We start from the raw sequence: 121,896 nt of genomic DNA on the forward strand, positions 1-121,896 counted from the left end.
AGTGCTGCTTCTTTTCTTTTCTCTTCTAGATAGATAGATAGATAGATAGATAGATAGATAGATATGAGATAGATAGATAGATAAATAGATGATAGATAGATAGATAGATAGATAGATAGATAGATAGATAGATAGATAGATATGAGATAGATAGAGAGAGAGAGATGATTGATAGATAGATAGATAGACAGACAGATATGACATATATATGAGATAGATATTAGACAGACAGACAGATATGACATATATGCAGTATACTGTAAACAAGAAATGGATGACAAAAACAGAAGACGGAAACGGGAAGGTGAAAGGCGCAGCGGCTCTTCCTGCCCGGTGTCTGTGGCCGCGCTGGAGGTGCCTGTGCTGGAGGTGAGACGTCTGAACATGTCAGGAGGCGGCTGCCACTTCCTGATTCACTTTCCTGCCTCAGTCCTGGAATTACCCACTGGGTGGAGAGAGCTCTCAGATGATCTCCACCTTCCTCCATAAGGAGCCTACTTCTTCTCTGGATGCACAGAAGAGCTGTGGTGTGTGTGGTGGCCCTCGTCACAAGCCTGGTCCTTATACCTGTCATCTGCGTCGCCCGCTCTGCCAACATACCCACTTCACAGAAAGCAACTATGAAGCCCGGAAGACCCTCCTGGAAAAAGCTGCAGCCCCCAGGTGAGTAATCAGCCCCCTCATAGCTATAGTGTAGTCGAGTTCGGATGTGCTGGACCCTTCATTAAGATGAAGTTCTACATTTAACCGAGAATTGGTGGTAGTGTTCTACAGATGTAGCAGAGTTGAATATGTCATTTTCTACCTTTTGACTGCGGTGTGATGAGATAATGCTGTCGGATTGCCTGCTGTCCTACGTACGACTACAGGATCTCACCGTCCTGTGCTACCTCTTCGGGACATGTTCATACACAGCAGATCCGCTCGGTGTTTATTTCATTATACTGTGCGTTTTGTATCCGGGAAGGTTGTTACCGCTGTTTAGACTTAGGCCTCCTGCACACGACCGTATGGCTTTTTCAGTGTTTTGCGGTCCGTTTTTCACGGATCTGTTGTTCCGTTTTTTGTTTCCGTTGTGTTTCCGTTTCTGTTCCGTTTTTCCGTTCCGTTTTTCCATATGGCATATACAGTATACAGTAATTACATAGATAAAATTGGGCTAGGCATAACATTTTCAATAGATGGTTCCGCAAAAAACGAAACGGAAACGGAAGACATACAGATGCATTTCCGTATGTGTTCCATTTTTGTTTGCGGACCCATTGACTTGAATGGAGCCACGGAACGTGATTTGCGGGCAATAATAGGACATGTTCTATCTTTAAATGGAACGGAAAAACGGAAATACGGAAACGGAATGCATACAGAGTACATTCCGTTTTTTTGGCGGAACCATTGAAATGAATGGTTCCGTATACGGACCGTATACGGAACGCAAAAAACAGCCAGTAAACGGGGGAAAAAAACGGTCGTGTGCAGGAGGCCTGAGGCTGGGTTCACACTTGAGCATATTTGATATGCGCGTTTAACGCGCGTTTTTGTCGCGCGTTTTATGCTCGTTTTTGTGCGCGTTTTTGGCCATAGTCAACACGCGTTTGACGCGCGTTTGTGTGATTGACAGCAGTGTCCTATGGCCGCAAACGCGCGACAAAACGCCCCAAAGAAGCTCAAGAACTTTTTTGAGCGTAGGGCGTTTTTCAGCGCGTTCAAACGCGCTGTAAAACGCTCAAGTGAGAACCAGGGCCATAGGGAAGCATTGGTTTTCATGTGTTGAGCGTTTTACAGCGCGTTTGAACGCGCCGTAAAACGCTCAAGTGTGAACCCAGCCTTAAAGGGATTTTCCAGTTTTATGTCTATACAACATAATCACAGTATAATAAAAAGATATCAAAATTGTTGACAAGATCTCTGTTTGCTGTCAGTGAATGAGATCACTCCTAGACATACCCAGGAGCTGAAACTGTTTCGAGTTATCCAGTCTGGGCAATCGTTTTGTCCTGATGTTTTGCTACAATGTATCAGTGCAAGTAAAAATGTATCTGTTTGGAACTGGATACAATTGTAAGGCCTCTTTCACACGACTGTTTTTTGTTTTTTTCCATTTACGGGACGTTTTTTGTGTTCCGTATAAGGTCCGTATACGGAACCATTCATTTCAATGGTTCCGCAAAAAAAAAAAAAACTGAATGTACTGCGTATGCATTTTGTTGCCGTTTTTCCGTTCTGTTGAAAGATAAAACATGTCCTATTATTGCCCGCAAATCACGTTCCGTGGCTCCATTCAAGTCAATGGGTCCGCAAAAAAAATCGGAACACATACGGAAATGCATCCGTATGTCTTCCGTATCCATTCCGTTTTTGCGGAACCATCTATTGAATATTTTATGCCCAGACCAATTTTTTCTATGTATTTACTGTATACTGTATATGACATACGGAAAAATGGAACGGAAAAGGAAACACAACGGAAACAAAACACTGAAAAAGCCATACGGTCGTGTGAAAGAGACTTAACAGAAACCGAGTTGTTGAAAGTATGTATCTTTTTAGCCTCTGAATGCAAACAAAAAGTTTTTGTGCATTGACAGCAAACAGAGATATTGAAAAGGATAAGGAATTGATACCCAAAATATATTAGAAAGTTCCAGAGCTTTTTATTTCACAGTGATTAGGTCCCTTAAAGGCCAGGGTCATTCGCCATACATTCTGCTGCACGTTTTTTGTTTAGCTTTTAACCTCTTGTTGTCAGATTGTGGATCTGCCATTTATCGTGGTGCTCCATTAATTCATTTACCCCCCCCCCCCCCCCCCCCCACTGAGATCCTGGCTCTTGCAATGGGCCCCCCTATACAGGGGCCCACATCAGTCTTGTAAGGTGGGCATCATTTACATTACTGGACCTAGGAAGCTCTTGTCTTATCTTACATTATAAAATGGACATAGCTGGTCATTTGTACACAAAGCAGAAAAAAAGGTCCAAAATCATGACAAGCCCCCCACCCCCACCCCTCATGGACCACTCACCCCCTACCCATCAAATTCTGATGACCGAGCAGGAGCTCCCTAAATTCTGGTAGGTCAACGCAAGATATACCGTAAATGCATAGAAAAAAAATAAATATATCTATATTTTTTTAAATAAGATACTGTGTCTTTAAATATAATTTAAAGCTACAGGCACCTAAATTAAAATAAGCTAAGGATCTGAAAAGCTACTGTCAGTAATAACAAAAAAAAATGTGTGAAAAAAATGCCTATTAATGATGATGTATCACGCAGAGTCCTATGCGTATCGCATATTTGGCATATTCATCGGAGAGATATGTGGGTAGTTCATTATTCTGACATCAGATGTATATGTAGGTCACCTGACTAATTATCCCAATATGTAAGTGTGACGTCAGCAGTAATTAATTGCTGTGACCCAGTTATTCTAGGTGTGAAACCCGGTCACGTGGCCTTAATAACAGAGAATAATCCTTAGGATAAACTTTCCGGTTTTCAGTCATAAGTCCCGTGAAGGGCGTAGACGCCGGTTACCCGCCGTATCCCTTCATTGCCAAGTAGAATTCGGAATGCTTATGCGTAGGTGAGGATTCCTTAGTTTTTTTGGCCGTACTGCTCCTTTGTGAACGGGCGTTCGCCGCCTAATATAAAAAAATTATACTAATAACTTCTTCTTCTCATGGCAGACAAAGAAATCGTAGCGGAGGTGGCGAAGCAGCTGCGCCTGATCGGCGACAAATACAATATGAAGCAGAAAATTCTCAACATCGTGACCAAGATCCTGAGTCCGGGAACCTGATTGTGCGTCACCAGTATGGATAAAAAAGCAAAAATGGAATGAAAATGCTACAAAAAATTATCAAAATGGGATACACGCTCTACAGGGGGGCGCCCGAGGAGGCACCTGCTCAAACGGGATACTCGTTGATGGGATGAGGCCTACGTGCCGCCATGATAAAAGCTGTTTTTATTTACAAGCCGGAGTGTATATAGAAGGAGCAGTTTCGGGGGATCAAGAGTGGCCTCAATTGCCGAGCAGTGGTGGAAACGAAACTTCGGAAAACAGACTGGACTTTAGACGGGAGATTAACCATTAACCGTCTGCCTGAACCCTACTGTATGTAGTCACCTATACTGGAGCGAAATCGCAACAAATGACTTACATTACAGTCTGTGAAATGGATACAATGTTTCTATTGATGTACAGGACTTAAAGGGGAACTCCACCAGAGTCACTCCAGATGTATAGTTTCATTATTCCGGCTCGTCTTTGAAGAATTAATGTTTGTTTCTATTCTCGAAGACTCTCGTCAGTTCAGGTTTCTTAGACATTATTTAACTTCCTGTCTCGGTGACCACCCTTTGGGCACACGTGGCTAGGAGAAATAGTCCCAGGAAGTGCTGTCTAATATACTATATCAGTTTGTTCTAAGTTCCTTGGTACAAGACAAAACAAAACATATTGAGGATTTCGGATAGAACAAGGGGGGGGGGAGGGGGTGCTATCAGTGTACGGGGAGGGAGGCCTAGGAGGACATGATGGGAGAGATGGCGGTGCTAAGCTTAGAGGATGTTTATATGATATTAAATAAAAAACGTATTTCTACATTTCCATGTTATTATGAGAGCGTCTCATCTATTTATTGTGTTATATTCTATGTTTTTGTTGTATTAATGGACTGTTTTGTAATTTTCTACATTTGTATGCTAAAAATCGTTTCCGTGTGTTTACAAAAATAAAAGAAATTTAGTGGAATTTCGAAAATGATTACCTTTTTCTGTACCTTTTACAAAAACACAAGTACCTACTATACTAACATCCCCCAGTATCTACAGTAAAATTACTTTAACCCCTTCTACCCTTCACCCTCCTGTCCAGGCCGTTTTTTACAAATCTGACATGTGTGACTTTATGCGGTAATAACTCTGGAACGGTTTTGCCGTTCTGAGACTGTTTTCTCGTGACACATTGTACTTCATGACAGTGGTAAATTTGAGTCGATATTTTCCACCTTTAGGCTTCTCTCACACTGGCGTGTGCGCGTTTTTTGCGGATCCGCAATACACGGGTACCGTTCCGTGGGCATTCCGCATCACGGATGCGGACCCATTCACTTCAATGGGTCCGCAAATCCGGAGATGCGGAACCGAAGCACGGAACTGAACCCTACGGAAGCACTACGGAGTGCTCCCGTGAGGTTTCGTCCCGTACTTCCGTTCCGCAAAAAGATAGGACATGTTCTATATTTTTGCTGAATGGCCGGATCGCGGACCCATTCAAGTGAATGGGTCCGCGATCCGCTGCAGCTGCCCCACGGACTGTGCTCGTGCATTGCGGCTCGCAGCACGACCACGGGGGGCGCACACGCCCGTGTGAAAGAGGCCTTAGGCCTCATGCACACAGCCGTAGCCCCTATTGCAATACACGGGCACCGGCTGTGTGCTCCCTGCATCACAGATGCGGACCCATTCCCTTGACTGGGTCCGCAATCCTGAGCTATGGTGCGGAACGGAGGCACGGAACCCCACGGAAGCACCACGGAGTTTCTGTCCGTGCCTCCGCACCGCAAAAAAATAGAACTTGTTAAATTTTTTTTATGGTGTGGATGGATCACAGACCCATCTCGATCCCTCGCGGCTGCCGCACAGATGGTGCCCGTGCATTGGGGACCGCAAATTGCGGTCCCCAATGCATGGAACGGCCGTGTGTAAGAGACCTTATTTATAAAAAAAAAATCCCAAATTTACCAAAAATTTTAAAAATTAGCAATTTTCAAAATTTCAATTTCTTTTCTTTTAAAACAGTGATACCTCATAAAATATTTATTACATAACATTCCCCATATTTCTACTTTATGTTGGCATCATTTTGTAAATGTCATTTTATTTGTTAGGACGTTAGAAGGCTTCGAATTTTAGAAGCAATTCTTAAAAATTTCCAAAAACCCACTTTTTTAAGGACCAGTTTCAGTTATGAAGTGACTTTGTGGGGCTTACATAATAGAAACCGCTCCATAAAAAACCGCTCCATTTTAGAAACTACAACCTCAAGTTATTCAAAACTGACTTTACAAACTTGGTTAACCACAAAGGGTTAATCCACCGGCATCGGCTTTTACATCGGATACAGCAGGGGCTCGGCTATCAGTGACTGCCGGGCCCCTGCACCGCTCCGGTGCCTGACCAATGAGCATGACGACGTAATAGTACGCCAAATTGCGGGAAGTTACTTCCCGCTATGATGTACTATTACGTCATATGTCGGGAAGGTGTTAAAGGGGTGTTTCAAAAATAAAATATTGATAACCTATCATCAAGATAGGTCATGAGTATCTGACCGGTGGGGGTCTGACTCCTGGCACCCCATCCAATCAGCTCTTTGAAGAGGCCACGACGCTCCGGTTAGCGCTGCGGCCTCTTCCTAGGCCAGTTACGTCACATTCATCGGTCACGTGGCCTATGAGCAGCTCAGTTCCGTTCAGGTGAATGGACCTGAGCTGCAATACCAAGCACGGCCACTATACAATGTACGGCGCTGTTCTTGGTATGCTGTGAGGAGGTCACAGTTCATCTGCTGGGGTAACGGGAATCAGACACGCATTGACCTGATAATAGGTCATCAATATTGTACTCCTGGAAAAATCCCTTTAATGCAGCATCTGGTAATCCAGAAATGCTAATAATTTTGTGGGGGGTTTTTTTCACAGAAGTGGATGAGTTCAAGGGTCCACAAATTGCAGATCCACAAAACAAGGATACCGCATTTTGTGACAGGGAAAGGCCGGCTCATAATAGAACGGTCCTATCTTAGTCCATAATGCGGACAATAATAGGACATGGATTGCACGCTTTTTTGCAGCCCCATTAAAGTGAATGGTTCCGCATACGGGCCGCCAAAAAAAAAACGGAACGGAGACAGACAAAAAATACGTTGAACCTTATACGTCCACACAAACAGGTAGAACATCTGATAATCCATCTATTAGTTCCTGATTAAAGGAATTTTTCTTTATATTATTTTTTTTTAAAGAGGCTTTATGGGATTTAAAGGGGGATTCCCAAGTCACTAGGATATGCCATCACTTTATCATTGGTGGCAGTCCAACCTCTAGCACCCCCCTGATCCTGAGAATGAAGGGGTAGCAATACTAGTTTAGCGCTAAATCATGAAGCCCCTTTACTCTCAAGATTTGTGGGGTCCCAGAGGATGGATCCCCATTGATTATAAAATAATAGTTTATCCTAGCATGCCCTCATTTTATCAGATGGGAATACCCCTTAGCACTTAAGTAATTGGGATAGGACAGCGCCATACATACAGTTGTGGCTGTGTTTGGTACTGCAGTCTCAGTCTCATTCAAGGTAATGGGCTGGGTACCAGGCACAGCCACAACCATATGCATGGCGCTGCACCCACATAAACAATGATGAGAAGGGGGTGACTTTATGCAAATGTTCCCTAAAGTGGGCATTCATGGTGACATTGCTTAAACCTTTCTCACAGATGTGGAATCAAATCTTGCAGTATATGCATTGTTCGCCATCCATCCACCCCCCAGGACTTACTTGACAGCAACTCAACATGAAGCCACCTATGAAATTAACATTGTCTGTGTCCAACGTGGTGATTCCATAATTTTGGCCAGGGGTTGTACAAGACAATCAGCAGTGAGGAGCCCATGTACCAAGCTCTTGGGAGAGAGATCCAGGAGGACATCTTCAGGCTGGGGCCTTCTGGTATCACCCTAGCCCTGAGTATATGCACAGCCGGCACTGTCTCCAGGACTTCTACTACAAGCAGCAGGAAGAGATGCCAATAAAATACTGGACAAGAGACCACCAGTGGAGGATGTGGAAATTCACGTGGTTCCAGAACCAGCGTCATCTATGAGGTGAACTGAGCAGGAGAAGTTGGTCTGAGCTGGTTAAACAGACACTCTCGGGGTGATGGTGAAAAATAGGGGTGGCCAACCTTACAAACCCAAAGAGCCAGTTTTCACAATGTGTTTCAAATCTGGCTTGTATTCAGTCCGCCCCATGCTCAGATGACCGCCTCATGCTCAGATGGCCGCCCATGCTCAGATGGCCGCCCCGTGCACAGATGTCCGACCATGCTCAGATGACCGCCCCATGCTCAGATGACCGCCCCGTGCACAGATGACCGCCCCATGCTCAGATGACCGCCCCGTGCTCAGATGACCGCCCCGTGCACAGATGACCGTCCCATGCTCAGATGACCACCCTATGCTCAGATGACTGTCCCATGCACAGATGACTGCCCATGCTCAGATGACCACCTCGTGCACAGATGACCGCCCCATGCTCAGATGACCGCCCATGCTCAGATGTCCGCCCTGTGCTCAGATGACCGCCCCATGCACAGATGACTGTCCCATGCTCAGATGACCACCCCATGCACAGATGACCGCCCCATGCTCAGATGACCGCCCATGCTCAGATGGTCGCCCATGCTCAGATGACACCCCCACCCCCATTCTGAGATCATGTGGGGGGGGGGGTGATTTGACATAGCAGAGATGTGAGCATGGGGTGTCTGATTTTAGGTGTCTTATGTGGGCACTGGGGGGGGGCTTATTTTGTGGGTCTGATGAGGATTTGGGGGTCTTATCTGAGCTGGCACCCCCCCCCCCCCCCCTTCTCAATACTGTACCCCCTTACAGTAGTATTGCCCTTATTGTACAACCTTCACGGTAGTTTTGTACAGATGTGTGCCCCCTCACAGTAGTTATGCCCACCTTGTGCCCTCTCACAGTAGTTATGCCCACATTGTGCCCTCTCACAGTAGTTATGCCGTCTTTGTGCCCCTTCACAGTAATAATGCCCATTGTGCCCCCTTCACAGTAATAATGCCTATTGTGCCCCCTTCACAGTAATAATGCCCATTGTGCCCCCTTCACAGTAATAATGCCCACTGTGCCCCCTTCACAGTAATAATGCCCTCTGTGCCCCCTTCATTGTAGTAATGCCCTCTGTCTCTGTGCCCCCTCCATAGTAGAAATGGCAATTGTGCCCCTTTGTCATTATTAATGCCCTCTGTGCCCCCTCCATAGTAGTAATTCCCTCTGTGCCCCTCCATATTAATAAAGTCCTCTGTGCCCCCTCCATAGTAATACAGACATATGTGCCCCCTTCATTGTAGTAATGCCCTCTGTCTCTGTGCCCCCTCCATAGTAGAAATGGCAATTGTGCCCCTTTGTCATTATTAATGCCCTCTGTGCCCCCTCCATAGTAGTAATTCCCTCTGTGCCCCTCCATATTAATAAAGTCCTCTGTGCCCCCTCCATAGTAATACAGACATATGTGCCCCCTTCATTGTAGTAATGCCCTCTGTCTCTGTGCCCCCTCCATAGTAGAAATGGCAATTGTGCCCCCTTCACATTACTAATGCCCTCTGTGCCCCTCCATAGTAGTAATGCCCTTTGTGCCCCCTCCATAGTAATAAAGTCCGCTGTGCCCCCTCCATAGTAATAAAGACATCTGTGCCCCCTCTGTATTAAAAACAAAAAAACACAATAACTACTCACATTGTCCCGCTCCTGAAGCCCACAGTCCTCTCTCCCCTGCAGGCACAGATCGCTCTGCAGCACTGTGTGGGCGGAGCTTATGAGGATTACCGGGATAAGGCTCCGCCCACATATGCAGGCAGCGCGATCCGTGTCTGCAGGCTGAATGGTGGAGCTGGGAGAAGAGCAGTGAGTGACAGGACTACAGCAATGAGTGCTTCCATTTGTATTGATGAAAGAGCTCATTGCTTCTGTGTTCGGGCACCTCCTGAGAGCGGCACCCAGGGCGGACCGCCCCCACGCCCCCCTAGCACGCTATTGGAGAGCGCTGCTGAGACAAGCGCAAAGTAGAGGAATAGCTGGCCTGCTCCCCGGCGAGACGCATATGTAGACAGAGAAGAGTAAGAGCTGGCCGGACCGCTCCCCTGCGAGCCGCAAGTAAAGATGCAAGGAGCCGCGGGTTGGCAACCCCTGGTGCAAAAGAAAGCAAAAAACTAAAGAGTTCACCTGTGTACATCTATAGGTTTAAAATTTCACTGCAAAAAATTATATTAAAAGGAATGGATTGTCAGAAAAATTCTATTTTATACGTTTTTAAAAACATTTTTGTGGCCTCCATATAAAAAAGTTTAAATTTTGCCATTTTCACACTAATCACTAGAGCAGGCGCTAAAGGCTGGCATGTCCTGTGTTCTGCAGCTCACTTGTCAGCTTTGCTGTACAGACTGAGACAGAATGAACAGAGTGATTTCGTTATCTTTAAGCCTCATTCACACGCCAGTGTTTTGGTCAGTGATTTCCATCAGTGCTTCTGAGCCAAAACCAGGACTGGAGCCTCCACAGACATAAGGTATAAGGGAAAGATCTGCACCTGTTCTATCTTAGAAGTCACACGGATGGAAATCACTGACCAAACACTGACATGTGAATGAGGCATTAGAAGGTGGATGAGTTAATGATGGGCCTATTGTATTGCTAGAGATTTGATTCTGTACAGGGGCAGACTGGTCATGGACCTTACAGGGAAAATTCCCAGTGGGCCGATGCCTAAGGGGCTATCTGAGCTGCAAGGTGCTCAAAAGTTGAACTTAAGAAGTTGTCATGGCAGCCTGGGCCGAATGAAGAAGATGAGGAATGAGAACTTTTACATCAGAGGAGACTATACTGGAAGTAAGAAGCATTTAGAGCTGTATTTTCCTATATGACGCTGGCCACCACAGAGGGGCAGCTTCTGGGCAGTATTTTTGTGCTGCATTGTGGTACTTTGTTCTGTTGGGGTGATATTTTGTGCAGCACTGTGGTATTGCTGGTCTTACCTACTTGAGCTGGACATGGGGCCACTTCAAGTGTTTTTTTTTTCTAGGGCCACTTTAAGTTCCCAGTCCCGCTCCTGATTCTGTATGCAGCTCCCCTGTCAGTCCCTGGTCTCGCATTTCTCTGTCACCTCCCATACACTGCAGCTGCTGCACTGTCTACACAGAAAATATGTGAAAGAAGTGTGTATCTCCAATATAGCCTCCCCCAGGGGCGTTTCTAAAAATTAAATATGAATGGCAATATATGGGGGAAAAAAACACTTTTTTTTTTTTTTGTTACAAAAAAGTTATACTTACCCAGTCCCCACTGTTCCAGGAATCCAAGGGGGTTTCCACTTTAATAGCAATAAAATGTAATCATTGTATAATGCAATGTTCTCCAACTTTCCAATCGACCTTGTGCCCCAATCCATCAAAATTTTCAAAAATAGCTGCTTGCTTTCAACGAATGGAGGCTTTCTTGTTTCCCTCCAAACATGTCCATTACATTTTATCAGAGACCATTTTTGTTTTTGCTCTTTCTAAGGCTTCATGCACACGGCCGTTGTTTTGGGCCGTTTTGGTGGGTCGGATGTGGACCCGTTCACTTCAATGGGGCCTCAAAAGATGCGGACAGCACCCTTGAATGCCTTCTATATCCCCCCCCCCCACCCAGCTTTCCTACAGTCCTGAATGACATGTCTAATTCCACGGGAATTTACACTTATTCACCTGCTAGTCAGGAGTATGGGAAAGCTGGGTGACAACCCGAGGAGGAGGGCTGTTATGGCAGCCATATTGCCATTGTATTGCAGTAAATACGGTAGTATATGGTGCAGGAGGAAAGGCGGGAGTTTTTAGTAGCGTGTAGCTGCAGAGTCATTGCGTGTAGCCTGCGTGTTACTAAAAATAGTCAGGTAAACATGAAGTGGCGGGATGATAACATGTTCCATTGTGTCACACGGCTGACATCTGCGGCTCGCAGTGTAATGGGTATTCCGACATTTCTGACCGGTCCTATCATCATTGCATCAGTCAGGGAAGGCTTTTCAGGGGTTATTTAGGAAAAAAAAAAAAAAAAAGCGTCCCCCTCCCCTCATTACTTTGCATTTCACTTGGTAGCATCATCCTTTACTTAAAGCAATGGAAATTCCTTATTTCGAAACCTCATGGGTGATCACTGATGGATGCCGTTCTGGTATGGACAACACATTTTCATTCGAGAGGTCCTGGCGCAGACTGAACCAGTGGCGTAGCGTGGGGGAAGGGGGCATCTATGGGGGCACTTCTTACTGGCATTTTATTGGGGAGCACTATGAGGGCACTTTTTACTGGCACATTATTGGGTGGCACTATGGGGCACTTCTTACTGGCACATTATTAGGGGGCACTATGGGGGCATCTACTGAGGCCACAAAGAAAGGGTATTTTATATGGGGGCTCTGTATACGGGCATTTTATACTGGGACACATTATGGTGGGTACTATGGGGAAGGGGGGAGAGGAGTACTATGGGGTTATCCACGGGGGGCACTAAGAAGGGGTATTTTATACTTGAAAATTATGGGGGACACTGAGGGCATCTACTGGGGCACTATATATGGGGCATTTTATACTGGTACATTATGGGGGCACTAGGAGGAATGGGGAGAGGAGCACTATGGGGGCATATACTGGGGCACTATATAGGGGTATTTTATACTGGGGCACTATGGGGACATAAGCTCAAATGGGGGCATTAAAAGGGGGTATTTTTGCACTGGCACATTATGGTAGGCTTTATTATTACTGGGGTATATGGGGAACATGATGACTAGTATGGGCACTATGGGAGCATTATTACTTCTGGGGCACAGTGGGGACATCTTGCAGGCACAGTGGGGACATCTTGCAGGCACTACCATGTGTGCTCTAGCAGGTGGGACTTTTGGGAGCACTATTACTGTGGGGGCACCTTGGCACAGTATCAGCCTACCACAATTATTTTTGGGGGACGTTATGTTTACACTATTAGTGTCAGGGGCACTATTTGTTGGGCGCAGTTATTTTAGCGCACTGCGTGCCAATAATTGAAGGGGGCATTATCTGTGTGGTACTAGTATTATCAGTTTTTTTTCTGTTTCTACAGTATAATATTGGGGAGCACAACGGCACAGTATTGGGGGTGGTAGGATGATTTTTCCAGAAAATGGGAGGATGATGGAAAAGTAGTAAACTAAGATTTTTTTTTTTGTCAAACTGCAAAGACGAGAAATGGCTGAAAAATGGTGGACTGGTCTGAAGGTAGAAGATAAGGAAAGAGAACATCTACATCAAAGGAGACATCACTGGATGTAAGAGGTATTGGGCACTGTATTACCCTGTATGTTCTGTAGTGATGGGAGGGTGGATATAGAATTTGGCCCACCCTGCCGCATCCTGGCCCCAGACTTTAGGTCACACTGAGCGTTTTCTGAATTCTGGGGCCTCACACTCATCTACTACATTATCTGTACTAAGAGAGTTATCACTGTGTTATCTGTGGTGTTACATAGGACTGCAGGTGATATCTACTACCTTATCTGTAAAAGGGGGCGTGGCCACAGGTTGGGGGGGTGGGCGCAATACTTGGCTTGGCACGGGTGCTGGCAACCCACACTACGCCATTGGACTGGACATAGACCTTAAAGGGAAATTTCCAGCTGGGCCAATGCTCAGGGGTCCTCCAGAGCCCTTTTTGCAGCCGTCAGCCGAATGCACAAAGATCTGATGCTCTAAGCATTAATTCATGTAGGAGCATCAGGTACTTATGCACCTGGCCAGCGGATTGATCTGTATTGCCATCCTCAGGACGGTGGTACAGTTGGATACTGCAGTGGGGTGGCAGTGTTTTGTGCTGCACTGTGGTATTTGGTTCTGCTGGGGTGGTACTTTGTGGTCCACAATGTTACTGCTGGCCTCGCCTACCCCTGTTGTCCCTGCCTACTTGTGTCGCCCTGCCTTCTCTCAATTTGGACCTGCCCACATGGGGTCATGTTTGAGTTTTTTTCTCCAAGTCCATCCCTGGAGAGATCCCACATATTCACCTAATAAAATCAGTGACCCATCCCTGGACTTGTCAGTATTTATTTACATAGGCCCATGTAGATGTTGTCCTTGGTCAGATTCAAATTCAGAACCCCAGTGGTAACCACAGAGCCACCAAGCTGCTCTTTATAACAGAGACTGATCATAAAGAGGGGAACCCACTGACTACCCTTGTAGGGCAAAGGTTCTCTTACTGGGTTTCTTTCTGGAATCTCCTGCGTTCCTTTTCATCTTCATGATGGGTTCTTTTCAAGGAAGCCTTCTTTATCAGTGGGTCTCCATGTCCATGCTTTGCGATGTAACATCCCTCTACTGACAACATACAGTAGGAGGAACCAATGAAGAGTGCTTCAGTGGTGAAGTCTCAGTCTCAAGATCTTCGAGGTAGACAAGTTGTGAAGACCAAAGAATCAAGAGGAACCTTGGTGGTCTATACAGAATAAGTGGTGGAGACAGCAAGTGATTGAAGGGGACGTAGAAGAGGAAAATGCAGAGATATCAGTCATGCCCAGAAACCGATGCCTGAGGGGGCTCAAAGGCCCCTCTTCACAACAAAAGATACCAATATGATACATCACACATAGTAGGTGAAGGGCTTGGTACACAGTCTACATTAGGGCCCAGGAGCTCCAAGTTACAGCTAATAATAAAAACAGCAAATAATATTCCAACTGCCCCCACCCCACACCTGAGCGGGACAACTACAACAGACCTGTGTTACGCCGGACAATACAGAGCTGATAAATAGTTACAGTAACTATACACACAAACCAAAGAGGTCAAAGTCAGTTCTTAGCTGAAACACATAATAAACAGGTTATACACACTCCTTAAAGGGAACCCGTCATCACTTTTATGTTGCCCATACTAACGGCAGAATAAAGTAGAGACTGGTGAGTTGATTTCAGCGGTCTGTCATTTAAAAGTTAAAAGTAAGTGGTTGCCGAGAACCAACATCACAATCATTGCAGACTGGGCCTTAAGTCAGGGCCACCTGAGAAGAGTCCTGGTTATTCATGAATTCCTGCTCTCCTGCCCACCTGCTGATGACTGACAGTCTTCTACCTAGTTTTCTCCCTTTTTCTCTAGGAGAAAACTGCCAATTGTCAGCGGATGAGGGGGGGGGGGGGGGGGGGCAGGGGACTATAATAACCATGACTCTTCTCAGGTAGACTTGACTCTTTTCAAGGCCTGGGCTGCAATGATTATGATGCTGGTTCTCAGTGACCACTTACTTTTAGCTCATGAGTGACACACCTCTGACATCAGCATTTCTGTCACTACTTTATACTGCCCTCAGTGAGGTCAGCATAAAGTTGATGACAGGTTCCCTTTAAAGGGGTTTTTAAGGGAAATTTTTCTTTTTTTTAAAGGAAGCCGCTTCTGTATTAAATTATTACTTTTTTTTTCCGATTAGAAGAAAGACATAATGCAGCCTGCTGATCATTTGTATAAGGCCTCATGCACACGACCGTTGTGTGCATCCGTGGCCGTTGTTCCGTTTTCCGTGATTTTCTGCGGACCCATTGACTTTCGGAAAATACACCGTTGTTCATCCGCGGCCGTGATTCGTGTTTCCTGTCTGTCAAAAATATATGACCTGTCCTATTTTTTTGATGGACAACGGTTCAAGTCAATGGGTCTGTGAAAAAACACGGATGCACACAAGATTGGCATCCGCGTCCGTGATCCGTGGCCGTAGGCTACTTTCACACAGACGAATTACTGTACATTCATTGGTGGCCAGTGCGGCCCCCCCTCCCTCCCCCTTCTAATTAAAATCTCCCCCCCCCCCATCACTGGTGGCAGCGGAGAGTTCCGACCGGAGTCCCAGTTTAATCGCTGGGGCTCCGATCGGTAACCATGGCAACCAGGACGCTACTGCAGTCCTGGTTGCCATGGTTACTTATCAATTTTTTGAAGCATTATACTTACCTGCGATGTCTGACCGGCCGGGCGCTCCTCCTACTGGTAAGTGACAGGTCTGTGCTATCAGCAATGCGCCGCACAGACCTTTCACTTACCAGTAGGAGGAGCGCCCGGCCGGTCACAGACAGCAAAGGTAAGTATAATGCTTCTAAAATTGCTAAGTAACCATGGCAACCAGGACTGCAGTAGCGCCCTGGTTGCCATGGTTACCGATCGGAGTCCCAGCGATTAAACTGGGACTCCGATCGGAACTCTCCGCTGCCACCAATGATGGGGAGGGGGATTTTAATTAGGAGAGGGAGGGAGGGGGGGCCCACTGGCCACCAATGAATGTACAGTAATACAGGGGATGGAGGGGGGGCCGCACTGGCCACCAATGAATGTACAGTAATACAGGGGAGGGAGGGGGGGCCCACTGGCCACCAATGAATGTACAGTAATACAGGGGAAGGAGGGGGTCCGCACTGGCCACCAATGAATTTAAAACTGGGGAGGGAGGAGGGTGTGCCCCCTCCTGCCTGGCAGCACCTGATCTCTTACCGGGGGCTTTGATACGCACAATTAACCCCTCAGGTGGGGCACCTGAGGGGTTAATTGTGCTGATCACAGCCCCCTGTAAGAGATCGGGTGCTGCCAGGCAGCAGGGGGCAGTCATGTACACAGTTCGTAGTATATTCTAGCTTGAAGTGTCCCCATCACTATGAGAACGCCTCTGTGTTAGAATATACTGTCGGATATGAGTTTTCACGATCTAACTCAAATCCGATGGTATATTCTAACATAGAGGCGTTCCCATGGTGATGGGGACGCTTCAAGTTAAAATATACCATCGGATCTGAGTTTTCTCCTGACTTTACATTGAAAGTCAATGGGGGACGGATCCGTTTGCAATTGCACCATATTGTGTCAACGTCAAACGGATCGGTCCCCATTGACTTGCATTGTAAGTCAGGACGGATCCGTTTGGCTCCGCACGGCCAGGCGGACACCAAAACGACTTTTTCCTTCATGTCCGTGGATCCTCCAAAAATAAAGGAAGACCCACGGAAGAAAAAACGGACACGGATCACGGACCTAAGGACCCCGTTTTTGCGGACCGCAAAAAAAAAACGGTCGTGTGCATGAGGCCTAATGCTGCTGTAATACGTGACATGGCCGAATAGGCATATAGGCACGGCAGTACTGGAGGCCTTTGTCAGGTTGCTGGCTGCCATGGCAGTTCGATCATGGTGCCCCTATGCAGGGCCGTCTTTAGCGTGGGGCAAAAGGGGCAGCTGCCTCTTGAACCCCGCTGGCCACTGGTGACATGGGGGGCGGCAGGGTACAGGGAGATGAGCGCTTCCATTGTGGAAGCGCTCATCTCCATAGTCATCTGTATCGCCATCCTCAGGACAGCGATACAGATGGATGTGCTGTGGGGCAGGGGAGAGGCGTCTCCCTTCCCTGTTCCTCTGATAGGCCGGTGCAGGCGGCGCGATGACATCATTGCGCCGCCTGAACCGTACAGCGCGGGACACAGGCCAGAAGAGGCCTGCATCGCATCGCTGCCAGCCTGATGGAGGTAAGTATAAGTGTTTATTTTTTTATATGGTACTACTACTGGCACATGATTGGGGGCATCTATGGTGGCACTTGTTACTGGCACATGATTGGGGGCATCTATGGTGGCACCTGTTACTGGCACATGATTGGGGGGCATCTGTGGGGCACCTGTTACTGGCACATGATTGGGGGGCATCTATGGAGGCACTTGTTACTGGCACATGATTTGGGGGCGTCTATGGGGGGCACTTGTTACTGGCACATGATTGGGGGCATCTATGGGGGTACTTGTTACTGGCACATGATTGGGGGGCATCTATAGGGGTACTTGTTACTGGCACATGATTGGGAGGCATTTCTTCCTCGAATACGATGGGTCCCCACTGTCCTTCCAGTTTTTAATAATGCGTTGGACAGTTCTTAACCCAATGTTAGTAGTTTCTGCAATCTCCTTAGATGTTTTCTCTGCTTGATGGATGCCAATGATTTGACCCTTCTCAAACAGACTAACATCTTTTCCACGACCACGAGATGTGTCTTTTGACGTGGTTGTTTAAGAAATGAGAAGCAACCTAAATGTAGTAGTTCTGGTGTCTATAGCATGTCTCTGCAAGCTTTTTAATGTAAAAAAAGGCAGTATTTACATTACTGCCAAGGAACACTTCTAGTGGCCACTCATCATTATTAAAGTTTACTACTCTACGAGGTGTGTGGATTTTTTTTTTGTGTGTGTGTTGTGGTGGAGGGCGTGATTGCATGCTAGGGTGTGGGAAGGCGGGATCCAGGGGGCCCAATTAAATTCTTGCCCAGGGTCCAATCAATATTAAAGACGGCCCTGCCCGATTCTGCATTTGTAAAGGGTCATATCACTGGGACCCTTACCGATCACAAGAACGAGAACCTCATACCCCTCGGAATCCGCACCCCCCATCTGTACAGGAGTTTCAGAGACAGCTGAGAACATCGTTCAGCTATTTCCAGAACTCCCATAGAGATAAAAAGAGGAAATTAATTTTGGGGGGCTCCAAGGTGTACGGGGTCACCATTCTTGTGATCAGTTAGGGTCCCAATGGTAGGACCCCCACAATCTAATAGTTATCCTCTATCCTTTTGAAAACCACTTTAAGATGCAGATAGTGACATGCTTGCCTACTTTTCGACTGTAGTCTCCAGGAGAGGGCAATACTTTGACCGTTTTAACATGAAATGCCCCTTTTCTTACAATTCTCCACCCCTTTCTTACAGTGCCTCACCCTTTTTATACTATGCTCTACCCCCTCTATCCACATTTGTGCCATATAAAACAAAAATAGTGCAAAAGTTCAAAAAATATACCAATATACGCCAAATTTTGCAATTTTTTTTACACCAAAAAACAGATATAAACATAGAAACATAGAATGTGTCGGCAGATAAGAACCATTTGGCCCATCTAGTCTGCCCAATATACTGAATACTATGGATAGCCCCCGGCCCTATCTTATATGAAGGATGGCCTTATGCCTATCCCATGCATGCTTAAACCCCTTCACTGTATTTGCAGCTACCACTTCTGCAGGAAGGCTATTCCATGCATCCACTACTCTCTCAGTAAAGTAATACTTCCTTATATTACTTTTAAACCTTTGCCCCTCTAATTTAAAACTGTGTCCTCTTGTGGTAGTTTTTCTTCTTTTAAATATGCTCTCTTCCTTTACCGAGTTGATTCCCTTTATGTATTTAAAAGTTTCTATCATATCCCCTCTGTCTCTTCTTTCTTCCAAGCTATACATATTAAGGTCCTTTAACCTTTCCTGGTAAGTTTTATCCTGCAATCCATGTACTAGTTTAGTAGCTCTTCTCTGAACTCTCTCTAGAGTATCTATATCCTTCTGGAGATATGGCCTCCAGTACTGCGCACAATACTCCAAGTGAGGTCTCACCAGTGTTCTGTACAGCGGCATAAGCACTTCACTCTTTCTACTGCTTATACCTCTCCCTATACATCCAAGCATTCTGCTGGCATTTCGTGCTGCTCTATTACATTGTCTTCCCACCTTTAAGTCTTCTGAAATAATTACTCCTAAATCCCTTTCCTCAGATACTGAGGTCAGGACTGTGTCAAATATTCTATATTCTGCCCTTGGGTTTTTACGCCCTAGGTGCATTATCTTGCACTTATCCACATTAAATTTCAGTTTCCAGAGTTTTGACCATTCTTCTAGTTTTCCTAAATCCTTTTCCATTTGGCGTTTCCCTCCAGGAACATCAACCCTGTTACATATCTTTGTGTCATCAGCAAAAAGACAAACCTTACCAGCGAGGCCTTTTGCAATATCACTTATGAAGATATTAAACAAAATCGGTCCCAGTACAGATCCCTGTGGAACCCCACTGTAACATGACCTTGTTTTGAATGTTCTCCATTGACTACAACCCTCTGTTGTCTGTCACTCAGCCACTGCCTAATCCACTCAACAATATGGGAGTCCATGCTCAATGACTGCAGTTTATTGATAAGTCTTCTATGTGGGACAGTGTCAAAAGCCTTACTAAAATCTAGATATGCGATGTCTACTGCACCTCCACCGTCTATTATTTTATTCACCCAGTCAAAAAAATCTATAAGATTTGTTTGACATGATCTCCCTGAAGTAAACCCATGTTGTTTTTCATCTTGCAATCCATGGGATTTTAGATGTTCCACAATCCTATCCTTTAATAGGGTTTCCATTAATTTGCCTACTATTGATGTCAGACTCACTGGTCTATAGTTGCTCGATTCCTCCCTACTACCTTTCTTGTGAATGGGCACGACATTTGCCAATTTCCAATCTTCCGGGACGACTCCTGTTACTAATGATTGGTTAAATAAATCTGTTAACGGTTTTGCCAGCTCACCACTAAGCTCTTTTAATAATTTTGGGTGTATCTCATCAAGCCCCTGTGACTTATTTGTCTTCACCTTAGACAGCAAACTTAGAACATCTTCCTCTGTAAAGATACATGCATCAAACGATTTATTAGTCATTCTTTCTAGTGGAGGTCCTTCTCCTTTTTCTTTTGTAAAAACTGAACAGAAGTATTCATTAAGGCAGTCGGCTAGCCCTTTATTCTCTTCTACATACCTTCCGTCCTTTGTTTTTAATTTAGTTATTCCTTGTTTTAATTTCCTTTTTTCATTTATATATCTGAAGAATGTCTTATCCCCTTTTTTCATAGACTGAGCTAGTTTTTCTTCTGCCTGCGCTTTAGAAGTTCTTATAACTTGCTTGGCCTCTCTCTGCCTAATCTTGTAGATTTCCTTATCTTCATTGCTCTGGGTTTTTTTATAATTACAAAATGCTAGCTTTTTATTTTTAATGATTTGGGCCACTTCTGCTGAGTACCACAGTGGTCTCCTCCTTTTTTTGCTTTTACTGACAAGTCTAATGCAATTTTCTGTTGCCTTCAATAATGCACCTTTTAAGTAGTCCCATTTCTCCTGGACTCCATGTAATCCGTTCCAGTCTGATAAGGACTCATTTATGACTAATTTCATTTTGAAAAGTCTGTTTTTCTAAATCTAAAACTTTTGTTTTTGTGTGGTGGGACTCTTTCACAGTTCTTATATTAAACCACACTGACTGGTGATCACTAGATCCCAAGGTTTCGCCTACAATGACATCATATACCGAATCCCCGTTTGTGAATACGGGGATTCGGTAAGCCTTTGTAAATAACCCCCATAGTGTCTGTTTTTGGCTAGGTCACTTTCTATTTGACTGCAATTACATTTGTTAGTTGCCCATCATTTGGTTCAAGTGAATGGGACCAAACTGCAGTACCTGGCACAGCCACAGCCAAATGTGTGGTGCTGTGCCTGGTAAACACAAGGCTTACTAGATTGCTGCAGCCCCTTCATCCAGCTGATTTCTCGGGGGTTTCTTTGAGTTGGACCCCCACTGATCAGATATTGATGTCCAGGGGCAAACTGACCTAGACCCTACAGGGAAATTTCCAGGTGGGCCGATGCCCAGCAGATCACCTGAACCCTCTTTATAGCCGCCAGCTGGAGACATAATGATCTCCTGCGCTCAGTAGTAAGGAGTGTTAGGAGCATTAGGTACTTATGCACTTGGCCTGTAGCCACAGGTGCCCTCCTGAATTCAGCTGTATCGTCATCCTCAGGACTATGATACAGTTGAATACTACAGTAGGAGCATTGGTATTTTATGCTACACTGTGGTATTTGGTTCTGCTGGGGCAGTATTTTGCGCTACATTGTGATATTTGGTCCGGCTGGGGCGGTATTTTGTGCTGCACTGTGATATTTGGTCCTGCTGGTGCTGCATTACGGACAAGGATAGTACTGTTCTATCATGGGCCAGCTGGTCTGTTCCGCAAAATACGGAATGCACACGGACGTCATCCGTATATTTTTTGCGGATCCGTTTTTTGCGGACTGCAAACTACATACGGTCATGTGCATGAAGCCTTATAGAGGGGCAGGAGTAACTTGTATAGGGAACCCCACCCTAATGGTTCCGTGTGCCATACTAGGGCATATGGCTGGGGGTTCGAATCTCAGTTGTGGGGGATCCGCTAGCACGCTAGATTGACCTAAAGAACCGGCACGCTTCTAAAGCTGTACCCATAGTCCTCCACAGAGGAGAGGACTCTGCTCTGTGCTGATGAGGCCTAAAAGGGAGGAACAGACCTGACCATAAATGACAATTTCAGATCAGCGAAATTTACCAGAATGGATAGAAGAAAACATAAAAGGGAATTTCCATAAAGGAAAATATTGTTTATGTCTCTGAACCACACAATGAATGAGGAAGGTGCAATAAATGTAATGTAATAACTGATTCGCAGACCCTGAAACAAGGAGAGACTGAGTCACCGCCTGACGCCGCTAAGTAAACAGTGCAGCAGTATAACTGGTCTGTCAGGTGACATACGGGTACAAAGTAATAGTGAAAATGACAAGTACCATTTGTTTTAGCCAATTTTTTCACTCCACTAGATAATGGGGCCTGGTTTAGCGGGAAGGGGTGTGACCTGAAATGCGGCATCGCGTGGCAAAATTTCATTGCGCCACCAAAAAGTGCCATAAAGTTAGACAAAAGTGTAACGCGCCAAATTTAATAAATGCGATACATTTGGCGCATCTCCTAAAATAGCGCTATAGTCTATATATTAGACAGGATGATGACCTCTCTCCCAGCCTATATTGTATTGAAGTGAGTTTATACTTTTTGTTAGAAGTGTATTCCAAAAAAAAAAATGATCTCAGGACGATCTGCTGTTGAAGCCCCTGGAGATCGTCTGTGGAGCATCCTTATGGGAAGCGTTCAACTCCCCTGCAGTGCCGCCACAGGAGAAAAGCGGCATTGCAGTCTGTCTATGTAGGGGTGTAGCTAAAGGCTCATGGGCCCTGGTGCAAGGGTGCAGCTTGAGCCCCCCTTCCCTCGGTGCTTTGTTGCAAGGGCAGGGGTGCACCTCGCCTCACCCCCATGCCAAATTCTCAACCAAACCCCTTCCCTCCAGCCCTACTGTTAAATACATACTTGGAAAACATTACATACAGCCCTACAGAACATACAGGGTAATACAGCGCCACATACCTCTTCCATCCAGTGATGTCTCCTCTGATGTAGATGTTCTCTTTCCTTATTTTCTCCATTCGGACCAGACCGCCATGAGGATTTCTTTTAGTCATATCCTCTCTCTGCAGAGTTTAACAGACATCTTAGTTTTCTACTTTTGCATCATCCTCCCACCTTATGAACAACTCATCCTGCCACCCCCAATATTGTGCCCACTACTATATTTACTATACATAGGGTCCCCCAAAAATAATTCTGCTAAGCTGATACTGTAATAGTGCTCCCCAAAGTCCCACCACCAGAAATAATTCCCTGCCAGAGTGCCCTTAGTGTTAACATTGCCCACAATAGTAATAATGCCCCCAATGTGCATATACTAGTAATCATGTTCCCTGTAGTTTCCTGTAGTATTTATTTTCTACCACCTTATAATGTGCACCAGTACAAAAAAATCCCCTTTACAGTGTGCGCTAGCACAAAAAATGCCCCTTTTAATGTGCCAGTGCAAAAAATACCGTCTTATAACGCGTGCCAGTGAAAAAAAGGCTCCATCTGTGTGCCAGTACAAAAAATGTCCCCTCTTAGTGTTCCATTAGAGGCATGTCCCCATAGTGCCCCCCATAATGTGAGCCAGTATAGGAACATGCCCTCTTATGTGTGCCACTACAAACTGCCCCTATTTAGCTCCCCCAGTAGATGCCCCCATAGTGCTCCTTCTCCCCCCATGGTGGCCCTACAGCATGGTGCTAAATAAAAAAAGACAATAAACTCAAATACTCACCTCCGTGTGGCTTTCAGCGATGCGGTACAGGTCTCTTCTGGCCTGTTTGCTGAGCTGTACGCTGCCCGACTCAGGCGGCGCAAAACAGAAGGCGATACATAATTGGCAGTATACACCTGGCAAAGGGGGTCCCTGTGGGCCCCCCTGGCTTAGGGGCCCAGTTGCAATTGTGACCACTGCAACCCCTATAGCTACGCCCCTGAACACAGAACAAGCTGGGCCCTCCAGAGAGGGAGCTGTTCTCTATGCTGTGTCATTGATGGAAGAGTCCCAAATCAGGGGCCCCAAATAAGACGATATTTAAAAATTGATTTCTTAAAGGTGTTTTCTGGTTTCAGTAGGGGTCCCCCCGCCGATCAGCTGCTTGAGATGGCACTGATGCTCTCAGTAGCACCGCTGCCTTCTTCAGCTATTTCTAGGCCTATTGACAAAACGTTCATCGGTCACAAGGCCTAGGCGCAGCTCAGCCCCATAGAAGTGAATAGGGCTGAAAAGAACCAGATTTATGTCCCTATAGGGCCCTCAGGAGATTATAACAAAAATCAAACCACGGTCACCTGACCAAAAACTCCTTTACCCCTGTGGGCCAGTCCGAGCCTGCCTATATCCCATTCATTCACACATCTCACACGCTGGGAGATCAGGCAGTTTGCCTCCGAACATTTGCACAATATGTATTGAGCTGGGCAATGATTGCGACCCTGCTGGTTGCGGATCTTGCCCTATACTGCAAACTGTCTAAAAATGTAAGTATGCAGCTTCATCAGGGGAGTTGGGGTAATAGCGTGTATTTTTAAATTACCTTGTAGTATTGGTTTCTCTAAGTATTTTTGTTTTAAAAGTAAATAATAAAGGTTAAAGTTTTAACATATAGATAGGACCCGTAAAAGGAGTTTTTGGTCAGGTGACCGTGGGTTTGATTTTTGAATAGGGCTGAGCTGCAATACCAAGCACAGCCACTATACTATGTAAGGCGCTGTGCTTGGTAAGCTGAAAGAAGGGCACGGCGCTACTGCAAGCACCGACGCCTTCTTAAACAGCTGATTGGTGGGCTGGACAACTATTTTAGTTTCACAGTCTGTAAGCAGGCTACTTAATATTGACACTTGTCAATCTCTTGTTCTTGCCCTGTATATGATGCTGTTATTGGGGACCTACAATGTCATGCCATGGGGCGTAACTAGAAGTGACTGGGCCCCACAGCAAATATTTGTAAGGGCCCCCCCCCAGCGTGCTTCGCACCTCCCTCCTCCTGTGTAAACCCCACTCCTTTGGCACAGTGTAGCGGTATACTGTATATTGTGGGGCACAGTGTAGCGGTATACTGTATATTGTGGGGCACAGTGGATGCTATATGTGTATAACATAAACATATTTCACATGAAAACTTACAGTTACTTGACCCTTGGGGATCTCGGACGCCACTTCCACACTTTGGCCGGGGGCTCGGCGGAGCTGATGTTGTGCTTTATCCTAATGAGAGATTTCATAATAAGGATTTGGAGAAGGGGCAGTGGGGTCGCAGAGCAGGGAGAGGCTGGTGCTGCTACTAGGGGGTCCTACCATGGGGGAGTAATAAAGCCCACCACAAAGCCCCCCCCCAGTAGTAATAATTCTCCTTATAATGTGACAGTGCAAAAATAACCCCTTGTAATGCCCCCAGTTGAGCTAATGTCCCCATAGTGCCCCATAATGTGCCAGTATAAAATACCCCTATATAGTGCCCCCAGTAAATGCCTCCATAGTGCTCCTCTCCCCCCTTCCTGCTAGTGCCCCCCATAATGTACCAGTATAAAATGCCCCATATATAGTGCCCTAGTAGATGCCCCTCAGTGTCCGGCCTCTGATAGGCTGCCGGCCTAGTGTCCCCCATAATGCCCCCCCACATGTCCCAGTATCATAGTGCCCTCCCCCCCCCCCACAAAAAAAGTGCCAGTATCAAGTGCTCCCCCCCATGTGCCAGTATCAGGTGCCAACCCCCCCTCCCCCCCAGGTGCCAGAATCAGGTGCCAACCCCTCCCCCCCCCATGTGCCAGTATCAGGTGCCTCTCTCCCCCCCATGTGCCAGTATCAGGTGCCAACCCCCCTCCCCCCCAGGTGCCAGTATCAGGTGCCAACCCCTCCCCCCCATGTGCAGTATCAGGTGCCTCTCCCCCCCATGTGCCAGTATCAGGTGCCTCCCCCCCATGTGCCAGTATCAGGTGCCTCTCCCCCCCCCCCCCAGGTGCCAGTATCAGGTGCCTCCCCCCCATGTGCCAGTATCAGGTGCCTCTCTCCCCCCCCCATGTACCAGTATCAGGTGCCAACCCCCCCTCCCCGCCAGGTGCCAGTATCAGGTGCCAACCCCTCTCCCCCCCCCAGGTGCCAGTATCAGGTGCCTCTCTCTCCCCCCCCCATGTGCCAGTATCAGGTGCCAACCCCCCTCCCTCCCCCCAGGTGCCAGTATCAGGTGCCAACCCCTCTTCCCCCCCATGTGCCAGTATCAGGTGCCTCTCCCCCCCCATGTGCCAGTATCAGGTGCCAACCCCCCCCTCTCCCCCCAAGGTACCAGTATCAGGTGACAACCCCTCTCCCCCCCATGTGCCAGTATCAGGTGCCTCCCCCCATGTGCCAGTATCAGGTGCCTCTCCCCCCCCCCATGTGCCAGTATCAGGTGCCAACCCCCCCTCCTCCCCAGGTGCCAGTATCAGGTGCCAACCCCTCTCCCCCCATGTGCCAGTATCAGGTGCCTCTCCCCCCCATGTGCCAGTATCAGGTGCCTCTCCCCCCCCCCATGTGCCAGTATCAGGTGCCTCCCCCCATGTGCCAGTATCAAGTGCCCCCCGCTCCCCCCATGGCAGTAACAGTCGGGTATTAAAAAAAATAAAATAAACACTTCTACTTACCTCCATGTCAGCGATGCAGCCTCTTCCTGTGTCCCGCCCTGTATGTCCATATATGGAGTCAGTGCTTGTATTTCAGAAAAGGTTTCTGCTGGGATTTGAAACCATGACCTTCTGTATCAGAAGTAAAGCATCTATCCACAAGACCATAAGAGATGCCTTGCTGCTGACTGAAAAAATATGAGACTTCTACTGTTATAGCTGGCTAAGTGTACATCTATACACATGACAGCTGCTCATATATAGAGATATAGCAGAGCTGAGTGTGCTGGGACAGCTGTCATATAGAGATATAGCAGTGCTGGGTGTGTTGGGGCAGCTGTCATGTGTATAGATGTACACTTAGCCAGCTATAACAGTAGAAGTCTCTTTTTTTTTTTCAAACAGTTGTAATGCAACCTTTATGGTTGTGAGGGTAAATGCTTTGCCTCTGATACACTCAGACTTTGGAGGTTGTGGGTTCAAATCCCAGACACATTAGGAGACAGTAAGATTAGATCACATTAGCGAGGGGGCCTGGTCAGCTGCTGTGAAGGGGCCCTGAACAGTAAGACATCGATATTTAACGAACTTGAAAATAAACTGTCACACACGCTGCCGGGACGCCGGGCCCCGAAGCAGCTGCTTTCCCTGCTTCCCCGGTAGTTACGCCACTCGTCATGCCGACAACCCTCATTATGCCCCAATAGGACAACTTTAGTTTAAAAAAAATCTGCACTGCATGGGGTGGGCGGCAATATGCTCTGGGTTGACTCTGCAGGGGTCCCTTAAAGAGCATCTGTCAGCAGTTTTGTACCTATGACACTGGCTGACCTGTTACATGTGCACTTGGCAGCTGAAGGCATCTGTGTTGGTCCCATGTTCATATGTGTCCGTATTACTGAGCAAAATTATGTTTTATTATATGCAAATGAGCCTCAAGGAGCAACAGGGGCGTTACCATTACACCTAGAGGCTCAGCTCTCTCTGCAACTGCAGCTCCATCTGCACTTTGACAGGGCCAGACGTGAAAACACCATCACACCTGGTCCATTCAAACAATGCGGAGAAAGCGTGGCAGTTGCAGAGAGAGCAGAGCCTCTAGGTGTAAGGCCTAGTTCACACGATAGTTTTTTTTGCGAGTGTACGGGCCGTCTTTTTGTGTTCCGTATACGGTCCGTATACGGAACCATTCATTTCAATGGTTCCGCAAAAAAACCTGAATGTACTCCGTATGCATTCCGTTTCCGTATTTCCGTTTTTCCGTTCCGTTGAAAGATAGAACATGTCCTATTATTGCCCGCAAATCACGTTCCGTGGCTCCATTCAAGTCAATGGGTCCGCAAAAAAAATGGAACACATACGGAAATGCATCCGTATGTCTTCCGTATCCGTTCCGTTTTTGGTGAACCATCTATTGAAAATGTTATGCCCAGCCCAATTTTTTCTATGTAATTACTGTATACTGTATATGCTATACGGAAAAACAGAACGGAAAAACGGAACAGAAACGGAAACACAACGGAAACAAAAAACTGAACAACGAATCTGTGAAAAACGGACCGCAAAACACTGAATATACGTTCACATACGTTCGTGTGAACTAGGCATAAAGGTAACGCACCCGTTGATCCTAGAGGTTCATTTGCATATAATAAAAAATCATTTTTCTCAGCAATGAGGGCACATATGAACATGGGACCAACACAGATGCCTTCAGCTGCCAAGCGAACATGTAACAGGTCAGCCAGTGTCATAGGGACGGAACTGCTGACAGATGCTCTTTAAGCTGCCGAGTCTGAAACTTCTCTTATTGTCCTACACAACTGTCCAATCTTGCAATATTTTCACTCAGAACGTCATAAAGGACATTAAAAATAGGAAACTGTAACCAAAATCAGACATCATAGGAACTGCGCAATCTGCATAAACAGGAAGATGAGGCATTCAGTTGCCTTGGAAACCTGGGGGGGAGCAGTAATGGCGGCCATATTGGATGACACACAGACCTCCATCTGCTGTGTGTGGGAAGGAAGGGATGCCGATTTCCACTGTGGTTCACATTCATACACTTCTTGTTTTTGATTTTCAGAGTCACGTGGAATTTGGAAACTGATATCACACGTGTCCGGGCGATGACATACAAACCTATATTACTCATAGTACTACATAAACAAGGCACAAGGAAGTGAGAGAAAACTGAGACAGAATGATACTGAGGGCGTGTCCTCCATCACCTGCCGGGCCCTTATTGTACAGACCAAGCAATGAGACAGGAAGACAGATGGATAGATAGATTTATTATTTTCACACTTTTTTACATTCCACACACATTTTTTACATTCCATATGTATTTTATTGGGATTTTATGTCATAGACCAACATAAAGCAGTATGTGTGAAGTGGAAAGAAAATGATACATGGTTTTCAACATTTTTAATAATTAAAATTCTGGAAAGTGTGACGTGCATTTGTATTCAGCAATACAAATGGCGCAGAGCCAATAAGAGTCGCAAATTTTTGCGCAGTTTTAGCGATTTTTCACTCCATTATTTTGACTTGAGCTAATGATAAATATGGCACATATAGTGTTTTGCATTTTGGCCAAAAAGTTCAACTTTGGTCTCATCTGACCAGAGAACCTTTTTCCACATGTTTGTTGTGTTCCTTAAATGGCTTGTGGCAAACTGCAAACGGGACTTCTTATGACCTGCTTGCAAAAATACTTTTCTTCTTGAAAGCATAGAAGTAATACAACAACAGAACGGCTTAGGCTGGGTTCACACGGGCGTTGCGGAAAAAGGTGCGGGTGCGTTGCGGGAACATGCGCGATTTTTCCACGCGAGTGCAAAACATTGTAATGCGTTTTGCACTCGCGTGAGAAAAATCGCGCATGTTTGGTACCCAAACCCGAACTTCTTCACAGAAGTTCGGGCTTGGGATCGGTGTTCTGTAGATTTGAATTATTTTCCCTTATAACATGGTTATAAGCAGGGCCGGTACAAGGCAGGGGCCGAAGGAGCGGGTGCCCTGGGCGCTACCATTTGCGGACAGGAGGGGGGCGCAGGTGAAGTGCCAGCAGTGTACAGCTTCACTGTACCACATTAGCCAAGCGCCACTTGCTGTGCTTGCTGTGCTGAGTGCGCTCCTGCACCCGCCTACACCGTCCACACCAGCCATGTCAGCGCTGCTCCTTCTCTCCCCCTATGAATTTTGTGCCGACTGCGCTCCTGGCTCGGGCTCCCTTTCCTCCTCTGCGTTTCCTCGCCCCCCCCCCCCATGGAGGATTCATTTGGTTGATACCACCGGCGTGCGCCGTGTGACGTCACGCGGCTCACGCCGGAGGCGAGGTGTGAGGTGAGAGAGGGAGGACTCGCGCAGCCTACAGGGAGCTGTGTCGGCGCGTGAAGAACAAGCCACGAGGAGCCTGCCTTCACTAGCTGCTACTCACACACAGACTGTAAAAAGTAAGAAAATAATGTAATACAAATAACAAACTAATTTTTTTCTTAAAAACGGGGGGGGGGGGGGGGTGCAGTTTGCCATCTTCGCCCTGGGCACCAAATGGCCTTGTCCCAGCCCTGGTTATAAGGGAAAATAATAGCATTCTGAATACAGAATGCATAGTACAATAGCGCTGGAGGGGTTAAAAAATGTATAAAAAATAATTAAACTCACCTTAATCCACTTGCTCGTGCAGCCGCCATCTCTTCTGTCTTCATCTGTGCTGTGAGCAATAGGACCTTTGATGACGTCACTACGCTCATCACATGATCCATCACCATGGTGATGGATCATGTGATGGACCATGTGATGAACGCAGTGACGTCATCAAAGGTCCTATTGCTCACAGATGAAGACAGAAGAGATGCCAGCTGCGCGAACAAGTGGATTAAGGTGAGTTAAATTTTTTTATATTTTTTTTAACCCCTCCAGCGCTAGTTTACTATGCATTCTGTATTCAGAATGCTATTATTTTCCCTTATAACCATGTTATAAAGGAAAATAATAATGATCGGGTCCCCATCCCGATCGTCTCCTAGCAACCGTGCGTGAAAATCGCACCGCATCCGCACTTGCTTGCGGATGCTTGCGATTTTCACGCACCCTATTCACTTCTATGGGGCCTGCGTTGCGTGAAAAACGCAGAATATAGAACATACTGCGATTTTCACGCAACGCACAAGTGATGCGTGAAAATCACCGCTCATGTGCACAGCCCCATAGAAATGAATGGGTCAGGATTCAGTGCGGGTGCAATGCGTTCAACTCACGCATCGCATCCGCGCGGAATACTCGCCCGTGTGAAAGGGGCCTTAAACAGAAGAAAATACGCCTTCTGTAGTGGCCCAGTCAGAGTCCTGACCTCAACCCGATTGAGATGCTGTGGCATGACCTCAAGAAAGCGACTCACACCAGACATCCCAAGAATATTGCTGAACTGAAACAGTTCTGTAAAGAAGAATGGTCAAGAATTACTCCTGACCGTTGTGCACGTCTGATCTGCAACTACAGGAAACGTTTGGTTGAAGTTATTGCTGCCAAAGGAGGTTCAACCAGTTATTAAATCCAAGGGTTCACATACTTTTTCCACCTGCACTGTGAATGTTTACATGGTGTGTTCAATAAAAACATGGTAACATTTAATTCTTTGTGTGTTATTAGTTTAAGCAGACTGTGATTGTCTATTGTTGTGACTTAGATGAAGATCAGATCACATTTTATGACAAATTTGTGCAGAAATCCATATCATTCCAAAGGGTTCACATACTTTTTATACTGTATATACACTGTGTGCAGAATTATTAGGCAAATGAGTATTTTGACCACATCATCCTCTTTATGCATGTTGTCTTACTCCAAGCTGTATAGGCTCGAAAGCCTACTACCAATTAAGCATATTAGGTGATGTGCATCTCTGTAATGAGAAGGGGTGTGGTCTAATGACATCAACACCCTATATTAGGTGTGCATAATTATTAGGCAACTTCCTTTCCTTTGGCAAAATGGGTCAAAAGAAGGACTTGACAGGCTCAGAAAAGTCAAAAATAGTGAGATATCTTGCAGAGGGATGCAGCACTCTTAAAATTGCAAAGCTTCTGAAGCGTGATCATCGAACAATCAAGCGTTTCATTCAAAATAGTCAACAGGGTCGCAAGAAGCGTGTGGAAAAACCAAGGCGCAAAATAACTGCCCATGAACTGAGAAAAGTCAAGCGTGCAGCTGCCAAGATGCCACTTGCCACCAGTTTGGCCATATTTCAGAGCTGCAACATCATTGGAGTGCCCAAAAGCACAAGGTGTGCAATACTCATGGCCAAGGTAAGAAAGGCTGAAAGACGACCACCACTGAACAAGACACACAAGCTGAAATGTCAAGACTGGGCCAAGAAATATCTCAAGACTGATTTTTCTAAGGTTTTATGGACTGATGAAATGAGAGTGAGTCTTGATGGGCCAGATGGATGGGCCCGTGGCTGGATTGGTAAAGGGCAGAGAGCTCCAGTCCGACTCAGACGCCAGCAAGGTGGAGGTGGAGTACTGGTTTGGGCTGGTATCATCAAAGATGAGCTTGTGGGGCCTTTTCGGGTTGAGGATGGAGTCAAGCTCAACTCCCAGTCCTACTGCCAGTTTCTGGAAGACACCTTCTTCAAGCAGTGGTACAGGAAGAAGTCTGCATCCTTCAAGAAAAACATGATTTTCATGCAGGACAATGCTCCATCACACGCGTCCAAGTACTCCACAGCGTGGCTGGCAAGAAAGGGTATAAAAGAAGAAAATCTAATGACATGGCCTCCTTGTTCACCTGATCTGAACCCCATTGAGAACCTGTGGTCCATCATCAAATGTGAGATTTACAAGGAGGGAAAACAGTAGACCTCTCTGAACAGTGTCTGGGAGGCTGTGGTTGCTGCTGCACGCAATGTTGATGGTGAACAGATCAAAACACTGACAGAATCCATGGATGGCAGGCTTTTGAGTGTCCTTGCAAAGAAAGGTGGCTATATTGGTCACTGATTTGTTTTTGTTTTGTTTTTGAATGTCAGAAATGTATATTTGTGAATGTTGAGATGTTATATTGGTTTCACTGGTAAAAATAAATAATTGAAATGGGTATATATTTGTTTTTTGTTAAGTTGCCTAATAATTATGCACAGTAATAGTCACCTGCACACACAGATATCCCCCTAAAATAGCTAAAACTAAAAACAAACTAAAAACTACTTCCAAAAATATTCAGCTTTGATATTAATGAGTTTTTTGGGTTCATTGAGAACATGGTTGTTGTTCAATAATAAAATTAATCCTCAAAAATACAACTTGCCTAATAATTCTGCACTCCCTGTATATATATTGTGAAAGAGTGACTGGAAAAGTAGCAGAGAATCGTTATATTTCCCCTAGGTTTCTTTCGTATACCATGTACTATGCTACAGGAGGTGGATATCTCAACTAGGAAACCTGGGTGAGATATCAGAAATCCAGGAAAAGATGGTCTGCTTTAGCAAAGCATAGTTTGCTGAGGACTTTGGTAAATTGTGTTGTCGGGCCTGGAATGAGGATGCAGGTTGGTAGCGGGGCTCCTCATTCCCTTCCTGTCCAGAACAGGTTTCTTATCGAGCTCTCAGCCAGGTGATGGAGCTCAGCTCATTTCTGGGCTATAAAGGTTTGCACTATGAGCATGTCTGGGTGGGGACTGGTTGAACTGACTGGCTTTCACCATTGCTGCTGAAGTCTGTGCAAACAACAAAAAGGACACTGAGTTTATTTTGAATTGTGTCGTGTGGCTGGTAGTAGGCCGCCCGTATAGAAAGGGTGATTTTATGTTTAGTTAGTGCTCAGCCGAGCAGGAATTTATTTTGTATCTTTGCCTGAATGTAAAGGCCTTATATTTTGTTTGTGGACGAGAATAAAGAAAACAGGCAAACCCCTGTGTGAACTGTGCCATTGTGTCACTGTCTCTGACTGCTGTGCCTACTACTATTGAGCTGATCCCCACATATGGTGTCGGATGCGGGCAACTGGATCCAAAAATGCAGTCTTAAAGAGACAGACACCTAAAAAGTTTGTTGCACAGACCTGCCAGTTCACTTCACGGCTGGTGTAATGGAGGACTTTGGCAAACAGTTTGGACAAGCCATTCTTCAACAGCAACAGCCGATTTTGCAGCAGCAGCAAACCTTTGCACAGGCTGACAAACGACAGCCCCAGGCACAGGCCAGGCAGGATGATATGAATCGCCAATTAATGGAGAAAATGGCGGTGCTGAGTGAGGCAATGGCAGCTTTGCGACTTACCGGTGAAAATGCTGCCGTGTCAGGAAGCCGGGGAGCGTTGCCAACAGCACGGGCTGCGGTACAAAGTTCACTCCAAAAGATGACGCCCACAGATGATGTGGAAGCCTATCTCATGGTCTTTGAGAGAGTAGCAGAGCGTGAAAAGTTACCAGTCGACCAGTGGGCGGATGTGGTGGCGCCTTTCTTAACTGGGGAACCGCAGAAGGCCTACTACGATTTGGGTGAGCCAGAGGCGAAAAATTATGCAAAACTTAAGGGTGAGATACTTGCTCGACTTGGAGGTCATCTTGGGTCTGAAAAGACCAGAGAACGCATCCTCCAGCGTTTTTTTTGGCCAGGGATTTTTTCTGAGGTACAGAGGTTTTGTGAATCCTGCCCAGAGTGTCAACTAACCTCTCCTGTGTCACGTTTTAGAAGTCCTTTGGTACCCTTGCCCATTATAGAAGTACCATTTGAAAGGGTGGCCATGGATTTGGTAGGCCCTGTTGTAAAATCTGCACGGGGACATCAACATATACTTGTAGTGCTAGATAACGCCACACGCTATCCTGAGGCAGTGCCTTTACGAAACACCTCTGCTAAGCTTATTGCCAAGGAGCTTTTTTACATGTTTTCTCGCACAGGCATACCAAAGGAGATCCTTACGGATCAGGGGACTCCTTTCATGTCTAAGGTCACTAAAGAAATGTGTAAGCTCTTGAAGATTAAACACCTGCGTACTTCCGTGTATCACCCTCAAACTGATGGCCTAGTTGAAAGATTTAACAAGACACTGAAGGGCATGTTAAAAAAAAGTGGTTAGCAGGGATGGAAAGGACTGGGATTGTTTATTACCTTATTTGATGTTTGCAGTTCGGGAAGTACCGCAGTCCTCAACAGGTTTCTCCCCATTTGAGCTCTTATATGGCAGACACCCACGTGGTCTCCTTGACATTGCTAAGGAAACTTGGGAACAGGAACCCACCCCTTACCGAAGTGTAATAGAGCATATTGCTCTCATGCAAGACAGAATAGCTGCTGTCATGCCCATCGTCAAAGAACACTTAGAGCAGGCTCAAGAGGCACAAAGTTGTGTCTACAACCGGTCAGCTAAAGATAGAACCTTTAACCCCGGTGACCGAGTGTTGGTGCTAGTGCCCACTGTAGAAAGTAAATTCATGGCTAAGTGGCAAGGGCCATACGAGGTAATAGAAAAAGTGGGAGAGGTAAATTATAAAGTTTACCAGCCTGGTAAAAGAAAGCCTGAACAGTTGTATCATATAAATTTGCTCAAACCCTGGAAGGACAGAGAGACTCTGTCAGCAGTGAGTTCCCCTGGCAGTGTTGCCCCAGATTTATCGGCAAATAGGATAAACAACCCTTGTAATAATACTGTAGGTGTGCATATTTCAGAGTCCTTGTCCAAGTTTCAAATGCAGGAGACAAAAGAATTTGTCTCAAGAAACACTGATTTGTTCTCAGATTTGCCTGGGCGCACTTCAGTTATCAAACATGACATAATCACTGAGCCGCATGTACGAGTTCACTTGAAACCATATAGGGTACCTGAAGCTCGGAGACAAGCTATATCTGAAGAAGTAAAAAAGATGTTAGAACTTGGGGTGATTGAAGAGTCGCAAAGTGAGTGGTCCAATCCCATAGTCCTAATCCCAAAGCCAGATGGTACAGTGAGGTTCTGTAATGACTTCCGAAAATTAAATGAAGTGTCAAAGTTTGACGCATACCCAATGCCACGAGTAGATGAATTAATTCAGAGACTTGGCCATGCAAGGTATTTCTCTACCCTTGACCTAACCAAGGGGTACTGGCAAGTGCCCCTTACTGACAGTGCTAAAGAAAAAACGGCTTTTGTCGTTCCAGAAGGCATTTTTCAGTATGTCACCATGCCCTTCGGGTTACATGGGGCACCAGCAACCTTCCAAAGGTTAATGGATGTCATCCTCAAACCTCATCGTAGATATGCCTCTGCTTATCTAGATGATATCATCATTTTTAGTGATGACTGGGAAAGTCATTTACCAAAAGTGCAGGCGGTGTTGGATTCCCTCCGGGCAGCCGGGTTAACAGCAAACCCTAAGAAGTGTGCTTTAGGTCTTGAGGAAGCACGTTATCTAGGGTATATAATTGGGAGAGGTGTAATAAAACCTCAAGTGAATAAGGTAGAAGCCATCCAAGATTGGCCCCGGCCCATAACCAAAAAGCAAGTGAGAGCCTTTTTTTGGAATTGTGGGGTATTACCGTAGGTTTATCCCAAACTTTGCTAGTGTAGCAGTACCCTTGACAGACCTCACCAAGGGAAGTAAGTCGGCCATGGTAAAATGGAGCACAGAAGCTGAGAGTGCATTTCAGGAGTTAAAGTCTGCCCTTTGTAGACAACCAGTGTTGATGACCCCAGATTTCAAAAAGGTGTTTACTGTATAGACGGATGCCTCTGATGTTGGTTTAGGGGCAGTCCTGTCACAGGAGGTTGGGGGAGAAGAACACCCTGTGACATACCTGAGTAGAAAACTTACTCCTGCGGAGAAAAATTATAGTATTGTTGAACGGGAATGTCTGGCAATTAAATGGGCTCTAGAGACTCTAAGATATTACTTGTTACAGTTCAGGTTGGTGACAGATCATTCCCCCCTTACATGGATGAGTCAGGCCAAGGAGAAAAACGCGAGAGTCACAAGGTGGTTTCTGACTTTACAAAACTTTAAATTTTTGGTTGAGCACAGGTCAGGCAAACTGCAAGGGAATGCCGATGCCCTGTCCAGAACACACTGTTTGGTGAGTAAAAGTGTTCGGCCCCACAGGTTCGAACAAAGGGGGAGGGTATGTGAGAGAGTGACTGGAAAAGTAGTAGAGAATCGTTATGTTTCCCCTAGGTTTCTTTCGTATACCATGTACTATGCTACAGGAGGTGGATATCTCAACTAGGAAACCTGGGTGAGATATCAGAAATCCAGGAAAAGATGGTCTGCTTTAGCAAAGCATAGTTTGCTGAGGACTTTGGTAAATGGTGTTGTCGGGCCTGGATTTCAATGGAATGGGGATGCAGGTTGGTAACGGGGCTCCTCATTCCCTTCCTGTCCAGAACAGGTTTCATATAGAGCTCTCAGCCAGGTGATGGAGCTCAGCTCATTTCTGGGCTATAAAGGTCTGCACTATGAGCATGTCTGGGTGGGGACTGGTTGAACTGACTGGCTTTCACCATTGCTGCTGAAGTCTGTGCAAACAACAAAAAGGACACTGAGTTTATTTTGAATTGTGTCGTGTGGCTGGTAGTAGGCCGCCCGTATAGAAAGGGTGATTTTATGTTTAGTTAGTGCTCAGCCGAGCAGGAATTTATTTTGTATCTTTGCCTGAATGTAAAGGCCTTATATTTTGTTTGTGGACGAGAATAAAGAAAACAGGCAAACCCCTGTGTGAACTGTGCCATTGTGTCACTGTCTCTGACTGCTGTGCCTACTACTATTGAGCTGATCCCCACAATATATATATATATATATATATATATATATATATATATATTTACTGCAGCAATACACAAGGTGTGGCAGCAATCTGCCTGTGTGTATTAAGTTAAAATTGAGCGTCATGCCTCAGTTGCCCGTTTACGTATTTTCATTGTCCACATGGTTAGAATTAAATTTTTGGGGGGAATTGTTAAATGTAATTAAACCAGCATACATACATATGTGATTACTAGAATACACAAAGTATGAGCGAAAAAAATAAATGATTTAGATTAATGGGAGTACTAAATAAAAAAAAATATTTGTGCTAACTAAAATAATTTTAATATAAAAAAAAGGTATATTATAACACTTTTTATTTTGGACATTTTTATGAAGCCTTTTTTAGCTTTATTTTTGTAACCCCACTAGGGAATACAATGTTGCATCCATTTAATTGCTATTGAAAACGAACTCTGCCACCATGTTGCAGCCACCACAGGGCTTCTCAAACATTTGCAATTCGTTTCAAAAACTGCAACATACCCACAATGTACAATATCCCCTAGGTATAGGTGTATCTGGTGTACCAGAGTATGAAGGACCTTTTCAATAACGTAATGGGCACATGAAAACAGGTCCTTTAGCCTCCAAAAGACACCAGAGAAGGAGGATGGAGAACCTGAAGAGTGTGTATGTGTGTCTTTGTGTACCTGTGTCAACATCTGTTTATTCTGTATATAGGAGATAGCACCAGTGTCCTAAATATCTGGATATGAGTAGTAGTGCTCTTAGATATGGGGAACATTTATCAAGACCGATGTTTTGAGCGCCAGTCTTGATTCCTTCGGATGCTCAGGCGCAGGTCTCTCATGAATTTGTCGCATCCTCCAGCAGGCTACACAACATACTTAGGGCTCATTCAGACGCCCGTTTGAATGAGTCCGCATCCGTTCCACAATTTTGCGGAACGGGTGTGCAACCGTTCATTTAAATGGGGCCGCAAAAGATGCTGACAGCACACCGTGTGCCGTCAGCATCCGTGGTTCCGTGGCTCCTTGGAAAAGATAGAGCTTGTCCTTTTCTTGTCCGCAATTGCAGACAAGCATAGGCATTTTCGATTAGGGTTGCGGCAAATTGCGGAATGCACACGGTCGGTTTCCGTGTTTTGCGGAGCTGCAATTTGCAGATCCGCAAAGCACTACGGCCATCTGAATGGGCCCTCAAAGGGGTTGTGCAGGCAATATATATTGATGACCTATCGTCAGGATAGGTCATCCAATGGTGGATTATAATAGGGGCTTTTGGGTCGGCAGCCCCAGGCCCCACACTTGAGGCAATTGCACAAAACAGCATGTAACTTTCCAGTCTTGGTGTTAATTCACACACAATGGAGAGTTCATATAACACAAGTCACCTTGCTGGCAGTTATGCCTCCAGTAGTCCACAGCAGGCTTTAGGGGGCCTGTTTCCCCAGCATGCGGCTCTCAGCCCTCCAGCACGGCACAAAGCCTCAGATCCCAAAAACAGAGACCTCTCTGCTGAGCCCAGCTGCCTATTTAAGGACAGCCAGGTGCTGCCAAAACCCGGCCTGGACCGTGAGGAGTAGTCAACCACCCAGCACTTTGACTACTCCCAGTAAGAGCTGTCCCGGATCAGCTATTTACAGCCATACTAGCTAGCAAGGTGTCAAACAGCAACTGCTGCTGACACAGAAAACTGTCTCTTAGTCCACCGAGGCCAGAAACCTCGGTGACACATACCTATCATCTACGATGATTCCTTGTACCTTCTTACAATATACACACTGCATACATTGCACGCTATTATAGATGCAATATGTACAGATATATACTATATACAGCAGTGTACTGATATGTGAGGTATGAGGTATAATATATGCAGTGTGTAAAAGTATATAGTATATACAGCAGTGTTCTGATATGAAAGGTACGAGGTATAATAGATGAAGTGTGTACAGATATATTGTATATACAGCAGTGGACTGATATGTGAGGTACGAGCTGTAATTTATACCTCATGTCAATACACTGCTGTATTTACTATATACCTGTACACACTGCATATATTATACCCTGTACCTCATATATCAGTACACTGCTGTATATACTATGTATCTGTGAGATTGTACACACTGCTTCTATTATACCTCATACCTCACATATCAGTACACTGCAGTATATACTATATACCTGTACACTCTGCATATAATATACCTTGTACCTCACGTATCAGTACACTGCTCTATATACTATATATCTGTACACACTGCATCTCTTATACCTCGTACCTCACATATCAGTATACTGCTGTATATACTATACATCTGTACACACTGCATCTATTATACCTCGTACCTCACATAACAGTACACTGCTGTATATACTATGTATCTGTACACACTGTATCTATTATACCTCGTACCTCACATAACAGTACACTGCTGTATATACTATGTATCTGTACACACTTCATCTATTATACCTCGTACCTTTCATATCAGAACACTGCTTTATATACTATATACTTTTACACACTGCATATATTATACCTCGTACCTCACATATTACACTACAGTATATACTATATACCTGTACACACTGCATATATTATATCCTGTACCTCACATATCAGTACACTGCTGTATATACTATATGCAGCCAGCCAGAACCGCAGGGGCGACACGTGAGGTGCACGGTGGGCCGATGAGAGAAATAGTAGTACAGTTTATCAGTTTACTCACGGTTAGCAGAAAGCCTCCCTGGGCTGGCAGCACAGTGTTGAGGTGGACAGCACGAAATCCTCCGGGGAACGCTCTGTGGTAGGAAGCATCAGCCAAGATGGAGGTTGAGGTGCCCTTGATGGCAGTGGTGTTTAGGGCTCTTGTGGCGGCTGGTTCCCTTGGTGGTATTTGTCGTGACGCCAGTACCGTTAATGGTGGTACAACCAGTTGTAATTAAATTGAAGAATGAAGTAGACAGTGGTAGGATACAACTCACAACTTTTACTGATGTTGGTTCCAGTTGCGGCATATACATCCAGACAGAATACAGTCCTTTGTTCTTTAGAAGAATTCTGTTGATCCACTGTTAATAGGTTTGGCTGGGTTTTAACTTCACTTCTAGGTCCTTTTTAAACCAGTGTAATTTGGTGAGGTTGGTGAGGCCTGTAATACTTATTGGTATGCTTAGTCCTATTGTTTCTGTATATTCCAAGCCCTTGAACAGGTAGCTTATCTGTATTCTTCAATGTATGGTGAGGCTGCCTGTAGCTAGATTGTCCTCCACCATGTGCAAAGGTGCCCATTAAGCCTTAGGTAGTGGCTGTTATCACCGATGTCTCTCTTTAGCTTGGTTTTCTTCCAGGGATGCAAACACTATCCTCTGGTTGTAGGATGTAGGAACTAAGAGGATCGCAGGAGGAAAACGCTCTCCTGCCCCTCATACCTTGGCTCTACCTCATTGCTGCATCTGACTTCACCCACTACTCTGTGGTGTGTAGCCTCAGCCTAACAACTGACTCTGCTCCTCTACCTTCTCCTCTCTACACTAGGCCTGACTAAAGTATTTATATGGGCTAAGTGCTATCCCCATCTAGTGGTGGGATGTATAAATTGCACCTAACCAGCCTATGAACAGGGATACAACAGATGATGTAATGCAAATAACATGCAACACAGTAATGCAGTTTTACAGTAATTTTGCAGTTCCCACGTGTCCTGAGTGGGACGCTGCATATATACCTATATATACACTGTATATATTATACCTCGTACCTCACGTATCAGTATACTGCTGTATATACTATACATCTGTACACACTGCATCTATTATACCTTGTACCTCACATATCAGTACACTGCTGTATATACTATATATCTGTACACTGCATCTATTTTACCTTGTACCTCACATATCAGTACACTGCTGTATATAATATATATCTGTACACACTGCATCTATTATACCTCGTACCTCACATATCAGTACACTGCTGTATATACTATACACAGGGGCGTTGCTATAGGGGGTGCAGAGGTAGCAGTCGCTACCGGGCCCAGGAGCCTGACCCTTGTGCCACATAAGAAGACACTGGTATTATAGAAAGTGTATGCAAGTTACACCTATGGCTGGACAGAAGGGGTTAGGTTAAGAATTTGGTATGGAGGAGGGGGGGGCAGTTTAAATTTTTGCCTCATGCAGCACAAAGGTTTGAGGGAAGGGGGGCCCAAGCTGAACTCTTGCACCAGGCTCCATGAGCCTTTAGCTACACCCCTGACTATATACCTGTACACACTGCATCTATTATACCTCGTACCTCACATAAGAGTACACTGCTGTATATACTATATATCTGTACACTACATCTATTAAACCTTGTACCTCACGTCAGTACACTGCTGTATATACTATATATCTGTACACACTGCATCTATTATACCTTGTACCTCACATATCAGTACACTGCTGTATATACTAAATATCTGTACACACTGCATCTATTATACCTTATACCTCACATATCAGTACACTGCTGTATATACTATATATCTGTACACACTGCATATATTATACCTTGTACCTCACATATCAGTACACTGCTGTATATACTATATATCTGTACACACTGCATCTATTATACCTTATACCTCACATATCAGTACACTGCTGTATATACTATATATCTGTACACACTGCATATATTATACCTTGTACCTCACATATCAGTACACTGCTGTATATACTATATATCTGTACACACTGCATATATTATACCTCGTACCTCACATATCAGTACACTGCTGTATATACTATATACCTGTACACACTGCATCTATTATACCTCTTTTGTGTGCCAGGGCTGTTTTGTAATCCCACTCCGGCCCTGATGGCATAAATTATAAAACGCTGCAGCAAGCACAGTTCATGGAACAAAGGGAGAGGCCTGGAATGGGTAGTGGGAGGGGCTATAAAATGGGAATGGGGCCCAATTTAGATTCTTGCTATGGGGCCCAGTGATTTCTATGTACTCCCCTGATTGCCAGTCTTCATAAGCAGGCTGTGTTACTGAACAAACAGAATACTGGAGAGAAAGGGAGGGGTGAATGAGGAAGGTCAGGTGACCTCTGGACTTCAGGTCACGTTCTGACATTGGGGTCATTTTCACAGACTGTTCCCGCAATGTTGGGGTACATGCACACATTCAGGATTCATGTGCGGAGAATCCGCACTGAAATCCGCAGGTGTTCGCAGGCAAATCCGTGCGGTCAATCCGCATCAATTGGTGCAGATTTGCATGCGGATTTGGTGCGGACTTTACTAAGTGAATGAAGAAAATTCGGTCAGGAAAAATAAACTAAATTGACATGCTGCGGATTTTAAAATCCACATCGCAGGTCTAAATCCGTGCGGAAAAAATCTGCATCGTGTGCATTGAGAATTTCAAATTCTCATTGAATATTATGTATATGACCTACGGTGCGGATTTTCCGCACGCAATCCTGATCTTGTGCATTCAGCCTAAAGCTGAGCGTCTGTTGACTGTAACTAAATATAGCCACAAGTGTTGGAGAGCGAATCTGGAGGAATCCAGGAGACCGGTCATCTGCTCCCCCCAGAAGTTCTCCCTGTATAAAAAAAACATGAAAAAAAAAAAAAAGAAGCTCTGTCCTTCTGGGATGGGGTAGCAAGGTTAATGGCCCCTTCACCTAACCAGGCTTCATGACAGAAGATAGCAAGAAATGTGAAAAAGAACTCCAGAAATATCACAATAAATCGTAGCTTAATGAATCACACGTGTTTTTATTGAATCTGCGGCTGATGTTACATTTCGGCCAATTTTGGCCTTTATCAAACTATAACAGAATAGAGAAAATAACATAGATATCATGATTTGTCAAAGTACATAATGGCAGTGGTCAGCTTTATATAAGGACAATTAGTCACATGAATTAAATATTCCAAATCACATGATATGACAGAATTGTACTTGAAATAAAACTAAAAGTGAAAATGAACATGGCAATAATGCATGAAAATAAAAGAAGGTATGATTTCTTCCAAAGGTCGTTACATGTCAATTATATCTGTCTGGTCCACTGGATCACATGGTAAGTATTGATTGTAGGGAGGTCCCATGGTGGGCAGAGATGATACTGTGTTATTTAAATATTGTGATATTGTGTCTATATAGGCACTATCATATGGTAGTATATATAAACATGTGATAAACAAAGGTAAGATAAGAATAAGAGATAACAGCAGTCAGTTAGGATAAATATTATCATGTAAGGGAATACCTGGTGCCGCTGTGGGAAGAGAGTAGGTAGGTATTAGGCAGTCAGTGCTAAAACAAAGGTAGGCTAGTCCTCACCAATAATTTCTTTATGTTTGGCGACGATTTCTTCCTTCAGAGACAGGGTACCGCAATGGGGTCCAATGTAGCGCCCCCCCCCCCCCATGCTAACTGTTATGTAGCACATTTTGAGGATACTTTCCTTTATTCTGATCCGTCCTTTAATTCTCATGTCATAGTATGGAAACATTATGGACGATATTGTGCCAAAACCAACCTCGCCAGTGGGTTTTGGAGAGACCTGTTTATCAGCCTCTTGCCTCAGGATTATGGCCCATACTAACTTTTAAACCCCTGAACCTATTCAAGTGAATTTTGGATAGGTTTGTCCCCAAGTTATACTATTTAAATTGGGTGTGTTTCTATTGTGCCATTGTCCCATTGTGTGTTTAAATGGTGATGTCTGTCCTGTTGTCTGCACATGTGTATTGGTGATTTCTCTTTGTCTTGAGAGATAATTGGATTACGCTTCGGTTGTCTCCGGGACAGAGAGGAGGAAACCATGATGCATTGTGGGGATATGTTGTATCTGTCCTATGTCACAGTCTTCATTCTGGTCCCCTAGGGGCGTGTACACCAGATGGGCTTGGTTGTTTTATACCTCCCTGTGGGCGGACCTGTAATTGCAACAACTGTAATAAAAAAAAGGCTGGGTGTGCCAGGACCTCAGACCACTGCTTGACCCTCAACACGGAGCCTTGTCTCGTTATTGGGGGGATCCGCTGTATGCTGTTAGAGACTGATTGCCAGGAGTATAAGCTGATTCCTGTTCGTCTGCTAGCAGCTATTCGTGAGGTTCCAGTTTGGAGTGCTACTTTGTATCCAGTTCGGGAGGTTGGTGTATCCTGCAGTAGCTGTGCCTGTCTCTCAGAAAAGGGGCATATCGCCTAAACGGATTTTAACCCCTTGTCTGCTGAAACGGTCTGTTACAGATATATTTTGCATTTGGGAGGGCACTGTGGACTCCCTCCTACAGTTCCACACATTTCTTAACTTGATTTACCCTGAGCTCCAATTCACTATCCATCATCACTCCAATACCATCAATTCCCTTGACACAACAGTTATGAAGACCACGACCGGTACTCTTACCACTGGCCTCTATCGTAAACCCACTGATTGTAATAACCTTCTAAATTTTTCCAGCTTTCACGCATCAAACACCAAGAAATTCCTTCCGAACTCCCAATTTGAGAGTGTTAGACGTATAGTTAAAGGCAACTCCAATTGCCAGGTGAGACTAGCCGAAATGGGACAATGTTTCCTAGACAGAGGATATCCCCAACGGCTTCTACAGATTTTTGACCAACCAAAAGAACCTAGGCCCAAGAACTCGGAAAAAACGCATTGCCTTTGTACACACTTTTCACCCAACTACTAATAATGTCCTTAACAGTGTCAGAAACCATTGGCCACTTTTACATAAAGCCTATCCGACCATAATGGAATTCTGAAATCCCATTTTACCCTGCACTCACTGCACACAAAAAAAAAAATTACACAATCTATTGGTGAAAGCAGATATTGGTCCCCTGAGAACCATTCCAAAGCAGATATTTTTATGTACCCAAAATAAAGGTACATTTCCTTGCATACACTGTTTCCAATGTTCCAATGTACAAAAGGGCTCCCACATATATCACCCTCAATCAGGCAGGAGTTTCCCCATCCACAATTTTTATACCTGTGACTCGGACTTCGTGGTCTTCTTACTCAAATGTCCCTGCGGAATGGCCTATGTTGGTGAAACTACACAAAAAATGTGCGATCGCATTTGTCAACACAAGTCCAACATTAGACGCAAAACCTATTGTTATTCGGAACCTGCACACTTTCACTCATCTGGCCATTCCGTGTCAAAATTAAAATTTCAAGTAATTGAACACATTGCACCATCTAGGAGAGGAGGGGACCGATTAAAACATCTCAAAATACGGGAAGCATTCTGGATACATAAATTGGATAGCCTAGAACCGAAAGGTATGAACAGGAATTATTAAATCCAGAGTTTGATCTAATATGGTACCTTTACACATTTTGAGTCTTTCTGTATAACCTCAAAGGGTGCTTCATCATCTATATACGGGTGTATATGTATATGCATATATGGATGTAATTTACTGTACTATGTTTGTCTTGTATATACTGTTTATTGACATCAATATCCTTATCTATTACAGATCCATTAGTACAGGGGACAGATCCTGGTGCCACCTGAACAGGGTATCCTTTTATTGTCTATCATCTATTTTTCTTCTGTATCTCTTATTTTTATTTTTATCTTTATTTTTATTATCTTTTATATTACTTTTTGCCTTATTTTTACCATTATTGTTTTTATTTTTACCATTTTTTTATTTTCATTCCTATAATATTTTTAATTTTTTTATTTTTTTCCTCATTTTTTCTTTGCTTTCTCTTTTTTTATTTTCCTCATTTTTCTTGCTTTTTTTATTCTTTTTATCCTCATTTTTTCCTTTTTCTCCCCATTTTTTTATTTTATTTTTTATTTTTTTCATATGCCTTTCATCTACCCTTATTCTTTTTTTCTTCTTTTTTCTTTATTCTATCATTTCATCTTCATTTTTATTTTTCTCCTCATTTTCATCATCGCTAGTCTTTTATCCATCAGTGCCTCGATATGATTTATGATCTTATTGATCAATATGATCTTATTTTCATTTTATCCTTTCCTCCATTTCTCCTTATACCCCTTTTCCTATATACCCATTGATATGACAATACGTTCAGAGCTGGTGCATTCCATAGCACAAACCCCAATTGGAGGCTTGACACACACTCCTGCGCGCACGCGCAACTCGGGTAGACACATGCTTTTTAAATGGACGCCGCTCCTCTTCACAAGCGGCTCATTCTCCCTACAGTGCGGTCGCACGCTTTCCTTTTTTTCGCACTGACTGCCTAATACCTACCTACTCTCTTCCCACAGCGGCACCAGGTATTACCTTACATGATAATATTTATGCTGACTACTGTTATCTCTTATTCTTATCTTACCTTTATCACATGTTTATATATACTACCATATCATAGTTCCTATTGTTCCTTGACAAGTGTGACACAATATCACAATATTTAAAGGGAACCTGTCATCAACTTTATGGTGCCCATACTAGCGGCAGAATAAAGTAGAGACAGGTGACTCGATTTCAGAGGTCTGTCATTTAAAAGTTAAAAGTAAGTGGTTGCCGAAACCAACATCACAATCATTGCAGACCGGGCCTGGAAAAGAGTCACGGCCACCTGAGAAGAGTCATGGTTATTCATGAATTCCTGCTCTCCCTGCCCACTGTATTTAGGTCATTGGCAGGTTTAGCTGTATACACATATAAGGTATACTAGCAACCTAGGACAGGTCTTAGCTGGCCAGCTACACAGGCCTTGAAAAGAGTCAAATCTACCTGAGAAGAGTCCTGGTTATTATAATCTCCTGCTCTCTCCGCCCATCCGCTGACAATTGGCAGTTTTCTCCTAGAGAAAAAGGGAAAAAACTAGGTAGAAGACTGTGGACAGACACCCCTGGTGTTGGAGTGCCGTGCTGCAGAGCAATAGATGTTCCTCTGCATGTTGGTGTGTGGGGATATGGTGGTCCTCACTTAAGGTAATGTCCCTCTATTTCTGGGGGTTCCTCAACATCTACCAGCCACCTGTGTCTGCCCACAGGCTCTCACTCTAGCTGATAGAGCCCCTTTGCAACTTTTTGACTGCAGGGTTTATCTCCCCTTTTTTTCCCCCCGCGGTCGCATATGTTACATGCTGTGTTTTTTCTATATATACCAACTTCCCCTGAGGAGTCGACACAACAGAAACGTGCCACGTCGGGAGGTCTGAAGAATCTGCATTTTTAATAGGCTAGTGACCAGGTCCATAACTAGGGACAGGTATCCTGATGGGGTCGCCCTTTCTAGGGCGAGTGCTCTGTGTAGACAGGTAGTATGGGAGCAGCCCCCTTCCCCCAAGTGTGTAGGGTGAGATAGGGCACAGCACCACGACTCCCTCTGACTACACTCTAACACAAGACACCGTCCGGTCCAGGCTTTACCTAAGCCAATCTGATCCTAGTCATCTAGTTGGTCGGGTAAGACTGCTGGCGTCCACACAGGCGCGGAAGATCTATTTATTTACCTTTGCTCTACCAGTAGTGGGGTACCTATGTTTGGACCCCTTACATGTTTTGTATGTGTGTTATGTTGATGCATCCTCTGGTGTATTGTATTTTATTGCATATCGTATAAAAGTTATATTTTAATAAGGATATTTCCCCACACCTCCTGTGGTAGAATCATTATTCACCAGAGACAGGAGCTGAAGAGACATTCACTCCACTGAGAGCTGAGTTTATGGGAACAAGAGGCCAAAATAGGTAGTTAAAACAGTTATGCAATGTTCATATTGTTAGTATTGTGATTAGAACTGTATACTGAACTAGATATATATGTGTTTACTTACAGTTCCACCAATTGCAACCATACAATTGCAAGCTACAAATTGCAAGCATACAATTTCAAGCATTCAGATTCCATATTGAAATCCAAATTGCAACCATACCAGATCATACTCAACCAATCTGCAAATAGTCACTGCTAACTGCATACTGCAAGTGAACTATTATACCTCAGATATACCTCTCAGAGAGATCATAAAGTGCTTATATGACTTAAAGTGGCAGTACAGATACTGAAGAGGGAAATATATCCACCATTTTATGTTGAATGACAAGATTGAACAGTTAAACCACCATCTTATGCATACCGCCATTTTGTGATATCTTTCCAACACGTGTTTTGTACATGGACTATCTGCTGTGAAGGCGGCAGTGTTATATATGAAGAAAAGTTAAAGTTAATAAAGAAGTTATTTCAAGCTTTTGGTGTGCTCTTTGAACCTACTGTTTCCATAGAACGGCGCTAGACGCTATGATCTATACCTGTGTACTACCGTACTGCGGCGGCAGCAGGAAGCGCACGGCGTCATAGCAACCAATGACTCTGTGCGCTCCTGCACTCAGAAGAAATCCAGGCCGGTATCACACGGTCCGTGTTTCACGGACGTGTGCATGAGGCTTAATAGACAGTCTGGTTAGACTAAAAGTCAGAGATATCAAAATTCTTCTAATGCCACAGCGCAAAAGGCACTTCATAGTGCTGTGCCTGCCACAGCCTGGGCTGCAATGGTTATGATGCTTGTTCTCAGCAACCACTTACTTTTAGCTCATGAGTGACACACCGCTGACATCAGCATTTCTGTCACTATTTTATACTGCCCTCAATGAGGTCAGCAGAAAGTTGATGACAGTTTCCCTTTAAATAACACAGTATCATCTATGCCTACCATAGGACCTCACTACCATCAATACTTACCATGTGATCCAGTGGACCAGACAGACACAATTGACATGTAACGACCTTTGGAAGAAATCATACCTACTTTCATTTTCACTTTTAATTTTATTTCAAGTACAATTCTGTCATATCATGTGATTTGGAATATTTAATTCATGTGACTAATTGTCCTTATATAAAGCTGACCACTGCCATTATGTACTTTGATAAATCATGATATCTATGTTATTTTCTCTATTCTGTTATAGTTTGATAAAGGTAAAATTGGCCGAAACTTAACATCAGCTGCAGATTCAATAAAAACACATATGATTCATTAAGCTACGATTTATTGTGATATTTCTGGAGTTCTTTTTCACATTGCTTGATGGGGTGGGAACCCGACTCCTAGAAATCCATACAGTATACTAATAGCAGTGTGCGACTAAGCAACTCTTCAACAGAAGATGACAAGAGTAAGTGTGTGCATATGTATATATACAGTGCTGCCCATAATTATTCATACCCCTGGCAAATTTTGACTTAAAGTTACTTTTATTCAACCAGCAAGTCATTTTTTGACGGGAAATGACATAGGTGTCTCCCAAAAGATAATAAGACGATGTACAAGAGGCATTATTGTGGGGGGAAAAAAATTTTTTCAGCTTTTATTTACATCAAGCAATGTGTAAAAGAACTCCAGAAATATCACAATAAATCGTAGCTTAATGAATCATATGTGTTTTTATTAAATCTGCAGCTGATGTTAAGTTTCGGCCAATTTTACCTTTATCAAACTATAACAGAATATACACTGCTCAAAAAATAAAGGGAACACAAAAATAACACATCCTAGATCTGAATTAATTAAATATTCTTCTGAAATACTTTGTTCTTTACATAGTTGAATGTGCTGACAACAAAATCACACAAAAATAAAAAAATGGAAATCAAATTTTTCAACCCATGGAGGTCTGGATTTGGAGTCACCCTCAAAATTAAAGTGGAAAAACACACTACAGGCTGATCCAACTTTGATGTAATGTCCTTAAAACAAGTCAAAATGAGGCTCTGTAGTGTGTGTGGCCTCCACGTGCCTGTATGACCTCCCTACAACGCCTGTGCATGCTCCTGATGAGGTGGCGGATGGTCTCCTGAGGGATCTCCTCCCAGACCTGGACTAAAGCATCTGCCAACTCCTGGGCAGTCTGTGGTGCAACGTGACGTTGGTGGATAGAGCGAGACATGATGTCCCAGATGTGCTCAATTGGATTCAGGTCTGGGGAACGGGCGGGCCAGTCCATAGCATCAATGCCTTCATCTTGCAGGAACTGCTGACACACTTCAGCCACATGAGGTCTAGCATTGTCTTGCATTAGGAGGAACCCAGGGCCAACCGCACCAGCATATGGTCTCACAAGGGGTCTGAGGATCTCATCTCGGTACCTAATGGCAGTCAGGCTACCTCTGGCGAGCACATGGAGGGCTGTGCGGCCCTCCAAAGAAATGCCACCCCACACCATTACTGACCCAATGCCAAACCGGTCATGCTGGAGGATGTTGCAGGCAGCAGAACGTTCTCCACGGCGTCTCCAGACTCTGTCACGTCTGTCACATGTGCTCAGTGTGAACCTGCTTTCATCTGTGAAGAGCACAGGGCGCCAGTGGCGAATTTGCCAATCTTGGTGTTCTCTGGCAAATGCCAAACGTCCTGCACGGTGTTGGGCTGTAAGCACAACCCCCACCTGTGGACGTCGGGCCCTCATATCACCCTCATGGAGTCTGTTTCTGACCGTTTGAGCAGACACATGCACATTTGTGGCCTGCTGGAGGTCATTTTGCAGGGCTCTGGCAGTGCTCCTCCTGTTCCTCCTTGCACAAAGGCGGAGGTAGCGGTCCTGCTGCTGGGTTGTTGCCCTCCTACGTCCTCCTCCACGTCTCCTGATGTACTGGCCTGTCTCCTGGTAGTGCCTCCATGCTCTGGACACTACGCTGACATACACAGCAAACCTTCTTGCCACAGCTCGCATTGATGTGCCATCCTGGATAAGCTGCACTACCTGAGCCACTTGTGTGGGTTGTAGACTCCGTCTCATGCTACCACTAGAGTGAAAGCACCGCCAGCATTCAAAAGTGACAAAAACATCAGCCAGGAAGCATAGGAACTGAGAAGTGGTCTGTGGTTACCACCTGCAGAACCACTCCTTTATTGGGGGTGTCTTGCTAATTGCCTATAATTTCCACCTGTTGTCTATCCATTTGCACAACAGCATGTGAAATTGATTGTCACTCAGTGTTGCTTCCTAGTGGACAGTTTGATTTCACAGAAGTGTGATTGACTTGGAGTTACATTGTGTTGTTTAAGTGTTCCCTTTATTTTTTTGAGCAGTGTATATATCTATATATAGTGTATGTATGTGTGTGTGTATATATATATATACACTCACCTAAAGAATTATTAGGAACACCATACTAATACGGTGTTGGACCGCCTTTTGCCTTCAGAACTGCCTTAATTCTACGTGGCATTGATTCCACAAGGTGCTGATAGCATTCTTTAGAAATGTTGGCCCATATTGATAGGATAGCATCTTGCAGTTGATGGAGATTTGAGGGATGCACATCCAGGGCACGAAGCTCCCGTTCCTCCACATCCCAAAGATGCTCTATTGGGTTGAGATCTGGTGACTGTGGGGGCCATTTTACAGTGAACTCATTGTCATGTTCAAGAAACCAATTTGAAATGATTCGAGCTTTGTGACATGGTGCATTATCCTGCTGGAAGTAGCCATCAGAGGATGGATACATGTTCTCATTCTGTTTACACCAAATTCGGACTCTACCATTTTTCCAGTCTTCAACAGTCCAATTTTGGTGAGCTCGTGCAAATTGTAGCCTCTTTTTCCTATTTGTAGTGGAGATAAGTGGTACCCGGTGGGGTCTTCTGCTGTTGTAGCCCATCCGCCTCAAGGTTGTGCGTGTTGTGGCTTCACAAATGCTTTGCTGCATACCTCGGTTGTAACGAGTGGTTATTTCAGACAACGTTGCTCTTCTATCAGCTTGAATCAGTCGGCCCATTCTCCTCTGACCTCTAGCATCCACAAGGCATTTTTGCCCACAGGACTGCCGCATACTGGATGTTTTTCCCTTTTCACACCATTCTTTGTAAACCCTAGAAATGGTTGTGCGTGAAAATCCCAGTAACTGAGCAGATTGTGAAATACTCAGACCGGCCCGTCTGGCACCAACAACCATGCCACGCTCAAAATGGCTTAAATCACCTTTCTTTCCCATTCTGACATTCAGTTTGGAGTTCAGGAGATTGTCTTGACCAGGAGCACCCCCCTAAATGCATTGAAGCAACTGCCATGTGATTGGTTGACTAGATAATTGCATTAATGAGAAATAGAACAGGTGTTCCTAATAATTCTTTAGGTGAGTGTATATAGTGTATATATATATATATATATATATATATATATATAGTGTGTGTGTATGTATAGTATGTGTGTGTATATATATAGTGTATATATAGTATGTGTGGGGGGCCCAAGTTATGTGAACAGCCCTGGGCCCATGGTACACTTAATCCGCCCCTGAGGTCATCAATATCTGATTGGTGGGGGTCCGACACCCAGTCCTCTTTAGTTGTTTGAAGAGGAGATGGTGCAGTGTATGTACAAGTGAATAGAGCGAGTACTTGCAATGACACTGCCCCTCCGAGACAACGGGCAGTGTAATGAAGAGGAAGCAGCACTCACATGGATCACCGCCTCTTTTTCAAGCTCATCTACGGGGGTGCCAGTTGTTGAAGACCTATCCTCAGTTTTTGCCTTAGGCAGCAGAAAGGCTAGGTACAGCCTTGGCGTTGGGTCCTCTTCAGCCCAGTGGCACTAACCCTGTTCCCACGGCCTCTTCTCAGGGTACCCAGCTGTTCTCATCTGCTGCTTTGTCAATCTCTGCGTTGCTGTAGTCGTCTCTTTCGCAGGAATATCAGCAGCACTATGGGCCATTTGACTGCTGCTACTTGTCCCTACCCAGGGACTTACTTAACAGCCCTCCGTAAAGCCCATTATCAACTCAGACCTTACTTCAGTGCAACCGCAGCTGGGGAATGCGCACATCATTCTGTGCTACTGCAACATGGGGGAACAGTCTCCTCGGTCTGCTCCCTTAGGGATGGAGAAGACATTTCATAAGTAAGTATATGAGGTGGAACAGGCACTCTATCACCGGAAGCTGTGAAGGGGTGTTTCTATAGGTCAATATGGGGTTGGGATACAGTGTGCACTGAGACAGTATATCGTATAAAAATATTTATTTGATTTAGAACATCCAATTCATATGATTTCTCAAAATAGGTTAAAAAAGTTAAAGAATAAGGTTGGTGAAAAGATAGGTAAAAAAAGATAGGTAAAAGATAAAAAATTATAAAACATATGATGATAATAAAAATGGTGGAAAGTCCAATGAAATATAGTCTTGCAAATATATATATACCAACCAAATGCCAGCTATGGGGAGTGGGGTGGATACCGTTCTCTAGGTGTTTAGCCTAGGTATATCCCCTGTTTAGACGTTATTACTTCATTTTGATGTAAGTGGTTTGTTATTACTTCATTTCGACACATACATCAGGCATAATGCCAAGCCACTGAGTAAGAAGCAGTTTAGCTTCGAAACGCGTCTGGCCTGTAGCATTATCTCCACAGGAAATCGCAATATACCGCATAGACTGGAGGAGAAGCGATATCCATTAGGGCTCTTTCACACCTGCGTTCTTGTCTTCCGGCATAGAGTTCCGTCGTCGGGGCTCTATGCCGGAAGAATCCTGATCAGTTTTATCCTAATGCATTCTGAATGGAGAGAAATCCGTTCAGGATGCATCAGGATGTCTTCAGTTCCGGAACGGAAAGTTTTTTGGCCGGAGAAAATACTGCAGCATGCTGCGCTTTTTGCTCCGGCCAAAAATCCTGAAGACTTGCCGCAAGGCCGGATCCGGGACTAATGCCCATTGAAAGGCATTGATCCGGATCCGGCCTTAAGCTAAACGTCGTTTCGGCGCATTGCCGGACCCGACATTTAGCTTTTTCTGAATGGTTACCATGGCTGCCGGGACGCTAAAGTCCTGACAGCCATGGTAAAGTGTAGCGGGGAGCGGGGAGCGGGGGAGCAGCATACTTACCGTCCGTGCGGCTCCCCGGGCGCTTCAGAGTGACGTCAGGGCGCCCCAAGCGCAAGGATCACGTGATCACATGGACGTCATTCTGGAGCGCCCCGGGAGCCGCACGGACTGTAAGTATACCGCTCCCCCGCTCCTACTACGGCAACCAGGACTTTAATAGCGTCCTGGGTGCCATAGTAACACTGAAAGCATTTTGAAGACGGCTCCGTCTTCAAATGCTTTCAGTACACTTGCGTTTTTCCGGATCCGGCGGGCACCTCCGGCAACGGAAGTGCACGCCGGATCCCAACAACGCAAGTGTGAAAGAGGCCTTAAACAGCGCGCTAAGATGATTTAAACTCCGGCCGCACTCCGGTCACGTGGGACGCCATGTGACCCGCCGGCAGTCACGTGATCCACCACCCGAAAGTAGCTCACAGCATTCACCGCAAGCCGGGAGACACAACGCCGCCCCAGCACGCCAGACCATAGGGGGAGAAAGAGACGCCGAGGAGACAACAAACCGACCAGGTGAACAACTTCCTTTACACACTTTAAGGCTCCTTTAAAAACAAAGTGGATCACAGGGGATATACCTAGGCTAGACACCTAGAGAACGGTATCCACCCCACTCCCCATAGCTGGCATTTGGTTGGTATATATTAACTATTTTTGCAAGACTATATTTTTCATTGGACTTTCCACCATTTTTATTATCATATTTTTTTATAATTTTTTATCTTTTATCTATCTTTTTACCAACCTTATTCTTTTACTTTTTTAACCTATTTTGAGAAATCATATGAATTGGATGTTCTAAATCAAATAAATATTTTTATACGATATACTGTCTCAGTGCACACTGTATCCCAACCCCATATTGACCTATAGATATACCCCTTCACAGCTTCCGGTGATAGAGTGCCTGTTCCACCTCATATACATCTCCTTAAAGGACTGTGGGGCAGTCCTGGCACAAGAGCACTTAGGACCACTAGTTGTGTAGGGTAACATAGTACATAAGGCCGAAAAAAGACATTTGTCCATCCAGTTCGGCCTGTTATCCTGCAAGTTGATCCAGAGGAAGGCAAAAAAACCCTGTGAGGTAGAAGCCAATTTTCCCCACTTTAGGGGATTAAAAATTCCTTCCCGACTCCAATCAGGCAATCAGAATAACTCCCTGGATCAACGACCCCTCTCTAGTAGCTATAGCCTGTAATATTATTACACTCCAGAAATACATCCAGGCCTCTCTTGAACTCTTTTAGTGACTTCACCATCACCACCTCCTCAGGCAGAGAGCTCCATAGTCTCACTGCTCTTACCGTAAAGAATCCTCTTCTATGTTTGTGTACAAACCTTCTTTCCTCCAGACGCAGAGGATGTCCCCTCGTCACAGTTACAGTCCTGGGGATAAATAGATGATGGGAGAGATCTCTGTACTGACCCCTGATATATTTATACATAGTTATTAGATCTCCCCTCAGTCGTCTTTTTTCTAACGTGAATAACCCTAATGTTGATAATCTTTCAGGGTACTGTAGTTGCCCCATTCCAGTTATTACTTTAGTTGCCCTCCTCTGGACCCTCTCCAGCTCTGCTATGTCTGCCTTGTTCACTGGAGCCCAGAACTGTACACAGTACTCCATGTGTGGTCTGACTAGTGATTTGTAAAGTAGTAGGAATATGTTCTCATCACGGGCATCTATGCCCCTTCTGATGCAACCCATTATCTTATTGGCCTTGGCAGCAGCTTATTGGCCAAGGGTGAGCCGCCATTTACTATATTAGCATTCTGAGCATCTCGCCACTGGAGTAGGCCTAATGCCCTGGTAAAGCTTGCACCCCACTGCTGGTGATGCAGGACATGTGCCCTTCTTCAAGATGGCTCCCTCCAGATTTTCTCATCACGGCCCCGCCTTAATTCTTGCATCTGCAGTGACATCACCCTGGGACGGTCATATTGCTTTCGTTGTGCAAAATCACCATCTTGTGACCGGATCTCACCACTACAGAGCATTAACATTATAATGAGCAGAGCAACCTCCGACTCCTGATAATGGAGCACTGAAGCAGCCATGACACTCAGATTCTGGAAAGGTGTGCGCTATTCCCCAACCTTGAAAAGGTGAAAGCTTTGCTTTAGGACCCTCCGGCATCAGGGCTCAGGTATAACTGCTACCCATGCACCTTCTGTAGTAACGCCCACAGACAATGTTCCTAAACACATCACCTCTCCAGTCCTCGGTCTGGGAGACACAGTCTGTGTGTTGGCCACATGTCCCAGACGGACCGCGCCTCCCCATCCCGAACTGACTGCATCATAGCGATTTATGAACAGTTATTGTCAGTGCCTACCTGATCATGGGTCTATTGTATTGTACTGACATCATATGAGCACAGTACTACAGAGCCTCTATCATATAGGAACTGTCAAATACTATGATGCAGTCCGTTCAGGTCTGGGGAGCCACAGTCGGTACAGGACATGTGGCCAACACGGGCAGAGTTTCCCAGACTAAGTATAGTCATGTGAATCAGGCCTAACACTACCTGAGTATACTATCTGTGAGTGCTGTGTGCAGAATCTCCAGTGTATTCCATGCAGCTTCACTCTGTTCTCCCCTGCTTCCTGCTTGTAATTACAAATAAGGACAATTTCAATGACTATTTTTTATTTATTCTTGTAATTGAATGCAATAGACACAAATACACATCTATAGATATGTTAAAAAGGCACTCCACGGAGATAGGAGTTTGTCAATGAATAGGCAGTAAGTGTTGGAGAAATCTCTATCCCTGCCGCGTTGCTGATGTCCAAATGTCTTCAAAGGTCTTTGTCAAACTAGAGAGAGAAGAAAGGAAAAGTAAATTTAATCAGTTCTCTGTACAGAGGCTTCTATTGCTTTGTCCACCTAGCGTTACATTGTAGCACATAGATGTAGCAGAGCTAAATTTGTCTTACAACTATTTCCGTTATGCATTGTGATGTTTCCAGTGAAAACTGTGAATTCCGACATCAGAAGCCTGAACTCCTGCCATTACATAGCTACAGTCCATGCATGCACCGGTGACAACCGCTTCCTGTCCCTTGTGATGATGTGTCATATAGTCATACCTTCCTCCTTTCACAGGCACAACTATACTCCCTACTCCTAGCTGTGGATAGATGTAGAGTACCAACACTGCGCCATGGCATCGATGAGTTTCCTGGCAGCTGGGACTTGGGTTACGAGGAAGGGTGTGCATACTTTTGCAACAAATGTTTTTATTGCTCCAATGCATCTAAAATAAAAACTGGGAGCAACTTTGCAAATACTCTCAATTACAGATAGCCTGCTTTTTTTGGATACAGCTACTGAGCACAGTTTTGCGTCTCCATGGTTGCAGACTACAAACACACTCTGTGTAGTCTGATCCTGCAGTCACTCCACGTCCACTGCCCCCCCCCCCCCCCCAAATTCTCAATAATCTACAAACAGTATCTAAGAGGGCAGATGAAAAAGGGCAACACATGATTGCAGGATCAGACTGCGCACACAGGTCTGCACTGGAGCTGTACGCACAAAACGGAAGAGGTCATGTAACCAGGATCTCTCAATAATCCCACCTCAGACTGGTACTGGAGTACAGAAGGTATACCATATGTACACATAATGTACACTGGGTCTGGTTGAGGTGTGACATTGTTTTGGGAGGTGCTTGCTTTGCCCGATTTCCAATGCTGACAGAGGAACGGAGCCGCCTGTAACCTGCCTCTTTTCCAAACTTCCTGTTCCCCATGCACTAGCAATTGAAGGTATATAAAAGAGGGAACAAAATGGGCGCCTTCTAGTAAGTCATACAGAATAACAGGTACTTACTATGAATGCAGACCACACCATTGCCTTAGGACCCATGGAAAGAGTTGACCCGGTGCTGGACTCAATTAACTTTTTTTCTGTAGCCTCCGCTAGAAGGAGCCAAGTGCAAAGAGATTTTACAGCTTTCATTGAGTTAAATGTTACCAGTATAAAATTTCTCCACACTGAGCTCCCCCTAGTGGTGGCAGTGGGTAGTTCTATCATGTACTATATGAAGGGAAGCAGAGGATTTAGAGCTATAAGGGGGAGATTTATTAATGTATTTGTGCAGGTTGGCTGGCATAAATACATTCAGAATTATGGTGCTCAGAAATAGAGCCACATTAATAAAGCATCTGTTCCACTTTTTCCAATGCAGAAGTTGGAAAAAGTGCACAAAGAGTGACTTTTTTTTAAAGGGATTTTCCAGGATTTTAATATTGATGATGATGATTATGATCTATCCTCTGGGTAGGTCATCAATATCAGATTGGCGGGGGTCTGACACCCAGCACCCCTGCTGATCAGCTGGTTGAGCCTTCCCTTCATTGTTTACTTGCTCGCTATCCCAGCAGCGAGCAGGTATAATTACTAGAAGTCCCATTCTCTCCTATACACTTAAATAGGAAGGAGACGTCCCATAGCAATGAATGGGACAGCTTCTTGTAATGACACCCACTCACCTCTGCGATGTCGATGGCGAGTAGGTAAATAATGAAGGGAAGACAAAGCTCGTACAAGCGCAACCTTCTCTTCAAACAGCTGATTGGCAGGGGTGCTGGATGCCGATCTGATATTGATGACCTATCCTGAAGATAGGTGATCAATATTAAAATCCTAGAAAACCTCTTTAAAGAGGACCTGCCACCAGACCTGACATTATCATATAACTAGCGGGTTGCATAGGGCATACTGAAGGTACCGTATGTTATAGCGCAGTGATCAGCAACCTCCAGCACTTTAGCTGTTGTGAAACTACAATTCCCAGCATGCTGGGAGTTGTAGTTTCACAACAGCTGGAGTGCCGGAGGCGGTCTACCCCTGTTATAGCGCTTACTATGTTTCCTATGCACTGCTCCGTTCCCTTGCTGTGCCCCCCGTTCTGGTTTCCCGCCCTGTATGCTAATCCATACTATCGGTACAGGGAGGAGGCGGCCGCGTTTCTCAGGGGAGGTCTCCTTCTCCCTGGCTGTGAGCTGGCCAATCGCAGCAGAGAGCGTGACAGCCAGGGAGAAGAGGAGTTGTTGTTTTTTTTATTCCCCGGCTATGACAGCTCACAGCCAGGGAGAAGACACCCCCTGAGAAACACGGCCATCTCCTCCATCCTGTACCAATGGTATGGATTTATATAATGAGCGGGAAACCCGGACGGGGGGCACAGCGGGGAAAACGGAGCAGCCAACAGAAGAAAAAAAATAAGAGATATAACATCTCATCAATATGCCCTACACTGCCAGGTATTTATATGGTAATGTCAGGAACGGTGAAAGGTCCTCTTTAGGCCCCTTTCACACGGGCGAGTTTTTCGCACTGCACCCGCGCTAAATCCGGACCCATTCATTTCTATAGGGCTGTGCACATGAGCGGTGATTTTTAAACGCATCACTTGTGCGTTGCGTGAAAATCGCAGCAAGCTCTATATTGTGCGTTTTTCACGCAACGCAGGCCCCATAGAAGTGAATGGGGCTGCGTGAAAATTACAAGCAAGTGCGGATGCGGTGTGATTTTCACGCATGGTTGCTAGGATGAAAGTCTATTCACTGTACTATTTTACCTTATAACATGGTTATAAGGGAAAATAGCATTCTTTAATACAGAATGCTAAGTAAATATCACTGTGCCCATCACATGATACATCACATGATCCATCACCATGGTGATAAACCATGTGATGAGCACAGTGATGTCACCACAGGTCCTTTGACAGGTCCTGAAGAAAGAACAGGAGACCGGTAGCTATGCGATCAATTGGAGGAGGCGAGTTAATTTTTATTTTATTTTTTTTAACCCTCAATTGACCTTTTACTTAGCATTCTGTATTAAAAATGCTATTATTTTCCCTTATAACCATGTTATAAGAGAAAATAATAAAATTTTCAGAATATTGAACCAAAACCCGAACTTCTGTGAAGAAGTCCGGGTTCGAGTCTTGGTACCAAACATGCAGATTTTTCTCACGCGTGTGCAAAACGCATTAAAAACGCTTTGCACTCGTGGGAAAAAAAAAAAATTGTGCATGTTCCCGCAACGCACCCGCAAAGCCTGTGTGAAAGAGGCCTTAAAGAGGACCTGTCACCTCTCCTAATATGCCTGTTTTAATAGCTTCATGCATTCCCCATGTAATAATAAATCTGGAGAATCTCGTCTTCTGATTCTATGTTCTGCCATTCCTTTATTATTTCTACTAAAAGTTATAAATGAATTACTAGCAGTCTGCAGTAAGGGTACAGAGGGGAGGTAACCAGTTGGGGGGGTGTTCCTGCAAAGACTCTCTATCCAATCAGTGCTGCCATTTTCAGCCTGCACAGGTACACACCCCTAACTGGTTACCTCCCCTCTGTACCCTTACTGCAGACTGCTAGCAATTCATTCATAACTTCTAGTAGAAATTATAAAGGAACTGCACAACATAGAGCCATAAGAATAGAGGCTCCAGAATTGTTATTACATGGGTAATGCATGAAGCTATTAAAACAGGCATGTCAGGAGTGGTGACAGGTCCACTTTAAGTAAAATATTCCTCCACGATAAAAAAACGAAACAAAAACATAACTTACCAGAAATCTCAGTGGGGGCACTATGATGTAGGTGAACGCCGTTATACAGAAGAATTTTTTGTTTTACTCTTTGGATTGCAATTCAAGATAAAATAGGCAGAGACGAAATAGTTGAAATAAGGTCCCTTTACACTGAACAATTTGGCAGGCGATTGGCTGCTCGTCAGTGAAGGAGATGCTGTATTTACATGCATCGATCTCCTCTGCAGTATGGGGAGGAGTGATCGCTAATGCCATCACTCGTCCCCATAGAGTATCATTGTCTGCCGGCAGCAGCAAGGCTAGTTAGATGGAACGATCTGCAGTCGGCAAACAATTATTTATGTTACCGCACAAACGATCATATTACCCGATGAACAAATATTTTGCTCATTCAACGGGTAATCGGCGGCACCTTTACACTGTCAGATAATTGCTAACAAGCATTTGTATAAAATGTTTCTTAGCGATTATCTGGCAAATGTACGGCCAGTGTAAAGGAACCTATAGTTATGAGATAGATAGCTAGATAATGAGATGCAGATAGATGAGATATAAATAGACCAATAGATAAATAAGAGATTGATAGACCCATATTTTTTGACTATAAGACACTTTTTTGCAAGAAAAAAAATCTTGCTAAAAAGTGCCTGCGTCTTCTAGTCTGCAGTCAGGGTGGTCCAGCTGTACCAGACCTCCCTGATTGCTTCCTAAGGGGCCATTCACATGGTGGAATTTGACAGCAGAATTTTTGAGTGTACACCATGCCAAAATTCCACCGGCGGCCACGTGGTGTCTGCTTTCCATGGTTTGCCGGGAGGCAGTGCTGTGGACCAGCGGTTTAAAGCTGCTACTGTGCCAGGAAGGGACATGTCCTTTCTTGGCGCAGTCTTAATGGACGCCGCTTAAAGCCACGGCAGGTGTCCGCTGGCGGCTTGCCTCCATTTAATGGAGCTAAGCAGCGAACTGGACAGCGCCATCTAAAATGAACAAACACGGCAGAAACAGTGGCAGTTTCTGCTGCAGAATAAGTGGCAGATATTGACAGTGTTAAAATCCACCATGCGAACTGGCCCTGAATGATCTGGCAGAGCGTTCATACACAGAAAGAAACCAGGGCTCCTGCATACTTCTCTGTGTGATCAGTGCAAGCAGGAGAGTGAGCGATCATGGAGAGGACTGTGAGAAACACAGCCGTCTCCATCCTGAAGGTCTCCAAGCTGAAGGAAAGGAGATGAAAGCTTCTACTAACTGCAGCTTGAGGATATTTAATGACGTCATGATTGGGAGGGACCAGGAAGATGCTACAGTGGGTGTCAGCATACAGAAGGTAATGGCTAAATCCATGTGTGGTAAGGACTTTGACGTCACAGGATCACGTGACATTTCGAAGCCTCAACCACAAATTCACTGCACGCCTCACCGAAGACACCAACATTAGGGTTAATTATTTTTACAGTATATTAGTAATTATTAGCTATTATTCTGCTCCTATGTCCTGAGTTTGCTACAGAGTCACATGACTTTAGAATCTCACATGACCTTGTGATGTCAGAAGGTCCTTACTGTGCAGGGGATTTAGATTTTACCATGCAATGGTTGTGGAACCACTGTGCCAACTAAGCGGTTTGCAGTTGGGATAGTCCTGAGGGCATAATTCTGGAGGCCCCCTGGTTTTCACCCTGGACTTTGCTGCAGGGGAACCACCAGGCTGCTACCCCCTTAGAATAGTCCTGGTGTAGTTGGCAGCTGAACCACAGGTCAGAAACACCGCTGTATGGCACCAGAAGCACAAGCAAGGCCATAGCGAATCCAAGGCAAAACACGGACAGAACCAGACTGAGGACTAACAAGCAAAGAACATGTAAAACCCACAGAACAGAGCTCAGGAGACAGTTCAGACAAAGCAGAAATATGTGCAGAGACTTAGCAAGACCGAACAGGCACAGAACTCTGGGACACAGTTCAGACAGAGCAGATACGCAAAAAGAAACTTGGAAAGACAGATTAGACAAGAACTAGAGCTTGGGAGTTGGCAAACAGAACTAGGACAGAATTCAGACCATGGACGGAACAGACTTCACAGAATCCAGACACAGACAGAACGTGCGAAGATCCAACAGAATCTGAGATTGCACAGCCAGGGACACAAATCAGACTTAACTCGTTAGTCAAACAGATGCAAACACAAGGCCATGTAATGAACTGAGAAGTGATACAAGCACATTGGCACTAATTCACACCACACGTAACCGTGGCCAGGACACACAGAACAGTGGCAACATGAACTGCCATTGAACATAACGGCACATTTCAAACTCACAAGAAGCCGGCGCCTCAGGGCACGGTACAATGGTGACAAGTGAAATGTCAAGAAATGTGAGATTTTATTAAAGATACTAGTGTTACGCTGGCAGCCCGTGTTCTCTGCTGCTCCCCTATCCCAGGCAGGTGTCGCTCCGCTCACTGTGTGTATTGGAGCCAATTGCTCAATGAACGTCTCTTCTAGAGTTACTCTTTCCCTCTTGCTCTCTGTCCAGTTGCTGAATAAGCTGCTCATCGGGTCACGTATTTATACTAGGTTGTTATTTTCTCCCCTTTAGCTGAGCTTTAGGTATTATTCTACTGTTTGCTAGTCCTAGTGAAGGTGTGCTTTTCTGTCTGCCTACCTATGTAAGAACTCTGCCTGTTTACTGACTCTGATCCTCCACTCCCTGCCCTGACCTCAGACTTGATTTACAGATACGCGCAAACTACGCCTGCCCTGACTTCAGACTTGATTTATGGATACACACAAACTCTGTGCCGATCCCAGCCTGTCTTCTGACTACAAGTATTGTCTGCTCCTTGCGGTGCTTTGCACTAGTGACTAATACCAATAGATTTAGGGGGCACACAACCAATAAGGTTCGAAACCTATACTCAAATATCCAAAGGGCCCTTTGGATATTTGCACTAGTGTCTGTGACCCCCGTGAGTCACCAGAGCAATTCCAAGCGGTAGCAGCTTGGTTAGTTTCCTGCAGCGAAGTCCAGATCCCTGGGTTAAAGGGCGAATACCAGGGGACTGCCAGGACAACGCCCTTAGGTTTAGCCCAAAGTCAAACCAATTAGTTGGCACAGTGAGTCCCTACCCACTACCAGTTACAAAGAGTGTATGTCTGGTATGTATGCAGCAGTGTTGTGTGTGTATTTATATGTCAGCTGTGTATAAATCAGAGATATATGCAGCAGGGCTGTGTGTGTCAGCTGTGCATACAGAAGACGTGTGTGTATTTCTTTTTTTATGTATGTACTATTTGTGTGCTGCAGAGTTGTGTGTATAGTGCACTGCTGTGTATGTGTATGAAATGCATACTGCAGAGTTGTGTCTGTATAATGTGAGTGCTGTAGAGCTGTGTGTGTGTGTGTGTGTGTGTGTGTGTGTGTGCGCGCATGTGTGTTTGTATAAAGTCATGATCATGGAGAGTAAAAAATAAAATTAAAAAAAGTACCTAAAAAAATCTAGCAGTGCAGGCATGGCAGGACACTACAGAGCAAGGACAAGAGGCACATTTAATGAGGTGACCAAATAAGTCATTGCTTCGTTTTAATGGTCAGCAGATGGCAGACTAAGGGCTTGTTCACATGACCGTGCCTTTTTTTGCAGTCCTCAAATCACAGATCCGCAAAACACGGATGGTGCCCGTGTGCCTTCCGCAATCTGCGGAACGGAACAGGAGGCCTATTTTAAAAAATGCCTATTCTTGTCCGCAAAACAGATAAAGAATAGGACAGGACTCAATTTTTGCGGGGCCACGGAACGGAGCAACGGATGCGGACAGCACACAGAGTGCTGTCCGCATCTTTTGCGGACCCATTGAAATGAATGGTTCCGTATACGGAACACAGAAAACGTCCCGTATACGGAACACAAAATACGTTTGTGTGAACGAGCCCTAAGGTTAACAGGAGCCAGGGGCAGGAGCCAGGGGGAGTTCAAATTGACAAAAGGAGGTGCAACACAAGTAGGCAGGGCCAACAATACCATAGGGCATCACAAAATACCGCCCCAGCAGAACCAATTACCACAGTGCAGCACAAATACTGTCACCTTCACTGAAGTATTCATCTGTTTCAGCATCCTGAGGATGGTGACACAGTGGAGTTCAGGAGGACAGCTACGACCGCTGGTCAGGTGCATAAGTACCCAATGCTCCTAGCATGAATTAATGCTGAGAGCATCAGCTCATTATGTACCCAGCCGGCAACCATGAGGGGGGGGGGGGGGGGCACGGGCGCCCCCTTGGACATTAGTCCGCCAGGAAATGTCCCTTTAGGATCTATAGCCAGTCCGCCCCTGAGGGGATCTGCCCCAAAACTATTAACCCCCTCCGAGCTAGACCTCAAAGTTAGTGAATTTGACCCCTCCAGTTCATTAAACCACAAGGGAAGGTTTAGCAAGAAGAAAGGATTTTCTTAATATTTTCTGCTGTCTAAGGCTACATTCACACGACCGCTCATGGCCGTCACTCTCATAGAAAATGCCTATTCTTGTCCATAATTGCGGAAAAGAATAGGACATGCTCTATTTTTTGCGGGGCCGCGGAACGGAACAGATGAGGACAGCACACATCTTTGAAATGAATAGGTGCGCACCCGTTCCGCATTTTAACAAAACATACGGCCGTCTGAATGAGCCCTAAGCCTTATAGTCCAGAAGATAAGATAGAATTAGTCTTTTTTTTTTTGACAGTACAGCTTTGTGTTGGAGATGCCACATTTATTACAACACTGACACAGTACCAGTACCGATAGTGGGAGAACCCAGTTATTTTCATATTTTAGAGATTACACTTGTGAGCGTCTATAGAATTTATTGTTAGTCACCGAAACACAAAGGACAAAAAAAGGACAAAGGACAAAAAAAAAATACAAATACAAATGATAAGCACCGAACCAACATCATCAAGGTGTCTATATCAGCTGTAAATTAATGTTAAATTTTTAGCCATCATTTTGTGCTGCTTCTTCTAAATTTTTTATTAAAGGACTGAATTTCCCAACAAGCTCAAGAAGCACAATTACAACAAGCCAATTAGTTCATATGCAATAATTAGGGGTTACAATGAATAATCATTTTTTTTTTTTAACAAAAATAAGATTAAAAAAAAATACTTCAAACTGTTTTTGGATTTCTATAGTTAAAAATAAATTTTAACATTTCCATAAAATAAATTACTGTGTATCTATGTACATTTCCAGATATGGGTCAAAGAGTCATGGTCATCTGACCGGTGTCCAGGTATTACTTGGGTCATTAAAGGGACGTGTATGACATTATATCTGCCACATTTTACAATGTTATCACTGCTGTACACTGGTTCTCATGTTTCAGGTCTTGTCCAGCTCTCCAAGGGGTACTACTGTTTCAGCAAATCAGTTTTCCAATATACTTTCTGTATCGATTCCTCGTGATCTCTGCTTGCTGTCACTCAATAGAAACCTTCATTATTTAGTTCTAGAGGATACAAAATCTGTCCTGGTCATGTGACACACAGCTCATGACGAAACACGCCGCTGATAAGTGTACTGTGAGAAAACGCACACCTGCGTGTCCATCACATGACCAGGACAGGGTAAACAATTAAGGTTCCTATTGGACGACAGCAAGCAGAGGTCTTGTAAAACATCAGGAATGGATATACCACTATATTGGAAAATTAAGTAAGTTTCCATTAGTTGAAAGCAGTTAATTAGTGACATACACATGGCTGACCATTGGCACACGTGTGACCACCGCTAATTAAAGGGCTATCTCCAGCCAAAATTTAAAATTGTCCGTATATTGGTCATTCAGAAGATGGAGCAGCAGCCAACATTTAGTAGTTATGTTTTATTTAGTTACAAAGTTATATTGAAATTGGTATTCAGTTCAAGCGACCATTTTTGTGAAAACAGGAAGTACAGTCGTATTGGATGTGACCTTGAAATTACTTCTCAGTGAATTGATACTTTGTTTCAGGTAAGGCACGTTGACAAATAACAGGCGACTGAGAAGCTTATCCATACGTCACCAACCAATATGGCTGCACTTCCTGTTGACGTGTTTTCAAAAATGGCCACTGCAACAAATCAGAAAGATGATAATATCTCTGGAATTTAGTAACATATATCATTACAAAATTTTTGCAGCTGCTTATGCTTCTGATTTACTAATACATGGTCAATTTCAAATTTTGGGTGAAATTTTTCTGTCAGCAGATCTGTCCCTATGACACTGGCTGACCTGTTACATGTGCGCTTGGCAGCTGAAGGCGTCTGTGTTGGTCCCATGTTCATATGTGTCCGCATTGCTGATAAAAATGAAGTTTTAATATATATATGCAAATGATCCTCTTGGAGCAACGGGGGCGTTACCATTACACCTAGAGGCTCTGCTCTCTCTGCAACTGCCGCATTCTCTCCACTTTGATGGATAGAGCAAGGCAGTGAAAGCATCATCAGTGCAGAGGACGCAGCAGTTGCATAGAAAGCAGAGCCTCTAGGTGTAATGGTAACGCCCCCGTTGCTCCTAGAGGCTCATTTGCATATAATAAAATATCATTTTTCTCAGCAATGCGGCCACATATGAACATGGGACCAACACAGATCAGCCAGTGTCATAGGTACAAATCTGCTGACAGATGCCCTTTAAGGGGTCACGTCATTGGACTGATTCATAATCATGGTAACATTCAGGGATGAATGTCAAATATTAAATTTGTTAGCAGACACTTATAATTAAAATAATTTTAAAAAAATTTAAATGCAGATTACCATTCCACCAGGAATTATTCTCCATCAATGGAGTAAATTAGTATTACTTAGGAAGCACTTCATATCAGATCAGACTAAAATACTGCAGAAATAGACTACTTTAAATGGACTGTGCTTGTGGAATGTTGTACAACATAGAAAGTCCTGTGATCACTTTAGTACGTGTAATAAAAAGAGTGGTCACCATGGCCAAAGTCAAGTGGTTGCTAGGTAACATGAACCCAAACACCCTCAAAAAGTTATGAGGTAGATGGGGACTTCACTGCTGAAGAGACCGGAGCTGAAGCAGAGACGCTGTGCTCGACTACCCCAGATGATCGCTGAAGACAGTTAGGCCCCTTGCAGACGAGTGTGAGCGGATTAGGTCCGGATGCGTTGCGAATGCGTTCAGTGAAAAATGCGCGATTTCGCAAGCAAGTTCATTCAGTTTTGTATGCGATCGCATTCAGTTTTTATAGTGCGGGTGCAATGCGTGGTAAAAAACTGAAGGTATACAAACATCTCTTAGCAACCATCCGTGAAAAATGCATCGCATCCGCACTTGCTTGCGGATGCGATGTGATTTTCACGCAGCCCCATTCACTTCTATGGGCCAACGTTGAGTGAAAAACACAGAATATAGAACATGCTGCGATGTTCACGCAACGCACAAGTGATGCGTGAAAACCAACGCTCATGTACACAGACCCATTGAAATGAATGGGTCCGGATTCAATGCGTTCGCATCACGCATTGCACCCGCGCAGAATACTCGTTCGTGTGAAAGGGGCCTAACATGAAGTAGTCGGGCACGTCATTACTACAGCACCAGAAGCATAGACCGCGGGGAGCACTGCAATGACAACACTGGAACAACCAGGGATTGAGTAGGTGGGCAAGGCTAATTTTCCATAGTTTATTACATTCCCAGCCTTCCACACAATGTTGGGTCCCGCTTAACCCCTTTAATGTAGAGCATAACCATTATAAGGACCATCAGTGTTTATGCGCCTAAGAGACTAGGGAGTGACAAGGTGCTGCATACAGAGCCTTATACTGTATGTAGGTTTACTGTTACTATCCTGCCTTATTTAGGCCTTTACTGTTACTATCCTGCCTTATTTAGGCCTTATGCCCTTTGATTATGAGATGGCTCTGCTCATGCTGTCCCAGTCTATACAGCAAAGCTGACAAACTGAAGAAAACAGTAAGTGTGAGGACAGAAAATCCTTTTTAAAAGGTTTATAATAAACCCAGTAAGTCATCACCTGATGATACGGTCTCTTTGGCAGTGTTAGCACCGGCCCCGGTGGTAGTTTTGCTACTGGATTTTTAGAGGCATATTCCAAAATGCCTGTATAAAACTAAGGCGGCCAACAACAAACCATCCACACGTGAGGTCCACTACAATAATGTAAGCAGATGAAGAGATGAACCAAATCTGAACAGCTAACTTGTGGATATCATGTCAGCGAATCGCACATCTGTCACGCCTAGAATTGACTTTGATGTCGGTGACTTCTGACATTAAGATGGATGGCAATGAGAACAAACAAGAGCATCCTAAGGTAAACCAAGCTGGGCCTACCACTTGGAGCCCAAGTGACCACACTGAAACTTCACGTTATTCAAGATTTCTCATGAGAAAGACTCAACTTGTCAGAAAATATCATTATACCAGAGCAGAAGAGACTGTGGACAACCAACAACAAGATGGATGGAGACTCAAGAAAAGCAGAGGACATCTCGACACCAGGTACACTGCATGAAGTTAGAAAACGGATTGTTTCTATACAAAATCAGCATCACTCGCTGTGTCTGGTATTGCAGTTTAGCTCCTTTTATTTGAATGAAGCTCATCTGCAGTACCAGACACAGCCAATGGACAGGAGTGGCGCCGTTTCTGGAAAAATAACAGCACATCCGTTTTTCTAATTTCAGACAACCCCCTTTAGAACTTGTGCTCACTGGTACACAATTTCTTCTCTGAGCTTTCCTTATAGCACTTATACAGTATTTCTTGTTGCTGCCCTTTAACCCCCTTGCTTTGATTGATTTACTCTTTTTAATTAATGAAAGAGACTAAAATCAAGTCTGTGCAGCATGGCATAAGAAATCTATAGCAGAGGTAAAAAAAAAAAATATTTAAAATTCTTTGTGACCACTTCAGTACTTATAGATACATGTAAAGACATAGTGGTCACCCAGACAGGAAGTCATCTGGTTGCTAGGCAACAAAAACAAAAAGACAAGCTGCAGATTCTATAAAGAAATGTAAAAACAATTGTCATGTGGTCACTGCCTGAGAATATTTTGCTGTTTTGCAGTCTATCAGCATTTTTCAAAAGGAGAACATTATTTTATCTTCATCTTTTTTGGAAATGCGGTAAAGCGAAATTTTTAAAAATTCAAAGATTTAATTACAAAAATATCTGCACCTAGATTACCTTTGGTCATGTAAAATATATACAGATGTCAATATCGTGTCTGTTGATTGGTAGATCCTATGACTGGGGCCTAGGGACTCTATTCCCAGTTATATTCCCTGGGAATATGGGATTTAGGGCTCATGCACACGAACGTATTTTCGTTCCGTGTCCGTTCTGTGTTTTTTTGAGGTCCGTATGCGGAACCATTAATTTCAATGAGTCCGCAAAAAACAAACAAACACAGAAGTTACTCTTTGTGCATTCCGTATGTCCGTATTTCCGTTCCGCAAAAAACATGTCCTATTATTGTCCGCATTACAGACAAGGATAGGACTGTTCTATTAGGCCTCGTGCATACGAATGTATGTTCTTTCCATGTCCAATCTGTTTTTTTTGCGGACCGTATACGGAGCCATTCACTACAAAGGGTCCGCAAAAAAAACGGAAGGTACTCTGTGTGCATTCCGTTTCCGTATGTCCGTTCCGCCAAAATAATAGAACATGTCCTATTATTGTCCGCATTACGGACAAGGATAGGACTGTTCTATTAGGGGCCGGCTGTTCCGTCCCGCAAAATGCGGAATGCACACGGACGTCATCCATATTTTTTGCGGATCCATTTTTCACGGACCGCAAAATACATACGGTCGTGTGCATGAGGCCTTAGGGGCCAGCTGTTCTGTTCTGCAAAATACGGAATGAACATGGACGGATCCGTTTTTTGCGGACAGCAAAATACATACTGTCTTGTGCATGAGCCCCATTGACTCTTTCTGGGATGTAAGCAGCGCGCTGATCGTAAACTCCAATAATACTTTGTTAAAAACACCATTATAAAAGGTTGCATTACAGAAAAAAAAAAAAAAGGGGGTAAAAAAAAAAGCAAACTCAGAGTATAAAAGGTGCAGCTGACATCATGGCACTACAATAAAAACATAGCGTAAAATATATTAAATACACAATGAGCTGCTCCAGAAATGTGTGCCCCTTTCAGGCTGGTAGGATGTGGAGGGGTCTATGCAGGAATGTAGGAGAGGTATCTTTCTGTACAAGGCACAGGAAGATGGACACGTTCTTGCATAAGTGAAGTGAAATTTGTGTATAAGGTATTGTGCAAAGCTTTGTACTGAGCTCCTAGGAGTGAGGGGGGAGTCAGAACATTTTATGCGGTTTTGATGCGTACTCAGGCCAGTCGTAGACATCGGGTAGGAAAGAGTCATAGTCCGTGCTCCATACTTTAGAGCGAATGTATGTGTTCTTATCCAGAGGCTCAGGGTACTGGAAGGCCATGCCATTTCGATATACAAATTCCATCACCTGGAAGGGAAATGTACAATGGTTAAAATATAAATATACATAAACAAACTACTCACAAAAAGTTAGAAATATTTGTCTTTCAGGTGAAAATTATGAAAAAAACGTAAAAGGTTCCCGCTCCAGTGATATTATATCATGAAAGTAGGACATTTACTTAGAAGCAGAAATTGTGATTTCCTCATCTCAAATAATTCATTGAAACAAAAGCCAACACCAGTGCTGGGTATACCCCCACAAAAATGTCAGTGTCTCAAGAACTTGTCAGGTGGCCTGGAGCATCATTTACAGCTTGACGACGGCATCTCATGCTGTTCACCAGTCAACTTATTGTCTGCTGAGGCATGGCATCCCACTCTTCTTGAAGGACGGCCCTCAGGTCATTGAGGTTCTGGGATACAGAGTTACGAGCCTCTACACGGCGACTCAGCTGAGCCCATAGGTTTTCAGGTCTAGAGAAGGTGCAGGAAACTCCATATCAGGTCCCCCAGTCTCCAGCAGCCGTTCCCTAATGATGTGACCTCGATGAACTGGCGCATTGTCATCCATGAAGATGAAATTAGGCCTGTGTTGTTCATGCAGAGGCACAATGACTGGATTATTGATGTTCTGCCAGTAGTATGGGCTTGTCACTGTAACATTCACACATTGTATGGCAGTACTGTACTGACTGGACACACCACCACCAAAAGCTAGTTTGGTGACAGTGGCTGATGCATAGCACTCTCCTTGACGTCTCCAACATCATTGGCGGCCATCATTTTTGCTCAGCGTGAATCAACTTTTATCAGTAAACAGCACTGAGGCCCACTGGTCCCTCGTCCAGTCTAGATGCTCCCTGAACCATGCACAACGGTGACGCCTGAGCCTGGTGGTGTGGTCAGGTACCCTTGCAGGTCATCTAGCACGCAGACCACGCTGATGTAAAGGGTTTCGAATGGTCTGACGTGACACTTAGGTGCCTCTCATCTCCCTTAGATGTGTCTGGAGTTGTGTGGAATTCATCATCCAGTTCCACAGGGCATTGTTCACAATGAAGCGGTCATCAGTGTGGGATGTGGCCAAAGGACGTCCACTTCTCTGCCTTTCTGTGACTCTTCCAGTCTCTCTGTATCTCTGATAAAACCCGCTGATAACACTCTAAGCTCAGTGGCCACTTCCGTCTGAGAACATCCTGCTTGAAGCTTCGCAATGGCGAGATACTGTTGATCAATTGTTAGGTGTCGTCTTGGTCTCATGATGTCAAAATGTGAACAGCATGATGAGGAGGACTGTTTAAATACCAATTCTAATTGAACCAGGAAATTTATTGGGCGATTCATGGATCAAACACCTGTTGTGAATTTTGCGGTTAGGCTCCTTGTTAGAGAACAGCAAGTTGTGCAAAAAGTACTGAAACATTGAACAGTTGGACATGAATTCAAAAGTTTAGAGACGGTCACATTAAGTTCATTTTAGGTTCATCCTGAAATTTCACCCACAAGCCAAATATCTCTAACTTTTTCATGACTAGTGTATATCATGTATTGTACTCTGAAGCTGCACTCACTATTTATGTCTACATAAATTATTTATGCTGTATTGATTCAGAGTTCTATTCTGTATTATACTCCAGAGCTGCACTCACTATGTACATACATTACTTATCCTGAGTTATCTCCTGTATTATCCTCCAGAGCTGTATGTTTTTATTATAGGACTCCATAGCATCTGTTGTAAGCTCTATGCAGACACTGAATCAGCAGAGAATGCTGGTAGATTACAACTCTAAAGCTTGCAGAATTGTGAATGCAGCATACTGTAGTAACTCAGGATAAGTAACGTAATATATTTTCAGTGACTTAAAAAGGGTTGTCTGCTTTTGTAATATTGTTGACCTATCCTCAGGATAGGTGATAAATATCAGATTGGCAAGGGTCCGACTGCCCGTACCCCTGCTGATCAGCTGTTTGAAGTGTTCTCTTCTCCTTCTAACTGCTTGCAGACAACATTGCAGTGGCACGTAGGTGTAACAGTAGCGGGCCCAACTGCAGACATGCCGTTACAGTGGCGGGCCCCTCTGCAGACATGACATACAGTACAGAGCCCATATTCCCATATGATGGGTCATGATGACATGTACCATTTTGCAAAATTTAATTTGGCAATTCAGCAAAAAAAATAAAAATTACATCACCAGCTACAAAACAGGTGAATTAATTGAATTAATTTGATTTATCTCCCAGCCCAGTCCCTATATTTGCATTGGTTTCCTGTCAGATTAAAAAATAAATAAATGCCGATCTGGAACAGTAATTGGTTTCCAAAAAAATAAGACCCAACGGTCCTCAATAATAAATCTATATGAGCAATGAGCTCCCCCTAGTGGCAGATGCAAGCAGCCAAAATGTTATCATCTAAAACTATGTCGATAGAAACCTAAATGTAAAAACTTAGTGGCCCCTTCTACGCCTTTGAGCTTGACAAATAGGAGACATTCGGAAACTATAGTTTCCATAGAGATAATGAACTACTGTTACCCAGGAAAACAACAGGGGATGAAATTGCACCTACTTTGACAGCGATATATATGGAGACCTCTCTGATGTTGGACAGCGGTGGATACAGACGCCCTTGAGCCAGCTCTTCAGCAGTTAACTGTTCTGCGAGAGCCTGGAAAGAACAATTAGCAGACAAGATCCGGAAATGGATTATAATCTGTTATAGTATTTATAACGTTATCAACCAAGGAGAAGCTGACTGCAAAATTCCTGCCCCCTATGACCACAAGTTATGTCATAGGTCGTGCAGAGACCCCCTGGACCATGCACAAAGCCCCTAGCAGCAATGGCTGCTCCTAAGGACCGCACCATGGCACAAGACATTCGAGGGAATAGATATTTCATCAGGGCCCAGGAACATTAAGAAACTTCAGAACAAATGGAGTGCAAAGTTCTTTACACTTCTAGAAACTCTGTATTCTTGGATAGTCCTGTTCCTGGAGGAATTGACTCATTTCGTTATCTGTAGGCAGATAAAAAGTGCTGTTTAAAGGGATTTTCCTATCGTAAAAGTGACAGCCAAGATATGCCATCACTTTACGATGGGTGGATTTCTCTGAATCCTGATGATCCTGGCAATGATGGGGCCATCACTGGAAGTGTGCTGTAGTTCCCTGCATGGTTGCACTTCTGGCCACCTAAGGCTACTTTCACACTTGCGTTCAGAGCGGGTCCGTCTGATGTCTGCTCAGACGGATCCGCTCATATAATGCAGACTTGGGATCCGTTCAGAACGTATCCGTCTGCATTATATCTTAGAAAAAATTCTAAGTGTGAAAGTAGCTTCAGACGGATCCGTCCAGACTTTACATTGAAAGTCAATGGGGGACGGATCCGTTTGAAGATTGAGCCATATTGTGTCATCTTCAAACGGAACCATCCCCATTGACTTACATTGTAAGTCTGGACGGATCCGCTTGCCTCCGCACGGCCAGGCGGACACCCGAACGCTGCAAGCAGCGTTCAGGTGTCCGCTTGCTGAGCGGAGCGGAGGCTGAACGCTGCCAGACTGATGCATTCTGAGCGGATCTGCGTCCACTCAGAATGCATTAGGGCAGTACAGATGCGTTTGGGGCCGCTTGTGAGACTCTTCAAACGAAGCTCACAAGCGGAACCCCGACACTAGTGTGAAAGTAGCCTAAGGCAAAGGGAATGCAGTGTAGCAGCCTTTTCACCCTAATGGTAAGTGGGGGTCCCAACAGTTCGACCCCCAACTTTCACAAAACAACGCCATTACTTTTTAAAATGCAAAGTCTTTCAAGGGGTCTTCCAAAACTACTCCGGTTGTTAGCAGTTATCCCCCATCCACAGGATTTGGGATAACTATTCGATCGGTTGGGTCCTACTTATGGGACCCCCACATTAATGAGAATGGGGGCCCCCTGTAGCTGCCCTGTAAATTAACGGAGCAGCCGGTCGCACATGCGCGCGGCTGCTCTATTCATTTCTATGCGAGTTCCGGAGATAGCGGAGTACATTGCTCACCTATCCCCGGAACGCCTATAGAAATGAATACAGCAGCCACGAGCATGTGCTCCGTTCATTCCAGGGGGGATACGGGTCCCCCATTCTCGTGATCATGGGGAGTCCCAGCGGTAGGACCCTCACTGATCTAATAGTTATCCCCTATCCTGTGGATAAGGGATAGGTTTAAATAACTGGAATACTGCAATATACATGCAATGGAAATAGTGTTCCTTTATTATGCACATTACATTTTCCTTTCTGGTAGCGCCCCCTGCTGTTTCTCCTGTGGAGGACCAACATAGCTTCTCTAATGGATCTCACCCTGAAGTGGTCCATGCCCCTTTCAATAATTCATCCCTACTTGTAAATTCATATGAATATAGAGCTCTCTCTCTTATTAGACAGTGGCGATGGAATTTGGGGGAGGGGGCATTAGATACCATAGTGCTATTTATTAGTGGAATCCCTAAGGCTGTGTGTCAGGGGCTATTTTCTATGCAGGGGAGGAAGGTGTTATAACAAGAGCTGACTGCAGTGCATTCCTGGGAGATGCAGGTGCTTGATGGTCACATGGGACGAGCTGTTGTCCGCCCACAGAAAGGGAAGAGACCAGAACTGCAGAGAGGTGAGTAAAAAATGCTAAAAAGGATGAGCAGTACACTGGAGAGCTTTTTGTTTTTTTTGTACTGATCCATTTTAAATAATAGTGTGCATTACTCCAGATATTTTATTTTTAAATTCTGGAGATAACCTCTTTTAAATATTGATGACCTATCCTTAGAATATCTTGTCAATTTCTAAATAGTGTCAGTCTGATATCCTGCAGCCCCATGATCAGCTATTTGAAGGGCCTGCACTCAGACCAAGCACAGTGCCGCACACTGAACAGTGGCCGTGCTTGGTACTGCAGCACAGTCCCATTCCCGTGACTAAGCCTGAGCTTCGCAACGGCCGTGTGACCAATGGACCTGATGTCAGACTGAGGAGAAGGCTACAGCGCTTTGTCAAGTACCGTTGCTCCTTCCAAAAGCTGATTGGTGGGAATTCTGGGAGTCACCATTCTGGGACTCCCACCAATCAGAATTTGGTGGCCTATTCTGAGGATAGATCATCAATATATTAAAGGTTATTCCCATCGCTAGGATATGCCATCAATGCAAGATAGGAGCAGGTCCCAGAGGTGGGACCTGCACCTATCTCCAGAACAGGTCCCCAAGTGAAGGAGAGCGCATTGCACAAGCGTGGTCACCCTCCATTCACCGCTATGGGAGTTCTAGTACTAGTACTGGCTGAGCCATTTCCAGCACTCCCATAGCAGTGAATAGTGTGTTGGCCATGCATCCGTGGTGCACTCTCCATTCGCTCACTCTGCTATATTCGGAACTCCCACTTGCTCTCCATCAGTTCAGGGGCCCTGTTCTGGAGATAGAAGGGGTTCCTAGAGGTGGGACCCACACCTATCTAACATTGATGGCGTATTCTAGTGACAGGCCATCAATGTTTGAAATCGGCAAACCCCTTTAAGGGCTCATGCACACGACCGTATGAATTTTGCGGTCCGCAAAAAATACAGATGACGCCTGTGTGACATCCGAATTGCATAATTATTTTTTTTTTTGTGAATCCAACGGACAAGAATAGGACATGTTCTATCTTTTTTGCGGAACGGCCATGAGGATATACGTAAATGGAATGCACACAGTCCTTTCCATTTTTTTGGGGGGCCCCATTGAAATGAATGGTTCCGCATATGGGCCACACAAAAACTGAACAGACACTGATAGAAAATACGTTTGTGCGCATGAGCCCCGAGTCTCTGAAAAGCTCTTTCATGCAGAGGTGAAAACTATACGATCCCAGATTCTGGATTTCATTTTTTAGGACACTTTGGTGACTACCCTTGTGAGAGCTGTGATGGCAGCCATATTGATTGTCACCCAGCATGATGATTTCATAACACTACACAATCTCACCTTTGCCGCTTCAAGGAAGACGCGATCACTTATGTGACGGACTCCGCTCAGGATAACCGCGAGAGCGACACCTGGTGATAAGGTATAACATCATTACAATCGCCTAATGTAATCAGAACTTTCCAAGATCCTCATTCACATTCTTGCTGCCCAGATAATGAGATCACAGCACAATTCTTGGAAATATATCACAATTTTACTGCATCTCGCGGAATACTGAGGCATACGATAAAACCACGTATGACATTTTTCCTCACCTGGAAATATGTAGGCATTGTTTCCCTGTCCTGGCTTAAAGGTACGGCCATCACTTAAAGTCACTGTATCGAATGGGCTGCCACTGGCAAAGAGACAGCGTCCCTAAAAAAAAAATTAAAAAAAATAAAAAAAAAAAATAAAAGAAAATTCCTGATATCGTCATTGATAACTTTTTGGTCTTAGGGTGCCATATTGACCACAAACCTCCGTCCACGTATAGGCTTCGTCTGCCGTGCACTCAGCCTTCGCGGTCGGATTACTAAGAGCGAAGATGATCGGCCTCTCGTTAATTGCACTCATTGCTCTAATAACATCTTCTGTGAAGAATCGTCCAGCTCCAGCAACTCCTACATAAAAACAGGCAAATATAGTAATGTCCCAAATTCGTAACCTGTCCCTGCGCCACATAACCCTCCTGAAATACTCTGTGCTGTAGTGTCCATTCACCTTCTCCACACCACAACATTATCCCTGCCACATACTGCCCTGTTCAAACTAGAGGCCATTGCCTCCTCATAAGTTCACCAGACTCCTCTCCTGAAATACTCTGTGCTGCTCCTACCACCAAGTAAGTCTCACGTAACATCTCCCTTCAGCACTCTAAGTCACAATGTCCCTGTCACATTAGCACTCTTCTCACGTCTCACAAATATTATCACATGAAAGAAGAAGAGGTCGCTGTCCGCTTCCCCCACAATAGAGATCGGAATTATTCTCTCCTGAAATACTCTGTGCTACACGGGTTCCTGTTTCTTCCACTTTGCCTTTTCCCTTCTGTATATCATCACTCAACCCTTCATCACTTGCACCCAAGACATTAGTGATTTGACCAAACAAGGCTACTCTCCTGAAAGCGGACCACACACCTATGATTGCAGTTGGCTTCAGAACATTCACTGCATCCAGAAAGCTTTTCACGGTCTGATCAGGAGGAAGATGTGCAAAAGATTCCTGGTTGCCATCTGCAACTTCTTCACGGCCCTAATGAGTAAAAGAAATTACACATAAACTTCTTAGGCATTTAGGGTTTAAATAATAGGTCAACAATGCACGCTCTTATACTACTACAATACTGCCTCCTATGTACAAGAATATAACTGCTATAATACTGCCTCCTATGTACAAGAATATAACTACTATAATACCGCTCCTATGTACAAGAATATAACTACTATAATACTGCCTCCTATGTACAAGAATATAACTACTATAATACTGCCTCCTATGTACAAGAATATAACTACTATAATACTGCTCCTATGTACAAGAATATAACTACTATAATACTGCTCCTATGTACAAGAATATAACTACTATAATACTACCTCCTATGTACAAGACTATAACTACTATAATACTGTCTCCTATGTACAAGAATATAACTACTATAATACTGCCTCCTATGTACAAGAATATAACTACTATAATACTGCCCTTTATGGTTACATTTGTAGCCTTGAAATAGCCGCCACTAGACACTCACCTGCACTAGTAATCCAAACTTGTCAAACATCCAGATCTTTTCTCGCGCGGCTTCTGCTGAAATACCATTCTCCATCATAGCCATGACAATAAGGTTAGCAATGCCCAGAGCAGCCTGCAAAAAGCAAAAACGAAAAAAAAAAATCACATATTAGCCATAAAACCAAGCAATTCACAGCATGTCAACCTTACAGGCGATATACAGGGCAAGGCAAAAGGATCACTTGCGGTTCTTCCGCGTGTTCACGAAAACTGGATTAAATATTTAACCATGTGCATCCGGCAGAATGGCAGACATATAGAACACGTCAGGTAAAGCACTGTGGGAAGCTTTGACCTAACTTAACTCGGAAACAGGTAAAAATAAGTCAAAACTGACACCTCCAGTGCATTGCTGAGTAAACTCTAGCCAAGACTGATACATCACATGACCCCCTTCCCATTGGAACAGCAGAATTCAATAATTGGATTTTTTGTACTCACCGTAAAATCCTTTTCTCGTAGTAGGCATTGGGGGACACAGCACCATGGGTATATGTCCAACTACCACTAGGAGGCGACACTAGACATAAAAAGTGTTGGCTCCTCCCCGTTGGGCTATACCCTCTCCACAGACACTAGGCAGCTCAGTTTGTACCAAAAGCAGTAGGAGAGAGAAGAAAGGCAAGGAACCAACAACTCCCGTACCGGGAAAGATCAAGAGACCAGCCCGGAGAAGCTGAAGTAAAACAACATAGGGAGGGATCTGTGTCCCCCAATGCCTACTACGAGAAAAGGATTTTACGGTGAGTACAAAAAATCCAATTTTCTCGTGCATGGCATTGGGGGACACAGCACCATGGGACGTCCCAAAGCAGTCCCCGAGGGTGGGAAGAACAACCATGCCACCTGTGGGCATACAGGTGCGGGAGAACCATGTGACCCAACAGGAGAAAAAGCACGGAATAGGCAGGAAGCCTCATAACAAGGGAGAAACTCCAAGGAGGCCACAGTGACGACTGTCAGCACCCCAGGACAAATGCCTGGGAGAAGGTCCCAAATGCAAGAAGAAGGCAAAGGAACACCCAGCTCAGCCGAAGGCTGGAGGGAAAGTAGGACAGCGCCGCGTATCGGATCTACCCAACATCCCAATTGCCTCAGGCGAAAGCACAGACACCCTGAGAACCACCCCTGAAGGGCCAGGGGAGCAAGGGAAATTGGAATCACTGAAGGCCAAACGAGAGAGTGAAGCTATAGCAAGGCTCACTTGTGAGTGGAGCGGGTCTCCTCTCACCTCAAAGCAGGTGAAAAAATTAAAATCGCCCTATTGAAAGGAAAAAATCCTAAATGCGCTAAGGGAAACCGCCAACCCCTGGAAGGGGAGGGGGTTGTAAGTAAAAACCAGGAAAAGAGAAAAGACAAGACCTGCATCCCCAACCAGGAGACGAGGAACGAGCCTCTGAAAACAAAATATCGCTGAGAAGCGCAAGACCGGAGAAACTCTGGCGAAACTAATTATCAGGGAAGAAGGGAACCAGATGCAAGCCCAGGAATCTCAGCAGGAGCACACTGGAGTGAGGGAAGCCATAGCAAGGCTCACATATGAAAGGAGCAGGACTCCCCCCACTGCAAAGCAGGTGATGAAGTTAAACGTCCTATTGGAAAGTGAAAACCCCCAAAGGCGCTAAGGGAAACCGCCAACCCTTGGAAGGGGAGGAGGTAGGAAGTAAGGGCCTGGTAAAAAGAAAAAAATAAGAGAAGACCTGCATCCCAAAATCAGGAGATGAGGAACGAGCCTCTGAAAACAAAATATCGCTGAGAAGCGCAAGACCGGAGAAACTCCGGCCAAATGAAGTATCAGGGAGATGCAGGGCAAGGAAACCTCAGCAGGGACACACTGGACTGAGAGACATGGAAGGAGAAGGAAAGTGCTCCCAACAGTCTAAGGAGGAAGTCCCTCCCGAAGGAGACCATAAGGTGGAAATGCAAACCGTAGCACCAAACCACTCAATACAAGGTACTTGAAGTGGGAGGATGGGAAGACAGACATGAACCCCATGAGGTCCAAAAGGCTATTGGAACCCGCAAGGGGAACAATCAACCCAGGCCCCTCCCAAACAACGATAATCCTACAGAATCTGTGTGGTCAAATGAACGGGGACAGGGACTCCAGAAAGGAGTACCCGCAATGGGCTCACAAGGAACCGAACCACCAGAGGACAACAAAAAACAGCGGCTTGCGTTGTACAACTAAAACAACAGACGCCCAAATGCATAAGGAATGGTGAAGTCGCTATAAAAGAAGCGGGAGTGACTACACGAAATGTAGAAACCAGCTGCGACCGACATACAGAAGGCTCCCAGGGGGAGAGAGTACCGGATGGGCGCAGACAATAGCAAGGTCCCGATGGACTGCCCTCTGTTAGATAGTTCAACTAAGCAGAGAATATAAGGGAACACCCGGACCCAGAAGGAACTACGGAACCCTGTGCTATGTCAGAGCAATCAGCAGAAATTGACCTACCAGGCAGGTGTGTGGCACTCAGTGGTTCTGTCCCTGACTCATCAGGGAGGACGTCCAGAGAGGATATGTCGCTGACCCCAGGAGGATTCCGTGTGGCGGAGGACATCCAGTGATGGCCGAAAACTGCTGCAGCGGCCGGTGCTCAGCAAGCTACGTATCCCAACAAGGAGATCACTGTACTCCACCAGGAATGGTCCGCCCTGTAATAGAAAACAACGCGGTGCTCCTTTATAATATGGGGAACGCGGAGTGCAGCCAAAAGTAGTATTTGATAGGGATGGCAATAGCAACCTTAGCACAAAAACCAACAACCACCAGGCCATGGTGTAGGGAGCGTGGTTGTATGTGGACCACCCACCAGATCAGAACAGATCAGTCATATACTGGGTACACCAGAAGCAGTAATAGACCGACAAGGAGGAGGTTGGGCTGGCCCACCCCTGCCAGATATGGCTACCATGTTCGTGCTGAACCAGGATGGCCGAAAAGGGAAGTAACCAACATCCGCAGCACAGATTAGAGCCCGGGGAAGGAAGCACCCAGTAATATAGAAACTGTATGGGCCACAGATTGCACCATAGGGCCCAGCACGTGGGGACTAAAAATACACACCCAAAACCGACGTAAAGTGGCTGCATGTTGCACACTAAGGAGGGTGGAAACAAAGCCACAGCATCCAGGAATGCGACTGCATTTGGAGGGTACAGGTCCTCAACCTGTAAGGTAGAAAAAAGGCTGTGTAGTGCAGAGATACGACCAGCGAGGTGCAATGGGTACAGAATCTGGAAATGGCAGAGGTACTAGGTCTAAGATTAGAGCGATGTGGCCACATGGAGCACCCTAGGACCAGAGAAGAGCAACGGCTGCCACGTTAGCTATGGCACCTATATTTCGCTCTGGAAAAATAGGGCCGCACGGTACCACAAGGAACGACAGGTGCACACCACAACTAGGTAAGTGCAATGGCAACTGAAGAATGCCCTCTATTTCACCTAAAAGAGGGAAACAGGGCCGCATGTCACACCATAGAGCCCGACAGGTGTAACGGCAGCAGCATCAGAGGCGGTGCAGGAACTCACCTAAGAAGGGAGTAAGATGGCTGTTTGGTGCACTCTAGATGAGGTTGCAGTGGCAACGGCACTACAAAGTGGCCTCAATATCTCGTCCAGTAAGGGAGAAATAGTGCCGCAAGGTACACCATAAGGCCAGACAGGAGCAACGGCAACAGCTCCTGGAGATAGAGAAGTTAAATAAAAATGAGGGGCACGAGGTGGCAGCCTGGTGCCCACTAGAACCAAACAGAGGCAATTGCACAGCAATTGAGAGTGGCCTCTAAATCTCGCCGAGAAGGGAGAAATAGTGCCGCACGGAACACAATAGAGCCCGCCAGGGATATTGGATACAGCATCAGGAGATGGGGTAGGGACTCTACCCATGAAGGGAGCAAGGTGGCAGGAAACAGACAGGTGCAATTGCTACGGCAATTGAAGGCGGCCTGTGTATTTCGCCCGGTAGGGGGAAATAGTGCCGCATGGAACATCTAACCAGTCAGCAGGCACTCTACCTGCGAAAGTAACAAGGCAGCTGGAAACAGACAGATGTAATCGCCACGGCATAGAAGCCGGCCTGCATTCTCTGGTACAGGCACTACAAAAGAACCTTTAGAGGCCGAGAAGGGGAGCCAACCCTACAAGTGGCGTTTGCCTGAATTATCAGCTTGCCTAGAACATAGCCCCTGGATAGGGGAACCAGGAAGGTCTGTCGTGCACAGCCTACGAGGGCGTACATACCAGAGACACCGCGTAGGTGTCCCAGTTGCTAAGCACGGTGACTGCTGCCTTACCTGTGCGATAATTACCTGTGCAGGCAGGAGAGAGCCATCCGAAAGTCCACTAGAGGGGCACCAAACCTGGGTAGGGTAGGTACCACCATGCACGTTTGACTTGACCGCGCAGAGGGATTCTGCACAGTGGAAGACCGCCTGATGCTCTGTTCCGAGGGAATCGGTGCAGAGGTGTCCCCAGAGGCAACTGACAGAGAAGGCTTCGTCACCAGCCTCCGGCCTGTCCTGGGGGACCCGAGGATGCCGAGGAGGGGTGGAAGCTAGTTGAGACCACCCGAGGTTGGTCCATGGGCTACTCCTTGCGTGACCCAGTATCTGAGCGTGAGCGTGGCTCAGGGGGGGGGAAGGAGACCGCAATTTGTAGGTAGCGCTCCAGTGACTCCGCCAGGGATTGGGCGAGTCAGGCAAGGTTCCCATGGAACGACATGGAGGAAGCCCACTCAGGGGGGACCTACACACAAAAGGGTGGGAGGGGGGACAAGGCGACCACGTGGAAACCTCTGAAGACAACGGACGCACGTAAATACGTGGCGATCCGATAGGGAGGCTGGGAGAGGAGGCCCCATAGAGCAAGCAGGGCTGTCCTATCTGACCCCGGGTGTCACGTCCCCCAAGAGGTGCTGCAGCAGCTATAGAGCAGTGGAAAGGCTGCAGGAGAATGCAGCAATAGAGAGGGGAGGGAAGGAAAAAAGCCTGTGGAGAAATTCAGCCAGAGGCTGCCTACCAGACCCCAGTAACTGTGCAGAGCACCCCAAGCTGGAGACCAGAAGATGGCGACCGGAGAGTGCAGGAGCCGACAGCCGGAGGAAGAAACGTCCCTCAGAGAGAGAGAAGGAACCTGGGGCTGGACTGGCAGGCAGGAGAGGCCCCTCCCAGGCTCCCCCCACGGAGGGGAGGTGACAGAGTAAGCCCGGGAAGGTCAGAAAGTGGGCGGGAAGTTGCGGCCTAGTAGGCCCGAAAAGCCGGGGACTAAATTAGTGGAGCGCGGCCCGAAAAACGTCCGCGATCGCGATAGTGCCCCAGAGAAGCCGCGACGAACGGGGGCGGGGGGGGGGGGGGGGAGAACAGAAGAAGCGACCCCCAGAGAAAGAAAAACGGAAGGCCAGGGGGCTTCTGGGGCCAGGATACAGCAGAGAGTTAAAAGTGACTGTTGGGGCCTGAACCTACAACCTGCTGTATCAGAGGTAAGGCACTATCAGAGGCAAGGCTCCCACACAGCTGTATCAAATATGGGGGAAGGGGGGAGAAGAGGGAACGCACCCAGGCCCGGGAGGGAGGGAGACCCTAAACTAAAATACTCACCCTCAGACGTCTTCAGGCGCAGCAGTAACCACCCCCTCGGCGGACTCAACACGGGAACCGTGGGACTACCGGAATTCCACTGCGGAAGCAGATTTGGGGACTGGGTGGCTGCCAGGTACCTGAGTACGCGCCCGCAGGGGGGGCAACTAAAGTGGAACACGATGGAGCCACCCCTGCCGCAGGCCGAAACCTGCAGAGAAAGAAAAAATGATTAAAGAAAAAAAAATAAAAAAAGTAGCAGGATGACCTGCACAAAAAAGCAGGTCAGGTCTGCCTCCTACGGACACTAGAACAAAACTGAGCTGCCTAGTGTCTGTGGAGAGGGTATAGCCCAACGGGGAGGAGCCAACACTTTTTATGTCTAGTGTCGCCTCCTAGTGGTAGTTGGACATATACCCATGGTGCTGTGTCCCCCAATGCCATGCACGAGAAATAGCGGAATTTCAAAATGGCAGCCAAAAAACATTTCCTCCACCAAATAATACAGCCTCCCTCCCAATTAATACTTTCACACGCTGGAAGTCAGTTTTCTACAAATTACACCAGTTAGAAGGGTATGTCCAGACTTTTGCCTCACCCTGTAGATGTGAGAAGCCGGAAGGTTTCGTAACCCATCACATCTCCTTTCTAACTCACCAGCAGCAAGTTATCATTGCCTTCCATGTTACACATACAGGAGCTGCAGAGCAGTTACCTTTCCAAAAACTAGCTAGCTCATGCTAAACGTACTCCACTTTTCCTGCTTATATCAGTGCAGAGGCTGCTGTAATCACCTGACTTTACTAAAAGCCTAAATTTCTGCTTCAATAAGGTTAAATCTGCTGCTACTATTTCAGCATTTCAACAAAGGAGTCACATATCGTCTTCTGCAAATCCAGATTACCGACTGTGCACTAACAAATTCCAGATTAATGGAAGTTTTCTTTACACAGACATTTACAATATGTAATACAATACTCTATGATGGTTCAATGCCGTATGTACAATTACAGACCTCTCCTGCCCCAAGGAAGAGAACTCTCTGCTCTGTGATAGGTTTTCCAAGCACCTGCTGCGTTGCGAGGAGTCCAGCCAGCGCCACAGAGGCTGTGCCTGAAGGAACAATATAAAATGCATAAAAAAGGAAACATAAGCAGCATTATACTAGTAATTAACACATACCTAAAGTAAAAAAATGGCATAAAATGTGTATATACTACTAGACTTGCTCCACTACCGGACTAATCTCCAGGAGATCTCTCAGACTCCTGTCATAAATGGTAAGTCCCCCAAGGAGAGCAGGTCACCGCTGCTGCCAGTGATTGGCTGCAGTGTCATCAAACTGGAACTTTACATGGAGGGACCAGAGACAATCAGCAGAGACTGGAGAATAAGGGAACCAGGACCCAAGCTCTGGTGATCAGGTAAATCACCAACGCGGGTCCCAACAGTCAGAGGTCTGGAAATGAGTGCACAACCCCTTTAATGGGAGCTCTAATATTTAGAAGTATTGAGCTTCCCCTTGTGGTGGCAACAAGCTGCAGAAACAATTATTGAAATGCTATGGACACAGTTATATCATTTGTTTTTTTCCAATTGCATGCATTTCGGACTAAAAATCATTTCACCAGCTTTATATAAAAAAAATTTGGGACAGTTTGGCTTCTGTAATAATATATATACAGTACAGACCAAAAGTTTGGACACACCTTCTCATTCAAAGAGTTTTCTTTATTTACATGACTATGAAGGCATCAAAACTATGAATTAACACATGTGGAATTATATACATAACAAACAAGTGTGAAACAACTGAAAATATGTCATATTCTAGGTTCTACAAAGTAGCCACCTTTTGCTTTGATTACTGCTTTGCACACTCTTGGCATTCTCTTGATGAGCTTCAAGAGGTAGTCCCCTGAAATGGTCTTCCAACAGTCTTGAAGGAGTTCCCAGAGATGCTTAGCACTTGTTGGCTCTTTTGCCTTCACTCTGCGGTCCAGCTCACCCCAAACCATCTCGATTGGGTTCAGGTCCGGTGACTGTGGAGGCCAGGTCATCTGGCGCAGCACCCCATCACTCTCCTTCATGGTCAAATAGCCCTTACTTTCAAAGTTTTCCCAATTTTTCGGCTGACTGACTTTCATTTCTTAAAGTAATGATGGCCACTCGTTTTTCTTTACTTAGCTGCTTTTTTTCTTGCCATAATACAAATTCAAAGGCCCCTTTCACACGGCGAGTATTCCGCGCGGATGTGATGCGTGAGGTGAACGCATTGCACCCGCACTGAATACCGACCCATTCATTTCTATGGGGCTGTTCACATGAGCGGTGATTTTCACGCATCACTTGTGCGTTGCATGAAAATCGCAGCATGCTCTGTATTCTGCGTTTTTCACGCAACGCAGGCCCCATAGAAGTGAATGGGGTTGCGTGTAAATGGCAAGCATCCGCAAGCAAGTGCGGATGCGGTGCGATTTTCACGCATGGTTGCTAAGATGACAGTCTATTCACTGTATTATTTTCCCTTATAACATGGTTATAAGGGAAAATAATAGCATTCTGAATACAGAATGCTTAGTAGGTGATCAATTGAGGGTTAAAAAAATAAATAAAAACAAATTAACTCACCTTCTCCTCTTGTTCGCGTAGTTCCCGGTCTCTTCTTTACTTCTTTAATGATGAACTACCGGCTAGGACCTGTGGTGACGTCAGATCACATGCTCCATCACCACGGTGATGGACCATGTGATTGGAGCATGTGATCTGACGTCACCAAAGGTCCTTTAGCCCACAGCTCATCATTAAAGAAGTAAAGAAGAGACCCGGAACTACGCGAACAAGAGGAGAAGGTGAGTTAATTTTTTTTTTTAACCCTCAAATTGATCACCTACTAAGCATTCTGTATTCAGAATGCTATTATTTTCCCTTATAACCATGTTATAAGGGAAAATAATACAATCTACAGAACACCGATCCCAAGCCCGAACTTCTGTGAAGAAGTTCGAGTTTGGGTACCAAACATGCACGATTTTTCTCACGCGAGTGCAAAACGCATTACAATGTTTTGCACTCGCGCGGAAAAATCGCGGGTGTTCCCGCAACGAACCCGGACCTTTTTCCGCAACGCCCGTGTGAAAGAGGCCTTAACAGTCTATTTCAGTAGGACTATCAGCTGTGTATCCACCTGACTTCTCCTCAACGCAACTGATGGTCCCAACCCCATTTATAAGGCAAGAAATCCCACTTATTAAACCTGACAGGGCACACCTGTGAAGTGAAAACCATTTCAGGGGACTACCTCTTGAGGCTCATCAAGAGAATGCCAAGAGTGTGCAAAGCAGTAATCGAAGCAAAAGGTGGCCACTTTGAAGAACCTAGAATATGACATATTTTCAGTTGTTTCACACTTGTTTGTTATGTATATAATTCCACATGTGTTAATTCATAGTTTTGATGCCTTCATAGTCATGAAAATAAAGAAAACTCTTTGAATGAGAAGAAGGCGTGTCCAAACTTTTGGTCTGTACTGTATACCGTATTTTTTGCCCCATAAGACGCACTTTCCCCCCCCCCCAAAGCCCTGCGTCTTATGGGGCGAATGCTTCCATTTTACTTAGCAGTCTGCGACGCTGCAGCATCGCAGACTGCGATGTATGAGCCGGGAGAGAGGAGGGGCTGGAGTCCGTAACTAGGGGCGGGGCCCGGTGCAGTCACTGTACTCTTACACTGGGCCCCGCCGCTCACCGCAGTATTTATAAACATGATTCCTTATCCTGTTATTAAGTTTAACTAACGCTGCCCTCTCCCATGTTCCCCTGTATCCCCATAGCAATAGCAGGCAGAGCGGACGGCAGCAGTAACGTCACTCACTGACGTAGAGCGCCTGCTCCGCCCACTTTATAAATGAAGCAGGCGGAGCAGGAGCGCAACGTCAGTGAGTGACGTTACTGGTGCCGTCCGCTCTGCCTGCTATGGAAGAGTGTTCGTAAGTGCTGTGGGGATACAGGGGAACATGGGAGAGCGCAGCAATAGTTAAACTTAATAACAGGATAAGGAATCATGTTTATAGATAATTCAGCGAGCAGAGGGCCGGTGTATTTTGGGGGACACTGTTATGAGGGGGATCTGTGGATGACATATAGCAGTGTCATCCACAGATCCCCCCCCCATAACAGTTCCATTCACAGATCCCCACCCCATAACAATGCCATCCACAGATCCCCCACCCCATAGCAGTACCATCCACAGATCCCCCCACCCCATAGCAGTACCATCCACAGATCCCCCCACCCCATAGCAGTGCCATCCACAGATCCCCCACCCCATAGCAGTGCCATCCACAGATCCCCCACCCCATAGCAGTGCCATCCACAGATCCCCCACCCCATAGCAGTGCCATCCACAGATCCCCCCACCCCATAGCAGTGCCATCCACAGATCCCCCCACCCCATAGCAGTGCCATCCACAGATCCCCCATAACAGTGAGTCATCCACAGATCCCCCATAATAGTGTCATGCACAGACCACCATTAATTCAAAACCCACCAAAAGCACACCTTTTGGTTAAAAATATTTTTTTCTTATTTTCCTCCCCAAAAACCTAGGTGCGTCTTATAGGCTGGTGCGTCTTATAGGGCGAAAAATATGGTGTGTGTGTGTGTAATATATATATATATATATATATATATATATATATTCATATATTCCTATATTCCAATACATTAAAAAGAAATTCACTTTTTAATTTTATTTTTTATGGAATCCAATGGACCCCTTTAATTTTCCTCCTTCAACAACTGGAAGGTATCACCTCCTCCTGCATACTGGTCAGTCAGCTGCTCGTACCTTGAATGTCGTCATTGAAAGTGCAGTATTTTTCTCTGTATTTTCTCAGGAATCTGAAGGCATTGTGGTTCCCGAAGTCTTCAAACTGGATGAGAGTATTCTGGCCATATCTGGAGAACGCAGCAGGAAATGTAAGGTTCCGCCATTAAGAGCAGAGACTACACCTAATAAGTTCTAGGTCAGGAAAGTAAGCCGACAACTAATATGGCTATAACTAATAAAATGCAATAAATACAGTACCCACCAAAGGGATCAAGTCCTGGGAACCTAGATGGCCGCCTCCAGAGCTGTATCCAAAAGTCCATTCATATGGTCAGTATAGAAGAGGCAGCTTCCAATGATTTGAGTAATAGTGCTTTTTAATCCAAGAAAAGGTAGTACAAGCAACCCAGTTGTGCAACGTTTCCGCTATACCTTAGCTTGATCACTTAGGCCGAAACGTCCCACAGCTGGGTTGCTTGTACTACCTTTTCTTGGATTAAAAAGCACTATTACTCAAATCGCTGGAAGCTGCCTCTTCTTCTATACTGCCTTTACTGGGGTTGACACCCAGTTTTCTGCATTTTACACTAGACCGCCAGGGAACAAAATATTAACCTCATAATATACCCTAGACCACCTGATATTAAACCCATATTTTATACTAGACCGTGAGGGAACAAAATATTAACCCCCTAAATATACCTCAGACCACCTGATATTAACCCCATATTTTATACTAGACTGCCCATTAATATACCCTGGACTACCTGGAATTAACCCCCTAATAAACCTTAGACCACCTGTCATTAACCCCTTATTTTCCACTAGACTGCCAAGAATCAAAATATTAAACCCTTAATACACCCTAGCCCACCTGCTATTAGCCCCCCCATTTTACACTAGACTGCCAGGGAACAAAATAATAACCCCCTAAAATGCCCTAGACAACAGGCATTAACCCCCAAATAGACCCTAGACCAGCTGGAATTCACCTCCCTATTTTATACTAGACCACCAGGGAACAAAAGTATTAAACCTCTAATATAGCCTAGGTAACAGGTATTGACTCACAAATATACCCTATTGGTATTTATCTCCCTATTTTACAGTAGACCATCAGGGAACAAAATATTATAGAACCACTCCCACAAAAATGTGTATTCTCTGGCCCATTAGAAAGGTAAATTATGTAAACTACAGAGAAGGTAATCGTCGCACCAGTGACTGTATTTATGAGTTACAACCTCCCTTCTGATCCTCAGCTGTTGCCATCATTCTGACTCACTAAATCACACAGTCTTATATGTGGACAGGAAGTCAGTTTCTCGATGTATTCCTATGGGAGCCTCAATGTCAGTCTCATAGAAATGAATAGAGAAGTAACAGACTTCCTGTCCTGTGTCAGATGGAGATCAGAGTGCTGGTCACATGACACAGCTGAGGATCAGAAGGGAGGATTTGATAAGATTACATCATGTATCTTTCTAATATGCCAGAGATTACAAATATTTTATAAAAGCGATTTAGCCCTGTATTTCAACAGAGACCACGTGGTATTAACCCCCTATTTTACACTACAAGGCCAAAGAACAAAATATTAACCCACTTTTATACCCTATAGCACCTGGTATTAACCCCCTATTTTACACTAGACCACTAGGGAACCAATTAACACACCAATTCTACTTTAAGCCACCAAGAGAAAAACAGACTACCCTAGACCGCCAGATCTAGTGACCCTGACCCCTTCTGCTGACTCCACCAGAGAAGTTTTAATTATTAAGAAATGTTCCGCTACTGCAGGGCATTTTATAGTCTGAAAATACAACTTTTGTAAGAAACAATTACCTGTCCTTAACAGCGTCCATGAACTCTTCAATCAGATCGTCATAAAGCTGAGTCCTGTCTCTCTTCTGGTACAGTCCCATGTAAAACGGATCCTTCAACAGTGTCTATTGATGTAACAATACAAAAATGTAGGGGTTAATGAGAGATTTCAGCTCCCTCGTACACAAGCAGGAAACATTTCAATAATATGAAATGCACAAAACCTATATGTATGTACATAATCTATCCTCAGGGTGGACAACCATCGGTGGACAATATTTAAGTCCGTAAAGCGGGATGAGTACAGGATAAGTAATGTATGTACACAGTGACTGCACCAGCAGAATAGTGAGTGCAGCTCTGGAGTATAATACAATATATAACTCAGGATATGTAATGTATGTACACAGTGACTCCACCAGATGAATAGAGAGTGCAGCTCTGGAGTATGATACAGGATGTAACTCAGGATCAGTACAGGATAAGTAATGTAATGTATCTACACAGTGACTCCACCAGCAGAACAGCGAGTGCAGCTCTGGAGTATGATAAGGATGTAATCCAGGATCAGTACAGGATATGTAATGTAATGTAATGTAATATAATGTAATGTATGTACACAGTGACTCCACCAGCAGAATAGTGAGCGCTGCTCTGGAGTATAATACAGGATGTAACCCAGGATCAGTACAGGATAAGTAACATATTTAATACGAGTGGTCCCTCAAGATACAATGGTCTCAGGATACAATATTTTCAATTCAGAATGGTCTTTCCGGTTGCTGTGGCATCTCAGTCTGGGGATCATAGATAGGCTGGCAGTTGACCCCTAATAAATCATCAAATTATGGAACATGCTAGCAATATGCCATCTATAACGAGAATGTAATCTTACGGGATTATCTGTGCCGACATCGATGACCACCGGGAGACATGTCTGAGGCCGGATACCCGCACAGGCCGTATACAGACACAACTTTCCTACAGGAATTCCCATTCCATACACCCCGAGGTCCCCAAGGCCCAATATCCTCTCTCCATCTGTTACCACAACTGCCTGCAAGAGAAAAGCAAAGCTCTGCTTTAAAGGGTTTCTATCACTTCGTTTCACCTATTTAGCTTTCAGACACTAGCGATCCGCTAGTGTCTGCTTTATCTAACCATCCTAATATAAGAGCTTATTGTCCTGCCGTTTAGCTAAAAAAATAACTTATATAGATATGCAAATGAGCCTCTAGGTGCTATGGGGGCGTGATTAGCACCTAGAGGCTCCGTCTACCTTAACAAACTGCCGCCGCCCAGCGCGTCCCTCCAGCCCGCCCATCTCCTCCGGAATGCGATGCTCCTCGTATTCGGCGCATGCGCAGTGAATGTCTGATCGCTTCCCTGCTCAGACATCTCCACTGCGCCTGTTCCTCGGAGCACTATGACGTCATCGGCGCAGGCGCAGTGGAGATGTCTGAGCAGGGAAGCGATCAGACATTCACTGCGCATGCGCCGAATACGAGGAGCATCGCATTCCGGAGGAGATGGGCGGGCTGGAGGGACGCGCTGGGCGGCGGCAGTTTGTTAAGGTAGACGGAGCCTCTAGGTGCTAATCACGCCCCCATAGCACCTAGAGGCTTATTTGCATATCTATATAAGTTATTTTTTTAGCTAAACGGCAGGACAATAAGCTCTTATATTAGGATGGTTAGATAGAGCAGACACTAGCGGATCGCTAGTGTCTGAAAGCTAAATAGGTGAAACTAAGTGATAGAAACCCTTTAAGATTGTGTATACAAAGAATAAGAAAGTTGCAGTTTTTTACCATCAGTAAAAGGAAACATTCTTGATTATAACTAGAAGCCGAAAACCCAGCCTGACCAAATTCTTCTCTGGGTTGAGCACTTGCTACAATTGTATCAAGTCTAGACAGTCCTAAAAACTGTCCGGCCTCTAGCCTGATACATTTTACCTGCACTGATACAGTGTAGCAAAAAGTAAAGAGATTTGGGATTATAATATATTTACCTTCCAGAAGATTGAACAGTCTAGATACAACAGTAGCAAGCTTTCAGCTAATTACTAGGTCTGTACAAATGACCTGATTCTGGATATAAATAGGAAGTTACCTTTTACTGACAGCAAACAGTGATCTTGAAAATGGTAAAAAAAATACACATTTTGAAGTAAATAATGTGTGATTTTTATAATGCGGTAACTCCTCCTATGACACAATAATGACTCCATTACCTTAACATCTGTCTCTGGCCAGTTATCCAGGATGGATCTGATATGTCCTTTATCAAAGATGGAAATATACACACCCCTGTAGGGAAACATGACGTATAGAAAGTATTAGGTGAAGGCCTAAAAACTACTGTATAGTTCAGGGCTGGCCAACCTGTGGCTCTCCAGCTGTTGTAAAACTACAACTCCCACCATGCTTTGCTGTAGGCTGATAACTGAAGGCAGTCTGGGCATGCTGGGAGTTGTAGTTTTGCAACAGCTGGAGAGCCGCAGGTTGGCAATCCCTGGTATAGTTTATAGAGTATGATTGTCTGATACAGAGTTCAAAATCTCCAGCTTCTCTTCACACAGTAATCTACATTCTACCATTCCGCCTACCTATAACCACCAGAAGGTGGAGCCAAAGAGCCTACTGCATACATGGCTCCTATTGAATGTAATGATATGTCAGTATACAGTAAGTTCTTATGCTCTCCCTAGTGGAGGATGCAGGAAGAATTTAATAATTTAATCATTTGGGACGCTGTATCAGAAAAGCATGAGTATACAAAAAAAATCTAATCTATTCAGGTCACTTTGAGAAATAATACCATTTGCTAAGATGCGGAATTCTAAATTTGGGAAGAATTATTATAATTATTTTTTTTACAAATTCCTTTTAGAAAGCCAAAACATTATTTTTTTGCTTCCTTACTTTGGTCTCCGAAAGATATGCCCATATTGTGAGCAGGCCAACCCAACGGTGGGGGTGTACACGATGGGCATCAACCGCTCTATGTCATCCAGTAATATCCTGTAGAAAAGCTTCTCATTTCTCTCCTGGATGCCCATTATGTAGATGTACCTGGAGAGGAAAGGGATAGAATAAGAGTACTCTCAGCATAATGGAAAAACATGATTCACACAGTCACAAAGGGCAAGAAACTGGGATAGGAGATCCTTCCCAGAACACCATTCTGTGCTGAAGAGTCACTTAATATATTTTTATACTGGTTGGAACCCCATTTTACTAATATAAAGCTCCAAAACCCATGCACACACCTAAAAATAAATGACAACAATCTGGCTGCATACAGCCACCACTAGAGGGAGCTAACTGCAGACATTTATACTTAAAAGCACTATGTTTCTTAGCTTTCCCTAGTGGTGACTGCAGGCGGTAAAATTGTTATCTAATTACTAAATATGTCTACTAAGGGTATTTGGAGCTGTATAGTGTCAGGAGCTCCATTTTCCTGATACAAAGATATTAAAAGGAAGAACCACTACAAGGAAAACTCTAGTCGTTACGTTTATGACCTTTCTACGAATGATGATTGGGTTTTCAAACAGTAGAATGGACCTGCATCATTTAGAACTCTCTTGACAGCCAGGACCTGTGGTGGCCAAGGTCCTTAACATACAGTCACACACATTTTGGCATGGAAAATGTGTTTCATGTAAAAAACAGGCACCAGCTGCTACAGTGTAGAAACCATATTATAACCAAGATACAGGCAACGATAAGTAGAAAAAGCCACGGCACTCCAAATGGATCAAATTAAACTTTTTTTATTACACCTTGTGCAGCAACGTTTCAACCAAACGGTCTTTATCAAGCTCTGTGAGCTTTTTCTACTTATCGTTGGCAACTACGGGAACCCCTGGACCAGGATCCAATGCTACAGGCACCACCACAACTGGAACGACTGCAACAACAGTGAGTAGTGCTGGCCTATCTGTTATACAAGATACAAGATACAGGCAGACACCACTAGAGACCATTTTCATTGAGGTCAGTGATCTCCAACCTATGGCTCTCAAGTGTTTGCAGAATTATCACTCCCATAATGCTGGGAATTGTAGTTTTTCAACAACTGGAGAGTCACAGGTTAAGGTCACTTCAAAGTAGGGTTGTCTCGATACCAAAATTTTGATTCGGTTTCGATACCATAAAAAAGTATTGCGATACTCGATACCATTCGATACCACGCAAAAAAAAAAAAAACCCACACCAAAAAAACCGCATGCATTCCGCATTTTATGAAATGTCCGGCCTATAATAGAACAATCCTATCCTATTTTTTGGGGGGACAAGGTGACTAAAAAAAATGTTGAATCGTGCGTTTTTTCTTTTTTTTTTGTGGGTAAGTAACTGGCTCAATGATAGAAAACAGAGGGTGGTTATTAACGGTACACAATCAGATTGGGTCACTGTCACTAGTGGAGTACCTCAGGGGTCAGTACTGGGCCTTATTCTCTTCAATATATTTATTAATGATCTTGTAGAAGGCTTGCATAGTAAAGTATACATTTTTGCAGGTGACACTAAACTGTGTAAAGTAATTGACACGGAAGAGGACAGTATACTGTATATATACTACAGAGGACAGCATACTGTGTATACACTACAGAGGGATCTGGATAGATTGGAGGCTTGGGCAGATAAGTGGCAGATGAGGTTTAACACTGACAAATGTAAGGTTATGCACATGGGAAGGAAAAATGCAAGTCACCCGTACATACTAAATGGTAAAACACTGGGTAACACTGACATGGCAGTGCTCCAGCCTAAAAAAAATACCTAGTAGCCATTGGCTCCTGAACTGAAAAATTTAGGAGCCAAATCAAATTTTTAGTCGCCAAATCGAAACTGAATCAAAATTTTGGTATCGTGACAATGCTACACCGATCAGATCGGCGTAGGGTTGTTTTGAAACCAAAATTTTGATTCGCTTTCGTCACCATAAAAAAGTATTGCGATACTCAATACCGCGCAAAAAAAAAAAAACACACCAAAAAAGCCGCGTGCATTTCGCATTTTATGAAACATTCGGCCCATAATAGAACAGTCCTATGCTATTTTTTGGAGTGACAAGGTGACTAAAAAATGGCGAATGCTCACCGCATAGGACAGTGGTTCTCAACCTTTCTAAAGCCGTGACCCCTTAATACAGTTCCTCATGTTGTGGTGACCCTTAACCATTACATTTTTTTCCTTGCTATGTCATAACTAATTTTGCTACTGTTATGATGACCCACCAAAAACACGCACAGACACCAATACACCAAATGTTAATTCAAATACACAAGTATTCATTCATAACCACAGAACTTTAGCATAAATACAAAATATTTGTAAACCAAATAAATAACTTTAAAATAAATAACAACAAATACCCCCTAAAAAATAAATCAGTGGTGCGCACAGTACCCCTCAAATAAATAACTCAGTGGTGCTCACAGTACCCCTCCCCCCCCCAAAAAAAATAAAAAATCAGTGGTGCTCAGGGTACCCCTCAAATAAATAAATCAGTGGTGCTTCAAGTCCCCCCCAAATAAATAAATCAGAAGTGCTCAGGGTCCCCCAAATAAATAAATCAGCGGTGCTCAGGGTACCCCCAAATAAATAAATCAGTGGTGCATCAGGTTTCCCCCAAATAAATAAATCAGAAGTGCTCAGGGTCCCCCAAATAAATAAATCAGCGGCGCTTCAGGTCTCCCCCAAATAAATAAATGGTGCTCAGGGTCATTAACGAAAAAACTCGGATCTCAGCAGACAGGTGGCCCGACTTACCCCTCCAGACGTCAGGCTCCTTCAAGCACAGGCAGTGATAGGACATCACTTCCTGTGCGCGAGGATAAGGGGCCGCTGCCGTTGTGCGGGCGACCCACAATAGGAAGCCTCAGGCGACCCCCCGGAAAGGGCCGATCGACCCCCAAAGGGGTCGCGACCCCTAGGTTGAGAACCGCTGGCATAGGAGATATTTTTGAATAATTTAATAGTTTGGACAGCGCTATGTAATATGTTTATTTATTTATTGTTTATATATTTTATATGTAAAATTGGGAAAGGGGGGATTTAAACTTAATATTTTAGGGCACTTTCACACTAGCGTTTTTCTTTTCCGGCACTGAGTTCCGTCACAGGGGCTCTATACCGTAAAAGAACTGATCAGGCATATCCACATGCATTCAGAATGGAGAGAAATCCGTTCAGTTTGCATCAGGACGTCTTCAGTTCAGTCATTTTGTCTGATCAGGCAAAAGAGAAAACCGTAGCATGCTGTGGTTTTATCTCCGGCGAAAAAAACTGAAGACTTGCCTGAATGCCGGATCCAGCATTTTTCCCCATAGGAATGTATTAGTGCCAGATCCGGCATTCAAAATACCGGAATGCACCCGCACTAAATCTGGACCTATTCACTTCTATGGGGCTGTGCACATGAGCAGTGATTTTCACACATCACTTGTGCGTTGCGTGAAAATCGCAGCATGCTCTGTGTTGTGCGTTTTTCACGCAACGCAGGCCCCATAGAAGTTAATGGGGCTGTGTGAAAATCGCAAGCAAGTGCGGATGCGGTGCGATTTTCACGCATGGTTGCTAGGTGACAGTGTATAAACTGTATTATTTTCCCTTATAACAACATGGTTATAAGGGAAAATAATAGCATTCTGAATACAGAATGCATAGTAGAAGGTCAATATAATAAACATTGGTGGCGCAGTGTGCCCCCCCCTCAATATAATAAACATTGGTGGCGCAGTGTGCCCCCCCAATATAATAAACATTGGTGGCGCAGTGTGCCCCCCCCCCCCCCCCCAATATAATAAACATTGGTGGTGCAGGGGGCAGTGCCAATGAGGGTTAAAAAATTAAAAAATAATTTACTCACCTCCTCCAGTTGATCGCGTAGCTGCCGGTCTCCTGTTCTTACTTCAGGACCTGTGGTGACATCACTGTGCTCATCACATGATCCATCACCATGGTAATGGGCCATGTGATGAGCTCAGTGATGTCACCACAGGTCCTGAAGAAAGAAGTAAGAACAGGAGACCAGCAGCTACCTGATCAACTGGAGGAGGTGAGTAAAATTATTTTTTTATTTTTTAACCCTCATTGGCACTGCCCACTGAGCCACCAATGTTTATTATACTGGGGGGGGGGGGGGGGGGGCGCACTGTGCCACCAACGTTTCTTATACAAATACAGGAGGCGGGTGCCGGAATCAAATAGCCGGCACCCGACCTTTGTGACAGGGGGCTGCCATCAGCTACAATTAACCCCTCAGGTACCGCACCTGAAGGGTTAACTCAACTGCAGCTGATCGCAGCTCCCTGTCACAGAGGTCGGGTGCCGGCTATTTGATTCCGGCTCCCGCCTCCTGTATTTGTATTACAGGTCAGTTTTCTTCATTGGTGGCGCAGTGGCGCAGTGGCCACAGCCCCCCCCCCCTCCTCCTCCTGCCTCTTCTTATTGGCAGCGGCGGGGGCAGCAGCAGCACAGGGGGGAGGGAGAGACTCCTCCTGCGCTGCTGAGAACTATCATCTCCTGTGCCCGCCGCTGTATTGAGCAGAGCTGCGGGTTTAGTCGCAAATGGCGACAAGACTAAAAAGTCTTGTCGCCATTTGTAAATTCTAAGTCGCATTGGCGACCATTTTGGTCGCCATCTGGAGCCCTGCATGGAAAAGGACCTAGGAATTTTAATAAACAGCAAACTAAGCTGTAGAAGCCAGTGTCAGGCAGCTGCTGCCAAGGCCAATAAGATAATGGGTTGCATCAGAAGGGGCATAGATGCCCGTGATGAGAACATAGTCCTACCACTTTACAAATCACTAGTCAGACCATACATGGAGGACTGTGTACAGTTCTGGGCTCCTGTGAACAAGGCAGACATAGCAGAGCTGGAGAGGGTCCAGAGGAGGGCAACTAAAGTAATAACTGGAATGGGGGAACTACAGTACCCTGAAAGATTATCAACATTAGGGTTATTCACTTTATAAAAAATGCCCTGAGGGGCAATCTAATTACTATGTATAAATATATCAGGGGTCAGTACAGAGATCTCTCCCATCATCTATTTATCCCCAGGACTGTGACGAGGGGACATCCTCTGCGTCTGGAGGAAAGAAGGTTTGTACACAGACATAGAAGAGGATTCTTTACGGTAAGAGCAGTGAGACTATGGAACTCTCTGCCTGAGGAGGTGGTGATGGGGAGTTCACTAAAAGAGTTCAAGAGGGGCCTGGATGTATTTCTGGAGCTTAATAATATTACAGGCTATAGCTACTAGAGAGGGGTCGTTGATCCAGGGAGTTATTCTGATTGGAGTCGGGAAGGAATTTTTCCCCCCTTAAGTGGGGAAAATTTGCTTCTACCTCACAGGGGTTTTTTGCCTTCCTCTGGATCAACTTGCAGGATAACAGGCCGAACTGGATGGACAAATGTCTTTTTTCGGCCCTATATACTATGTACTATGTTCACCGCATAGGAGATATTTTTTAATATTTTAATAGTTTGGACTTTTCGGACGTGGCAATAAGTAATATGTTTATTTATTTATTGTTTATATATTTTATATGTAAAATTGAGAAAGGAGGTAATTTATACTCAATATTTTGGCGTTTGTTTTTTTAAACTTTTTTTTACTTTTTATTTACTAACTATTAGCCCCCTTAGGGGCTAGAACCCTTGCCCTATTCTCCCTAATAGAGCTCTCCACTGTGGCACGTGAGGGGTTAACTGCCGCGGATCGCAGCTACCTCTCATAGAGGTCGGCTGTCGGCTATACGATTCTGCAGCCAGCACCCGCCTCCTGTATTTGAATTAATGAGTTAGTTAACTTCATTGGTGGCGCAGTGGCCACAGCCCCTCCCTTCCTCTTTCCCCTCTCATTGGTGGCGGCAGCAGCAGCACAGGGGGGAGGGAGGGACTGCTTCCTTCTCCCCTGTGCTGCTGAGGGAACATGGAGTGTGCTGAGAGCAGCACGCTCCATGTTCTCTGATACTAGGCTGCGCAGTAGCGCAGCCTAGTATCGGTAAATGGCAAATCCTGGTATCGAACCGATACCGGGACAAAAGTATTGATATTCTATACACGAGACAACCCTACTTCAAAGAGCTCCTAAAACTACCCATTTAGAAAGTTGCAACCTGCATCTACCACTACATAATTTACAAGGGAGAGGGTCCAGGTGAACTAGAGTAGTAGTAGAGCAGCAAGTCATATTAAAGGGGACAATAATGCTACCAATGGGGGAGTGGTTGTGAGGTGACAATACTGCTGCCAATAGGGAGGTGGTCAGGGGACATTCATGCTGCCAGTGAGGGTGGGGTTGTCAAGAGACAATAATGTTAAGTATTTTGCACTTCATGGGAGTATTTATTTGGCGCTGTTGGGGAGATATTTTGTGCTGTATTGTATTATTTGACACTACTTGGGTGGCATTTTGTGCTGCATGGTGGTGTTTACTTGGCACTGTTGGGGGCATATATTGTCCTGTGTGGTGGAATCAGATGCTGCCGAGAGGCATTTTGAGCTTTATCATGGTACGTGTTGCTGTTGAGGAGGGTAAAGTAGGTCTCTGACAATGTAGGCATTTTTGTGTTCTACTTTTATTTCCTTTCTTGTATTGATGACTTACACACAGGGGCATGATCAAGTAAAGCATTGCACACTTCTGTGTGCATAGCGCACATGTATATGTGTTGGTGGGGTTTGTGTGTCAGGGCTGTCTTGTAATCCCAGTCCAGCCCTGGATGGAGAGCAGCCTCTCAGTTGGCAATTGGTGAAAATATTTTATTATCAGGAGTAAAGATAACATGAAGTTTTATTCTGCCAGATTCTGTTCCTGCAAGTACCCAGAGCTTCACTGTGAAGTGCTCTCTGCACTGAGCTCCTCCACAGCCCCTCTCCTTCGATAGCTGCAGCATCCAACCAGGAGATCACTACAGCACTTGTAGGAGTAGAATAAAACTTCATATTCATACTACTCCTGATAATAAAAGGTATGTTTGTCCTGCTCTTCCCTACCGAGCTTTGTCAGCAGTTTTGCATGGTCAATAACTGCCAAAAGACATCCCCCCTCCCCTCTATTCATTCAGTAGCATACTTTTCCAGTGGGTCTTCCATTTTGTTCAGGTTCTTGTGAAATCTGGCAGCTTGAATGTCCTGGGTCTCGATCTTGGAAGGAAGAAGGCCTTGTAGGCCAAGCATCTGTCTTTCTTGTAAGGTGAAGGCCATTCCCTGAAAAACAATATGGAGTAAACCAAGTAAGACGGGCTCACAGCTGATCACAGGCACAGAACTGGTGGCGATTTGGGGTAGCAAATCAAATGTTTGATTATTTTACATGCCTCTTTTTACACCGCACTCACCAGTTTTCCAAAAGGGAAAGGGAAGTGGCCAACAGCAGAGACAAATTTATCTTCATTTACGCCAGTTTTGTGGCGCAAGTGAAGCTCTGAACTGGCGTAGATTTCTGGTTAGGCGCACAGACTGCCGGAGGATGTGTCCAATTTATGATGATGGCTGCACCTCGTCATAAATTAGGCGCATCCTCTGGCGCCGCACGGTATATCAAGACCAGTGCAGAAAGCGCCGGTCTGGATTAATTCCCCACTAAGTGTTTTCCCACCAGTGACTGTTTGGGTACATGGTCTGCACTAGTGATACAATTACATACAGGTGCAAGCTCTGATCCGCAGGATAGTCACCTTATTCGTCCTTGGATTGAGCAGCAGAGGCTTCCCTTTTTCCTTGGTGTGAACGGCACGGCGGAGCAGAGCAGCCGACCTCACTGCAACTCTCAGTCTGGACAACATGATGGAGACTGAACCTAAAAATATGAACACAAAATGTCAGGCAAGGGGGAAGCAAAAGAGGAAAAAGGATCATTTGATAAGATGGAGGAGGACATTACTGAGAGGTGCTCTGCTACAATCGGAGACAGCTAGAGGAGTAGCAGAGCTAACACTCTAGCAGGAGTGTGTCTGTACAGTGATCACTCTGTAGGTTTACAGGCAGTCCTATGTAAATCCAGGTATACTGCATACAAGGGGTGTGACAAATGGCAAATCCAGCATTGGACACGCTCGGCTCTTAGAAAAGATATAATTACTGAGAGATTAATATTTAATTACGACTAGAATTACCACTGGGGTTGAGTAAGATGTCACTTTGTCCTCCGTTTATTGCTCATTTTTGTACTTGGTAAACCCTGCATCGATAATATTCACGTGGTTTCTGTGAGGTTCTGCAGCAGCAGTCAGTGCATAAAATGAGAAAGTAGTGAAAAGAGGTTCTGCAGCAGCTGGAGGTGTATATTACAGTCGATTACCCCAGTAGGTGGGGAACCTCTTTCTGAAGCACAAGGGATGCCTCCTGCCAATCATGGATGAATTTTCCCCTTCTCAAGGACGTTCTGCACAAGCTGCAGGAAGATACTGCACAGCTGCTGCATTGTATATTCAAAAAGCATGCTGCTGCAGAACCTCTTTGGGAAGAGAGACCCAGAAGAAAGAATACAAGAGGAGCAGCTGAACAGAAGGTAGGTTATATTAATATGTTTATCACCAGGGGGCGCCACTAGTTGTAGTTCAGTATTATGTATACCAGAGAAGGGTGTGATAAGTCCCGCTTTGGGGTCACACAGCTGTCTGGTGTGGTACGATGGGTTACCTGTGCCACTCGGGGGAATGCTGGGTTGGCACACTCCCTGTCCTTAGCACTGGATCATACCCGCAGTGCAGCGAGATCATGGTAAGAATATTGTATGGGGGATATTAGAAGAGAGCAGGATGCCCTATCCATACCCCCATGTACCCCATGAGCACCACTGTTGTGTGGCCAATTATACAGAACATCCCTAATGACAGTTCACGGATCCTATAATAAATGCAGAGCGCCCTACCAGCTACGCTCCCATTCAGGTCTGGCATCTGGGAAAGCAGCCAACAGGTAAACACTGCCCAGCGGAGGGCAGAACTGCGATACACACCCACCGACTGGCAGCGCGCCAGCTACGGAGTAGAGATCACTTATCAGCCCTGCCGCCCAAAGGGGAAATACAATGGACGACGTCTAACAAAGGGGAATGTCAGGTTGGCTGACCGCCGCCGCCTCGGCCGTGGCTGCAGAGCCACAACTTGAGGGGTGCTCACCGGACATATCTAATAAATTATTCTATAAAGGAGATTACGAAAGATGGGGAATGTAGTACTGTGGGGTTTTCCATGTCAGAAATTATAGGCTTAGATACACCAGTCCAACTGACAGTATCACACACGATAGATACACAATATAAAAAGAAGGTATCTCACAGGATAGACTTAGATACACTGGCACAACAGTATATATCCAGATCCCAACTACATTTCGTACATTGGATCTATACTTCTGACCATTAGTACATGTACAAGGGCTCTGCCGACACACGTTCGGGTGCATGAGCCCTGAATAACATATGTATATTGTACACATCCATAAACACATGCAGGCCACAGAATCCACAGACACACGTGGTATAAGTGGGACACAACTAGACTACAGATATCTATACGCACTCCTATAACATCTACTGGGATATTATACTTCTATACATATACAGGAAGCACATACGTAATATAACCGGGTCCTGAGGAACGTGCTGTACGTCCAGGGGTGGCAGACACAGAGAGAAAGCCCACCAGCTGTACGTAGCCTATATGGTCCTGTGTCTCAGCCTCCTCCCTGGACTCCACCCGGCGACCACCTGCCGAGTCGCTGGCCAGGACAATGCTGTCCATCTGCTTCTTTACAAGGAGTCCTTCCCGTCTTTAAAACTGCTAAGAAGGGACACAATGGCCTCTGGGCGCACAGAGCTCAATGGGTGAAAACCCTGAATAATACCAGTATACACCATATCCAATTACCAGGTGGTAGCAGGACTGGGGGTCTGGCTGAAGACCATAGTAACACACGCTGGGCAGGTGGGGGAGGTAAAAAGGGCGGCACAAATGTCAGGACAAAGGCAACAGATGGAGTGAGGATGAAGAGCTCCTAATATCTGGTGTCAGACACCTGTCGGAGGTCCATATTACCGCAGGCCGGTGTGTAATACATGGCGACTCCTTGCAGCGGCTGACGCAGAATCCTCCCCCGATTCCGCATTAGGACATCCTCCATGAGAGCAGCGGCCATTTATTAAGGGACTTGAGTGACCATATCAGTTTAAAAAAAAAAAAAAAAAAAATATAGTCACAAGTCCCCTTGATTTTGCACATAAAGATGCATCCGTTCCGTTAGGATGCAGTTGAGTGAAATCAAATCGTGTTGAAATTGTGTGAAATCAAAAAAACGGATTTGTCACTATTGACTTAAATTGTTTTCAGTGCCGGATCTGTTTTTTTGTTTTTATGACCAGACACAAAACCGCAGTTTGCATCGGTTTTCTGTCCAGTCACAAAGCGGAATGCTGCTGGAACGGAAGACATCCTGAACGGATCTGTTTCCATATAGAGGACTATACAAACTTTTTTTTTTTCTTGTACCGAGATCCTCTGCCGGATCTTAATACCAGAAAACAACAATAACGCAAGTGTGAAAGTCGCCTAATTTATTATAAGGCACGTGCCTCGTCATAAATTAGACGGATCTTAAGGCAGCACAAGGGGGAACTAAGTAAGCGGGCCCCCATGTTGCTCAGGATCCTCATCTCTTGGCCAGCATGGAAAGTGAATACAAAGAGCGTCTCACTCCCTGGATGACCTGTCCTTTGCTGTATTACACAGAAAACCCACAGATGTGAATGGTTCCTGTGTAATACTTGACTTCCCCTGTGGCGGCGCTGCAGGAAAACTGAACACTTACATCCTGGTGTCTTTACAGATTGCAGCTGATCGCTGCGGATCTGAGCAGGAGGACACTTTGTAACCAGGAGTAGCCCAAAAGCAGAGAACCCCTTTAAGGACTTAAGGATTGAAAGAGCAGGGATCTGCCGGCCATGGCGCCCGCTGCGCGTGTGAGCAGGGGCCATGTTTACACATCGCTCCAGCTGGTAGCGAACGGGTTAAACCAGCCACTTGAAGACAATCAAATGACTGCAATGTTAGACGACAAACACAAACTGCTGCCAAGCACAAGAATACCCCGATCACACCGCAAGCTGGATATTTATGGTCCCAGATGCGGGACAGTTTAGTGAGTTCTTGCTTCACACACCCGGCATCCTGCTTTGTCAGATTTAACCTTTCGAGGGTGACAGGAACAGAAAGCAGCAGCGTCAGGACCCAGTGTCAGCGGAAGAGCCCTGGATTGACTGAGCCACATGCAAGCGGCGAGGCCTTTAATAGACCAAAGGCGAGTCACATGGAGGCAGCTTCCCGATGCAGGATGTTACAGCAAACCCGCCACACAGTGCTGCACACAGATAAAGCAGTGTTCATCCTGAGCTACCTGATTCACACAGCCCTACACAACCAGTGCAAGGGGGTAGAAAGCAACATCCATGACAGATTTGGTGCAGACATATTTAACCCTGGATGTACTGTATATTTTGCATTGAGATTTACAATGTGGTGATCATCCAGCTGTCTGATGCTTCTTCCCCCTGCTTGAGCTTGTAGTGTAGGACTGGGTGAATCAGGAGGCTCAGGATGAACAATGGTGTGTATGTGTGTGTGCGCACCAGAATGCATTCCGTTCCAATGCCGAAGACAAAATCGCTGCAAGCAGAGTTTTTGTGTGCGTCATGGGAAACTGGCATCAAAAAACATATAAGTCAATGGTGCCGGATCATTATTTTTTTTCAGGCACAAAAAAAAACAAAAACGGATACGGCGCCCATTGATTTACAATGGGATCCGGCATGTGCATTTTCGATATATAATACAACCGGATTCGTTCTGAACAGATGCAGGCGGTGGTATTATTCAAAGGGATGCGTTTCCTGCGGTTTTGAGATCCTCTGACAGATCTCAAAACCGGAAAGGAAAACGCAGATATGAAAGAAGCTTAAAATCCAACCTGATAGATTGAAGCTTCTGAGGACGGCCAGCCACGCCAAGTAAAAATTAGCGAGTTACGGCGACCATTTCAATTTTGGCGCCATTCCTTGTACCGTCACTATTAGTATCCCCTGACGGTCCATAGTGATGTCACTCTGTGATGTCATTTTCTGTCCGCTGGGGTGACACAACGCCAATAAACACGCCGATGATCTAGGAATCACTCATCTACAGTGACAGCTGACCTGGATATGGAAATGTCTGCTTGTGAAGTCGTCTCTAAGCTTCAGAGGGTTCGATGCGAATACAGAAGTAGCAGAGCTAAATTTGTCAGAAGACTTTCTTTCTAACATATGGATCCTGATCATTTAATATAGATAGTACCTGCACTGATTACCACTAGTACTAGTACTACCCGTGCGTTGCTCAGTGGGATAATTGGTGGTCTGGAGACCCTCTATGATGACATCACCAAACGCACAAGTCGCTTGTACTTTCTAATCTTTCTGTCCTTACTGTAATGATTTCAGATTTCCAGCTGAGCTGTAATACAAAACAGCAACACATATGAACAAGCAAAGCAGAAGTGTAAAGCATAAGGTATTCAAAGACGGATGAGGCTGATGCATGACAAAGTCAGCACTGCTGCACCTATAAAATCCTCCTCGTAGTTGTGTCTCACCTGGCTATTGCTCAAGAATCAGGATGTGATGAGGGAGAGCGAGTCTGAAAATGTGTTCCAGCTTTATGGAAAACCGGGAATAGGCAAATCTCTCTCATCAGAGGTCACATCTGTGGACATCAGTGCCCACCACTGGAGACCTACACAAACACCAGGTCATATACATAACAAGAAGGACCCAGAACACAAAGGAAATGAAGACATCTGCCGCCCACTTCACCCCCATCCTAACAAGAGGATGAAGAATGGCAGATGGAGACAAGATGGGGAGGAAGATTATCCGGAGCTCGAGACATTCTACACAACAGCAGTAATAAACTGGATCCTTCGGCTCTCCTGTGTGGTGTAGTATAGAGGATCTGTCAGCTCTCCTGTGTGGTGTAGTATAGAGGATCTGTCGGCTCTCCTGTGTGATGTAGTATAGAGGATCTGTCAGCTCTCCTGTGTGGTGTAGTATAGAGGATCTGTCAGCTCTCCTGTGTGGTGTAGTATAGAGGATCTGTCGGCTCTCCTGTGTGGTGTAGTATAGAGGATCTGTCTGCTCTCCTGTGTGGTGTAGTATAGAGGATCTGTCAGCTCTCCTGTGTGGTGTAGTATAGAGGATCTGTCAGCTCTCCTGTGTAGTGTAGTATAGAGGATCTGTCAGCTCTCCTGTGTGGTGTAGTATAGAGGATCTGTCGGCTCTCCTGTGTGGTGTAGTATAGAGGATCTGTCAGCTCTCCTGTGTGGTGTAGTATAGAGGATCTGTCGGCTCTCCTGTGTGGTGTAGTATAGAGGATCTGTCAGCTCTCCTGTGTAGTGTAGTATAGAGGATCTGTCAGCTCTCCTGTGTGGTGTAGTATAGAGGATCTGTCGGCTCTCCTGTGTGGTGTAGTATAGAGGATCTGTCAGCTCTCCTGTGTGGTGTAGTATAGAGGATCTGTCGGCTCTCCTGTGTGGTGTAGTATAGAGGATCTGTCGGCTCTCCTGTGTGTTGTAGTATAGAGGATCTGTCAGCTCTCCTGTGTGGTGTAGTATAGAGGATCTGTCAGCTCTCCTGTGTGGTGTAGTATAGAGGATCTGTCGGCTCTCCTGTGTGGTGTAGTATAGAGGATCTGTCAGCTCTCCTGTGTGGTGTAGTATAGAGGATCTGTCAGCTCTCCTGGTCAGTTTTATGCTCGTTTTCCTTTGAATTTATAATTCTGGAGTAACTTTTCTTAAAACTGTTTAGCACCATTCCTCTGTTATTCCTCTGGGAATTGTACAGTATGAATAAATTGTCAACTGTGCTTTGCCCACATTTCTCTATACACAGTCTGATGCCTTCCGTCCACTGCCGACACGGTCACACTGTGCAGAGACATGCTATTAAGGCCTCATTCACACGACCATATGAATGAGTCCGCATCTGCAATTTTGTAGAACAGATGCGGACCCATTACTCTCAATCGGGCTGCAAAAGATGCGGACAGCACACCATGTGCTGTCCGCATCCGTTGTTCCGTGGCAATCGCGGAGAGATTCTGTAAATTACGGAACGCACACGGGCGGCACCTATGATTTGCAGAACGCAAAACACTGAGCAGTCGTGTTAATGCACCCTTAACAAGGGGATAGTAACAACCATTGATCAATTTATTCATACATTTCCAGGAGGAATAACAGAGGAAGAGTTCTGTGATGGGAACTAATGTCAGATTCTCAGATGCCATGTTCGGGTCGCTGCTCCCGCGTCCTTCCTTCAGCAACTGTGGAGACTCATTTGATAAGCTGAAGAAAGCTATATAAGAGTAGCACTTAACCCCTTAATAAACCAGCGGCTTACATGTACGGCGCAACCAGACGTGACTTAACGCCCAGCACCGCAGCAGGGGTCCGGCAGTCACTGATAACCGGACCCCTGCTGTGTGCGTCGGCATCGGTGAAATCACAGATGCCGGCCAGGCTCGGACTGGCCCACAGGGGTATCCCCCGGTGGGCCCCTGAGCAAAGTGGGCCCCTAGTCTCCCACCCCCTGCACAAGTGGCACATAACACAGTAGACTTACTGCACTACATACATATATTCAATGTACAGCACCTCAACCAGCCGATGTTCATATAAAAACTTGTTAGATTATTTATTATATTTGAATGTATGCGTACGGTGAGCCCCCAAAATAAATTTTACTGGTGGGTCCTAGGTACCCCAGTCCGACACTGATGCCGGCGCATTAAACTTTGCACTGCTGCGGCCAGCTCTGACCACGGCACGTGCGGACTTCAGACGTGCGGGCTCCATCGGGTCCCCGCGCTGCTGTGACGGGGACCCGATGGCGGGAAAGGCAGCCCGATGCAGGCAGACTGTAAGTGTATTACAGTGAGTAATACACTTATAGCCAATGCATTAAAATACAGAAGTATTGTAAAGGGGATCAGACCCCAGAGGTTGTGGGGGGGGGGAGGGGCAGGGAACAAAGTAAAAAAAGAAAAAAGTAAAAAAAAAATATATAACGATTTACAAAAAGATTTAAAGTTTCAAGTACAAAAAAAACACGCACTTTTCCCAAAATAAAGTAACATCCGTAAGAACCTGCTGTATAAAAATATCACATGACCTAACCCCTCATGTGAACACCATAAAAAATAAAAACGGTGTACAAAAAGCCATTTTTTGTCACCTTACATCACAAAACGTGTAATACCAAGGGATCAAAAAGTCACATGCCCCCTAAAATAGTACCAATCAAACCGTAATCTCATACTGAAAAAAAATGAGCCCCTACATAAGCCAGTCGCAAAAAAAAAAAAAAAAATGGCTTTCAGAATATGGAGACACTAAAAAGTAATTTTTTCCAAAAATGCTTTATTATGTAAAACTGAAACAGCCAAAAAAAGAGTCATATTTGGTATTGTCACATCCGTAACAACCTGCTCTATAAAAATACCACATGATATAACTTGTCAGATGAACATTGTAAATAACAAAAAATAAAAACAGTGCCAAAACAGCAATTTTTTGTTACTTTGCCTCAGAAAAAGTGTAATATAGAGCAACCAAAAATCATATCTACCCTAAAATAGTACCAACAAAACTGCCACCTTATCCTGTAGTTTCCAAAATGGGGTAATTTTTTGGAGTTTCTACTCTAGGGGTGCATCAGGGGGGCTTTAAATGTGACACGGCAGCTTAAAAATATCCCAGTGAAATCTGCCCTCCAAAAACCATATGACATTCCTTTCCTTCTGCGCAATACCGTGTGCCCGTACAGCAGTTTACAACCGCATATGGGGTGTTTCTGTAAACTACAGAATCAGGGCAATAAATATTGTTTTGTTTGGTTGTTAACCCTTGCTTTGTTACTGGAAAAAGTGGATTAAAATGGAAAAATCTGTCAAAAAAGTGAAATTCGGAAATTTTATCTCCATTTTCCATTAATTCTTGTGGAACACCTAAAGGGTTAACAAAGTTTGTAAAAACTGTTTTGAATACCTTGCGGGTTGTAGTTTCTAAAATGGGGCCATTTATGGCTGGTTTCTATTATGTTAAGCCCCACAAAGTGACTTCAGACCTGAACTGGTCCTTAAAAAGTGGGTTTTGGAAATTTTCTAAAACATTTCAAGATTTGCTTCTAAACTTCTAAGGCCCCTTTCACACGGGCGAGAACTCCGCGTGGGTGCAATGTTCTATATTCTGCGTTTTTCACGCAACGCAGGCCCCATAGAAATTAATGGGTCTGCGTGAAAATCACAAGCATCCGCAAGCAAGTGCGGATGCAGTGCGATTTTCACGCATGGTTGCTACGAGATGATCGGGATGAAAGCATCCCCGGGCCCCATTAAAGTCTAATCACTGCACTGTATTTTTTTCCCTTATAACATGGCTATAAAGGGAAAATAATAGCATTCCTAATACAGAAAGCTTAGTAAAATGTTGCTTGAGGGGTTAAAAAATTAACTTACCTCATCCTGTTGTTCGCGCAGCAGGCATCGTCTTCTTTCAGGACCTGCAAAAGGACCTTTGATGACGTAATCGCGCTCACCATGTGGTGACGTCAGCGCAGGTCCTGCTGAATGAAGATAGAAGGATCTTCTATCTTCATTCATGACCTGCGCTGATGTCACCACGTGGGGAGTGCGATTACGTCATCAAAGGTCCTTTTGCAGGTCCTGAAAGAAGAAGAAGAAGAAGGAAGACGATGTCGGCTGCGCGATCAAGTGGATGAGGGGAGTTAATTTTTTAACCCCTCCAGCGCTAGTTTACTATGCATTCTGTATTCAGAATGCTATTATTTTCCCTTATAGCCATGTTATAAGGGGAAATAATAAAATCTACACAACACCGAACCCAAAGCCGAACTTCAGTGAAGAAGTCCGGTTTCAGGTCTGGGTACCACATTCAGTTTTTTTCTCACACGTGTGCAAAACGCATTGCACTGGCGCGGAAATAACTCAACATCGGAACGCAATCGCAGTCAAAACTGACTGCAATTGCGTGCCTACTCGCGTGGGTTTACCACAATGCACACGCGACGCATCCGGAGCAAATCCGGGACGCCCGTGTGAAAGAGGCCTAAGCCTTCTAACGTCCCCAAAAAATAAAATGGCATTCACAAAATGATCCAAACATGAAGTAGACATATGGGAAATGTAAAGTAATAACTATTTTTGAAAGTATTACTATTATCAAAGTGGAGAAATTGAAATTTGGAAACTTGCAAAATTTGGGTAAATTTGGTATTATTTTTAAAATAAAAATGACATTTTTTGACTCAGTTTTAACCACTGTCATGAAGTACAATATGTGACGAGAAAACAATCTCAGAATGGCCTGGATAAGTAAAAGTGTTTTAAATTTAATACCACAAAGTGACACTGGTCAGATTTGCTAAAAAATGGCTGGTCCTTAAGGTGAAAAATGGCTTGGTCCTGAAAGGGTTAATTTAACCAATTTCCTTGAAAAATAAAAGCTGAAATCTGGTTGGTCAGGGAAGCCCCTCCCCTTTTTGTGTGTACTTGTTTTGAAGCCATTGCATAAGTCAGTGCACCGGGTCTCCTAAGGCACAAGCTGCTTATTAAACCAGTCATGTGACCCCATGATATCAGCGCCGACCCATCATCATCATCCTATAACTATCTGCCGTGGAAAAGCTGGGTGACGACTGCAAGGTCACATTTCCCAGAAACAAATTCAACTAAGAACTGACGAGTTACAGACAATCTCCTCTATGGGATTAGAAAACAGAGCTGCTTCTGTCCACAAACAGTGCCACGAGGCTGAAGTTGGTTTCTTATTCGTCCAGTTTCTTATTCACTGAAGTTGGTTTCTTATTCGGCAGTTTCTTATACATTACAATGACAAATAAACCTTTTTTTTTCTCTTATTCCTCTGCAGTAAATCTGTTTTTTTTTTCTACATAACTTAAATATTATTTGTAAACAATCAGATTAATAAAAAAAAAAAATCTAGATTATTTGTGTTTTTACTGAAAAAAACGATAGTGAAAAATGGATGAAAAAAATAAGCATTTTGAATAAGTAACTGAGGAATATAAGGGGTTAAACGCCGTTGGGCCACTAATCAAAGGGTTAAAATATAAAGAGTAAGGGCCCCTCCATAACACCCAACTGTACCCAGCCTGGCCCAAACTGTGGATTGGCAGGAAAACAGGTGCCAACCTTGCCAACTATATACATTTTCAGCATTTTGAATAAGTAACTGGTGATTTTAAGGGGTTAAACGTCGTTGGGCCACTGATCTAAGGGTGGAAATATAAAGAGTAAGGACCCCTCCATAATACCCAACTGTACCCAGCCTGGCCCAAACTGTGGATTAAAACAAGACCTATATTGTATTGTTGTAAATATATGGACCTAGAGATAACGGGGGAGATTTATCAAAATCTGTCCAAAGGAAAAGTTGATGAGTTGAACATAAACCAATCAGATCGCTTCTTTCATTTTGTAGAGTCCTTGTTAATAATGAACGAAGCGATCTGATTGGTTGCTATGGACAACTCAGCAACTTTTCTATGGACAGGTGTTAATAAATCTCCCCCAACATGTTATTTTTTTTTCCAGAGAAATGCATTACTCTTTATATTTCCACCCTTAGATTGGTGGACCAACAGCATTTAACCCCTTAAAATCACCAGTTATTCAAAATGCTGAAAATGTATATAGTTGGCAAGGTTGGCACCTGTTTTCCTGCCAATCCACAGTTTGGGCCAGGCTGGGTACAGTTGGATGTTATGGAGGGGTCCTTACTCTTTATATTTCGACCCTTAGATTAGTGGCCCAACAGCGTTTAACCCCTTAAATTCCTCAGTTACTTATTCAAAATGCTGAAAATGTATATAGTTGGCAAGGTTGGCACCTATTTTAATGCCAATCCACAGTTTGGGCCAGGCTGGGTACAGTTGGGTATTATAGAGGGGTCCTTACTCTTTATATTTCCTTGCTTAGATTAGTGGCCCAACAGCGTTTAACCCCTTAAAATCACCAGTTACTTATTCAAAATGCTGAAAATGTATATATTTGGCAAGGTTGGCACCTGTTTTCTTGCCAATCCACAGTTTGGGCCAGGCTGGATACAGTTGGGTATTATAGAGGGGTCCTTACTCTTTCTATTTCCACCCTTAGATTAGTGGCCCAACAGCGTTTAACCCCTTAAATTCCTCAGTTACTTATTCAAAATGCATATTTTTTCATCCATTTTTCACTATCGTTTTTTTTTTTGTAAAAACACAAATAATCTAGATTTTTTTTTATTAATCTGATTGTTCACAAATAATATTTAACATTTATGTAGAAAAAAAATGATTTACTGCAGAGGAATAAGAGAAAAAAAGGTTTATTTTTCATAGTAATGTATAAGAAACTGACGAATAAGAAACCAACTTCAGTGAATAAGAAACTGGACGAATAAGAAACCAACTTCAGCCTCGTAACAGTGCCACCCATGTACACAGGGCAGGTCTGGTCTTGCAGCTGGGATTCATTCAAGGAGGCCAGTTTGTAAGAGTGGCGCTCTCTGGTTTTCTAAAACTCATGAAAATCCCTGTGTTTTTATTTTATTTTAGGAGGAAATGTTCTCTAACACAAATTCTTAAAAACCACAACAGGAATGCATCTGGTGAGTAGCCCGACTACTACTACTCCCCTCGGCCTCTGGTTCCCATCGTTAGGTGACTTCTTGAGAAACAGCGGTCGGCACCAGAGGATTCAGCTACTTCATGCAAAACATGAAGGAACATTGCAGAAATAGCAATTCCCACAGGCGGCGGCCGGGGCTCTGACCGACTGCAGGCCGCCACAGGCGGCGGCCGGGGCTCTGACCGACTGCAGGCCGCCACAGGCGGCGGCCGGGGCTCTGACCGACTGCAGGCCGCCACAGGCGGCGGCCGGGGCTCTGACCGACTGCAGGCCGCCACAGGCGGCGGCCGGGGCTCTGGCCGACTGCAGGCCGCCACAGGCGGCGGCCGGGGCTCTGGCCGACTGCAGGCCGCCACAGGCGGCGGCCGGGGCTCTGGCCGACTGCAGGCCGCCACAGGCGGCGGCCGGGGCTCTGGCCGACTGCAGGCCGCCACAGGCGGCGGCCGGGGCTCTGGCCGACTGCAGGCCGCCACAGGCGGCGGCCGGGGCTCTGGCCGACTGCAGGCCGCCACAGGCGGCGGCCGGGGCTCTGGCCGACTGCAGGCCGCCACAGGCGGCGGCCGGGGCTCTGGCCGACTGCAGGCCGCCACAGGCGGCGGCCGGGGCTCTGGCCGACTGCAGGCCGCCACAGGCGGCGGCCGGGGCTCTGGCCGACTGCAGGCCGCCACAGGCGGCGGCCGGGGCTCTGGCCGACTGCAGGCCGCCACAGGCGGCGGCCGGGGCTCTGGCCGACTGCAGGCCGCCACAGGCGGCGGCCGGGGCTCTGGCCGACTGCAGGCCGCCACAGGCGGCGGCCGGGGCTCTGGCCGACTGCAGGCCGCCACAGGCGGCGGCCGGGGCTCTGGCCGACTGCAGGCCGCCACAGGCGGCGGCCGGGGCTCTGGCCGACTGCAGGCCGCCACAGGCGGCGGCCGGGGCTCTGGCCGACTGCAGGCCGCCACAGGCGGCGGCCGGGGCTCTGGCCGACTGCAGGCCGCCACAGGCGGCGGCCGGGGCTCTGGCCGACTGCAGGCCGCCACAGGCGGCGGCCGGGGCTCTGGCCGACTGCAGGCCGCCACAGGCGGCGGCCGGGGCTCTGGCCGACTGCAGGCCGCCACAGGCGGCGGCCGGGGCTCTGGCCGACTGCAGGCCGCCACAGGCGGCGGCCGGGGCTCTGGCCGACTGCAGGCCGCCACAGGCGGCGGCCGGGGCTCTGGCCGACTGCAGGCCGCCACAGACAGCAGCCCGGGCTGTGACAACAGGTCTAGTAAAGTGTTGCATCTGACTTGCGAAGGAAAATATATCCTATGACTCGCTTTATATCTTGTGGCCCCTGGGGGCCCTGTACTGGTGCCAAATAGTATCAATGCAGCGCTGTCTATAGGCTTATGGGGAGTTGCACCCAGGGGTCGGTGCACTACCTTGGTCAGTCTGTGACTATGGGGGGCTGTCGGGGGGCGGTGGCGCAGGGCGGCTTTGCTCTATACGCCCTCTGGTTGCACAACTATCTATATGATGAGCAGATGTGCCCGGGATAAGCACAAACAGACGGCAGAACATGTGCAGGATGAGGGACTACAAGTCCCAGCATATCCACGATCCACAGGGAGCCCTGGCTGCCAGTGCCAATGTGTGTGCCCGGAGCTGCGCAGCAGCCATTGTGCACCTCAGATGCCATAACCTACAGTGAGGCCTGGGGTCAATGGTGGGGGAAGGGGGTAGTGATTGCGGGAGGGGGGTCAGCAGTCAGTATCACACTCCATGGGCTTAGATACACAGTTTTCTCCAGTCAGTATCACACTCCATGGGCTTAGATACACAGTTTTCTCCAGTCAGTATCACACTCCATGGGCTTAGATACACAGTTTTCTCCAGTCAGTATCACACTCCATGGGCTTAGATACACAGTTTTCTCCAGTCAGTATCACACTCCATGGGCTTAGATACACAGTTTTCTCCAGTCAGTATCACACTCCATGGGCTTAGATACACAGTTTTCTCCAGTCAGTATCACACTCCATGGGCTTAGATACACCGTTTCTCTAGTCAATATCACACTCCATGTCTTAGATACACAGTTTCTCTAGTCAGTATCACACTCCATGGCTTAGATACAGTTTCTCCACACTCCATGGGCTTAGATACACAGTTTCTATAGTCAGTATCACACTCCATGGCTTAGATACAGTTTCTCCAGTCAGTATCGCACTCCATGGGCTTAGATACACAGTTTCTCCACACTCCATGGCTTAGATACACAGTTTCTCCACACTCCATGGCTTAGATACACAGTTTCTCCACACTCCATGGCTTAGATACACAGTTTCTCCACACTCCATGGCTTAGATACACAGTTCCTCTAGTCAGTATCACACATGATAGCCACACGCTCGGCAGGTCCTCTATCACTGGCCTCCCCCATGCTGGGACTGTTAGTTCGGCAGCACATGGCGCTCGGCCGCCTCTTACCTGCAGCTATGGCGGTGACAGGAGGACGAGGCCGGGACGGGGCAGCTGCAGCCACCGGAGGAGAGCCCGTCTGTACCGGGTGAGGAGCACAGGATGGAGCAACAGGGGAGGGGCAAGGGGGCGGGGCCACAATGCTCGCCGCTGATTGGGGATAATAGGAACCCCGTTAGACGTGGGTGGGCTGCAGTTCCACATGCGGCCGCTGTATCCTGGCGCTGTAGAGCACCACTGGTTACATAGTAACAGCACAGTACTGGTACATTGTTGCTTTTATAGGTATTAGGAGTAATTATTACTGGAGTATTGTCCTGTGCTGCTCTGCTCAGTTATTGAGCTTTCATGGGACATCAGGGATTTCAATAACGCAATCTAGCACTCATTGATAGGGTAATTAGGGGTTAGTTCGTCCTGCCTTCCTAAGGCCTAGTTCACACTTGAGTGTTTTGGTCAGTCATTTGTGAAGAGATCAGGTATAATGGAAAAATGAGTACCTGTTCTGTGTTTTTCACCGGCACCTGGTTATGGAAATCATTGACCAAACACTCAAGTGTGAACTAGACCTAAGGAAGTTAAAGGGGTTGTCTGAGACAATGGGGGCATATTTGGGACCCGCACCTATCTCCTGAATGGAGCCCTGAAAGCGGTGGAGGGCGCACTGCTCATGCCGATAATGTAGGATAAATGCCAGGGTCCTTATATATAAAGTGCTGTCCCATATATATATATATATATATATATATATATATATAGAAAGAAACCAAAAACAAAGCTCAGCAGCACAAGACCAAAAACAGTGGGTGCAAGTCCTCTCAGCCGCAGGCTAAGACGGCTATGAATAAGTATAGTTTCCAAAGATGAGGCAGCACTCCAATAGACGTAAAAAAGTGGATCCTTTATTCCCCTCTGTGCGACGTTTCAACCGTCTTAATGCGGTCTTTCTCAAGCATAACAAAAAGGTGTCATCAAGGGGTATATATACCCACAATACATTGCAAATAATGAACGTGACAATTATATAATCTTTAAGACAATAAAGCATAAACCATACAATCTATGGTGTACAAAAACCAAAGTGTTATATGGCCAAGTGGTCTACATTGCATAATATTTATCATAGTGCAATACAGTGTACAAACACATTTGATCATTGTGATAACAATCAAATGAACTAATTGACCAATATCCAGTTAATCAAAAAAGTGTAACATCACCTGTGCAAATAAATAAGTGCATGTAGTTTAAAAAAACTCACACCGGATCGTATGGGTCGGCGCGCCAAACTTCCGCGTCCTCACCGTCAGAGTGCGCATGTCCCAAGTACCTGCCACGTCACCAGACGGACGCTCCAAGCCGAGGAGCCAGGCGTCATCACTATGGAAACGTGTGGACACATGACCAGAGCGATAGACCCGTGACTCCTCAGGAGGGCGCGCCGGGTAGAAACACGCCCACAAGGCCGGCCCCGCGTCGCTAGGCAACAGTGAAACACTGCTCCCCCGGCACCAGCAGTCCCGCAGTGTGTATCGTAGTCCACCAACCGGTCACATGGCAGGCACAGGTACCCGGGCACATAAAAAAACGGCAGGAGAGGGGGAAATAACAGATGAGAGGAGAGAAAAGGGACACTGGCATCGCAACAATGAACTATGTGGGTAGAAGGACCAAAACAGGTCCCTGTAATTTGTATATATATATAAACCAGAGTGAACGTGGCTTGCATAAAGTATATCAGCACTGGAAAGAAAAGTAATAACCCGTGCCATACTTCAAAGATAGGACAACAGGCCGGGGATCAAAAGGTCCCGCCGTTGTCACGGCAGAACCCCTGGTCCATGGAAGGCAAGGGATCAGAGACACGTCCATGCCACAGGTCCCAAACCCGAACACCGACCCTACAGTCCAAGATAAAATAAACAGACCACCACTCCAGGTAGACAACATGATTATAGTAAACCCACACGTTACATGGCAAAGCCAATACAAATGCATCCAGGGATCTCTCCCATCATCATAATCCCAACATGGAGAAGCAGAAGAAGGCGCATACCGTCCCCAGAAAACACCAGCGGAGCACCAATGATCTAAAGAAAGAAAGAGTAGAATATAAGCAATAAGACAGAGAACTATACATCTGTATGTAACAAATTGGTTATATAAAAAAAAAAAAAAAAAAAAAATGACACCAATATGGAATTCACATACACCAGGACACGACATGAAGAGGGGCACCAGGGAATAGCAAAAAGCCCCATCCTATACTACACTCCACTTAAAATCAACATTGAGACCATGAGGTCTCAGTGTGTTGAGACGATGGATCCATCTAAGCTCACGTTGTTTGAGAGCCAATGTCCTGTCTCCTCCCCTTCTAGACAGAGAAATATGGTCCACTAACATAAATTTCAAATCCTTCTCCCTGTGATTGGCCTCGACAAAGTGTTTAGGCACGGGCAGATCTTTTCTTTTTTGTCGAATGGAAAAACGATGATTGTTCAACCGTGCCTTCATGTCACAAGTGGTCTCCCCAACATAGAGGAGGCCACAAGGACAGGAGAGCACGTAGATCACATATGAACTATTGCATGTCAAGAAATGTCCAATCCCATACTGGATCCCCGTAACAGGGTGAGTAAATTTATCCCCCTTGGTCATATAGGCGCAATTGACGCAGCCAAGGCAGGGATAGGAACCCACCCTGCGAGGGCCAATGTGAGACTGTACTAGAGTCTTGACGGGAATGTCCGCACGGACCAATTTATCCCGGAAGTTGGCAGGACGTCTGTAAGAAAGCAGAGGTGGCACCGTCAAAGGTATAACATTGGAAAAATTGCTCTTAAGTATTGCCCAGTGCTTACGGACAATCTGAGCAATCTGAACACTTTGTTCCGAATAAGTTGATATAAAAGGTATTCTCTCAACTTTATTTTGTGTAGCACCTAGGGAAATCTGTGGATCTTTCACCTTATTAAGGTGTTTGTTAATCACCCGAGTAGGGTAACCCCGTTCCCTAAACTTGTGCATCATCTGAGAGAAACGAGTCGGGAGTAAATCTGGATCCTGCACCACCCTCTTAACCCTGAGTAGCTGACTGTAGGGTACAGAATTAATGATGGATCTAGGGTGACAGCTGCCATAATGCAGCAATGTATTACAATCGGTGGGCTTCGTGTAGATGTCAGTGGATAAATGGTCACCCACTATGGTAACTGTCATGTCTAGAAACTGGACATGTGAACTCGAGTGTACAAGGGTAAACATGATATTGGGGTCCATGTGGTTCAAAAAGTCATGAAAGCTCCCGAGAGAAAGAGAGTCACCAGACCAGATGAGGAAGACGTCATCTATGTATCGCCACCACCCCAGCACATGGCTGAAGTGGTGGGACACATAGACAAGGTCTTCCTCGAGGGCCGCCATGAAGACATTGGCATAAGTCGGTGCCACATTAGACCCCATGGCGGTCCCTCGTAACTGGAGATAGAAGCTGTCCATGAAAAGGAAATAGTTGTTCCTCAAAATCAAATCCAATAGCTGGGCAAAAAAATCCTGACAAGCTAGTGAATAGTTACTGCCAGATAGCTGTCTCCGAACCGCAGCCAGCCCCCTGTCATGGTCAATGGAGGTGTAAAGGCTAGTGACATCAAAGGATGCCAGGAGACAACCATCTGGCAGCACAATGTCAGAGATCCTATCCAAAAAGTCGCCAGTGTCCCTGATGTAGGACCTGGCGCTTATCGCATAGTGTCGAAGTACTCGATCTAAGAAAATTGAGATGTTAGAAAAAATGGATCCGGTGCCCGAAACAATGGGGCGACCTGGTGGGTCCAGCAATGACTTGTGAATTTTGGGAAGAACATATATAACTGGTGTACGTGGCTGAGATACAGTTAGGAAGGCATAGAGCTCACCATCAATGATGTCCCGACTCAGAGCTGTGTCAAGGACACCCTTGATGCGTCTAACTATATCAAACCTAGGATCCCCAGTTAATACCCTGTATACACTTGAATCGCCCAATTGTCTTGTGATCTCCTGGATGTATTTAGGGGTGTCCATGACAACAACCGCACCACCCTTGTCCGCCGGTTTGATGGTGAGGCTGCTGTCATGGCACAAACCCTCCAAAGTAACCATCTCAGAAGTAGTCATGTTAGGATGTCTAAGGGGCACATTGGTAACCTTATCACGTAGGGCGGCTATATCGATAGAGACAGCCTTCCTAAATGTGTCCAATGCAGATGAACTATTATGAGGTGCAAAATCACTCCTATTGAAAAGCCCAAAAGCTTTAAGTCTCAATTCAGTATCAATAGATCCTGCAGTCGACTGCTCCACTGGAGGGCGACCTGCAAACCATACCTTGAGCTCGATGTTCCTGTATAGGCGCTGCAGGTCGACCTCCAGGTGGAACCAGTCAACCTTGGTAGATGGACAAAATGAAAGGCCCTTGGACAGTACATTAATTTGCACATCAGTTAAAGGTACAGAAGAAATATTTACCACAGTAGAAACATTACTATTCATCATAGGGCATGATTCCCCTTTCTGCGTAGTGCCATAGGTTTGGTCACTTTTGGAGACCTGGGATTTCCGCCACCTGTGGTGTCTTCTGCCACCCCGTCTATGTGTCCCACCACTTCAGCCATGTGCTGGGGTGGTGGCGATACATAGATGACGTCTTCCTCATCTGGTCTGGTGACTCTCTTTCTCTCGGGAGCTTTCATGACTTTTTGAACCACATGGACCCCAATATCATGTTTACCCTTGTACACTCGAGTTCACATGTCCAGTTTCTAGACATGACAGTTACCATAGTGGGTGACCATTTATCCACTGACATCTACACGAAGCCCACCGATTGTAATACATTGCTGCATTATGGCAGCTGTCACCCTAGATCCATCATTAATTCTGTACCCTACAGTCAGCTACTCAGGGTTAAGAGGGTGGTGCAGGATCCAGATTTACTCCCGACTCGTTTCTCTCAGATGATGCACAAGTTTAGGGAACGGGGTTACCCTACTCGGGTGATTAACAAACACCTTAATAAGGTGAAAGATCCACAGATTTCCCTAGGTGCTACACAAAATAAAGTTGAGAGAATACCTTTTATATCAACTTATTCGGAACAAAGTGTTCAGATTGCTCAGATTGTCCGTAAGCACTGGGCAATACTTAAGAGCAATTTTTCCAATGTTATACCTTTGACGGTGCCACCTCTGCTTTCTTACAGACGTCCTGCCAACTTCCGGGATAAATTGGTCCGTGCGGACATTCCCGTCAAGACTCTAGTACAGTCTCACATTGGCCCTCGCAGGGTGGGTTCCTATCCCTGCCTTGGCTGCGTCAATTGCGCCTATATGA

General features: G+C 45.3%; 2 protein-coding genes and 1 long non-coding RNA gene across 6 annotated transcripts; 2 read left to right on the forward strand and 1 right to left on the reverse strand.

Moving 5' to 3' along the window:
* Nucleotides 1-339: 339 nt before the first annotated feature.
* Nucleotides 340-4,755, forward strand: PMAIP1 (phorbol-12-myristate-13-acetate-induced protein 1). The gene is made up of 2 exons (XM_040421081.1): nt 340-663; nt 3,693-4,755. The coding sequence occupies exons 1-2, from the start codon at nt 510-512 to the stop codon at nt 3,803-3,805; spliced, it is 267 nt and encodes an 88-aa protein (XP_040277015.1). The 5' UTR covers nt 340-509; the 3' UTR covers nt 3,806-4,755.
* A 52,101-nt stretch (nt 4,756-56,856) lies between these two features.
* Nucleotides 56,857-116,655, reverse strand: ME2 (malic enzyme 2). Of its 4 annotated transcripts, none has more exons than XM_040421084.1 (18): nt 116,533-116,655; nt 106,706-106,833; nt 102,022-102,143; nt 101,418-101,551; nt 94,241-94,390; nt 93,550-93,625; nt 92,210-92,371; nt 91,336-91,439; nt 89,506-89,615; nt 85,672-85,769; nt 79,031-79,144; nt 78,414-78,528; nt 77,752-77,894; nt 77,547-77,649; nt 77,290-77,360; nt 73,863-73,961; nt 71,179-71,312; nt 56,857-57,037 (listed from the first exon to the last, which is right to left on the reverse strand). In XM_040421084.1, the coding sequence occupies exons 3-18, from the start codon at nt 102,127-102,129 to the stop codon at nt 56,986-56,988; spliced, it is 1,773 nt and encodes a 590-aa protein (XP_040277018.1). In that variant the 5' UTR covers nt 102,130-102,143; nt 106,706-106,833; nt 116,533-116,655; the 3' UTR covers nt 56,857-56,985. The 4 variants fall into 4 exon arrangements, with proteins under 4 accessions (XP_040277018.1, XP_040277019.1, XP_040277020.1 ...); XM_040421085.1 differs by having other exon boundaries at nt 106,675-106,833; XM_040421086.1 differs by lacking the exon at nt 116,533-116,655 and adding an exon at nt 106,973-106,990.
* On the forward strand, nt 58,037-69,717 carry LOC120992237. Its single transcript, XR_005776944.1, has 4 exons — nt 58,037-58,047; nt 64,183-64,188; nt 67,030-67,036; nt 68,693-69,717. It is a non-coding gene; the product is annotated as an uncharacterized LOC120992237 (long non-coding RNA).
* Nucleotides 116,656-121,896: the final 5,241 nt, after the last annotated feature.

The sequence above is a fragment of the Bufo bufo genome, chromosome 2 (assembly GCF_905171765.1).
Source record: "Bufo bufo chromosome 2, aBufBuf1.1, whole genome shotgun sequence".
Taxonomy (NCBI): domain Eukaryota; kingdom Metazoa; phylum Chordata; class Amphibia; order Anura; family Bufonidae; genus Bufo; species Bufo bufo.

What these genes read in the sequence shown, in the direction of transcription:
- PMAIP1 (XM_040421081.1), top strand. Translation starts at nt 510, where the DNA reads ATGCACAGAAGAGCTGTGGTGTGTGTGGTGGCCCTCGTCACAAGCCTG. An exon ending in GAAAAAGCTGCAGCCCCCAG is followed by an intron (nt 664 to 3,692) that starts GTGAGTAATCAG and finishes TTCTCATGGCAG; the next exon opens with ACAAAGAAATCGTAGCGGAG.
- ME2 (XM_040421084.1), bottom strand. Translation starts at nt 102,129, where the DNA reads ATGTTGTCCAGACTGAGAGTTGCAGTGAGGTCGGCTGCTCTGCTCCGC. An exon ending in TCAATCCAAGGACGAATAAG is followed by an intron (nt 101,552 to 102,021) that starts GTGACTATCCTG and finishes ATTGTTTTTCAG; the next exon opens with GGAATGGCCTTCACCTTACA. An exon ending in CATATCTTTCGGAGACCAAA is followed by an intron (nt 93,626 to 94,240) that starts GTAAGGAAGCAA and finishes GTTTCCCTACAG; the next exon opens with GGGTGTGTATATTTCCATCT.